Raw genomic sequence first — 113,285 nt, 5'->3', positions numbered from 1 at the left:
ACACTGACTAAGCACTTTATTAGGTAGGGCAATCTAATGCAATCCAACAGCTCTGCTATAGATTCTCTTTAACTATACTTAGATATTTTCATCTTCATTGTTTTTGTTTACATTGTGTTCCTAATATTCTCATGTAGGTAGACAATACTAAAACATTTGTACATTAAAACTGTACACCGCCAACACCCACTACAACCTCACTAATTAACTGGAAGTAAAACTATCACCTTACTGTTAATGTCCGAAAAAAACTCTAGATGTACAAGTTTAAAACAATAATGCTTACACAAACCCACATTTCTATAAACATGTTAATTGGATGACATCTCAAACAAGGTTACCACCACTTTGTAGATGTCCACATTTAACAGGGAAGGGAAAGAAAAAAACAGTAAAGAATCTTGTTTGTTTTAAATCTCTTTCACGTACGAAAACTGAAGTTTTTGTCCCTTACCTTCTCATAACACTCACTAATAGATAAACCCGAAAACCGGCCTTAATTGTTTGTGTGATCAGTGCTGTATATTGAGAAGCAAACTTTTTCTCATTCCAAATTTCAATACATTTGATCCCTAAACACAGCTACAGTGACTGATCTGTGTTTATATTCAGAGGTGGCTGCAAATAAAAAATTTGAAAGAAGCACAAGAGTTGCTGTTCAGGCAACTATCAAAACCCACCTTTATAGCCTACTCTTAAGGGTGCATTCACAGATACTGTCTAGTCAGTCAGATTCACTAGTCAACATCAACTTATAATTCCATAATATTTTCTACCAACAGCAAAACATACCTGTGTCATTGGGGCCATAATGATCCTGATTTTGCTCCCTGCAGAGCCTCCTTTGTTCTTCAACACTTTCATGAGCTGCTCAGTGCGTTGGTCAAGTTGTGTAAGGAACTTTGAGAGAAGGGGAGTAGTAGTAGTAAGAAAAATTCTGCCTCCATCTGAAAACATGTCCACAAACACAAATTATATTAATGGTACCTACTACTAAAACAGTCAACATTCATTATTTTAGTAATAACTCATAAAAAAGGTTTTTCTGTGTTCTGCCATAACGTACCACATGCAAGCTCCGCAGTCCAGCTATAACACATCAATAAGGAGGGAGCTGACAAAGGCTATCCCAGCCAGGATCTGAAATTCAACATATTAACAGAAGCCATCAACTACTGAAATGCATTACTTGCATTTAAGAGAGCTCTATACCTTAAAATAATAAAAAAATAAAAAAATCTATTCAGAACAAGATAATGAAGCTGTCATTTAATAAATGTTCCTAAAAATATGCAAAACCCGATTTTGCAGTAATTAGGTAGCTAGTTATGATCTTACCTTTTATGAGTAGGTCTTATCCAGACAGGAGAACGAATCATCAACGAAGCAATTGTTCAGGATCTGAAATGTTGCAACATAATGATTACTAAAAGAGACAAATAAATGTATAAAGATGTTAACAGATCAATTATTGGGGCACATTTTACATGGTTCTTAAAGCAACATTATTAACTGTAGTTCCAATGAGACAACCTGTAGGGGGACCGAAGTGGAGGGTAGCGCGAGCTGTAGTTACATAGTGTTGCTGAGCTACAATATGACAAAAATGTCCTTAAACCTGCTTTTACATCATTCTTTAGCATGACTTTCACACACTCAACCCAATTAAAAAAATAATGAAAAAATAATTAATGATTTGGCTGGGGGGGCTATATATGTTATACTCTAAATAAATGTGCAAAGTAAACTTCCAAATTCACCACAAATAAGTGGATGGGTCAACTCCACAAATGGGCACCTTTTCTATTGTTTATATGTATTAGCTAAATGCAGAAAGTTTAGCGCGCAGCGAGCATGACACAGCCACAACATTCACTTCAGGCTCAGAGGCTAACGTTAGTAGCAGCATGCTGCTTGTGGTGTTGTGGCCTGCCGGATTACCTGTTCTAATAAACCGCGAAAGCGCCGCGGCCACACCACTGTGGAAGCGACCCCGAACGTCATTTTTCTGGTTGTTCACCTTCTCCCTCTGCTCCACTCGAGCTGACCGGAGCTAACCACTAATCTGAGCTAATTACATTGGGCCACCAGCACTAAATTCAAGTTTAGAAACACTACAACACACGTTAGATATAGCTAAGCAGCGCCCTGCTGGATAAACAGCAAACCGACCTGGGTCATACAGCTAACGTTAGCTAGCTAGCTAGCTAAGTCTGCTAGCGAACATGTCGAAGACCCACTTGATTTTACAGCAGTTTGCATCACAAACACAAAGTACAATCATGCTCAACATGAAAATATTACACAACAGGTTCGAGTGAAAGAAAATGTCCTCCTACCTTTTTCCAAATAAGACACCAAACACCAACTGTAACTTTTCCATTACCGAAATTAACCGAAGGAGGGTCAGACGGGGTCAGGTCAGGAGTTCAAAGCTATACGCATGCGCAGTCTGACGCATCTCAGTCTTCTTCTCCTTTTTTGGTTTAAATGGCAGCTGGTGTTTTATACTGCCATCTTCAGGATGTAACAAGTATTGTAATCCTAATTCACTTTAATTAAATGTTTTGGGATTTATCAACACATTAATATTTTTTACAGGTAACAATAGACACAATTACATGGACTTTACTTGAAAATAACATTTTAACCTAACAAAGACATGTATTTTAAGTAAACTGAACATTAAACAACTATTTAAAGTGCACAACCCCCCTGATTCAATTTTTTGAGTGTAAGCCTGTCAATGCTGACACAGTGTGGCTGGCTCCAACCGCATACTGCCTGTGGGCGTGGCGGTGAGCCTGTCTGCGAGTGTGTGGGGTGAAACGTGGGGTCCGTCCAGCGGCTGCAAGATGCCCAGGGGGGACAAGGCAGACTGACTGAGAGAGAAAAGCCTGCTTTTTTAAGGGAACTGTGTGCCCCTTAAAAAACGCTGTTATGTTTCCAACTCTAGCTGGAGCGAGACATGCCCTGTCACCATCACTGCTGCCGCCGTTTGCAGAATGGCGAGGTGGGTGCTGCCCGCCGGGCCTCCTGACAGTGCCGCCGTAGGTGGAGCTGGAGCCGGGGCTTGGAGAGGCACAGACCGCAGCCCGCAGGGCGCCGTCTCCTTGAGCCGACACCTCGGTGCCGCCATTTCTAGGAGGTGTGTTGCCGCATCCCCTCCACTACCTACAGCCCGTGGCTGCCCCAGCCTCAGCGGGGAACAGCCAAGCTTAGCGGTCATGGCGAAAGACAGCAGAGCTAGCGGTCATGTAATCAAAAAACGGTATTGTTCAGCGCCGCAGCCACCTAGGCGGTACACTGGTACGCGCGGTCAGTGAAGCAAGCATGGACCTGATTTCGGGGAGACGGCGGTGTGGGCTTCCTTCGGCCGAAAAAGGGGGCCGTCGGAAGCGGGATGGAGGCCAGGCTCTGCCGCCGTGCCGGGACCGCCGTCCATTTCCCGGGTTAGGGGAATGCTACACGGCATTCACACAGATCAAGAACCATAACCTAGTGGTGGGCAGGGAGCCCGCCCGCTGCGGAGGAGAGAAAGAGGAGAAAGCCGCCGGTGTGGTGCTCCTCTCCTAGAACGGAGACAGTCACCGTAACGGGACTCGTAGTCCTCCGCTGTTACGAGCTTCAGTCCTCCCAACGGGGAGGAGGGAGAGCCGGCGAGGGAACCATCTTGGGGGGATCGAGTCAGCGGACTCGTGCCCGCCAAAGAGGTCCCCTTCCCAGCCGTCTGGGTGCCGCCACAGGCGGTAACCTTACCTTACTCGACTGTCCGCTGCCATCGTCTGCTGCTTCAGTTCCTCCGGCGGTAAGCGACCGCAGAACTGCCGGTGGCCGGCGTGGTGCCAGCGGGCTGGCGGCAGGATGTAGCCGGTCGGTGGTCGGTACACGGCGGACACCAGTGTTCTTCGAAGTCTTCAAACTGCTTGTTGCTGAAGAAAAAATGGGAGCAGATCTCTGGTCGTGCCACTGTAATATACAGTATCTGCGGACGTAAGAGAGGCCCGTGCGGGGCACAGGGCGTGAAAAAAGATCTTCACGACTGCGCATGCGCGAAGGGATAAACCCAATAGCAATAGCTCTTAGAGGGCGAAGCCTATACGAAATAGAACTGCTTGGTTCTTTCTGGAAATGATTGTTAAGATTTACAAAGAATATGTAACATTTCCTTTCTAACTGGAATGTTTTGGGACAGATTGTTGGGAATTTGCTATGGACAAAGTACACACTTAACCATGTATCAAGCTAATTTAAATAGCTCACGTTACTGTATCGTGTCAACAGTTAACTTCATTTAATATTATATGTGGCGTTTTCTTTTGCGGGTTGCAAGTTCCTTCCCAAGACTATTTTGCAGAGCCCTAAGCCGGAGCTTAGCGCCGCCCAAGACCATTTTGATTAGTTTAAAGAAATGCAAACAACCCAGAGCATTTTTTCTCCTATCCAGGAATGTTGTGTGGTGTAGCCATATCTTCCTCTGATGTGCTGTGGAGATAGGTCTGGCAATGCGAGACCAACCACCTGACAGGGGTGGGGCTAAAAGGGGGCATGGGGTGGCATTGGTCACCACTGAAATATGATATATGGTATACACATTTTCTTATAGTATAGAAAATGTGTATTGTATTCTGATATATATTTTATTTAAAATAAAAACAATTGACATTAATAAGAATGTGATGTTTTATTTAGCAGAATTACATTGTGTTGTTCTATCCTATCCAAAATTCCCTAAATTTCTAAGCAGATTTTCTATGCTGTATCATGATAAAATGTCAAGGGCAAACTGACATTGACTCTTAATAATCAAATCACTTCCATGTAGCTGCTTCAGTTTCAGGGTCCTGGTTATGTTGATGCTGGCCCACTGTCACACTAACATGGCTCACTGGGACCCCTTCAAAGAACAGAGCCATCATTGACGACCTGTGCTTTTCCTACTACAACAAGTCAAAATGTCTGCTGTAGAAAAGGACTAGATATGCCCCAAAGAAATGAAAAAAATCCCTCCCTGTTCGCCACATGATTTATCCCAGGGAAGACCTTGTGTTTTACATCTGCAAAATAATGTCATGTGTTTGTAGTATTTCAGTTTTATTTCATTAATTATCTTTATCTCATTGCAATGCAGCATCTCTGAAAACTGATCATTGATATCTGCATCTATTTGTTCTTTTAGCAAAAATATACCGTCCAGTTTGTTTAATACTGACGCGATAGCGGCTTAAATATGTTCCACATCAGCTGCAGACATATTTTTTTGAAATTGTTTCAACAGCGCTCCTCTTTATGACCTTTGTCTCAAACCCAGCACATATCAGTTAAATGATTGTGATTGGCCCGGCAGATCTCAAGTTGCTGGAAATCTGTCCGCAGCAGAGAGTGACCAGACGTGTCTGCCAGAGCAAATAAAACATGAACTCACAGATTTGTCTTGTTCCCGTCAACTCTGTTACAGCTCTCTTCCATGTTTTCAACTCTGTTACTGAGCTGTTCAGTTTCAGTGCTTTGTATGGAGGAAGTAGCATGCAGGGTCATGATTAAGCAAGCAAAACCAGAGCATGAATTATTGCTGATTAATAAAGCACAAATCAGTCTTCCTTGAGGCACTGTGACTTCACTAATTACCAATTAGCCAGGACCTGATCATGCTGCTCTGCATGCTGTCTGTTGCTGTGTGTTGTCATAAGATGACCCTGTCTGTCTAATTGGTGGCATTTTGTATGTTGCCTGTTCTGCTCTAATAACCCAGAGGGTGAAATATGAAATTTTAGAAACAAATCTGTGCTTACTTCTCACACAATAATCCATCACTCAACAGATTCCACTGTCATGCTGTCAGTGACATTTTTTAAGACCATTAATTTACATTTTCATGCATTCTGCAATCATAATCTAAAGTTTTTTTCAAACAATAACTCTGTTTCACCTGAGGGTTTCACTAATACCTGGAACAATCATTATCATCCCATAAGGTTTTTATGTAATGGAAATGATGTTCACTGCTCCAGTAAATAGGAAGGACCTTAGATACGACCTGGCAACGGGAGATATTTAAAGTCCGCTCAGCTCATAGAACCCTTTGGCTCAGACAGCTACTACAAGCCAGAAAGCTAACATTATGCAAGCAAGATTTGACTTCAATAACATTGTGTATGGTTGACAATCAGTTAATATAATATGACAAGACAAACTAGCTATCAGCCATGTCATTGTCCCCAAAACAATATCAAGATTTTCATGAACGAATGCAGGACTTGTACTGTGCTCTATTTTTTGTTTCAGCCTAATATTAACAGTTTTACTTTTTCTACCACTGCCAATACCAAAATCGTTTTACTGTATGCTAGACCAGTTTTAGTCCATGAAAAGTCATTACTTTTAGTAAAAATGTCTTATCATGAATTTTGTCAGCTATTTTTCTAATGTAGACTTATTCCTGTGTTAAATATCATTTCAGATAATATTAAACATTTCAGATAATCTATTTTCGCCAAAATGTTTAGATAACAGCCACTCAACTGTCCTACTCTAACAACAGGCATGTGAACTAAGCACAGACTCCATTTATGGACTAACGGTGCACGAATGACATACTCAAAAACACACATATATAGGCTATGTATATACTGTATAATAATAATAATAATAATAATAATAATAATAATAATAATAATAATAATAATAATAATAATAATAATAATAATAATAATAATAATAATAATAATATGGGGCGCCCTGGTAGCTCACCTGGTTGAGTGTGTGCCCCATGTTATAAGGCTCAGCCCTTTCGTTTAGTGGGTTCGAATCTTAGCAGGGGCCCTTTGCTGCATGTCATCCCCCCTCTCTCTCACTTGCCTAATCTCTCCTTTCTCTCCTTTGTTGCACTTTAATCACATTATGAATGTAATGTAGGCCTATGTAATGGTAATTAACATTAAAGCAAATTGTACATACACAAAGCTAAATGCATGAAAATTCAAAACGTTTGTAAACTGAATCTTAAATTAAACGTTCTAGAAAAACGTAAGGCCATGAAATAAACCTGCATTTTAAGACGTTTTTTGTCACATTAACATACCGTAGGCTACGTTACCGTATTAGCTTTATTACTTCACCTAATTTATTTTGTGATTTCTTTTTTCAATTTCTTTTTTGGATGTTAATGTTGTTTTTTTATTTTGTCGTTTACATGCAATATAAAAAGTTAAATAGCCTAAATATAAAAATAGGCCTAGGCTATAGAAGTACATGTGCGTTGCTATATATTATAATCCCGATCTTTCACCAAGTAGGGTTTAATTGGAGGGCCGGGGTCTCTTTCTCCTAGCTGGTCCCCGGGGAGCAGGGGTGTGCAGCGGGGCAGGGAGCAGCACCTGCCCCCTCTGTGCTTCACTTCCAGGCAGCCGAGGCGCGCACAACAAAAAGAGATGCAAACTGACGCCACTACAACAATGAAGGTGCTGCGTCAATCTCGTTGGGGGGGGAGCAAGAAAATTACCGGAAGTAATTCGATTTTACTTTCAAAATAAAAGCTTTTAGTTAAAGGCTCTGCTCAATGACTTATCCTATTAGCCTTATTAAATTTTACAATTAAGAGGTTCCCTAAAGAGGTCCCCCTATAGCTCATATAGCAACGAAACACTGTAAAAAGTATACGCAAATGAAGACCAACACAATGAAATATTGCAGTCAGTGGTGTGGGATAAGCTTGAGAAGAAAGAACAATTTGAGAAGTCTTTGGCAAATATTTCACTTGTTATTCACAAAGCTTTGAACTTGGCAAAAAAACAACTAACTAAACCTTAGATAAAACAACCCAAATGTACTCAATAATGTGTCAATATTACTACACAGTGAGACGGAATACAGCACTGACACACACTGCTGTACTGTTACTTATGGGCTTTAACTGAAACTCAAGCATGTTGCACTTTTGGGTCACAATCAGGGTTATCAGCGTTTATTTCAGTGGCTAATGGGAAACATGTAATGGCCTATCACTGATTACAGTCTGGGTGTGGCTAATTGATTGCAAATACTGTTGTGGAGTTTTTCAAGATAGTGACATGCTTCTTTATTGACAGGTAGCCTATATATTTCATATTATAAAAAGCATACTATAAGTGTGATCGACTGGCATTTCTCCTTACCGCCGCATGAGGCTACAACACTTTAGTAGCCTACACATCCTTAATAAACAATAATGTATGAATAGCCTTCTCATGAATGTAGCTTTGAAAACATTTCAGTGGAAGTTATAAGACTGACCAGTTGGTGTGTTTAAATTATAAATGATTAGGCAGGCGTTTTATTATGTCATACACAGACCGGAAGTTCTTTTGCTGTATTTTCGCGGCTTTGAGAGAGAGAGAGAGAGAGAGAGAGAGAGAGAGAGAGAGAGAGAGAGAGAGAGAGAGAGAGAGAGAGAGAGAGGCTCTACTAAAATTTCAAAAGGAGAAGAGAAGACAGCGCATCCACATAAGGAAGGTAGAGAGAGAAGGAGGGGAACAGTAACAAATCGCTTCTATCATCCGAGACACGGTGCTGGTGTGACCGACGTAGCTAGCAGCATCACCTCGCCTCCTGCGGACCATCATCCGCGGCTCCGTCTCGCAGCTGCCCCGGGAGAAGACTATCCGAATCTCAGCAAGGTAAACAAACCCACACCTCTCGCCAAACACTGTCTTATTTATTTAATTCCCCCTGTGTTTTTTTCTTGCACAATAAGCGCTGAAAAACAACGAGAGATGCGGGATTGGAAATGTTGAAAGCTCGGCTGTTTCAACAATAATAATTGATAGCCTACACTATGAATGGGTATCCCGCTTATTAGTATTTTTGACGCAATAGCTCTAATGTTACATTGGACAGACCCAGCAGGCGACGAGTAGCCCAGTTAGCGTTGCAAAACGTGTTTTCCCTAACGTTAAGCTGTGAACGTTACGCCAAACTTTACTATACATTTGGCAATGTCATTAAATCTGACAATTTAATACACCTCATAACATGACTTCGGTGTTGCCTGTCTTCGCGTCGGCTTAAATTTAATTAAGTTAACGTTACACTTCAACCGGGAATGTCTATAGCCTAGTTAAGCCCAGTGAATGAACAGACATGAGTTAAAGCTTCTGCTGTTTGCTGAATATGTCGAGCACACCAAATTATCTGTTTTAACGTCATGCTATTCTACATCGGTATTCTACGTTCCCAACCAAAGCTGGCTATATACACATATATATGATGTGCAGAGGACAGGATGTAGGACTAGATTCAATGAAACCCATGGAGGGTTTTTGAGTTTGTGTTTCACTTTAATTGAATTCAGTATGAAGGCTAAGATCAAGATGATGTGTGATGATGTGAGGTGCATGCATGTTACAGCATGGGGATATTTCTTTAAATTTAGAGAATGGGCTTCTAGTTACACACAAGATAATTTTTTCCCCCGTGTGATTTTAATATATCTGTGCTAAGGCAATGCTGTAATAATAATCACTATAATAATTTTGTACTGCCCACCCCATCAGTGACTAGTGTAATCACAAGGCTCATGTTCCTTCTCATCTATTGTTATCCACTGTAGGGAGTTGACAGCTATATTCTTTGCAATAATAATAAGTTCCACTCATATGAACTTGTAAGACTCAAGTGGTCTTAAATAAGTGCTATAAATAATGTCTGGAGCTCTGACACATGACAAGATTCGAGTTGAAGATCGGGTCATCACATCTGTGCAGTAATCACATAATGTGTTGGCAGCTGTACTAATGAAGGCTGTGTCTATATACAGTTTCACCGTTTCCCTTCTACTTATAGTGCGCTGTACACTTTTAACAGGCTATAATATTAATATATGATTGCATAGTACTAATTTCCCAAAATACTGCTCTAATGGGTGTTACACTTTGGTTCACTCCTATAATAGATTTGGGTTTATATTCTGGCATTAGGTGTGATCACTCGCAGGAAGATGCACTGTAGTTGAATCACTTTGAAACGGACCACATTGTTACCATTAACTAGTATCAGTGGTGTCTTTAATGTTAAAGCTGCTGTAGGTTGCTGTAGGCTGTTGTAATGACAATTATTTGCCCAGGTTAGGCTTAAAGGAGAACAATTGAGAGTTGTTTTTATGCATTTTTTTTTATAGCAATTTAGATCTTTACACTATTAAACCGCCAAGAAAATCATTCACTCATCATGAGTCATATTCATATTGTATTCACTCATGTACAGTACACACAGTTAACCAGAATTGAATGATTCATAGTTTAGATGTCAGTGAACAGACAAGTGATACATCATACACTAACTATGCAGCAGCTGGCTTGTCAGATCCTAGAAGAATAAAAAGCAGTGCTTGTGAAACACTGTACTCGCTGTAAAAAACTGAACAATGATGCAAAGCTGTAGAAGACGTGTCGAGTGATGTTATAAGCTTAGAGCTGTCATTTAGAGTTTGGCAGTGCGCAATAGTTTAATACTGTGACATGATATACTGTAAAGGGCAGGCAAGGCTGCAGGATGTTGAGTTGCAGAAATGAAAGGTGACAGTTAATGGCTACATTTAAATGGATGCAATAATGTGACCAATAATCTGGTTTACGTATGACCCATTCTTATTGTAAGTAAAGAAACCTGAAATGGAGAAAAATGTTGCTAACTGCATTAGCACGATGTCACTTAAAGATAGAAGTTGAGGATGTCTTGTTCTGACAGCACTGTTTTTATATTATATTGCTGCCGAGAAAGTGACATTTCAAGAACCAGCCTTATTTTGTGAAAAACACTTGTTTTCTGTTGTATCTAGAGTCAGATCAATTCGTTTCATCTCTGTGCATACAGAGATTGGTCAGCGACGTGTTTAGCCAGGTTTAGCACAAAAGGCTGTTAGCAGAGGGAAACTGCTTAGCTCCATTAAAAGAGAAAAAAGACACCTTCCACCTCCAGAGCCATCTTATTTGCCTGTTTAAAGATATGTTTATACTAGTAACGTCACATACTGTGATGAAAAGCCTGTACATATTCTGCTCTGATTCTGAAAGACATTTGGGAAGATCATGATGTACATACGTTGTGACTTAATCCTGACATAATGAGATCATTACCAATATTTACTTTTTGCGGCTTATACTGATTCTATTATTTTTGGGTGTTTTTAAAAGGGTAAAAAATATAAGGTATTTTCACACCCAAAGTTCGTTGCTCTGGTCCGAATCAGATGAATCTTGAAACGTTTCCCCCTTGGTTTGGTTTGGTTTCACATGGAAAAAAATCCAAGCGAACCAAAATGCATCACTACCAGCGCTTATTAGTCAGATGTGTCTGGGGCGGGAGCAAGAAAGTAAATACAGGAAGAAGGTTCCGTGTTCTGGGCTGGTGCATATTTCTTGCATCTCTATGGTCAAACCAGCTCATTTCATTTAAATCATTTTTCGGGCATTGTTGACGTCTGTCTCCAACGTTAACGGCAACAACAGAGATGCGAGTGACGGCGAGCTTGACCTCAGTCTATTCCTGTGAGAAAAACCTTGCAAGCTGCTCCATATTGCATGCTCTGCCGCATCGCAGATTGCAAAGCCAGGGTTTTTAGAGTGTTAAATGCTCATTTGCGGTTGCAGCGAGGGAGAGATCACTAAAGCAAAACTTGGAGGAGCAGCCTGTCACATAAAGTAATTAGCATCTGGCTTAGGACCCTTGGTGATCAATCGTTTGAGACTGTAGCACCTAAGCCTTGTAATGCTCTACCTCCACCCTTACGATCTGCTGTATCTGTGGACTGAAATCAGATAAAACACCTACTTTTTTAGACAGGCGTTTGGTTGACCTGTCTGCACTTTATGTGTTATTATGTCATTTTAATTTTGTATTGTGCTTTCATGTATTATGTCTTCTTGTATGTTTTTTTATGTGATTGTATCTGTGAAAAGCACTTTTTAAATACATGTACTTACTTACTTACTTACGTACTTACTTTTTGACTTTTATTTATTAAGTCCCTGACCCTTACATCTATATTGCGTGCTACTCAAGGCTGCTATCGATCCACTGGTGGAATGGAGAAGACTCATCTATGGTCACATGACATGCTTTGAGCTCGGGTGGAACAGTAAAGCTTTCTCAAACCTTTCTCATTCATAGAAGATTTATGTCAGTGTGCCCAGCTTGCTCAACAGCTCTTTGTGTTCTAATAGGCGGTGAGACCAGAGAGGTCATTCCCAGAAAGATATGAGCCACATCACCCTGTCATGACGTCATGCAAGTGTCAGATAGATGTGGAGATATGGAGCTGGCAGAAGGAGAATTCTTTGTTCTGCTCAGAGAAATCTTCCTGATAGCTGTTCTAGGAGCACATCTACAAGGGAAACAGCAACTGCTGAAATGTGAAATTCCACAGTCAAATTCCACAGCTTTTTTTTGTATTTGTCATTTATGCTTTTATAGTAAACAGATGGCATTTATACAAATTTGCACCCCAAGAACAGCTTTTGGCTGGGTACTTCAGTGCCCACGCTCTTGGTTAATGGTGTGTTAACGTACTATAACTTCAGATCCAAATATGTCTAACAGCCGCAATGGCGTTCAACGGTGACAGAAATTAATCATAGAAATTAGGAACAAATTACAGGGGAAAACACACTATTCAGTGTTGTTCTCTCTAGCAAACTGTCTATTCATGGTAAACAATTGATTTGATTGGCTCAATTGAGTGAAGGAGCTATAGCCGTGACCGCAGGGTAAAGAAACAATGCTCCATGAAGATTATTATTTATTAGGGGCATAACTTGTTTTGGTGAAACATTTGCAGCCCGCAAAAAAGAACGCCATATACAATATTAAATGAAGTTAAAGGACAATTCCGGCGCAAAACGAACCTAGGGGTTAATAACAGATGTGTACCCACTCAATCGCTCTCTGGGACATGTTTTCATGCTAATCAAATGTGTTTGTAGCTTGAAACAAGCTAGCACGGACCGCTGATTAGCTTACAACTCTAGTATTCGGGGCACAGGGAAAGTAAAAACAAATCGCTATTATACCACCAAAAAAGCTCAAAATATCACCACACTTCAACGGTAGCATAATGAGTGTCCCTAAATGTTAACCGAAGCATTGAGAACTTTGTAAGTGTACAGACAGTTTATTAAAAAGATAGATTATATCTATTATTGCGTTCTTGTATACAGGCGGCCGCCATCTTGGGAGCTACTGTCTTTCTAAACTATCTTTTTAGTGTCTGTACACTTAGAATGTTCTCAATGGTTCGGTTAACATTTAGGGACCCTTATTATGCTACCGTTGAAGTGTGGTGATATTTTGAGCCTTTTTAGTGGTATAATAAGCGATTTGTTTTTACTTTCCCTGTGCCCCGAATACTAGAGTTGTAAGCTAATCAGCGGTCCGCGCTAGCTTGTTTCAAGCTACAAACACATTTGATTAGCATGAAAACATGTCCCAGAGAACGACAGACGACATCTGTGCTGGATGTCAGGCTTCCTGGAATTGTACTTCCGTTGATCCAGACTATACAACCCATAAAGCATTTAGGATGTGGATTTCATGGGATGATTGTATTTCAAGCAGAGCTGTAGTCTATGAACAGTACCTGGGCGTAGGAGGCAGGCGCCTCTAGATGCTGCATGCCGTGGAGTTGGGCCGATTTGGGCAATTTACTGCCGAGCGGCGCTGTGAAGGGAATTACATTTCAATAACTTTGAACATAGGTGGGAGGGGGACACGGCCGAACGGCGCACACTGTTTGTTTAACGTTAACATTAACAAGATTAACATATGGCAGTTAGTCTCAAAGAAAACTAACACTGAAATGGAAATATCAAGCAAACAAAATAAGTGAGCTGAGTCAAAGTGTAAACACCTAACCAAAGATACTAAACCATCTCTGTTATAACCTCACTGCAGGTAAAAAGTCATGGTTTAGAGGCGCATGGACAACGACAGGGACAGGGTTGGTGCATTCAGGTGCACCTAGTAAAGTCCTAGAAACTTAAGCTGTTGTTGGAAAGTACTTGTCTGCCATCTAGTGGCTTTTCTTTTTGTTTGTTCCCAATTGACTAGTGAAATAAGTTATTGTTATTACACTTTAAATTAATTATTTAAATTTGACCACATGATCTTCGTGTGGTACGTTTTAAAAAAAAATTAACATACAGACACAATTTTCTTTTTAGAGAAGTAGTAAATATGACCTTAAAATTAAAAGTAAAGTTGAATAGTGACACTCCTATTATTTATTATCAATAATGTATCAGATATTTGTCACAGGTCACCGTTATAGCAACACATTTATAATTTGGGTTACTTAGTACGGATGTAGTTTTAAAGTAGTGCCACCAGCAGTTTTTACTTATACAGTCAAATATCTCAACAGGGTGGATTACACTAAAATTGTTCTGTTACCCACGTGATGAATTGTAATAGTTGGTAAACTTTTTATCTAGTGCCATCAACAGGTTTTTATTTGCCTGATACTTTGGCTCATGACCAAATACCTGCAAACTAATGCCATTCCCTTCAAACTTTCTTTATGGTGCTAATTAGCAAGTGTTAACAAACAACAAACACATTCTAACAAAAAATAGTGCAAAGAATCAAATATAAAAAACAAGTATTACATAAGAGTTGAAAGGTATGCCCTTTAACAGTAGCGTTTTTTGGCACAGGCGAAGCGGGCACGAGCTGCGAATCGGTTTATCTATCATTTCACTGTGTGGGGAATTGGCAAATTGGCGCCCCCTGCAGCTGCAGGCGCCCCTGCTTGCTGAGAAGGTGCCGTGCACAGAAGCTGTGTGAGAAGGGGAAAGGGGAGGGGGAACGGAAACAGACTCTGTGTTGAGAACTAAAAGTAGGCTAGATAGTAGAAGTTCACAAAAGCAATCCAACTTGGTAAAAAAAGACAATGTTGCTCTGCCAAATGTCTTCAAAGGAATGAAACGTTGATAATAAAGAACAATGATTTAATAGTGATAAAGGGATGGTGCACTCCCAGGCCGGTGGGCAGTTGTATCCACGCTAACGGCTCCTATAGTGGTCTTTGGTCCAGTCTGGCACCGGACACCCTGCGATGCCATCCAGCTCTGCGGCTCTGCGCGCTATTTAGGATTCACAAGGAGGAGCGGCATGCGTGGCCGCGGGTATATTATATATATATTTGGAATATCCATTGAAATATTCACATTTTACATGAAAAAAGTTACTCTCAGATGTGTCCAGTTTGGGACGTCGCATAGCAGTACTGTATGTGCTGGGGTACATTTTCACATAATTTATATACAAGTGGACACCTGAGTATTACCCCCATATTGATATAAATACACCCAAAACATGCTTTTAGGGATATTGTAGTCAAATATAGTGATTGTGATGTCATAATGCAGCAACAAAGTAATCTGTATTTTCTGTCTTTAAAAAACTATTAATCGATTAAAGGTTAAGGCTGGTGATAGTCTGTATTTTTTAATCAATAAATCCCATTAAAGACCAAAACCACAGCCTGATGAATCTTCTTCCTCCAAAAACACATCAATGAGCAACATCTTGTTAAAAACACATCAATGTCAATTATAACTTGTCTCCTGCTAGTTGTACTACAGCACTTACTTTTAAAAATAAGCATATGCCTATTTTTGAAAATATTTTCATATCGCTTTTCGGTGTTGTAGTTTGTAGACGGTCCCTAAACACTCGTCTTGCCGACTCACCACCGGAACACCGGAACTAAACAGAGGTATGAATTAGCACAACTTTTATGCATTTCTTTCACATCTACTGCAGCCATATTCACTGTGTTCACTCAGAAGGATTCAGTTCACATGGCGAGGCACTTGTAATGACATCTTGAACCAACACATTCTCACACCCATCTCGTAAAATATGGACGCTTGGTCAGGTGCCTTTGTCATTCTTATTGACGCTAAAAGTCTCCTTTAGCGCTTTAAGTAAACACGCTTGGTCGGGACTATTGCCGTCCCTTTAGCGCTATAAGTAAACGCGCTTGGTCGGGACTATTGCCGTCCCTTTAGCGCTATAAGTAAACGCGCTTCGTCGGGACTATTGCCGTCCCTTTAGCGCTATAAGTAAACACGCTTGGTCGGGACTATTGCCGTCCCTTTAGCGCCGTCCCTTTAGCGCCGTCCCTTTAGCGCCGTCCCTTTAGCGCTTTAAGTAAATGCGCTTGGTTGGGACTATTGCCGTCCCTTTAGCGCTATAAGTAAACGCGCTTGGTCGGGACTATTGCCGTCCCTTTAGCGCTATAAGTAAATGCGCTTGGTCAGGACTATTGCCGTCCCTTTTGACGCAGTTATGTTAAGGAAAAGGTCGTGGGTGGGCTTACGGTTCCATGACGTGTGAAGAACGGGACGGTTGGGTTTAGGAAAGGGTCGTGGGTGGGTGTACGGTTCTGTGACACGCGGGAAGAAAGAAAAAAACGACTATAGCAAGCGTGACGCGAACCCCACTCTCCTGGGTGAAAGTCCTGTGTTTGACCCATCCACCACCCCAACCAACCTTCTTATGCGGAACTTCGCCCTTACATACTACTCGCTAAATCCTATATCACTGCTGCTCTCTCTCATGCGTTACACAAACACGCTGAAAGACACCTTTTTCGTCGCATCAGACGCTGACAGCCACTGTCCAAACGTCCTTATTTTATGAGTTCGGAATGAGAACGGGTTGCTTGAACATGTTGGCTAAAAGTACGTTTAAAACCTGCCCCGTTTCAGCCGCCTGGGTGCGAAAGCTAACAGTAGCATAACTCGGTGTAGGCAACACCGATTATTTTCATTTTTCTCGCTACTGACAGCACTACGTGACAACAAACAACATAGCTACGTGTTGAAATCGACCGGAAGTGGGGGTCCAGGGCCTTCTTAATGACGCTGACTGCAGAGAGGAAGAAACTTCTTTTTGTGGCGTGAGGTTTTGTACAGAAGAAGATACTCCAGCCCCTGCTTTTGGGGGCTGTAGGGCTGGAGCTGGAGAATGGAGTCACGGGGGATGGTATAATGGTAATGTCACAAAAAAGTGTATTCTTCTTCAATACAATATAGAAGCAAAAATGACAAACACACAAACAAACTGCTGTTATTAATTATGTCTTGACAGAATAGAAGAATCAATGCCTCTGTAATCTACTTCCATCATCACCTGATTGGAGCAGAGTGAGGTTCACAGATGGAAACCAGCTCACTGTTTGTTATACACTTTCTCAAAATGACTTTTAATTAGAGCTGAGTGTGTATCCCGATGTAAGTGTGGATGCAGTGTGCACATAGTGGGTTCGTCTATGTCTCTGTGTATTAAATATTATAGTTTGGAATAGCATATGAACACTGTCATGCAGTCGTGTACGTGTGTGTTTGTGTGTGTGTGTGTGTGTGTGTGTGTGTGTGTGTGTGTGTGTGTTTAGTGTCTGGGATGACTTTCTGGAAGGCCCCTGGTGTCTAGGAAGTGTTGAGGCTGTAGATAGAAGTCTTCCAGCAGCCTAGGTCCAAATTAAAACTCAGTGAAGCGCTGTGCAGGAGAACATGCTGCAGACTGCTAATATCAGGACAGCACCAGGGAGCTATCACACTGATAATGTTAGGTAAGCCAGAGCTGCACACCTAACCTGCTGAGAAAACAGGACTAGACATATAACTGTGGCGCTAATATGACAAGTGTAGTACCATTCTTTTCACAATAAATAACTAGAAGTTAAAGATACGTCTACCCAGCTAATCTTTAACAATGCTCAGCCGTTTTTTACACAAAGGAGTTTGCCAATTGCAATATTCTAATAGGAAAAAACAAGGAAGTTAATATATAATATGCTAATATGCCCATAAGCTTCAGTCTCAGTGTTCACGGCCAAAAATAAAACCCACTACTGCTGCCATTATTTCTGTAAATTCTCAAATAGTGGTCTTAAATGAACCTTGAACTTGAACCTTTACCACAGCTGCAGAGAGAACGAGGTCTTAATTAAAATAGGCTCAAATTAAAAAAGATAAATAAAACAAAACAAAAACACTAGTGCATTCCTGTAGTGCATTTTTTGAATTTGCATCAGGATGAATGTAAACAGCAGCAAGAACATCCCTGGTTAATTCTCTAGGCAGATAATGTAAGTGTAAATGGACTGGATTTATATAGCGCTACTCTAAGCGCTTTTACATTGTACAGACACCTTTCACCATTCACACACATTCACACACTGTGGCTGAGGCTGCGGCACAAGGTGCCACCTGCTCATCATAAACATTCACACACATTTACTGGAGCAATTCAGCAGTATATTTCAGCATATATGCCCCCCCTCCATAATATGCCTTAACATTAAAACATCTGCATCAGGGAAACTATATTCATAATTTTGACTAAGTTTGAGCACCAAGCATCATCGATGCAAACAAAGAGTTCTCCTCCCCTCGTCCCACCGGAGTCCTGGGCTCTCGGGATCCCAGAAAGGAGCCAGGTCTCTGCAAGATGTAGGCACAAGTGTCTCAGATCTCTCGTTGCTTGGCCAGCCCGAGTCCTATTTAATCTATTCTATTATCCTGCGACTGGACATCAGCAGGCTGGGTAATGGAACAGCTAATTGGGTATCTGTCGCAGGCCATACGTGCTCCTGTAACAAAGGTGCAAAAACAACATCCTGCACAGTTGCTTCACATTGAAAGCCTTCAAGCAACTCCATGGGCATAATCAATGTGAAAAGTGTTACGTTTCATTAACAGTGGCTTACCTCCACTGAAGAGAAAGCAGTATGTCTGTTAAACAGAGACTTATAGCAGCAGAATGGTGCAGCCTCCGCCACCATGGTATAAATGTCATGCGAAGTGATAGTTATTGTGCTAAGGAATTAAACGTCATAGCCGTGGTATGTGGTTATATATAACGACTATGAACTCATCAGATTGCTTGATTTGAGCAACACTTTTTATAATGTGATATTCATAGTTCATTCATATCAAAGTGGAAAGTGGATGTTTACAATAACCTTATGAGGCTGAGAAACCTGGATAAGGTAGAAGGGATATTCCTGACTTATCTGGGATATAAATGTAAAAAATAATCCTCTTTACGTCAGCCAAGCTTTGCTGAAACATCATTTTACATTGTATCATGATGAAAGTTATTTAAGTTCAAAGCTCCACCTTCGGTCACTTTTAAAGTGTCTTCCTCTCAGCTGGAAAAGCTGTGTTAAAATGTGATAGGCTTGGTATTTGCAAATATTGTGGGATTCCGAAGAATAACAAGGATTTAAGAGGCTGTATTCACAAAATATCCCAAGGCTAAAAGTAGCTATTAATGGGCCGAATTAGGAGGAACTTGGAAAATAAGGGCTTACTTTAGTGTTAAGTGCTTATTTTTTTTGTTCTAAGGGAAATTCACAAAATATTTGATCACTGAAATTAGCCCCTAAGTCTGAGAGAGTTTTGGGGTCCAGAGGGCTCCTTAAAGCATATTTCGATCAAAACAATCCAACATTCTGCCAATACAACAATGTCAACAATTAGATTTCATTGTTTTGAGTGTAGTTGGAGAAAGACATGTTTCTAAATGGTGAGGTTACAGAGATATTAACTGCTGTCGTCACACAGCCATCAGCTTGATTAAACAGAAGTTCATTTATTTTCTAGAGCGATGCATATTTGTTCTATGCTTTTAAGGCAATTGTTTTTCAGTGTTTATGCTACCTCAGATTTTTGATGGGTATCAACAGATCGTCCAATTTATGTTTCTCTTCTGAAATAACAGTTGTTTCACAGGTGATAGACACACTTCACTTTATTTAAGTTTGCGTGGTTGAAATCACCAGCATCAATAAATAGTCCACCTGGATGTGCACTTTGTGCACCAGTCCGTGTTAACATATATGCGCAGCCCACCTCCACGAGTCTTACCCGAGAGAGCAGCATCTCTGTCTGCTCGGAAGGCTAGCAGGCCTGGTAGCTGGATAGTCCGGTACACTGTTGTTCAGCCATGTTTCCACAAAAACAAAAACACAGCAGTCTCTGAACTTGCGTTGGGAGTTTCATTGAAGTTGGATGTAGTCCAGTTTGTTGTCTAATGAGCGGACATTTGCAAGCAGGATGGATGGGACAGCCTAGGACAACCTAGCTGAAACTCCTGCCCTTGTTTCGCGTTTCCGCTTTCTCGCACACCGCTTCCGATGTCCCCTTCCCCGGCTAGCGGCATCAAGCAACACCGCAGGCTGAGGTGCTGGTCTCCGTAGTAGGCAAAGCTTGCGTAGTGTGTTGAGTATTCCATCTGTAGTAAAGTTTCCTGCATATTCTCCGATCTGTACCAATGTATCCCGGTGGTACACATGTGCGGTAGTTTGAATGCACATAATTGCAAGGTTGCTGCTGAAAAAAGAGAGCCTATTAGCTTAGCTTAAAGATGGCTGAAACTTGACTCGGATTGGGTAGTGACAGTCCCACCCCCTATGGGCGGGTTGAAAACATGCGGAACTAGCTGACTGTAGTCTATAGCATCTGGCCGAGAAAGCCTCCGATGATGCAAAATGACAATTTTTGCGTCATCAGAGGTTTTTTTCGACACACAATACAGAGATCTCTCGTCTCAGGGGGACATGAGGGAGGGAAGCACGGTCAGTCGAAAATACTACCGGGTTTCTACTGATACAAAGCTTAATGCTAATTGGTGAAGTATCCCTTTAATTAATTTTGACCATATGGGCTTAGCAATTTTCTTTTTTAAACTTTTCTTAAAAGTATTGGTTCATGCACCGTTTAGGCACCGGCACCGTTAAAAAAGTATCGCTTTAGCACTGGTATAGGGAAAAAAACCAAACGATACCCAACCCTACTAACAATAACAACAGCGTTTCCGATAGCGCCATTGAGCTGAAAGGAATGCTACATCCTCCAGTCTCATTCTCAAGACAGACCTACTGGGGATATTTGGTGTTGGGACCAGCAGTTGTGTTAAACCTGATTTTAACCAAAAGGTCTGTCTCTGAAAGACAAAAGACCATGCGGTCTTTCAGAAATCAATTCAAAGAGATTTTCGGCCTACATGGAAAATTCTAATCCATGTCTCCTCAGAAAAGAGGGTGAAGCCATTTCACGGCAACAGCCCGCAAGTCACACGTAGGTGTTACTGCACAAAATGGCCACAGGTCAGAAAACTCCCATTGGATCCTGGGACCATAAAACAGCATGGAGCCAGGTCAGGGGACCTGATCTATAAATAGCCTGAGCACCCAAAAATCCTGGTCTTCCGTCTGCAACAGCGCTTGTGCTAAAAACTTCCATTTTTGAAACAAAGTGGATTTAATTAAGGGATCCTGGAAACACACGTCGTGTTTCAACGCTACAGAGAGAACAATGACATTCTCTAGAAGAAAATCGGACACGGACACCGTTGTATTCTTCAAAGTCGTCTCTGGCTTGTTCCCCGCTGCCCTCGGGATCAGAAAGCTTTTCTCCGCGCCCGTGGACGATTGCGTTCTGTTTTTTTCGTGGAAAGCTATGGACAGAGACGAACGGACTGAACACACAGTAAGAAGGCTTAAGGTTTTCTGGGCAGAGGAATAGTGTGTTTTATTAATGTCAGTAAGGCTAATGCTGCCACTTGTTATGCCATTAATGTGATTTACGATTAATAATGTGCTATTGCTTGATTTATCAATCTGATTGAACCACCGAGTCCAATCTGTTTGCTGTGAATGTACTCTGATCACGGTGTATTGTTGATATGTTGTGTTGAATATTGCAGCTAGCTTGTTAAAACTGTAATTGCTAGCTGCAACCAGTTAGTTGTAGCGCTAACAGGCTAGCTTAGTCACGTGGCATTGCAATGCAGCCCACTACCGCCCTCTTGAGGCTATATAGCTTTTGTGCAGCTAACACATCTAATCTAATCTGATCTAAACCTGATCTAATCTGGGCTTGACCAAGCAACCCCCGAGTTTCGTCACCCCCCTCCTCCTTGCACTCTCTCTCTCTCACACACACACACACACACACACACACACACACACACACACACACACACACACACACACACACATGTCTCATCACATGCTGGTTTGTTTTTGCTTTGTTTTTGTTGTAGTTTAAAAAGGGTATATTGGTTTTAATTGATCGAATAATTATTGATCGGCCATTGATGATTTTGAAGTTAATAAATTCTACTATACTTTAAATAGCAGTTGTCTGTGATTGTTTTGTGTATTCTGTTGTAATAATTGCTGGTTGAACACAGGTCAGTGCTCGAATTCCTTCCTTTTGTTCCTTTAAAGAATACCAGATAGATGTAAAGTTAAGATCTGTATTTTAAAAGGAACACCACCTAAATGAGACTGTTTCACAGTTTGATTATTGGTCCCTGACTTCCAGGGTGGTGCCCCGTTTTGATTGCTTGTCATTTTGGTGGAGTTATGAATACACATATTCATAACTTTATTAATATTGATAAAACATCTTTGATAATTTGCCAATAATTGAATCTGTACCCTACGAATTCCCAACATTGGTGTCCTTCACCTGTGGAATCGAACAGATTAGAGCCTGACCAATGGACTTGGACTGTTCTGCTAACGCTATATATTGACCAATATTAAGTTTTTGAACAAAATATAACACAAACAGTTTAATAACTTTCTACAAGGATCCCTTAAATCTAGTTATCTGGTTTTATTTTGACTAAGATAAATATGGAATAGGACAATTTGCAGTTAGAAAAAAGCTTGTCAGTTCTCCCTGGTGGACAAGCTATATAACAGCCACACTGTTTCTAAATGACCTGAAACATATCTTTGACATTTCTCTACTGCTCTGGCAAGAAATACTCCAATAACAATATGTCTGTGATAAATTAATATCAGCTGATAATATTGGCTGATCTATTTGTTAGGCTTTGTTATGGTTTTCAGGTTTAACAACATAAGCTGGGAGAGGTGAAGATGAAGTCGAGTATGAAGAAAAAACCTTACCCTATTTAAAAATGAGTTACATTTCACATTTTCTGTAACAATGGCAAAATAAATCTGTTGATTATTGCAACGTAATAAACTCAAGGTTATCAAGTGTTCACTGTAATCCAAGCATTTTCTCAGAACAGTTTTAGAATCCTGACACATAAAAAGCTAGCCTAGTGTCTCAGATTACCACAGGGTAAGGGTAATATGAGCGTAGGTATGGAACATTTCATTCCTGGGGGGATAAAATAACTTAAACGTCCATTTTTATACTTTTGAGTCCTTTCTCTAAAGTCAGAGCAGCATGTCAGCACAGATAGTCTGTATCTTCAGTCTGATCTCCTCTGAGAATCGCAACTTGTTGCTTCATCTTGTGGGGAAAATGTATTTCAGTGCTATCACACACATGTCTTCACGTCTCTTTCAACTGTTCCCAGTACTTGTCCATTGATTTTTTGACTTTATATTCCCTTGTGCTGTCCCCTCTGACTCTTCCTTGGCTGCTGGTTTAAATCAGTCCACTGAACTACATTCTAGTGGCGTAATACCCGCTCTGTAAAGCAATATTGTTTCAACAACCTGTGTTAACCTTACTGCATTAGAGCAGAATGTAACTGGTCTGAGATAAGCCAATGACATTTGACCACATAACCACACATCTGACAAAACTTCTTCATACAGCTAAGACTAAGTCTGGAATCTCAGTAGTTATTGAGAGCCGTCTAAACTGTGTCCCCCCGCCCCGACTATCAAACAGCAGAGCACTAAAAGTTGGCACCAAATGCTTGGTCAGATTCTTAATGGTCTCATGTTTACTTATACTTTAGATGTGCTCTTACACTAACCCCTAACCCTAATTGTTGTAGAAAAAATTGTTTATACTGGTGTATCAATTTAGGTTCCCCAGACAAGTACATTTCTACTGGAGAACTCCTGGGATTCATGTGTCATGACTATCTGTAACCGGGTTTACGCATGTGCATACCAAAAGACTGCAGACAGGGAAAGTAACAGCGGAGTTGTTTGAGAAAGTGAGTGAGTGAGTGAGTAGAAGCAGAATTAACTTTAACAAAAACGATGATTGTACATCATAAAAACATAAAACATTGTGAAGCCGATTCAATTAAGCGTTGGATAGTTCACTCACTAATAGGGAATGTGAACTGGGATTAGACCGTTGTGAGACAGGTTAACCCTGTAAGTTTAGCCAAGTCCATCATGCTTGGATAAACTTACAGGATGTAGGATCACAATTGTTCTGAAAGGCTATTATGTAGGGTTGGGTACCGGGAGCCGGTGCTAATACGGCACCGGTGCCTTAACGACTGGTATCTACTGGTCCGAATAGCAACGCAGACTTCGTGCCTCATTTTGGTGCCACTTTAATACCTTTGCTGCCCTCTGATGCTCTGAAACAGATGTTAGAGGCAACAGAAGCATCGCTGCATGTGACGCTAGTTAACATTACACTTGGCAGCAGGTAACGTTAGCCTACTGTTAGCTAGCAGCTGGATTAAACACAGTTAAAATGCTGTCAGCTAAATGGTGTAAAGTGTGACTGTATTTTACTGTAGAGGATTCCAGCGGGACGTCCAACCGTCTGCAGCAGCCGTTGACGGAAAAACAACACAGACTGTATGTTTACTTGAAACTCGCCTCGCCAGCCTCTGTGAAATACTGGTGAAATAAATTATTGTTATAAGTTTTTGTTATTACATTATTAATAAATCATTTAATTTTGACCATATGGCCTTAGCAATAAACAAGCCACTCTTAAATGTCGCCGACTGTCCTTTTGTGCACCTTTTAAAAGAAATACATTTTAAAAAGTATTGGTTCAGGCACCGTTTAGGCACCGTTTTAAAAGTATCGTTTTAGCACCAGTGTGACAGATGAGCAGGGACAGACAGACCAATATTGGCTGGCTCTCCACAGGGACTCCGGTGGTGCCGATGCCTGACTCCAGAGGTCACGGTGTCTGGGTCGGGGTCTCAGGGGAGCCTGGGGGCCTCCAGATGGAAAGGCTGGGCGGGGGAACGTATCTATGTTAATGTTGGCTGGTTCCCTGCTGGGTGACATGGGGGCGCAGAGATAAGCAGGAAAATCACTGGCAGTAGTTTGGGACTGCGAATAATAGCCCTTGTCTTAACAATGTACAGTATCAGTGCATTCTAGAAGGGCTTTACAATGACGCACAGTGCATGCTGTGATGAATTAGAATAGTCATAGAATAGGAGTTTAAAGATTGCCCAAAAGCCAGTTAGAGATCCAAAGATCCAAAAATTGTATGAAACTATTCAAAATCAATATGGCTGTCCAAAACCTACTTTCCAAGTAGCTATTTCTGTCTGTGTTCCTGTCTCTGTATGTCTGTGTGTGTCCTTTCTTGCTAGCTAGCTGCATTTTCACAAGCCACAAGCCTACACCACAAACATTACATTACACATTACCAGTTTGTAACAAAGTGGGAATCATCTTACTGTCCCACATTTCATAACCATGAAGCTGGCAGTGGCAGCCACAAGAGTATTCCATAACGTAACATACGTTGCAGAGCGATCTGTAGAGAAGGTTAATGAGGCTACGTGCTTGTTTTGCCAAAGTTAAACTGCATGTTTCCATTATGAGGAAGTCCAACTTGCGGTTTCCGCCATAGGATGTGTTGTGCCTTTATGACGTTGTGCTATAATGGTGGTAAGATAGTTCGATTTTGCTGTAGACACACTGTACACAGTTTTCGTTTTAATTACGTTTGAACTAGGGCTGTCAAACGATAATTTTTTTTAATCGCGACTAATTGCCAAATTCCTATAGTTAATCACAATTAATCGCATGTTTTATCACGTGAATAAAATTCTATTATTTTGCATTTAAGAACTGTTTTTAAGTACATATTAACAATGGAAAGCCATTCTTACCAGTGTATCTTAATTGGGAATCAATTGAATGCAAAGAAAGTTACTTTATGAACTTGACTTTAAGATTTGTAATTGTTTATTATTTATTTACTGTAAACAAAAGAAAAATGTGTGAATCTGTCATTATTGCACAATTCCTACAAGTACCTAACCTAACTGAGATGTAACACTAACACTTTGCTTATACAGTACAAACAAAATGGTCCAAAAACCAGATGCCACAGCAGGACATTTGTAACCTTTACGTTTTTATGCAAGGAATGTAACAATTCTCCTGGACAGAAAAGGGGGTGGACAATGTCCCAAATGACAAAAAGTCAAATAAACGATACAAACAACACAGTCCTAAAACCGTATGCTGATATACATAGTGAATATAGTGTGTAGTAACTTCTAAATAATTTTGATTACTCACTGATGTCCAGTGATCACCAGTTAATGAGACAGCGTTTGCAGCACTTTGCAGCAGTTCCAGTTGGGCTGCTTTCTCCGTGTCGTACAGGCTATGTATGTGTGAAACTACTGTCCCCCTCGACAACTTTTTGAACGTAAACTTTCCATTCAGAATGTTATTGGCATCTATTTCAGCGTCTCGTGCTCGCCATCCACTCAAAATGTAACGTTAGCCTACTACTCTTTGGCCGGCTCGCAAGCCCAAACAAGTGTATGTGGCGTGCCTGTTGTTTTGTTTCCGGTCTAGCTAGATCCGGTGTGGTGTTGTAGTTTTTCTAACGTTACTAGTTGTTGCAACAGCATGTGAAAAACACTACAAAGTTTGTACAAAGTAAATTGACGCCGTTAAAATGGGTTTGCGTTAATGCCGTTAATAACGTGTTTAACTGACAGGACTAGTTTGAACTGATTCCAAACTTTGGACACTTTCTGTCTCCAGCCTGTCTCTTCTCTTAGCCCCTTACACTCTTTCTTCATTTTGTAATCAGTCTTCATGGCATGTGTCAGTACCCGATTTGAGTTGAGTGCAGATGTGAGTTGCAAATGCGTCACTTTGCGACAATGACACCCAGGTTATTCTTTGTGAGAAAACTACTACTATGTTTGTTTGTGATCCTCGTTTCTTTCCCCAGATACAAATGAAACAAAACGTCACGGTCAATTTGACGTGCCAAGCAAATGGCAATTTTATTGGGTACTGTTATGATGTGTACTTGCTACAGTGTATTTTCTCCCCAGTAACAAGCTAATCTTGATGGTAATTGGGTCTCTTAATGATGTCAACAACTCAAGATAGCTTTCTGCTGTCTGAGCTGTCAATTTATCAGTCTGAGGTAAATTGCTTGGGGAGGACACTCTGCCAAACTCAGGAGAAGACCATCTTCTAACGAGACTTCTGTAATGTCAATACAATAAAAATGGACCTACATAACGTTCGTTCGCTACTGGCTACAAGTTAGCAATCAAACACAACAAAGGCTGTCACTTGAATGGCGTTTTGAGCTAACGTTAGCAATCAAACAATCATAGATAGCTAAAACGTTTTTGAAATGATATCCATCTTCTGTTATTGTTTGTAATGATAAAAGTTTATTATTTTATGGATTTCACTGCTTGCAGCCGGATCCGGATCCCTTGGTGTTATGCCGTAAACCGTTCAAATCTGAGCATGAGCAACTCACATCTGCACTTGACTCACATCGGGTAGTGACAGCACGTTTCGCCAGCAGCGTCAGCCCAGTGTGCAACAGTAATAATCCTCCGTGCGGAAACACCGTGAGCGATATAACGTTGGTAACATTAATTAAACGAAGCTTCGAGGCAAATCTTTTTGCATTGAGGATTTTTAGTAATCAAATTATTTGAGTTACTCGAGGAATCGTTTCAGCCCTAGATTCAAATTATAACTGTTTGCTCTTCTTCCTTGTTGCTAAATGGCAGTTAAGCACAATTGCAAGAACTTGTGTGCGACTGGCTTCATTTTATTCTCCTGACTAAATGGATGTTATTAAATCCTGGACCAAATCAGTTATACAAACTTTATATTCAGTCAGTATCTGTATATGGCAATGCCTGTTTGGAACTCCTTACAGCAGTGGTTCCCAACCTTTTTTCCTTGGCGCCCCCCCTACTTGTGTCTAAGAAAGGCTGAGCCCCCCCTCCGAAACCGAAGTTGAGGTAACTTTCCCTTACTTTCTTTTTTGATACAGAGGAGTTATCAGCACTTTTACGTTTCACCGCCATGTTTCGTTCATAAAATAGTGATGCTGTGGCGGCAGGAAAAACGAGGATAATAGCAGCTAGCAGCTAGCAGCTGACCTGATGAGAGCAGGGTCCCAGGTTAAGAGGTCCCGGAGGGTTGGCCTACTAAGTAGCCTGCCTACAAGTTTAAGCGAGAACAAAAATATATAGTTTTTATACAGACTTTTGTATACATTATATATTTATCATAATTTGTTTAACATGTGCAAATATTTTTTTTTTACCTCAACCTCAAACCAGATAAAGACTTGCGCCCCCCCTGTGATCTTTGCCGCCCCCCTTAGGGGTCCCCGGACCCCAGGTTGGGAACCACTGCCTTACAGAAAAGACTTTCCAAGGTTTCCTAAAAGTCTAAAAGTAGAACCAAATGTGTGTCACTCAGAGAATTTTAGGTCACTTTTTGGACTTTACTGGGACATTTAATAAATAACCTGAAGGAGAGAGCAAACACAGTGGTCTCTGAAGAACTTCAAAGGCCAAGCTGTCCATCCAAGGCCCAGGGTGCACTGCTGACCTTATTCCAGCCAACAGCCTTCTCTGGCCTCAGGTCAGCTGTATGTCATGACAGGAAGTCAGGGGACATAGTGAAGACTACTGAGAGGCAGCACTTATATCAGAGGTCAGAAGTCACACATCCGGCATTTGTAGGCCACAATATTTCACATCTGCTGACACACACACACACACACACACACACACACACACACACACACACACACACACACACACACACACACACACACACACACACACACTGAGGCTGCGAAGTTTGTCCTGAAGAAAGTAGAACAACAAGGCAATGAAGCAAGGAGAAAGTGGAGTAGTTGTGTGTTGTTTTTCTTTGTGTGCACTGCATTTGTTGATGTTAATGGCCCATGATTTTGTATGTATTTAACTGCACCTGTCCCTGTAAATTATTATTATATAAGTGGACTTCAATACATTGTAAAATGTGTGGTTTTATGTGTTATTGTTATTACAGTATTATTACCAGGGCTTTTTGTTTTACTAACCGAATAGTGTGTATGAAACCCAAGCAGTGAAAGTGAGTCTGGTCATGCTCTTACAGTAGTCTTAATTAAGTAATAACGCACTTCCTGATTTAATCCTAATTTATTTCAGCAAAAAAAGTCTTCAATTTAAGTATCATTTTGACATCAGTACTAAGTTTTTATCTGGTTGCATGTATCTAACCTAATCTGCAGATTATTTACATGATTAATCGATTCATTGTTCTGAAATAATCTAGGGTTGAACCTAATGCTTATTTTTATTGTAGGTTAATTTGCCAGTTATATTCTTGATTTGTTTTATGTAGAAAATGTCAAGAAATGGTGAAAAACAAGACGATGTGTACAAATGTTTTGTTTGTCTGACCAACAGTTCAAAACGCAAAGATATTCAGTCTACAGTTAAGTCAAACAGGAACGTAGCAAATCATCACAATTGAAGAGCGTGAATAATATCTTCAGTCTAATTAGGTTGAGTAGGGTGCAGTTGTATTTCGGCAGGTCTCGATCTGACACCTGAGTCGATCCAAGTAGAGCCATTTTCGCTAACCAGTGAATGATGAAGGCATGTTGGTTGGGTGAAATTATAAGTTAACTTTAGCTAACAAGCAGCAGCCGGCTGTTCGGTCGCTCCGCTCCCACTGTAGGGAGACTCATTTGCCAAGAGAATGGCTGACAGCCCGGTAGCGGCACTGTCTGGTTAACACAAGTTTTTAGCTGTGACTGTCCTTCCTTTACCGTACCTGAAGTTGCTGCATTTTGGCTGCTGTCTGTAGATTCCTTCATGCACAACTCATATTCTTTCGGATGTTTCATACGCAAATGTTTTAACAGCGGCGATGTTGTGTATAGTTTAGGGTCCTTGCCACCACGAGACAAATCCGCATTGCAAATTGAACATGTAGCTGGACTTGAATCGCCTTCTTTTACTGAAAGTACTGCCAAACAACACTTTTTCTGCTTGCAAGTTCCATTTTCACTTTCTCACAGCCTACTGCATTGAACGGTCCACCTACGTAAACACCATCCGTTAATCAACGGCGGCGTCATTACGTTGACCAGCGTAGCGCGCGTAGTGCAAGCGTAGGGTTTGGTTCGGTGGAAAAAAATTCTAAGGGTCGGCAGAAACCGAACCCCGTCAAAAAGCCCAATATTCGGCCAAATCCGAAGCCGAATCCTGGATTCGGTGCATCCCTAATCTGGATCAGCTCTGACTAGCCTTGGGTCTCTTTTTATTAAATGTATTTTTGCACATAAGTTTCAGGTTCCCATGTGTTTGATTTGTATCAGGTCCACAACTCTGGACCTCTGATCACTAAAACTCTGTATTGTCTTGCTAACAGTATTGACTACAGACTAACCTTTAACAACAGCGTGCCCTTTTATATGAGCCTTTTATATGCTCAGGCAGAGAGGACAAAGAACCTGTTTGCATAAGTATATGTCAACTTAGTCTTGCATTGCCAGACCTTCCTCCACAGCGCTATGTAGGAGGGTCTGGCTAGTCCACACAGCATTCTGGGATAGGAAAAAAAGGTGCTCTGGTTTTTTGGCATTTCTATAAACCAATCACAATCGTTTTGGGCAGCGCTAAGCGCCGGACGGAGCAACGGTGCTGTTGCAAAATAGCCTCGGGATGGAACTTGTTTTGGTGGAACGTGTACGTTCAAAGGTTGTTTTGGTCGTGCAACAGAAAACTCAGATTGGACATATAGTCTAGTTAGCTGTCTGGATTTACCCTGCAGAGATCTGAGGAGCAGTTATCCATAGTCCTCATAAATCCACCGGAGTTTAAAATTCCAACACAAATAAAATGGAGGGTGACGGACATTGGGCCGAAATGAGGGATATCCAGCGGAATTTCCGGCGGCACCTGAACAATCCCGGAAATGAAACATTGTCGGTATAGTCATGTCAAGTGACTGTGATTTGAGTGTGTTCTGTGTGGATTGCTCTTCAGTAAATGGTTCTCTGTTTATCAGGGCCAGAGGTGGTGAAAGGGACTGATAGAGCCACCATTGTTCCATAATAATCAGACGCACACACACAGACACACACAGATAATAGATGTGTTTCTCTGTGTCCTGATGAAGTCAGCCACAGTGTGCATGAAGTCATCCTGCTCTCAGGCGCCATGCTGCCCTTGTTAGTGGATGGGAAACTATAATAGCTGATTGAGGGTGCAGCAGGCAGCCTGGAGATTTTTATCTTCCTCCCTGGTTGGCTGCTTGGGTACTGGCTCAGGACTCATTATGCACTCTCTTCTCCAGTTGTATCTAAGTACAGAGACAGTTCAGCATGTCTTGATAATTTTTCCGTCCTTTGATGTTGCAGCAATTATGCTTTTCCCCAAATGTGGTCAGTCAATGAATGCCTAACTTGCATAAAGTGGCGGCAGGTACATGGTGTACTCTGTGTAGGAGTTACCCTGCAGTGCTAATTAGATGCTAAATTTATATTGTTCACATTTCATGGTACCTCTTTGTTGGTGGATCAGAGCAGGATGCATTTTGTTTTAGGCTGACAAGATTAGCTTCTTTTTAATTAACTAAATTCCCAGTGCAGCTTTAAAGGCTTTAGTTGATTATTTTTGAATGACTAATTGTAACATTTGCTTGTGTGTTACTGATCTGAATCAATTAATTACAGCAAAATGTTTAGATGATGAAGACTCTGAGTACAGAAGGTTAAAATCACTGTTGTTTCTATCATACTTGCCAGACTGTTTTTTCTTTCCCAATTTAAATCCATTGTGAATTTGCAGAACCATAATTCCAGCCTTAGAGGTTGACAGATTTGAATTTCTCAGACGCTCTTTTTATATTTATGTTCAAGTTTGCAGGAAAAGTTATGCTGTAATTATAGAAACAGTCTTATATGTTTGGAGACTAAATAACAGCAGTGATTGTTTGGATAAGTGTTTAAGGGACATGAAAAGGATTTCTGTCTGAAATATAACTAAAATTATGTCAGTCACGCTTCAAACAAAGTGCTAGTTGCTCTTGACAATTATTTGAAATTTCCGAAACATACAATAAGATAAGCTTCTCTTCACACAGCGTTTGGCCAAGTTTGTGGGGGGAAGAACGAAGGCAAGGGTTTCAACCTCTCCCTCAGAAACTTTTCTTCTTCACACAACTTCATGCATCAATTTTTGTTTGACAACTAAGTGCATCACTAGAGATTTAAAGTGTGCTCCATTATCCCCATTTACACGGTTCATTGAGTGTCCTACGTCTCTGTGAAGATAGGTTTTAACCCTGCCTTCGAGTGTAGTCATTCGGAACATGTGCAAACACATTTGCCTGGTTTGTCTGAAGCATACTGAGCCATCCAGTCTTATCCATACTACGCCCGAGGAGAATCATATGCAATGAGGACAGAACTATAGTTCAAGAGTTAATCCTTGGAGTTCTGCAGGATCACTGACCCTGATGAGATCAACTCATCAACTGACAGAAAATGTTCCTATTTAATAAATAGTAGAATAATAGAACCACCACAGGGCAGTATCCATCAGAAAGACATAGTTAATAGTGCTAAAGGCCAGACTAAGGTCAAGCAGCACTGTACTAATACACAGCACTCTCTTGACTCAGCAACCATTAATAATACATTAGTATAACCCGAGGAAGCATGGCTTAGTGCCTGTAACTCTAACTGCACAGACCAGACTGAGATCACAGTCAGGTCATATTGGAAGGATTTAAATGCAAAACAGCTTCTGTAAAAGCAAGCGAGGAATTGACCTAAACAAAGAAGGTCCACGTTGAGATAGGAAGAGTGATGTACCGCCCTAATATGATTAATGTTGTTCACAAAATAGGGTATATATGGTTTTTAAAAAACGGCAGAAAGTACAGCAGACAATGCAGCAGGAAATCTAGAGTTTGCTATTTCAACATGTGGTCGATGGAGAAGATCAATATGCCACCGAGCTCTCCCTGCAACTGTATTATATGCCCTCTTGTTGTCTGGTCGGCCAAATTCTCCAGGAAGACAAAATGGTCTAAAGGACACTGTAAGGAGTCCTCTGGGCCCTGGTCCGGGGCCAGCTTTTAACTCTGCATTGTGTAATCAGCTCCATGCAGTGTACCAGCCTGCTAATACTTATAAAAGCAAAGAAACATTGGAATCTCTCTACGTTGTCCTGCAGTAAAGGTATGCCACTGCCTAAGCTGAAGGATACAAATACTGTTCTGTTAGAGCTGCAGCGAGGTGCAGAGAGCTAGTTTCTGAGGGGCTCCTGTGAAGGTTAACCTCAGAACAAACAGATAAAGTGTGTATGTGTATTTCAATTCAGATCTGAAGAAGATCTGAATTGAAATACACATACACACTTGCAGATCTTAACATTTTGAGTCTTGAAATATGCACAGGAGTCCCTGCTTGCATTTTCAGATGGGATTTAAATATTCTCACAAAGACAAAAAAACAAAACAAGGTAAGGTCAGTCAAACTATTTGGTCTGAATGCAAAAGAATCCCCTAGTCGTACTTTTTAAATGTCAAGTATTTCTTTTCTGCTTTTCAAAAGGGCGACTTCACAGTGCTTGACAGGAAAGATTAAACACTGGTGCTTCATCTTACTATTCTTTAAACACTGCACTCAAACACACACATATCCCTACATACTCCCCACAGCGCATGCATAAGGTCATAATGGCTCCGAGGAACAGACCTGAGCAGGTTGCAGACCATCTGCAGGGTTTGAGAGGTGGAGGGACCGTTGGGTTGGCTTCGCTGTCCGCTCAGCTATTTCATGCATGGCTGCCAGCGAAGCAGAGCAGGGCAGCCAGTCCACCACATCACCATACCAGTGTTTCCAGTGTCATTACAAGCAGGGCAGGACTGGCCATCTGGCATACCGGGCATTTTCCCGGTGGGCCGACGCACTTTTGGGCTAAATCGGCAATATAATTTATAGGCCTTTTTTTTGGCCGCCCATAAAGAACTGACAACGGCCCATTGGTTAATTTTCTTTATTGGCACTGGCCTGACCCAATCCAGGAACCCCCTTCCCCACTCCCGGCTCAAATTTACGAATCCCACTATGGCCACGCCTCCTGGCCCTGGGACACGAGCTGTAATACTTATGCTTTTGCTGGAAGTTTAGCATCCACATTAAAATGGACAAACGACCACCAAAGTGCAAGGGAGGTGCAGAGAAATTACGGGAGAAAAAGATTAAGAATCTACAGGCGGATGCCTCAAAATGTGCCAGAATTTCTGACATGTTTGGGGCTGTAGTAGCTGCTTCAACAGAGGAGAGGTGGCTGGCTATACAGAGAAGCAGAAACAACATCATGACAGGGAAGAAGCCGAGGAGGAGGAAAGTGACAATGACAGGGCCATGGGAGCGAGTGAGGAAAAGATGGAAGAGAGAGTAGTTGACAACGTGGTAATGAGTAGGCAAATTAACATGGACTCTCAGGAAGGGAGGGAGGCTGTGTGTGTGTGTGTGTGTGTGTGTGTGTGTGTGTGTGTGTGTGTGCGTGTGTGTGTGCGTGTGTGTGTGTGTGTGTGTGTGTGTGTGCGTGCGCGTGTGTGCTTGTCTGTGTGTGTTCGCGCCCGCGCGCTATATGCGCCTCATGTCATAACGACAAGATGCAGTTTGGCTGTAACATTAAAGGTAATGGCTGTCAGGTAACCTAACTGCTTAAGCTTACATTAAAAATGCTAGTGGTTGGCCTGTTGTTGGGTAGCTGAAAAGTCTGTGTGATCTATAAAATCAGTGGTGATACAAGCATCAGTGTTCCTTGAATTGTTTAATTAGCTAAAATTATTCAGTATCATTGCAAAGCCAAAGTCCATCCATCCGTCTTCATCCGCTTATTCGTTATCGCGTCGCGGGGGGAGCAGCTCCAGCAGGGGACCCCAAACTTCCCTTTCCCGAGCCACATTAACTAGCTCCGACTAGAGGATCCCGAGGCATTCCAGGCCAGGTTGGAGATATAATCCCTCCACCTAGTCCTGGGTCTTCCCTGAGGCCTCCTCCCAGCTGGACGTGCCTGGAACACCTCCCTAGGGAGGCGTCCAGGGGGTATCCTTACCAGATGCCCGAACCATCTCAACTGGCTCCTTTCGACGCGAAGGAGCAGCGGCTCTACTCCGAGGTCCTCACGGATGACTGTGCTTCTCACCCTATCTCTAAGGGAGACGCCAGCCACCCTTTTGAGGAAACCCATTTCAGATCTCGTTCTTTCGGTCATGACCCAGCCTTCATGACCATAGGTGAGGTAGGAACGAAAACTGACCGATAGATCGAGAGCTTTGCCTTCTGGCTCAGCTCTCTTTTCGTCACAACGGTACGATAAATTGAATGTAATACCGCACCCGCTGCGCCGATTCTCCGACCAATCTCCCGCTCCATTGTCCCCTCACTCGCGAACAAGGGGTAACACTTGGGGTAAGGACTCATTCCCTACCTGGAGAAGGCACTCCATCGGTTTCCTGCTGAGAACCATGGCCTCAGATTTAGAGGTGCTGATCCTCATCCCAGCCGCTTCACACTCTGCGAGCTGATCCAGTGAGTGCTGAAGGTCACAGGCCGATGATGCCATCAGGACCACATCTTCTGCAAAAAGCAGCGATAAGATCCCCAGCCCACCGAACTGCAATCCCTCCCCACCCCGACTATGCCTCGATATCCTGTCCATAAATACTACAAACAGGATTGGTGACAAAGCGCAGCCCTGGCGGAGGCCAACCCTCACCTGAAACGAGTCCGACCTACTGCCGAGAACCCGGACACAGCTCTCGCTTTGGTCGTACAGAGATTGGATGACCCTGAGAAGGGACCCCCTCACCCCATACTCCCGCAGCACCTCCCACAGTATCTCCCAGGGGACCCGGTCATACACCTTCTCCAGATCCACAAAGCACATGTATGGCATACTTCCAGGCTCCCTCCAGGATCCTTCTGATTTCTGACTTCCATCTGATCCGTTGTTCCACGACCAGGACGGAATCTGCATTGCTCCTCTTCAACCCGAGGTTCGACTATCAGCCCAACCCTCCTTTCCAGCACCTTGGAGTAGACTTTACCAGGGAGGCTGAAAAGTGTGATACCCCTGTAATTGGCACACACCCTCTGGTCCCCCTTTTTGAACAGGGGAACCACCACCCCGGTCTGCCACTCCTTAGGCACCGTCCTAGACTTCCACACAATGTTGAAGAGGTGTGTCAACCAAGACAACCCCTCCACACCCAGAGCTTTAAGCATTTCTGGACGGATCTCATCAATCCCCGGGGCTTTGCCACTGTGGAGTTGTTTAACTACCTCAGCGACTTCCACTAGGGAAATTGATGACAATCCCCCATCATCCTCCAGCTCTGCCTCTACCATAGAGGGCGTATTAGCTGGATTTAGGAGTTAGTCAAAGTGCTCCTTCCACCGCCCTATTACCTCCTCAGTTGCGGTCAACAGTGTCCCATCCTTACTGTACACAGCTTGAATGGTTCCCCGCTTCCCCCTCCTGAGGTGGCGAATGGTTTTCCAGAAGCACCTTGGTGCCGACCGAAAGTCCTTCTCCATGTCTTCTCCGAACTTCTCCTACACCCGCTGCTTTGCCTCTTTCATGGCAGAGGCTGCAGCCCTTCGGGCCCTTCAGTACCTTGCAACTGCCTCCGGAGTCCTCTGGGATAACATATCCCGGAAAGACTCCTTCTTTAGTCGGACGGCTTCCCTGACCACCGGTGTCCACCACAGTGTTCATGGGTTACTGCCCCTTGAGGCATCTAAGACCACAGCTCCCTGCCGCAGCTTCAGCAATGGAAACTTTGAACATTGTCCACTCAGGTTCAATGCCCACAGCATCCACAGGGATGCACGAAAAGCTCTACCGGAGGTGTGAGTTGAAAGTCCGTCAGACAGGGGCATACCAGGTCTGGTGATCGGTTGACAGCTCCGCCCCTCTCTTCACCCGAGTGTCCAAAACATACGGCCTCAGATCAGATGAAACGATTATAAAATCGATCATTGACCTTCGACCTAGGTTGCTCTGGTACCAGGTACACTTATGAGCATCCCTATGTTCGAACATGGTGTTTGTTATAGACAATCCATGACTAGCACAGAAGTCCAACAACAGACAACCACTCTGGTTTAGATCAGGGAGGCCGTTCCTCCCAATCACACCTCTCCATGTATCTCCATCATTGCCCACGTGCGCGTTGCAGTCCTCCAGCAGAACTATGGAGTCCCCCACTGGAGCCCCATACAGGACTCCATTCAAGGTCTCCAAGAAGGCCGAATACTCCGAACTCTTGTTTGGTTCATATCCACAAACAACAGAGTTTTCCCCTCCACAACCCGCATGCGTAGGGAGGCGACCCTCTCGTCCACCAGGGTAAACTCCAACGTAGCGGCGCTTAGCCGGGGGCTTGTGAGTATCCCCACACCCGCCCGGCGCCTCACACCCTGGGCAACTCCGGAGAAGAAAAGAGTCCAACCCCTATCCAGGAGTATGGTTCCAGAACCGAGACTGTGCGTAGAGGTAAGCCCCACCAGATCCAACTGGTAGCGCTCCACCTCCCGCACAAGTTCCGGCTCCTTCCCCCACAGAGAGGTGACATTCCACGTCCCCAGAGCCAGCCTCTGCTGCCCGGGTCTGGTCCGTCAAGGCCCCTGACCTTCACTGCCACCCATGTGGCAGCGCACCCGACCCCAGCAGTTCCTCCCACAGGTGGTGGGCCCATGGGATGCAAAACCAAAGTTGCTTTGTGTAATGCCAGTACCATTTAAATAATAATAATAAATATATAAATCATAACTCTAAGAATTAATTAATTATTTAAGTGTAAGATCAACAGATAAGTCTTGAGACCCCTCTTGAAGGATCCAAAACTATCACATGAATGCAGAACATTAGGCAACTCATGTCATAGAATGCACACATATTTTAAGAGGACTGTCTGCAGGGAATGTGTCTAACCAATCACGGTGGGTGTGGGCCGCCTGGGCCAAAAATACCAGGGCCGATTTTTTTGTCCCAGTCCAGCCCTGATTACAAGAGTCGAATACTGGCAGACTCTGGTGGGAAAAATAACAGACTACATGACTAGGAATTCATCTTGGAACTAAGTCCATCAGAATTAAAAGCGTAGTTTGGTAGTAAGTTCAGGTACTATTATCCATTTTAAAAGTTGTCTGAAAATAATGTTTATACAGTATTTAACTTAGGAAACTGGCTCTGACGCACAAACAGCAGAGAAAACAGAAGATGGTAACAACTACGGTGGCATTGAAGTTCAAAACACTACAACATATCACAAAACACTACAACGTATCACAAAACACTACAACATTTCACAAAACCCTTCAACATTTCAAACCCTTCAACATTTCACAAAATGTTGGAATTCTTATTTTTCACGTTTTCCTATTTGTGCTTATTATTGTATGACACTTTTTAATAACTAGTCTTGCACAGCCATCTTCAAAACTCTGTGGTAGTTCCCGCTACAGTAGGTGTCACCAGGACCACATTTTGCTATGATCACAAACACTTGTGGCCGGTAAAATCTTGAACTCCACTGTTGATCCACCCACTGGTTACGTTTGTCTCTCTAAAGTAATCAGATTTTTTACACCACAGTTATACAAGAAACATCATTTCTGCAAGCCCCATATATGGACCTAAACCTTTTCCCTATATCATCTTAAGGCTAAGGCTACATCCCCACTACTACGTTTTCATGTTTAATGATGATGAAAAGGTGATAAAGTCGTAAAATTTATCAAAAGCATGTAACTAAAGACACTTTTAGATAATAGAGTAACAAGTTTTTAGTTAAGTGACGTTTGATCTTAGATGAATAATCATGTCTTAATTAGAAAATAAGAAAAAACACACACTAATAAATTTAATTAAAGATCTGACAGTTGATGTGGTCATCATCCTCCTCTCCCTCCTGCCTAATATATAATCATCTCTTCTGCCTCAAACTTATCCTGATGGTATATTTTATTTCTATTGCTACACGCTTATATACAGCAGGTCTGATGCAGAAATCAGGACAGAATTACATTTACTGTCGATGACATGCATATTCATGGAACGTTTAGGAACCGTCACAGCTTCATTTTAGTTTAATGTGAATTTCAGAGTAAGGACTGCCTCCAAGTAGCAGCTAAATCAATCAAAGTTTACTTTTTTAAACTGACCCAGGAACATAATCTTTAAGAGCAGCAAGCTGAAAGCTGTACTCTGTTTACTGCTCATTCAAGTATGAAACTTTCTATTGCATGGTTTATAACACTTTGTAATGTATGTATTTAATATACAGCACGTCTTAAAGACAGTTAAATGTGAGTGTATTCAGCATCATCTTCAGCACCACAGATAGCCGACTTGAAGAAGCTCTTAACAGCATGTCTGAGCACTCTTTTTTTAAGTACTGCTTGGGGAAACACCATTAGAAAACATTTGCAACTTCCAAAATCAATCATTATGGGGAAATGGGGCTCAGGTGCAAATATAGCAGAGCGGAGAGGAGGAGTTAGGCACTCCGGTCACAGAGCTGGTGGACATTGTTACTCTGTCATTGGATAACCCTAACCCTAACCCTAGCCCCAATGCAACAGAGTAGGAACCAGTCGACATTTGGCCATTATAGCAATGCATCATTGAAGTCTCATTCCCTACATGAAAGTCAGACACCCATGAACCAGCCTGACCTCCACACCATTACCTTCCAACTCACTACATACAGCAAAGGGCACACTGCTTCTTGCATGGGCACTGAATTCACTTGGGCTGTGTCTGGAATGATTGATAATTCAAATTAGTGAAATACATTGTAGGGCACTTATTGTTTCCCACAATACACTGTAATATCTATTGAATTTTGATGCTCACTACAATATTAAAAATATACCACAATGCATTGTGAATTTCTGTCACCTAGCAAAGAACAAGTAACGTAAATTCATGAATGTTAATACATGCTTGCAAATTAATAATTTTGTAGGTAAGAGGATGTCAAAATGCTGAATCTGTGTTAGCTGGCTCTGCTGTATTGTTGTTTGGAAGTATAACGTAATGTGAAACTATTATAGGTGAACCATGGATGTATTCTGTTAAAGTTCACTTGCTGCCATAGCGACAGCAGGGGATATTTAATTTTTGCGAACGGGAATGACGTAACTATTAGCGCAGAGAAAATGACCCGTGTAGTGTCCGATAGTGATTTTTCATTTCGCTGATGACCTCACAGTCCTCTACATAGAACTCCCTGATATAGTGAGTAAGGATGAGTGAATGAGGGAAGGATTCCAGACACAGCCTTGGTATGCAGAATCATCCAATAAGAATGCAATTCTTAGGAACACTGTACAGGACTGCTGGTCCTAAATTTAATTCTAATTGCATTAAAAAAAGATTTTGAGGATTTTAAAAAAAGTATTTCTTTGAAACATCCTGATACAAACAAGGTTGAACAATGAAGCCAATGTAGATGTCGCATAAGCTGCAGTTCCTCTAATAACTCACTATTTACTTGGAAGGAAAGTCAATGCAATGGCTATTTACGTTCACCAACTCATTTATTCATCAATTTATTTATTTATAACTATTAGTTTTAGCACAGTGTGTGTGCCGCATACCAAGGTATCTAGACATGTATATCACACTTGAACCAGTCATCACTTTGGGATGTTTTTCACCATCAAGCCATTTTGACTAGCTCACACTGCTCAGCTGGTCTTTGTAGACGTTACAGTAACCATCAGCACTGCATGCTGCTTCTTTTTCCAATCTCTCGCTGTGTTTTAAAGCAGTGCTCTGATTGCCTTGTCACCTTTTGAACAGCATCATTTATTTAGTTTGTGCCTGAACACTGAGCATTACATTTTAGGAGCCCACATCCCGACTTCACCCTCTCACTGTGGAATAAGTTGCAGACTGTGTGACTATTAATCATTGATGTCTGAGCCAGCCTTCTCTAGTAGCTCTGCATATTCTCTTTCAAGATTCAAATATTTAAAATCCTTCATTAATTCCACAATGGGGAAATTCACTGTTGCAGCAGCAAGGGATAGGGGTAAAGTACAAGACACTCTAAAGATAAATAAATATAAGTGAAGAAAATAAATAGTAAAATGTATTTACAGTATTGCAGCATTGCAAAGTCACATGGCATTCCAGGCTGTGTTTCTGCCTCCTATTAGACACAGACATAGACGACAGAGAGGTGGGCACTAGGAGGACAGCAAATCCGGCTCAGTCTAAGCCAGCCTACTCTGACTCCACAGGGACAGCCACAGAGTTCCAGTCTTCTATCAGAAGGACATGTTCAGAGCCACAGTTTGACATTTCAAGAGGAAAATGGTTCTTTATTCGTCTTCAGCAAGGATTTCCTGCTGAAAAGCTGGCCTTGAGGGGAACTGTTTTCCTGTAACTAAAAATAAATGTTAAATAATAGTAGCATGTTTGTTACTTTGTCAAATATTTTCAGTTTGTTACATCACATACAATACCTTGTATATTGTTAATCTCATCATGTAGCGTTTTCTTACTAATTACTGCTAACCCTGTGTTTTCTTAACGATTTCTTGAGACAGAGATCCGCCAGAAAAAGTTACTTTGTAGTTCTAACTGTAAAGATTGTATGAGACGTGCTCAGACTTGACCTGAAAAAATCTTTAGCTGAGAACCTGATCACCAGTTAACCCTTGTGTTGTCTTCAGGTCAAATTTGACCCGTTCTTTAGAAATATGGATTTCTTTTTAACTACCTAATTTTATTTACCCAAAAATAACACAGATGGATGATTCCTTACAACGCCCTTCGCAAGTACAACAAGAGATTGGATCTCTACTTTCATTGAATTTTGGGTGTTTTGTTAAATTTTTTTAGCATTTGGAAAAGAAATTGAAATGTTTTCGAAACAGTATCCTCTCTGAATGTTCATATAAATTAGGTTTATTGACCATAAATTCGAAAAATAAGTGTAAAACTAATAATAACTTGGTCTGAGTGTTGTTTATACATGGTAGTCTAGTGAAAAGAAGCATTCAACGGCAAAAAAGTGCCAAAAACATTGAAAAAAGTGCCAAGTGGTCCAATGGAAGACAAGACAAGGGTTAACACAAGTTGTTGAAGTTTTATTTCAATTTATAAAAAAAAAGAAATCTGTCTAAGAAGAGTTTGATTTACCATTTTTCAAGTTATGATGGATTATCAACTTATTGCTGTTCCGTATACTATACTAGTCTGGCACTATGAAGAAACATGAGACTTAATTTCAAATGCGTTAAGCATTAACCCTTTGAAATTCTTGTTTTCCAATTCAGTGAACGCCAGTTCGTGAAATGGTCACGTTATTTTGATTTATTGATTTGTGTAAATGTCACAATTTTCTCGTTTATTTCGTGTACAGGTCACGATTTTCGAACGTAACCATTTCACGAACTGCCACTGGGCTGCTCTGGGGGACGCAACAACGGGGAAATGAAACGCCACATGCCGGCGACAACAACGGGATGGACCGCCACACACGGGACGCGATCCCCGGGCGCAGGGACACGATCTGTGGTCTCTGTGGCACACAACAACAGGGACATGAAACGCCACATGCTGGCCACAAAAACGGTTAGGAAAAGAAGAACGGGGAAAGGTTGTGGTTAGAAAAAGAAGAACGGGGAAAGGAACCGTCACACGCAGGAGACGCCGACAACAACGGGACGGTTGTGGTTAGGAAGAGAATAACACGGAAGGGAACAGCAACAAGCGGGACGCGATCCCCGGTCTCCGGGGTGAAAGTCCTGTGTTGTTTGACCAATCCACCACCCCGACCAACCTTCCTGCGCGGATTTTCGCCTTATCAATACTACTCGCTACCGTAATCGTTCTGTGATCACGAAATATGCTTCCCATTGAAATACATTACTTTAAAATTCGTGCCCACCACACGAAAATAACGACATTAACATGTTCAGTACACGAATCAAAAGATTCAATAACATGACCATTTCACGAACTGCCATGAGACTGGGCTGCTATGTTAGATACACATAGAGACACAAATAGGCTGATTTATATTTACTCATTATATGTTGGATTAATGTTAAGACATTTTCATTTTTGAGAAATTTCAAAAAATTTACAATAATTTGTATTGGGGGTGGGGGTGCAGTAACTCTGAGGACCCTCTAGGGGTCCCGGACCCCCTGTTGAAGATCTCTGGCTTAAAGAATTGAATCCTCCAGAGCTATCGGAGTTGTCATGTAAATAATCTTGTTCTTCTTTTTCCTGCACAGGCCCAGGTTGAACACCTCTGCTTGCTGTGAGATAAGGTGAACAGGTTTTGATCCTGATCTGTTGTTATACAGCTGGATCCAGATGATGGAGCACTTGCTGTGTCTGCTGGTCCTCAGCTCAGTAGCCCTGCAGGAGGCTGTCGGTAAGTTCCACTTTAACACTCACAAACATGCATGTCCATGTGGGTTCTCAGACAGAATCAGTGTTGGTGTGGATGATAACATTAGAACTAGGTTTAGCCCAAGCAGGAGTTAAGGTTAAGAGTAGTTTAGGATTTAGGTCAGGAAAGAAAAGTAAGACACCTTGCAGCTAAATATGTACAACAACACATTGTTTGGTCAAAATGCAACAAAATAACCTGGTTCTTTTGGAACTGTGATTATTGCCATGTATTATACTACAACACACAAAAGCAAGGCTAACATTTACGCTAATGTAACAGAAATAATGAAGAAAAATAAAGGAATTCATACTAATGCATAATTCATTTGAATTCATTTAAACACAGCCCATGTACTAATTCTTAAACACATTTCAGAATTAACGTTGTTCCTTTGCACCCTCACTGGGAAAGTTTCTATTCAAATTTAGGGCAATATTCCAGAAAATCTGCAAAATAAAATGCAAATCAATGCACGTTTCCATCCACTGCTGTTATGGAAGACTTAGCAGTTGGTTCATTGCAAATGCTCCAGTCGGGTGCCCAAAAAATCAGTGAGGAAGAAGAAGACACTAGGAAACCACAATGCCACTAAAATCTCAAACATTAAAAACTGATTTAAGAAAACATGATGTAAATGATTTATTTCATGTACGTTTGTATTAAAATCCATTAATGCATAATTTATGACAACCTCCGTACTAAAAGTGTTTTTATTCCTACTCCCAAACAAATATTTGAACTGTTTTCCTCTTGGCTGAAGGGAATTGTCGGAGGAATTTGTGTGATGACAAAAAGTCCTTGTGATGAGGAGCCTGGTTGGACTGACATCATTAGACCACCATGCACTGGGTCACAACTCAGAGCTGTGTGTAGGCAGCCTGTACAGTAGTGATGGATGGAGCCTCTTACCTGGAGAACAGATTTACTCTCACCCTTCAACAGAAATACAACTCAGGATAAACATTGCTTGTTACTTGGCCTTGGACAGTCCCAGCTGTATTTCTAAGATGCCGTGTTATGCCACTGGAATGTATCATTTTCTCACCCACACTGTATGGGATCTTTCGGTTTAGTTTAAATAAAATTATCTAAATTCACAGATTTTACCCTGATTAGCCTACTTGTACTCGGGTACATACAGTAAATGAGACCAACTACGGTAGCACTATAGTGATGCCTCAAAGCAGTAGCATGTCCAGAATATATTAGTCTTCACGTTGCACCTAAAACCTTTACAACAATGTAAATATCCAATTTATTAATTTATGTCTGCTTTTACCACTTTCAAACAAGGACAACTTAGAGTCTGTGTTCTACACCTGCAGCTGGTTCAGTGTTCATGCTGAGCCGACATATTGTCTAATGATGAAGGTGTAGTCTCCCCACACTGTCAGTGGGCAGTTTTACTCCTGCAGACAATTATACGGTCTGCATCTGGCTTCAAAGAGAGACTGCAGACTGACTACACTCTTCCATTAGACCAGCCAGACTAAATAAAATAGGCTTATTCCTTATTGGGGTCATAAAGCTTTACAGAATGAAGGTAGTTTTTCTGTAGCTTTTCACATTTGGAAATCAAATTTTCACATTCAAACCCTTTCAACAGTCACAGCTCTGTGAATGAATCCATTTAGAACCATCACATAGTTTTGTTCTAATCTCTGGCAACCTACATGTTGCAAAGATATTTATTTACTCTCTTTTTATTCTAAGCTAATTTGTTTGTTGCAATGGTTGCTATACACTGTTCTTTTTATATACAGTATAATGTACCTTTTTAAAAGGAGATGACCTTTCCTCTTCATCTGATAGAAACAGAGTAACAGGAAACAGCACAAACCCAGGGAAGATTGTCAAAGCTTTTCAAAGTCGGTCAGTCACTAAATCAGCAAACACCTTTGATAAATATGGTTAAAACTAAGACAAGAAGTTTGTGGCACAGGTTTCAGTGTCTGATTAGTGTGTTGTTAAAAATGTTGTTTCCAGGGGGAGACGTGTGTGTATCGGGTCATGACAGTGGGCCATTGTTTGAAGAACAGCCAAGCAGTTTAATCTACCCAGAGGGCCTGAGTGAAGGCAAAGTGACCCTAAGCTGTCAGGCCAGGGCCAGTCCAACCGCATCCTACAGGTGGGTAACACACACACACACACACACACACACACACACACACACACACACACACACACACACACACACACACACACACACACACACACACACATTCAGGCATTTCAAAGAACCTGGCCTATGAAGATTTCTACCACTGGAGTTCCCCCAAAGTTGCTGACAAATTGGTGAATATGTTATAATGTAATGTAATACCAAAGTTTACAAGTTGGGATATTGTACTTCAACAAAAGAAACACCACTGGAATAATAATGTAATGTAATGTAATAATGTAGTTAAAAAATATGACTTCTATTTTTCCCTATCTGTTTTCAACATATCCAGGCTGCTTAATTAACAACTTTGCTGTTTCATTTTACTTTTTTCATTTGTTTTCATCTTCAAGAATTTAACATAGATGATCACCCAAAAGCAAACACCTGCTGAAGGTGACAGTTTTTATAACCAAAAGCATTAAATAATAGATGAGCCGATGATACTGTATGATACTGACGGCTGACACAGTCCTCCAGATTCAGGCTCTATTTCTCAGCTGCATTTGGAGGAGCTTTTGATCTGAGATGATGTCGACGCAGTATGACACCGTATTATCATATTTCTCTCTTATTTCACGCATGACACAGAAATCACATTGAGCAGTGCACATAGTCAATTTTTCTGTGCTTGTATCAATATTTTTTCTGTATTTCTATATACATATCAATCTGTATCAGTCTCAAACAGCTACACTAGTGATAAGAAAGTCCACAACTACAACTTTTGTCATGTTATGTAATTCTTTAATAGATTTGATATTGTGAATATAAATCACACCTATGTGGATGATGTGCATGTGAAGCATATTTTAGGTGGATTTTGTGGAGTTTAGATAAATCACAAAGGTAAATATATAAAGTCCATACATAAGATAACATAGGAAGAAGGCTTTATTGTCATTATATTACAATGAATATAACAAAAAAAGAAATTATGTTGCACACATCTGTATATAACGTAAACACACATACATACATACTGTACACACACACACACACACACACACACACACACACACACACACACACACACACACGTCAACCATATTGTACATCGCATAGCAACATTCATCATATAACAAGGGCAGGTAAGTAAATACATTGCACAGACATGAATGCAGTAAGTGTATATTGTGCACAGTATTAGAAGTAGTAGTAGAAACTGGTGACGAGCCCACTAGTGTGAAATGCTGGGAAGCGGGGCAATCCCCTATGTGAAACAACGCATACATGGACACGTACTCTAAGGGCCTGTTCTGACCTGGTTTTAACATCCGTCATGAGTGATCCGATCACAAGTGGACACCTCTAAGAATGTGAGTGACCACATGTGAATGGACGTGGTCGGTGGAGAAAACCCTCTTCCTCACCTTCCCAGAGGAGAGACTCTTCTTCTTCTTTATCTCCTACCCCTCGGAGGAGAGATTACCATTCCCCTGCCAAAAGGGGGAGGAGTTTCTAGAAACATCAGAGAAACACAAGTAGAATCAAGGTTCCATCCACTGACAGTACGAGCAACAAAGCTCGCCATCCCGCTTTGATCAGACTCCATCCCCACTGCCAAAGGGGAGGAGCCGTCCTCACCTGAGTGACTATGATTCTTCTAATGTTCCGAACAGCCCCCGCCGGCTCCAAAAACATCTGAGCACTCGCCAGAGCGAACCTTGGCTGCATGATCCTCTCCGACTCCGAAAGAGTGTCCGGTTTAACTCAATGGAACAGGTAAGTAAACTGACACCTTTGCACGTCCAAGAATCACGTGATTCTGCCTTTGACCCTGGGCCTGACCCTCCTACCACATCCAACGGTCCAGCCGACCTGGATGAACCTACTTGGCTGCGCTCGGAGCCTCCAATCACTTCGGTCTACTAGCAGCCTTGTGAACTCCAGTAAGGAGGTGTCAGAGCTGGTCATATTTGAGAGTTATCAAGAGCCTCTAGCGGCCCGTTTGCTGGAAACAGGTGCTCCACCCTTCAAGGAGACACCCCAGCTAATTTCTGATTGCAACATCCTGCTTCCTGAAGAAACCAGATCTTCTCCACTCGTTAAAGAGGAAGAAAACTTCCAAACCCTATGCGGTAACAGTGGATCAAAACTTTCATCCACCCCAGTAGATACTTTGTGTAGCTCAAAGCCACACTCTGCCTGGGCTCCACCCCAGAGGATGACCCTTGTGCATCCTATTCACCTCTGTGTCAGTGACACAGAAGACTTGGACACCAGGCCCACTCACTGACTGCCACCGTGGACACAGTCAGGCTCAGGTTGACACCCTGAAGCCACTTCATCCTGGAGACAGTCTGCCAGCCCCAGACGGACAAGTCACTGTCATTCATGAGCAAATGGATTCTTCCAGAGCCTGATCTTGACTCTTCCTTGCCGCCGGCGAGCCCACAGCCGCCGCAGTCTTGCAGCCTTGATTTTTCCAACCCTCACAGGTTTTTTCTTTGCTCGCTGAACACAAGCGACACACTGCACAGGACCTGTATGGTTGAAGGTGCAGCCTTTTATGGCGCCACGCCCACAGACGTGCTTATATCACTTTGGCCAAAGAATCCTGCCGTCAGGGCAGACTTGCACCATTACTTGCGCCCACCTGATCCGCCTACAGCTTTTGCATAGCAAAACCACTGCCTTCCTTCAGAGTCCCTGCAGAATTTCCCCAAGGTGGCTGGAGCAGGCGCCTTCTCTGTATTCCAGGGTAAGGGGGTCATACGCTTATGGCCCCACCTCCAGGTAAACTGGATCGGCCCAGTTACTAGAACTGGGTGAGATACCCAGTACCTCCTCATCGTCACGGGGAGTCTCACCATGCGGGTTGAATGCCTCTCACCACCCAACTGCACAGCCGTGACACCCACGGTTCTGCTTCTGAACCCCACGTTCAGCCAGACCAACCCAACATGCGGTCCTCACTCCCCGGAAAAGGGGGAGGGAGGCTTCCCCCCCAAGAGGATAGAAACGCAAACCAGTTGAGTCATAGGGTTAGCTGCATGCCTCACCTTACTCTGTTGACATGCACTCCCATCCTAAACTTTTCCAAACAGTAATCAAACTACCTCAAAGCTTCGGTAGTAAAATTCCCTTCAGGATAACATTTCACTGCCGGCCTGGTTTCCAGGGAACCAGCTGACCGAAGGGACAAAAAGCCCCCATCACCACTGAATCTTCGCTTTCCACCTCAACTCCGGTTGAAGACAGGTTCGCACGACAAGCTTGTGCTAAATTGGTCCATTTTCCGGACAAAAAAGCAGATTTATTGGATCTTGAAACACACACCTCGTGTGTTCAAAACTGAAGGAGAGGACACCGTGCTCTAGAAGAAAATCGGACAACAGAGACACCGTTTTCGTAAACAGTCGACCTGAACTGTTTTTCCCTCCACTGCCCCGAGGAGGAATTTCTAGTTAATCATTGATTAATACATTCTGTGAATGTATCATTTGATCACGATATTGTTGATATATATGTTGTGTTTGACTAATATAGCCTGGTTTAAAACTGTAAATGCCACATTTATTCTCTCCCGCTGGGAAGAAGTTAGCTACTGTACTGAATGAGATCATTGTCAGAACCTCGAAAGTCAAGCCTCAAGGTGCCTTTTCTTTATTCCAAGTGTTTTTTCCCTCCATTTCGCTCTCTCTCTCTCTCTCTCTCTCTCTCTCTCTCTCTCTATATATATATACACACACACACACACACACACACACACACACACACACACACACACACACACACACACACACACACACACACACACACACACACACACAGAATAGTCTGTCGAGTGTGTCGAATAGTTACACAGCTAGCACATAGCGAAGTAGCTAGTGTGTTCCTTTGTTCTGTAAGACGTTAGCCTGAAAGCTAACCGGCTAGCCCTAGCTACCCGGCGCAACACCCATAGACAGTATATAAGAATGGACCAACAGATCCCATTGCTCTAGACGGAGACCAGTGAAGGCCATTAGAAGCACTTTTCCGGTGAGCGCTGAGCGTTACTGCGCAGCCTCCAACTGAGAGAAACGGTGTAAATGTGATGTGAGCAACCTGTCTGAAAGTTGTAAGTCTTCTGGTAGATGTGGCAAGAGAAATCTAAATCATTCCCAATCTTGCAGAGACGGAGAGCGTAGGTATATGTAAGGAGATAACATGGACACAGGCTAATTACTGCTAACTAAAATGCTAGTTAACATTAGTAATCAAACTTAAACAGCTAATGTAAGTCAAAACTGCCTGCGAGCTTCTCCTGTACTATACGGTAATTCCTCTACTATGCGACAGTAAGTCGGGTGGGTATGACACAATCGTTAGCCTATTTTTACAAAAACGTCTGCTACGGAGCCATAACGTGAGGTACAAGGTAATGGAGCCTTTTATACATTGTCGTGTTTCTTTAGAAATAAACAATGGACAAATAGAGTCTTTAAACGCTTCAGATGTAAAGTTATTCGCTGTCAAAGTGACGTCAAAATGAATGGCAGTCAATGGAATGCTAAAGTCGGGTGATCGCTTTGTAGCATCACAATGGCGCCATAGGAGGTTCGAGCTCTGAAGCGAAGCTTACCCCCTTGGCTACACCTAGCACCACTACCGCCCTCATGAGGCTAAATGGATCTTTTTCACAGCAGACATTTTGACTTGTCATAGTAGGAAAAGCACAGCTGAAATTGATAACCTTAACGATGGCTCAATTCCATCAAGTGTCCCAGTAAGCTAATTCAGTGAGTCAGCATGCACAATACCAGGGCCTCTCCTAAGTGGAATGCAGCCATCATTAATGGTTTTGAATACACCTGTGCTTCTCCTACTATGACACATCAACGTGTCTGCCGTGAAAAAGGGCTATTGTTTTGTGCAGTTCACAGGAGTAGCCATTTTTGTAGTCTTTGGACTAGACTACATCTCGACACTCCCCCCCCCTTTTTCTTACACACACACACACACACACATACACACACACACAGCACCCACACAGAGACATGTCTTGTTTGCTTTTTGTTGTTGTTTCAAAAAAGGTATATTGGTTTTAATTGATCAAAGGATTATTGATTGGCCATTAATACTTTTGAAGTTAATAAATTCTACTATATTTTAAATAGCAGTTGTCGTTGATTGTTTTGTGTATTTTGTTGTAATAATTGCTGGTTGAACACAGGTCAGTGCTCAAATTCCTTCCTTCCTTTTGTTCCTTTAAAGAATACCAGATAGATTAACCAAGTTAAGATCTGTATTTTAAAGGGAACACCACCTAAATGAGTGTTTCATAGTTTGATTATTGAACCCTGATGTTGAGTTGATAAAGTTATTAATAACCATATTCATAACTTTATTAATATTGATTAAACATCTTTGATAATTTGCCAATAATTGAATCTGTACACCTACGAATTCCCAACACATGTGGCTCAAACCACCTCGGAATGTGGTCTGAGTGATCGGATCTCAATGCCTTCTGACTGAGTGTTTTCACCCATACTTAGAGCTGTCCACTTGTGATCCGATCACTCAGATAATACCAAGCCAAAACGGGGCTTAACACTCTGGAACCATGTTCTTGTCAGTTGTGTTTATTATTTATTCATTTATTTGTTGTGTTCTTATCACTTTGCCCTGCTCTCTCCTTGATGTTTCTTTTATTTTCCTCTGTTAAAGGTTTTTTTGTTGGAGCGTTTCCTTATCCGATTCCAGGGTCAAAGGACAGTGGGTGTCGTATGCTGTACAGATTTTAAGCCCTCTGAGGAAGATTTGTGATTTTTGATATTGGGCTATAATAATGTTGACTTAATTGGACTCTTTGTCTTGCAGATGGCTTGTGAATGGCACAGAGGTCCCGCTGGGTTTGGACCTGCGCTACACACTGGTGGCCGGCAACCTTGTGATCAGCAGCCCTGAGCCTGCTCGAGACACAGGCTCCTATCAGTGTCTGGCCATCAACCGCTGTGGCACGATCATCAGCCGAGCAGCTAACCTCAAATTTGGCTGTGAGTGAGAACAGGCCTGTCTTAGCTGCCTGAGTGGCTCACTGTGGTGGCAGAGATTGAAGGCATTAGAAAGGATATTCAGAGGATTTACTTTGTACCACAAATGTACTTTGGTTACTTTCAACTGTGTATTGTTGCTGTTTCTCTTACGATCTGTATACAGTATATGACAGTGATCTTTTTTTCCATTACTTCTCTTTTTCTACTCTACACCTTTGCATGTTTCTGCAGACCTCCATGACTTCCCTCCAGACAGCAGGAGTCCTCAGACAGCATATGAAGGCGTAGGAACTTTCCTGGCCTGCCAGCCCCCTATACATTACCCAGGTATCCACTCTACTTCAGGGCTCCTAGAAAACCTGAAATATTACACACTAGTTATTCAGTATTTTAAATCATCTGAAAGATGAGAGAGACAGTTAGATACCATTAAAAAATAATGGGCTGTTAGCTGGAAAATTATTTTCATGTCATCAGCTTTCTTTCACTGAGATCTAGCTGTCAGAAAACCTACAACAGCCTACAGCTGACAAGGGTTGGATAAGGGTCACAACCTGTGGTTCACAGGTCACAGTGTTTAAAATTAGCAGAATTATTAACCTCTTTCGGGATAGGGGTGAATATAAAGCACAATTTTTACTGGCTGTGCTGACCGTTTCCGTATTGAAATCAGTAATGTGACTTGCTGTCTCCTCTCCAGCTCTGTCCTATCGCTGGTTGATCAACGAGTTTCCCAACTTCATCAAGAAGGACGACAGCCGCTGGTTTGTGTCGCAGGTGACAGGTAACTTGTACGTGGCTAGAGCAGAGCCAAATGACACGGGGAACTACTTCTGCTTCACCACCATTAACATGGACATCAGCACCAAAAGCACCTTCAGCAAGGCCAACGCACTCACTGTGATGCCCGACGGTACGACTCCACCACGGACGTCAGCACAAACTGTGTAACTGTGTAACTGATGAACCAATATGAGCACACACAGGACAGAGAGCGCTTATGTTTAAAGTGATAACTATTTAGCAACCTACTGGTTATTATTGATTAGGCCTGAGTATCTGAGTTCAACTGAGTTCAAATAGTACACCTCAGGTTTGTTATTTTAAAACTTTATTTTTGTGAGTATACATATGTTGAATATGTAATACAAAAACTGATAGGTAACTTTTAATCTAACTTTTGGCATGACACTGTCCCCACCAGCATTCATATCCCCCAACCCTAAGTCAGGATGATATAGAAGCTGTTATCTTCTGGTAAAAAATCATGTTGCTTTAATGTTGAGCCTACTAAATACAATGGTTATCCGACCCCTCAATATAAAATTGACCAAGATACTTAGGGCTTATTAGTGCTCAAAATGAACAGAGTTCATCATCTGGAGAACTTGATGCGTTCACTAGATGTCATTGGTACTACTTACATTTTTGGATTAGTACCAGATGTTGGAACAAGTGGAAAACAGATAGGGTGACTCAAGGTAAGCACTAGAGGAAAGGGCCCGTCATTAGGTAAATCAGTAGTAATCTTATAGGGATCATACATATCTATCAAATCTCACAGCTATCTGGCCAGTAATTGTTAAAGTATGATGCTCCAGAACAACAACAAAAAACATCACTAACAAGGCACATTTCTCTGTGTATGCACATTTAGATAAACATTACAGTAGACCCATCCAGTTCCTACATTGGATAAAAGGTGAATTTAAATGGGATTTAATCTGAATATTATACAATTGTATTTTATTTTAGCCAATCCCAGGAAGTCAGCACCGAGCATCAAAGTGCGCTTCCCTACAGAGACCTACGGCCTAGCAGGACACAGCGCTCAGTTAGAGTGCTTCGCCTATGGAAAGTAAGTTCAACACTCTGAAATCTTTGCATAATGCGTCTGCAAGTTACTTTGGGTTGAGAGGCTGTGCCCTGTCCAGCCTTACACTTGCATGTCTTCCTTCCAAACATCCCCATCATGGTCTCTGTGCTCTTCCATGTTAAATTACCATTCTTCCTTTACTTTTCATCCAACTCCTCTATATTTTGTCTCATAGTCCAGTCCCAAAACTGCGATGGAGGAAGGTGGACGGTTTGATGCCGTCCAAGGCGAGCGCCAGTGCTGAGGGCCCCACCCTCATCCTGCCAGAACTCTCCTTCGATGACGAGGGTGTTTACGAATGTGAAGCCTACAACTCAGAGGGAAGTGACACATACCAGGGACGCATCAATGTGCAAGGTGAAGAAAAGATAGTGTGTGTCTGTTTGTATTGCAGCAAAGCAGCACACTGTATCAGCTTAATCAGGGATGTTTCTGTTACGTTTCCAGGGATTAAAGGACCCAAATGCAGGGAGAGGCAGGCATGTAGGAGAAGGGTTGAACTCAAGGATTTATTAATCTAAACACAAAAATGAACCAAGGAAGCAGCAGGCAAAAACCTATTCCCAAAAGTATCCAAAAAAACCAAGGGAGAACAAAAACCAGGGAAATACAGAACACGACCACACACAAACTAACCGGGCAAGGACACAAAATGATCTGACAAGAGACAAAGGAAACACAGAGGCTAAATAAACTAGGTAACGAGCAAACACGGGACAGGTGACACCAGGGCTGGGGAACAGGTGGAGCACATTAGACAATCACACAGGCGGGAAAACACAGGAAGCAAAAACTAGACAAGACAGAAAACCGATCAAAATAAAACAGGAAACAGAAATAATCATCAAAGAACAGGAATACACAATACAAACAGGAAAACTAAACAAACAATCCATGGAAAATACAGGAAACAGAAATACAACCAACCATAATAGTCAAAAACAGGGAATCCCAGACATCCCAAAAAACAAAAAGTAAACACTGGGAGGGCGGAGAGAGACCAAAGGGGGAATAATCAAAAAGGATAAAAAAAACAAAAAGTGTCCAGGGAACCTAAAACGACCCAAGGAGGGCGGAGAGAGTCCGGAGAAAGCAAAGAGTCAATGGGAAACTGGGGAAAGAGGGAACTTGGGAGCGAGGGCACTCGGGAACCGGGGACAGTGGGCGCTCAGGAACTAGGGACCATGGGCACTCAGGAACTGGGGACCATGGGCACTTGGGACTAGGGACAGAGCACTCGGGAACTGGGGACAGAGGGCACTCGGAGACTGGGAACCAATGGGCACTCGGGAACTGGGGACAAAACTGCTTAGGCCAACAGGGCTGCTGGCAGCAGTGAAGGGGGAACCCCCCCCGGTGGCCGAACAGGCCATCGATGATTCTCAGGGGGGCGGTGGCGAAGGCGAATCCCCTCCAGGGGCCAGACAGGACGACGAAGGTAGAGCCCCTCAGGCGGCCAGGCAGGACGACGAGGACTCTTAGGGGGCCGTCTGCGACGGCGAAACGGGGGCTAGATAATGTCTAAGTGTGGAACAAAACGGCTCACCCAAGGTCTCTCCTTGAACCACTGCTGTTGCTTACAGAGCCTCTTCAGAACTGGGGCACACCGACCGGGTCTCAAGTTCAAAAGGCTCTCTACAGTGTGCTCAAACTCTGCCACTTTCTCCTTAAAAAGTCACCTCTCTGCTGGGTCCATGGTGGTCAGATCATTCTGTTACGTTTCCAGGGATTAAAGGACCCAAATGCAGGGAGAGGCAGGCAGGCAGGAGAAGGGTTGAACTCGAGGATTTATTAATCAAAACACAAAAATGAACCAAGGAAGCAGCAGGCAAAAAACAATTCCAAAAAAAAAGAAGAAAGGTATCCAAAAAAACCAAGGGAGAACAAAAACCAGGGAAATACAGAACTGACACGGGGGAGGCACACAACCACACACAAACTAACCGGGCAAGGACACAAAACGATCTGACAAGAGACAAAGGAAACACAGAGGCTAAATAAACTAGGTAATGAGCAAACACGGGACAGGTGACACCAGGACTGGGGAACAGGTGGAGCACATTAGACAATCACACAGGCGGGAAAACACAGGAAGCAAAACTAGACATGACAAGGCAGAAAACAGACTATCAAAATAAAACAGGAAACAGAAATAATCATCAAAGAACAGGAATACACAATACAAGCAGGAAAACTAAACAAACAATCCATGGAAAATATAGAAAGCAGAAACAGAAATACAACCAACCATAATAATAGTCAAAAACAGGGAAACTAAACACTAAACACCACAACAGTTTTGACAGCAGTTATTATTATTATTATTATTATTATTATTATTATTATTATTATTTTCATATCACTTTCAACACGGCACAAGTCCGAGTCCAATGCCTTTCGTATCACCTTCTGAGATCACTGTCATACATTTATCTCAATCACGGTCTCTTATGCACAAAATCAGTATAATAAACTGAGACTCTGAACGTCAGAGATCAATCTTGTCATATCAGAAATGACAGATATACAGTCTATAAAAACTATTTCCTCCGTCGCAGTGTGATCGAGTAAAAGAGTTTAGAAATAACCTCTAACAATAATTATCTAATCAACAGTCTTTAAATGCATTTCCAATATACCTTCATGCCAACAGCATGGATGAATAAATGAATATCCAGTACATACAGTATGTGGAATTTGAATAAAAATTGAATTGGAATAAAAAACAAGTCCTAACTGAACGTCCTTGTGCGCTGTCAGATAATATGAAGCAGGCAGCAGAAGTGGCTATCAGATAAAGTTAAATGATTACACTGATGTTGAAGTAGTTTCACTGCTTGTCCCTCGCACCCACGATGGTCATTAAGGATTTAAATCCATCGGGGATGCAGCCTGTGAGATAACAGAACATCTTCCTCGCTATCACATGTGCTGTCATGAATGAAGCTATTAGGAAAATTAATGTAAAAGTCTCCTCTGTCTGAATGACAAAAAGCCATCACTTTACATACCGATTAAGCCAGCATTGTAATGTACTCCATGTCTGAAAGTGGCAAAACGTCTTGAGTTCACTCCCTAAATGCATTTCTGTTCAATGTGTGCCATTTTCTGTTTCAGTTTTATTTCTGTTACTTTTCCTTAACTTTCTTCTCCCGACCTCCAGCTCAGCCGGAGTGGTTACAGGTGATGAGCGACTCGGAGGTGGAGATCAGTTCCGAGCTTGTCTGGAGTTGTGTTGCTGCTGGTAAACCCCGACCCTCCGTACGCTGGCTACGCAACGGACAGCCACTCAACACACAGGTAACACACACAGTTACTTTCTACTGTACTGTATACCTCCACACACAAAGGGATGATAAAATACTCCCTCTAGCACTGCTCTTTTTTCTATTAACCATTACACTTAAAATATGTGCAGTTATGTGGTTGCTCAGTCACTAATCATTATTAATGTCTAATGTTCTTGTTGTCCTTTTACTTCTATAAACATCTCTGTAAATGGATTATTTCGACCCATAGAAAGTACTTTAGAATACATTAAACCCAGAAAAGGTCACATGTTCTGCCATTTCTTAAAAAACTAGAGTGGATACATCTACACACAGGAAGCCAACCTCTTCTCAACTTGGAATAGGATAGATGCTGCTGTGAATGATTGGGTACCAAACAATGTTGATGCGAACTGGAATCACTTATATTTAATTTTCTACCATTTCTCATTTCTAACTGGCAGTGTTAGATGGAAAGTATTACCTACAGTATGATTACTGAAACTGGCAGATAGAGATCATCTTTGTGATTCTCTGTAATATGTAGCTCATTTGTTTTGGATTGTTTGTTATGGTATTGGTTTACATGCTGCTGAAAAACATCTCAAAGTTGTAAAAGTACAAAGTGTAAAAGAGTCTTATCATACTACACAATTATGAATATAAATGTAGTGAATGACTACAAACAAATTATTTACCTGCCGGTAACTTGTTGCGTATGTACTGTAGCAGCGTGAAGTCTCATTCTGGGATCACCTCGCCATGTGATTTGTAATAACTACAAAAGTTGCCTATGTTCTTAAGCCGGTGTAAATTGTCTGTGTCATGGCCTGTTTAGTTAGCCTGGGAAAACCCTGACGAACTTCCGGCAAATTTGAGATTTGCTCTGCAAGTCAGTCTGGCCAAGAGCACATTCAAGCCCATTTCCAATTTTTCCAAATCGAGGCACCAATCACAACCGTTGAGGTGGGCTTTACACGATGACGATAGCGCCGCCACGGCAATCAGCTTTTTGTTTACATTCAACATGATGGTCACCGAAGCACAGCAACCCGTTGATGCCGCTGAAGTGTAAGAACAAATCAAAGAGCAAAATCCCAAAGTTTAGCAAGCTCAAAAACCTTCTATAGTTGTGTTTCAGTCGACATAAAACACAGGTGGAGGGTAAATGTGAGTAGGAGTTCTCCCCCTTACTGGGTGAAGTAGAATTTATTGTGACATTTTAATTCCCACACACCACAGCTCACATATGCACAGACATGTATGCTTCGTTTTCTGGCTCACACATGCTTTTCACTCACCTACTACTGTTTCTACATTCCCCCCCCATCCCCCCAGGAGCGGGTAGAGGTGAACGGGGCTCGTCTTAAGATCAGTAACCTGGCCCTGGAGGATTCTGGGATGTACCAGTGTGTGGCTGAGAACAAACATGGCACCATCTACTCCACTGCTGAGCTCAGAGTCCAGGGTAAGGTCCAAGGAGCACAGTCTTTAGTGTCCCTTATTTAAAACAACAATTAATATTGTTGATTTATAACTTGAAAAGATTTTCATTCCCAAAATTACATTTCTCAATAATAACATCAAGTTTAATACTGTACTACTCTCTTGCCACAAGTTAAAAGCATTCTGCCTGTCTTTCATTATTCCTCACTATCTCCATCCTCTTTCTGCATCTCATCCATCTCCCTCTGTGTTGTGATTGGGACTTCATCCTGCCTCCTGTCCTTCCAGTTCAGGCCCCAGACTTCCGGTTGAATCCAGTAAGGAGACTGATCCCAGCAGCCAGAGGGGGGCAGGTGAAGATGGAGTGTCGCCCTCGAGCTGCCCCCAAGCCTAGCCTGTTCTGGAGCCGTGGGACAGAGCTGCTCACCAACAGCAGCAGGTAATACTCAGTCAATCTGATTTCCATACATAGTACAGCACATTTGCTTGAGTTTGGAGTTCGCTATTGTGAAACAAATAAGTAACAAACAATACAGAATATACCTGAAATAGAGAAACTGTGAGGCTCAGCGTAATATACAGAGTGAAGTTAAAGCAAAACCAAAGCACTTTTCCTCTTCGGTCCCCCTACAGGTTGGAAGCCAAATTGTCCATTACCGCTGTCGTATGTCTCATTCGAACTACAGATCTGCTACCCGATCTGGCAAACGTGCATAATAGGGGCTTTCTGACCAGAGGGATTTTTGCAGTTCTTAGAACTAAGCGTTCCTAGAACACTTATTTTCATCGTGTTCCGACAGGAAAAATTTGGGGATTTTTAAGTTCCTCTGGCCGCAGTAGCGTACTTTTTTAGCTCCTACTTCAGAGCAGGGTCTTTTCCCTTTTCCTAGGTGTACTTGATTGGTCGAACTTATAAGTCACGCCCACTGCCAACTTGGAACTTGCAGACAGAGCAACAACCAACAACGGGACATTTTTAACAATTTTCACCATCTTATTCATCATTAAATTCACTTCTGACAACGTTTTAGGTGAGAAATTAACGGTTTAGATTTTGAATATAGGCAGTCTTGCAAAAATTGATGCCAAATTGACAATTTGCTTCAAAGTTTTCGGAGTTGAGAACCTCCATGAAGTGAGGCGACAGCCAGCAAGCACCTGCCCCGGCCTCTAGCTCGTCGCTTGGCCAGTCATGCTCAGACACCTCGCTGTAAGCTGGAGGTCTCTCAGACCGCTCTCGTAAATAAGAGGCATTTTTTTTTGCCGTTGACGGTTCGTTTGTTTAAATATCACAACACATGTCCATCATAAGATTAACGGGAACCTGTGGTTAACTGTCTTTTCGGAGTTAAACTCCACAAGCGTGTCCTGCAGCTGGCCGGCCATCACACACACACACACACACACACACACACACACACACACACACACGCGCGTCCACAGCGCAGCAGGCAGAGTCTGTTCCGAGTATAATAAAGCCCCGTCTGTGTTGAGCAAAACATTACCTGAATTACTATGAGAATGGACGGAATGCGGAACTCGGAAAAGTGGACTGATAGAACTGATGACAACAGGAACATTCCGACCGCCTCCTCCATGCTGCTTTGTTGTTGTTGTATGTGGCGCTAAGGTGACGATCACGGAATTAGGTAACGTTGCGTAGCCAGCCAGCAACTTCGGCAGTAGTTTCGGCGAGCTAACCACGCCAGCTAACACATCCACGTGTCTCTATTTCAAACATCACTGCAGGTTGACTGCTTTTAGCAGCAGAGGTTGATTGTGGGCGACAATACTGTCGTGGTTAGCTCGCCGAAACTACTGCCGATTGCCGAAGTTGCTGGCTGGCTACGCAACGTTAGCTAATTCCGCTAGCATACGTACAGGCTAACTATAGCCAGTTAGCTTTGTGTGTAACGTAACAAAAACCCACCCATCTCATAGGAGCAAAGCTTAACATTTCATTCAATGAAATTATGGTACAAAAGGAGCACTAACGCCACAGGTCTTATGTTGACAACGTGGATGCAGATATAGGAAACTCCGAAGGCAGTCGTAATATTTACCTAGCAGTCTAGGCTAACGCTGTTGCGCTAACGTTAGCAAACGTCGACGTAGCTAGCTGTCTAAACTTGTGAAAATCCCCGTCCAAGCTATGTTTCACTTTCCCGCCAATATTATTATACACATAATAAAGACACATGGACTCGGTCGAGACCAAAAGCCATATTTTGCAAGACCAGTGGCACAGACCGAGACCATAGACAGTGAACCGAGACGGGGCTTTCGTCTGTCGTCTCCCCAATGTGACGTAATGCAATGCATTGTGGGGGAAAAGAGAATCATTCCAAACCGCTGTAAAATAGTACTACTTTTTTGTATTTTATTCCGTTTTGTGATATCCATTGTATTTGATGTTGTTGGGTAACAGTTTACATGTTTATTACCGACAAGCAAATTGCGCAAATTTGTTAGAAAATAAACCCTGCAAGATGGGTTTTAAGTTGTCCTGTCCAATAAAGGCAATAAAAGCCCAAAATATCTTAAAAAAAAAAAGTTCCACATCAGCTTTAGCCATCTTGGTTGTTTTCCAAAATGCCATAACTAAGCTAGGTTTATGCTCGTCATCAATGCGTGAAGGACAATGGCTCTGCAAGTTGTCATGGTGCCAAACCTGCCTATATGAGATCATTGGCTGTGATTGGCCCAGCCAGCAATCTGTAATGAAACCCACGCAACTTCTAGGAGGACCCGCCCTTCAATAGCATCACACTCTACTATTGGCCAGGCATCCATGCTTAGTCAAGGTAACGTACCCCGATTTGTTCAGGTCCTATCCCCTGACAAGTCGGCTATCCTAACCTTAACTACTCAAGGTAAATGCCTAATCCCAACCAATCGGTCTGCTTCGTACGGCGGGACTTGCCTACAAGTTGCGTGGTATCCATAATAACCCATATGCAAGCCTTCAGTATTGATGTAAAACACATTCGTGGCAGGGATAATGTTGCAGCTGATGCGTTGTTGCGCTCGTTATAATGTTGCATTGAATTTAATACAACAGGTTCTGATTCCGGTTTCCCATAAATTGTAGGGTGTGTTTGTTCTCTCTTGGTGCACACCTGCGTGTAGTTGCCGTGCTGCAGTGACAAGACCAGACTGTTGACAACAAACATCAGTAACACGTGGTCCGTAGTCACATACTAATAGAAGTGTTTCATGTGAGTACAGTACTGCAGGTCAAAGGTAACGCAGTTGCTCTAAACAACACGTTTAGGCAATAACTTAAATGTTTGACTTATTTATTATTGGTCGAAAAATTGTGAATTTGTCCTGATCACACGTGGTTTCTTCTTTTGTCTTCACAGAGTAACAGTAACTCCAGACGGCGTCTTATGGATCAACAACATCAGCAGGGCAGATGAAGGGAAATACACCTGCTTTGCTGAAAACTATCTGGGCAAAGCCAATAGCACCGGACACCTGTCTGTCAGAGGTACACACACACACACACACACACACACACACACACACACACACACACACACACACACACACACTAAAGCAAATCATCCAATGTCAGTAGCCTTGTGATCTGAAAACTACAACTGTCAGAGTCAGCTGTGACTCACAGGCTACCTTAAAGGAGAATTCCGGCCAATTTTTACGTTAATCTTACAAGTACAGTCGATAGAAAAAAAAACGAGCCGAATCGGTGCGGTCAACACGGAGTAGCTGCAGCTACGTCTACGAGCTTCCACTTAGCTAAAACGGCAGTTGTCTGGGCAAGTTTTAGAGTGCCTTTGTGCCTCTTAACAGACACAAAATGCAATTAAAATGTCTGTGTAACATGAACAGGGCCCTTACGTGACAACAAGATGCATTTTCAACTCAGACATTGTTTAAATTCACCTACCCTGTCTCTATCCTGCCGGTAGCTAGCTCGCCCTGCTAGCTGCTAGTTGCTAGCTGCGAGCTGCTAACTGTTAGGTTAAGGCTGCAAAGTTGGGTGACCCTCCCCCCTAGACTAAAAATAATTGGATGACCCTCCCATCAACAAAGAATAAAAAGACATGACCCTCCCCTATTTTTCTCCGGTGGTCCATTCCATAAATACCGAACGGTCCTTAATGTAAAAATTGGCCAGAATTCTCCTCTAAGCAAAGTTGAATTTTCCAGTGGAAAACGTATCTCCAGAGTTGTAAGAGTGACATTACAGATGCTCTGTCAATGTTTTTGTTTGTCTGTATGTTTATTTTTGCAGTGTATGGCCTATACATACTTTTATCTTTGACCCTGAACTGAAGTTCTAATGATAAAAACACATTATTATTTCTTGAAATCCCAAGTAATTGAGAAAAAAAAATCTTAACTAACTAGCACTTAGCACTAAACCAATAAATCAACCAGGCTTATCGGCTTATTAGCTTATTACAGATATATCCTTATTTGCATATATGGCAGATAAATAACAAAACATTGTAGTACAGACATGTCAAAGATATGTTTTAAGTCATTTAGAAACTTAAAAAAAACTTGTTTAAAACTAGTTTGTTCACCAGAGAGCAATGACTAAGTTTATTTTTTAATTGTCAAATGTCCTGATCAGTACATAGTGTGGACACAATGCTTTAAAAAACAAATAAATAAATAAAAATGATGGTTGATTTGATGTGTTATGTAAAGTTTTTTATTTACTTTTTTAATCTTTTTTAAATCTTAAAGACTATATGAGAACAATGACAGCACAAGTTTATGTGCTGTTTAGGTTTTGTCTCTTAGTAGGCCTTTTCATGATTGTTAAAGAGGAAGGAGGTATTAAACATTGTAATTAATTGATCTTTCTCATACTTAATATAAGCACTTCTAATCTGCAGATAGACTAATAAGAATAACTATGTCATTTTCACATTAACTGGATTCTCCCCACATACCACAGGCCTATTTAAATGGAACACTACTTGAAAAGCTTTGCTGTCTTTCACCTGAGCAAGTCCCCAGTTGGGATTTTCTATCTAATGGACCTTTTTCTCAGCAGACATTTTGACAGCAGGTGAAACAAAATTCCTCAGTTCTATCAAGTCTCCGAAAGCCATGACAGTGAGCCAACTGTGCTTTACCTGCTTGGACATGCCCAAATGTCAGCTGTGAGAAAGCTCTATCGATGGGATGTGAAAACTAGCCTCATTATGTTACAGTCACCTATCAGGACAATCAACTTTCTCTTCATTTTAGAGGATTTCTTTTTGTATATTCAAACGTGGTTCTCATAGAACCACAAACGTTCACACCGCTGCCACTAGTTTTCCTCTGAATTAGCTTTAATTTTCTGCCCAAACCATGCAGATGCCACCAAAATCACGCTGGCTCCTTCCAACGCTGACATCAACCAGGGGGAGAATGTGACGCTGCAGTGTCACGCCTCCCACGACCCCACCATGGACCTGACTTTCACCTGGGCCCTCAACAGGGTCCTGCTGGACCTGGAGGCCTCGGCCGGGCCGTACCACCGGGTGGAGGGGGTGAGTCCTGTTCCTGTACATCCATAACTGTAAATAGTGGATAACTTACGGATGAAGCCATTTTGTGGACTTTAAGGCACAGGATCAAGCAGATACATACACTGTGATGCTCCCTCTATGAAGCCATGGGAAAAAGGAACTTTCTAAACATTACTTCCTCCTCCTATTCTCATTAACTGTTACCTCACTTCCTCTTTAGTGCAGCTACTTACCAGTAGGGGGTGGAAAAGGACATACAAAAGAAACCACTAAACTAATTCCATTACAGTGCACATATCCAAAAACCTTTTGATATCCAAGTCTTAGATAATGTTTAAAAGTAGCTGTGTTTCTCCTTATCAGGTCTTCAGCCTTGCAAACTGTTGGCTGGTTGGTTTGTTTACAGAAACCATAGCAATGCACAGACCTGACCATAAGCCTGCGGTAAAAACCCTGATTGAGACGCATATTCCGCGCTGTATACATGTCCAAAGAATGCCTCTAAAACCCGAATAATACCAGAATATCCCACATCTTAATCGGAAAATGCTGTGTTCGGAAAAAGGCCTTATTCGGAATATCCAACCAGAATATTCTGTTTACATGACCTGTATCAAATTCGGAATATTGTAATTCTTTGGAATAATAGTGGAATATTGGTGTGCAGAATTGGTGCAGTACAGTGTGTATTCATGGTAATGAAGAAACATGTCAGCCAGTGCAACAGGGTGGCTCACTGATGTGTTTTTGTGGCACAGAGGAAGAAGATATATCAGGCTGTGACACACACACAAACTACTTGTTAGCAAATACATTCATACGTTGGTTTGGTATTTTTTTTACGATTGAGGATCGTTGTGTTAAAGATTTGTTCCATTGTTTACTGAACAGCTGTGGTTGAGGCTGCCTCCATCACTGCTGGTCTTACTTGTTTTTCAATAATATGCTAATATTGTTTCACCTGTATTTATATTATGAGGATCTGGTGCCAAAAGTAAATGCTGTTACACTGACATCAAAGTTTGGACCAACATACCAAAATAGACAACAGGCTTCCCACCATTTTCAGTTTGACTAAGTTGACCACGCCACTATGCGCAAGATATTTCCCCACAATAATTAGTTAATTTCAGGACGGCAAGTTGAACATTTCTCGGTACCTGAGCACAGGGCCTGGCAGAAATACACTCCTAAATGAGATTAACTATTCATTTCATGTCCCCACTCCTTTATGTCTAAAGGTTTAATTAATGTTGATGTGATAAGACGCTGTGGGTCTAGCTGAAAATAAGCTCCTGTAATCTTCAGCTCAGCGAGTTCACTGTAATGTTGTTGTGTCTGTTAGACTCCTGACTAACACAGCGTTGAACTTATTTGCTCGATTCTCTCTCTTGCTCTGTCTGTGCCCTTTCAGAAGGAAAACATTGGTGACCTGCTGATTGTGAATGCTCAGCTGAGTCAAGCAGGGATGTACATGTGCACAGCTCAGACTGTGGTGGACAGTGCTTCGGCTTCAGCCAAACTAGTGGTTCGAGGTAAGATGCCTCAAAGCTGTCTTCTCAAGTAATTTTCTCAAGACCACTGCATTTACTATTACAAAAACACAAGCAATAAAAGCCTTGAAGACAAAGAAATGATCAAATTCAAAGATACAGTCCTGCAAAATACAAGGAGAAAGATTATAAACATAAGTCAGTGTGAAAACATACCAAGTCCCATTTCCTTGTTATTTCCTGTCATATCAATGTTTTTTTTTTAATACAGTATATTGATAGGTAAATATTATATATATAACTACAGGTACTACCTGAGAGCCTTGCAGAACTTCCTGGTTAGTTTGAGGTATCAGGACAGACGACATGTGTCTCTTTGAATTGGTGGGGCTTGCTGCAGAAATGTGAATCAGAATCATGGAGTACTGATCAAACTCCTGCTACTTCATGTACTCAGTCAAACGCTAACATGTCTGTGTTGTGTCCAGGCCCCCCAGGACCTCCTGGAGGATTACTGGTGAAGAACGTGGCTGAGGCATCGGTGGAGCTCAGGTGGAGTCGTGGCTACGATAACCACAGCCCCATCGGCAAATATGTCATCATGGGCCGGTCCTCGCTCTCAGCAGGGTGGAAGAAGATGATGACAGGTGTGTGTGTGTGTGTATGTGTGTGTGTGTGTGTGTGCGTGTGCGTGTGCGTGTGCGTGTGCGTGTGCATGTGCGTGTGCATGTGAAGGAATAGAAGGAATTTCACCTAAGGAAGATTTCATGACGAATTAAAAATAATCTGAAATCCTGAAATCTACCAATTAAACTCAAGTGACCCTGGAATCAAACAAACACGCATAAGGTTGGCTACATGAAACAACCAAGGCATACAATTACAAAAATATAGATAAAATGAGGATGTGTGGACCTATGTGTGTGTATGTGTGAGTGGTTATGAGAGACAGGAAGGCCAAACAAAATCAGATATGAACACTGTTACGCAGCAGGGAATAATAGGACCCAATCGCAGGGAGAGACAGGCAGGCAGGAGAAAGTTGGCGTTGAAGATTTATTTGACAAAACACAAAAAACAACCAAGGGAGTCCTGAGAGCTGCTGCAGGCAAAAAAAACAATTCCAGGAGGTAGTAAAAAGGAATCCAAAAAAACAAAGGAAGTACAAAAACAGGTAACTACAGGTAAACAGAAACAGAAATACAAACAACCATAATAATCGTCAAAAACAGGGAAACAAAACACTCAACACCACAACAGAAGCTCGGGGACACTGGACGGTGCAGGGACCCTGGAAAGCTCGGGGACACTAGGGAGCTCGGTACACTAGGGTGCTCGGGGACACTGGGGAGCTCGGGGACACCAGGGAGCTCGGGGACACTGGTCAGCTTAGCCTCTGGGGTGAAGAGAGGTAGAAGCGGGGCATGGCGACGGGAGCCATGACGTCCTTTTCCCCGTCTACGGCCTCCACGGTTCCCAGAGAAGATAGCCAGGCAGGTACCCTCATAGGACTGCTGGTGGTCGGGGGCGTACGCTGACCAGGTTGCATCGGAGGAGCTGCTAGTGGAAGTACTGGGCCTCTGACTAGCAGCTTGGAGGCTGGCTCTTTCGGCTTTCTCAGTTCGTTTAAGCCACATAGAAAACTCTTCGAACAAGGATGTGAAAGTCTTTGGCTCCTCCCCGTGTGGAGCGTTCGCTCGACTTGGAGAAGCAGGCAAAGAGGCAGGCAGAGCGACAAACAATGCCCCAATAGCCATGGTGTTAGCTGGCTGAGAGACAGGCAGAACGTGGGCACGCTGACCGGGTCTCGAGTTCCAAAGACTCTCCACAGTGCGCTCAAACTCCGCCACTTTCTCCTCGAAGAGTCGCCTCTCTGCTGGGTCCATGATGGTCAGATTGTTACATCGAATACACAATACAAACGGGAAAACTAAACATAAACAATCCATGGAAAATACAGGAAACAGAAACAGAAATACAACCAACCATAATAATCGTCAAAAACAGGGAAACTAAACACTCAACACCACAACACTTACAGTATTAAAACGATTATTATTATTAAAACCAAACATCAAACATTTACTGGTTATAGCTTTTTAAATGGGATCACTAAGTCAGACTAAATAAGTACTTTGAAAAATGTATTATGGACATTTTGTCATTATTTTGGATAGTTTGTAGATTAAATAAATTGGGAATAAATGTGTATTGAATATTAATGCTTGACATATCTTTCCATGTGAATAAACACACGTCTGCTCACTGAACACCAGAGCCGGTGAACATCGAGGGGAATGCAGAGTCAGCTCGTGTGATGGGACTGATGCCCTGGATGGATTATGAATTCCAGGTCATCGCCAGCAACATCCTGGGAAGCGGCGAGGCCAGCCTGCCCTCACACACCGTCCGCACACAGCAAGCAGGTGAGGGGCCACAGGCCGCATCCAGAAAACCAAAGGCAAAGTTTGCCCTGGACTTCCCACTACTATTATTGTCATACATCTCATTACAGGCATGGGGTTATTCAATTCAATTCAGTTTGAATTGAATTGAATTGAAGATGGACTACACACTACACTAAATATTAAATTTAAATAATAATATAAATTAATAAATAACCATAACAGTTTCAATGTGCAATTTTAAGCTCATTAAACTATTTAAAAAAAATGTGCTGTAACAGTTTTACTCGCATTGCTCCCATTATCCTCCGTGACACGCTCTCTTCCACTTCGCCTGACAACTCTTCTCCAAAACAAACAGCTCTAAGATAACAGAGCTCAGCCCATAGCTTCACTCACTCAAAGCAGACAGTATGCGTGAAATAAAAACAAGACACGTAATTTCACTGTGTGTAGTGTTTAACTACGCTAACTAACCGTGTGTTGTGAACCGTGTGTAGTGATTAAAAAAAAAACAGACAACACCTGTGTCTTAAAGACCGGGCAACAGCAGCCACTTCGTTGAAACAAGAGAAGAAAGCCTCACTGATGTGAAGAACAGGACAGAGATACATATATAAATGCTCTCTGCCTGCCATATGCCAACGCTCCAGTAAGTCCACTCACCCCCAACTCTGCATGCCCCAGTTGCCCGCACATTTGATGACAAACTCCCACAAACAACGACAATTTATCCCTTTAAATGTGAATAAACGACAGTTACACTCACCGCCAGCAAATGCTCTTTCCGTTGTGATTGGTGGTATCTTGACAACTCGCCGTTACCTTGTTTCCTACAGACTGTGTTGATGCGACTTGTACATTACAGCCACTCAAACAGGAAGACTTAGTTAAGGCGGCAGGCGCGTGTTGTTAAGGCGGCCGCCTAAACTGTGTTGGGAATTGGGGGGGTACAGATTCATTATTGGCAAATTGTCAAAGATGTTTTATCAATATTAATAAAGTTATGAATATTGGAATTAATAACTTTACCAAATTGACAAATAATCAAAATGGGGCACCACCCTGAACTCAGGGGCCGATAACAGAACTGTAAAACAGTCTCATTAGGTGGTGTTCCCTTTAAAATACATATCTGAATTAATTTGTTTAATCCATCTGGTATCCTTTAAAGGAACGAAAGGAAGGGTGAGTTTGAGCACTGACTGTATTCAACCAGCAATTATTACAACAAATACACAAAATAATCACAACAAGTGCTATTTAAAGTATAAGAGAGTTTAATTAACTTCAACATCATCAATGGCCTAATTCTTCGATCAATCAAAACCTATATACCTTTTATAACCTACAACCAAAAGAAAAGAAACGAACAGACATGTAACAGGCCTACCTCTGTGTCTGTGGGTCTGTGTGTGAGAGTGTGTGTGTGTGTGTGTGTGTGTGTGTGTGTGTGTGTGTGTGTGGAAAAAGGGGGGAGGAGACGAGACCACGGGGTTGCTAGGCAATGCCATCAAGAGGGCGGAGGCTATGAGTTATCCGTTCAAGCTAAACAATAGACCCTTTGCACGTGACGTCACGCTCCACTCGCGCAAATTATGAACGCCATGACGGACGGCGGAAGAGCTATGCTGTAGACGGACGGCAAGCTGAACGCGTATGTTTTCGTTCATGTTTGTGTTCTCACATTCACAATCTGCAGAGTAATCCTCATCAACACAAGCATGCAGAGTAATCCTCACCAACACAAACATGTGTATGTATTGCCTTTTTGTTTTAAATAGTGATAAATAAAATTATCCTCAACTAGCTAGCTAGTTGCCGTGCTAACCAGCTGTTCCTGCTAACAGGTCCAACCTGATGATGACCCACATAACTAACATCGAGAAAAAAAGAAAGCCGTTCCCTTGATCATTTACCTTAACACACATACAAAAAATATTGGTTAAATTAAAGATGACATGGCACGGAAACTAGCTTCAAAAAGGCCAAAAAAAACTAGTTAAATGTGGGTCTGTGGGGCTCCTACCCCGGCTAGCTGATGAGCTAGCTGCAGCTAGCTTTGGACTGCTAGCTAGCTGCTGACCATCGCGACCGACCATGTCCTCTAAAAACATGGGCTACGTGTTATATAAATCTTTACTTAAGTAAAGAATAGATGTTAATACAAAATAAACACTAGATTGATGTCTTATCTTTGCCATTATGAGGTACCTCCCCCCGCCATTAGCGTAGCATCGCTTACCTGTAACCCAGCCAGCTACAACGAACTGGTAAGCATCCAGACTTTTAAAAGCTTTGAGATCAGCACCAGTATAGTGTGACGTCATGGGATCGCCGTGACTATTTATACCTGCGCTTGTGCTCGCGACACTAGTTGCAGTCTTCTCCTGAACAGAGGTGGCGCTAATGAGCAAAGGCTACCGACGTTGCTCTTTCTATGGACTAGAAGAAAAAGATAACAGTAAACAATGGCAGAACGGGCAGCATTGCCGTCAATGCTTTGATTTGATTCGATGATCTACTTCGTCGGATCAAGCCTTTCATTCACCATAAAAGAACTCATCTTAACACAGTAAGTTTACAAGAGAGACTTGCAGTCACTCTGAGAGTCCGTCGGCGAACTCGTTCAGGCCTCCCGTTTCCGCTTTGTCGCACGCCGCTGAAAAAAAAAGAGCCGTGCGCGATAAAATGGGCGCGCCGGCAGGATATTACGTCATTTTGACGTCACGATGGCACGCGCCACCTTGGATGCGGCTAGTATAATTCACATTTTAGACTTCTGGCCAGTTGAACCATCCCCATGTGGAGGTAACACCTAGGTGTGAACTCTAGGCTGCAAAGTCTATATGCAGGCCCTTTCTTTGTCTCAGGCCCTTTGTCTCTGAGCACATGTTGGCTGAAAATCCTTTGTTTGAAAAAGATAATGTTTAACCCACTATTGGTCGGTTCCAACAGTCCATCCATCCATCTCTGCTTATCCCGAGCCACTTTAACCAGCTCCGACTGGGGTTCCCGAGGCGTTCCCAGGCCAGGTTGGAGATATAATCCCTCCACCTAGTCCTGGGTCTTCCACGAGGCCTCTTCCCAGCTGGACGTGCCTGGAACACCTCCCTAGGGAGGTGCCCAGGGGGCATCCTTACCAGATGTCCGAACCACCTCAACTGGATCCTTTCGACGCAAAGGAGCAGCGGCTCTACTCTGAGCTCCTCACAGATGACTGCTTCTCACCCTATCTCTAAGGGAGACACCAGCCACCCTCCTGCGAAACCCATTTCGGCTGCTTGTACCCTGGATCTCGTTCTTTCGGTCATGACCCAGCCTTCATGGCCATAGGTGAGGGTAGGAACGAAAACTGATCGGTAGATTGAGAGCTTTGCCTTCTGGCTCAGCTCTCTTTTCGTCACAATGGTGCGATAAATTGAATGTAACACCGCCCCCGCTGCGCTGATTCTCCGACCAATCTCCCTCTCCATTGTCCCCTCACTCGCGAACAAGACCCCAAGGTATTTGAACTCCTTCAGTTGGGGTAAAGACTCATTCCCTACCTGGAGTAGGCACTCCTTCGGTTTCCTGCTGAGAACCATTGCCTCAGATTTAGAGGTGCTGATCCTCATCCCAGCCGCTTCACACTCGGCTGCGAACCGATCCAGTGAGTGCTGAAGGTCACAGGGCGATGATGCCATCAGGACCACATCATCTGCAAAGAGCAGCAATGACATCCCCCTGCCCACTGAACTGTAATCCCTCCCCCACCCGCTGCTTTGCCTCTTTCACAGCAGAGGCTGTAGCCCTTCGGTACCCTGCAACTGCCTCCGGAATCCTTTGGGATAACATATCCTGGAAAGACTCCTTCTTCAGTCGGACGGCTTCCCTGACCACCGGTGTCCACCACGGTATTCGTGGGTTACCGCCCCTTGAGGCACCTAAGACCCTAAGACCACAGCTCCCCGCCGCAGCTTTAGCAATGGAAACTTTGAACATTGTCCACTCGGGTTCAATGCCCCCAGCCTCCACAGGGATGCACGAAAAGCTCTGCCGGAGGTGTGAGTTGAAAGTCTGTCGGACAGGGGCCTCCTCCAGACGTTCCCAATTTACCCGCACTACCCGTTTGGGCTTACCAGGTCTGTCCAGAGTCTTCCCCCACCCTCTGGCCCAACTCATCACCAGATGGTGATCGGTTGACAGCTCCGTCTCTCTCTTCACCCGAGTGTCCAAAACATACGGTCTCAGATTAGATGAAACGATTATAAAATCAATCATTGACCTTTGACCTAGGGTGCTCTGGTACCACGTACACTTATGAGCATCACTATGTTCGAACATGGTGTTCGTTATAGACAATCCATGACTAGCACAGAAGTCCAACAACGAACAACCACTCGGGTTTAGATCAGGGAGGCCGTTCCTCCAAATTACGCCTCTCCATGTGTCTCCATTATTGCCCACATGCGCATTGAAGTCCCCCAGCAGAACTATGGAGTCCCCTACTGGAGCCCTATGCAGGACTCCATTCAAGGTCTCCAAGAAGGCTGAATACTCTGAACCTTTGTTTGGTGCATATGCACAAACAACAGTCAGAGTTTTCCCCCCAGCAACCCGCAGGCGTAGGGAGGCTTGTGAGTATCCCCACACCCGCCCGGTGCCTCACACCCTGGGCAAAGAGCCCAACCCATATACAGGAGTATGGTTCCAAAACCGAGACTGTGCGTAGAGATAAGCCCCACCAGATCTAATTGGTAGCACTCCACCTCCCGCACAAGTTCCGGCTCCTTCCCCCACAGAGAGGTGACATTCAACGTCCCCAGAACCAGCCTGTGCTGCCCGGGTCTGGTCCGTCGAGGCCCCTGACCTTCACTGCCACCCGTGTGGCAGCGCACCCAACCCCAGCGGTTCCTCCCACAGGTGGTGGGCCCATGGGATGGAGAGGGAGGTGCCACGTTGCTTCTTCGAGCTGTGCCTGGCCGGGCTCCGTGGCAAACCCGGCCACCAGGCACTTGCTGACGAGCCCTCCATCTGGGCCTGGCTCCAGACGGGGGCCCCTTTGCTTCCTCCGGGCAGGGTAACTCTACCTCTTCCTCGTTTACTCATAGGGTTTTTGAACCATTCTTTGTCTGGCCCCTCACCTGAGACCACTTTGCCAATGGGAGACCCTACCAGGAGCACCAACCTCCAGAAAACACAGCCCTCAGGTTCATAGGGACACACAAACCTCTCCACCACGATAAGGTGATGGTTCCCGGAGAGAAAACATTAATATGAAATAAACAATAAAATACAGTAAAAAAAAATACATACAGTACATACATACAAAATAACTGTTGCATAAGAAAAAAGAGGCTGAATGGGTTGAGTGCAGAATTTGCAAAGAATATATAGGTTAATGCCAGAGGAGAGGGGTTCAAACTGTTTGTGTCCGGGGTGAGAGGGATCGGCTACAATCTTTCCTGCCCGCCTCTACTTAATCCTGGAAATGCGTGGGAAATGCGGGTCCACCTGTGGAAGAAGTTAGTGTTTCCACCTGCAGCAGTCAACAAGGGCCTTGCCATCATGCTCACTGTTCCTTGGGATGAAGGGATACCAGCAGCAAACAAACTCAAATACTTAGGCGTGTGTGTGTGTGTGTGTGTGTGTGTGTGTGTGTGTGTGTGTGTGTGTGTGTGTGTGTGTGTGTGTGTGTGTGTGTGGGGAGTAGGTGATAGAGCGAGGGAGAAGTGAGAGAGTGACGGCGATTAGCTTTCGAGCGAGTACCGACTCTAGAGTCATATAGTAAGAGAAACAAAGTGTCTCCCCTGTTCTTTCTGACCATGGTGGAAAATCTGTAGCAGGAAAAGTTAACCCTCTCCTTGATTTCATAACGCCTCTCTCTCGTTGACTGACTCGCTTGTGTTGTTCTTGTGTGTCCGACTATGCAGGCTTTCGAACACCTGCCCAACTCTACCTCTGATTGGCTTACCATGACATTTTACTCAAACTCAGCCAATCGTCAGCATGTATGCACTTCGTCGTGCACTGCCCACTAACCAAGGAAGAACAGTAAAAAAAAGTATTTGCCTCTCGGCTCAGACTCAGAGATCTAGTTGGTCTGATGAAAAAAACAGCTTCAAATATAGTAACACGCCACATTTTTTGGCAGTAACGGTAACGCCGTTATTAAGATGGGAAGAGTAATCAATTAGATTACTCGTTACTGAAAAAAAGTAACTCCGTTATTTATAACGCTGTTATTCCCATCACTGCTCTTGACCTATGCTACTTTCCCCTGATCCACTGATTATATCATCCTGTGTTTGTATATTTGGCACTCAGCTCCCACAGTGGCCCCCAGTGGTCTTGGAGGTGGAGGAGGAGACCGCAATGAACTCATTGTTACCTGGACGGTGAGTAAACAGTAAACTCAGTGTGTGTGTGTGTGTGTGTGTGTGTGTGTGTGTGTGTGTGTGTGTGTGTGTGTGTGTGTGTGTGTGTTTGTGTTTGTGTGTCCGTAAATAACAAGTGTTTATAGTATATTGTACGTGTACATGTATAGCATACAGTGCTGCAGCAAATTAAAATCTATTTAAATACTTAAGTACTTACCGTATTTTCCGGACTATAAGTCGCTCCGGAGTATAAGTCGCATCAGTCAAAAAATGCGTCATGAAGAGGAAAAAAACATATATAAGTCGCACTGGACTATAAGTCGCATTTATTTAGAAATGTATTTCACAAAATCCAAGACCAAGAACAGGAAAGGCAAGTTATTCAACTACACAACAGCACACAGAACAAGGGGCTGAATACGGTAGGTGTCCGGTATGTTAACGTAACACATTAACAGTTATTCAACTATACAATAGCACACAGAACAACTACCAGGGCGTGGAGACGTAACTGCAGCGTTGACAAGCACCCATCTGTGGACTCGTTCCTCCAGCTCTGGCTATCTTGCTTTCAGCCCGTGATTAGCCGATTAGCCGATTAGCTTTCTTTGTTTCCTTCATTGCAGTAAGAGTCACCTTTTCGCCAGTCCCTCACAAGTTTCTCTCTCACTCCAAACTTTCTTTGTGCTGCTCGATTACCGTTTTCGGCTGCGTATTTTACTACCTGCAGTTTGTAATCTGCAGAATAAGATTTTCTTTTCTTTCTCAGTTGTCTTTAGGAGCAGCATATAGTTGTCACAAGCCTAGAGCGCCTCTCGCGGCTGTAGATGGTAATGTTTTCAGTATGAAATAACATTTAAAAACATGTTAAATTATATATATTTTGATATATAAGTCGCACCTGACTATAAGTCGCAAGACCAGCCAAAGTATGAAAAAAAGTGCGACTTATAGTCCGGAAAATACGGTACTAACAATGTGTCGACGTTTGCCTAATCTAATTTCGCTAGTTGTTTTTGTTGCCAACTTCCAATAAATGGGCTCCCCTTGTCAGTCCCATCTATAATGTTAATGAACTGTAATTTACGTAAAGTGGCAATCTAGTTATTTAGGACTTAATTTAGAGAGAAAAACTAATTCTCTCTAAATCCAAATTTAAAACAGCAGAGGCCGAGGTATCCTGACTGCCTAGTAAGCAGGGACGGACTGACAATGAAAAAAGTTCGGAAAAAGTCCAGAACATCCGTCCAACCGACGGCCGTCGGCACAAAAAAAGTCTAATAAAGCAATATTAACAGCCAACTATGTATATGCTACGTGTAAAAAAGACTGAGGAAGAAGAGTAGGCCTACATCATTAGACGTGACTAGTAGAAAACGTAAGGATGGGAAAAATGGATGGGAAAAATTCACAGAAAAGAAAGGAGAAAAAAAAGGAGCACAAAACGGCAAAAACAACCACTGGATGTGAAAAGGGTATTTTACAATGACTTTGAATGCACCACGAGGCTGGCGAGGCGAGGCTGACCCTACAGTCACATTAGCTACAAGAGACAGAGACAAAGCGACAGGCTGCCATTCATTTTCAATGGGAGTGGCTGTTTGCCGCTGCCACGAGCAAGGCGGGGCCAAAATAGACAAGAAGTCTATATTATGCAAATGTTGAGCGATGCGACAAAGCGACTGCCAATCGGACTAAAGGCAGCATGAGGGCAGCGTGACGTATGTCAGTGGCTCGAGTCCGAAGAAAATAATTCAAGATGGCGGAAAACGCTTCAGGACATCGTATATATGTATATATCTGATATGTTTGGCATTTAATCTCACATATTGTGTTACTTTTATTGAGAAATAAATACTTTTAAATCATAATGCCAAAGGCTCTCTCCACAATGGAACGTGCCCTTGATTGATGGTAGTTAAATTTTCTTTGCTCCCGACCATTCACAGGTTCCCTATATGGAGTGATGAGGTAGATTGGTGTCTCCAAACAAGGATATCCACCATCTCCCAGGATAAAGTATCCATTGGGTGGATAAAAGTAACTGTTTTTTAAGATGCGTGTGTCGTGTATGGAACCTGGATAGCCTACGAAAACATCCAGGAACTTATCCAGAGTCACAGATGGCTTGCATGTTTATTGAGTGAAACCCTTTGTAATTTAAATAGTCCAGGCGATGAAGTGATGGGGGCTTGATTCTAATGTGACAACCATCAATAGCACCAACAGCGTTGTTGAGGACGGGTGTCCCAGAACGCTGGGCAAATCCATCAGCCACAGTGTCCAGGTCTGCAGGCTTAGGAAAGGCGATGGCTCTATGGAGATTGTCCCAAATGAACTGTGCCACCTTGTGTATAATCCTGTGAACAGTGGATTTGGGCACACTGAAAACTCACGACACCACACAATAGCAAAGACCATGGGCAAGCCAATAGATGTAGATCAGGACTTCAAAATCATTGCCCCAGCCATAGTCCTGCTCTCTCCGCATCAGGTGCTGCAGAGCATGCATGGCCCGCCTACTTAACCTGAAGTCCTGTTTGGTCTCTAACTCCACATCACAGAGGTGGGACAAAGTCATTGTTATGCAAGTCACAAGTAAGTCTCAAGTCTTTGCCCTCGAGTCCCGAGTCAAGTCGAGTCAAAGATGAGGCAAGTCCCGAGTCGAGTCACAAGTCAAAGCCAACAAGTCTCAAGTCGAGTCCAAAGTCCTACCGTTTTAGTTTCGAGTCATTTCAAGTCCTCTTACCACAGAAATAAAATGTATACAAATCATGTATGTCTGTAAGATTTGTATTTATTTAAACCTCTTTTTATACAATGACATTAATCAAATAAGGGCCCGCATGTTTTGCAAATTGCAACTCTTTTTTTGACGACTACCTCGTAATTTTTATAGCCAAACGAAACTATCTTCGGTATCATTTTGCCAACTGGCGCGTTGTTGCTTGTGCTTCATTGGTTGACTTGCAATGTGCCTGCTTAGATGCTGTCGAATCAAAACAACAGGCAGCGCGCATGCTCTCTGCATGAATACAGGTGGTACACATTTTTTTCACAGATGCAGATAAACTGAGAGCGGCGCGGCCGTGTGAACATTTTCTTCCCCAGTTTTCATGGGAAGTAGCAAGTCTTCTCGAGTCAAAAGGCGCAAGTCCAAGTGAAGTCACGAGTCATTGATGTTAAAGTCCAAGTCAAGTTGCAAGTCTTTTGACTCATGACTCGAGTCTGACTCGAGTCCAAGTCACATGACTCGAGTCCACACCTCTGCCACATCAAACCACAGGCGTAGGATGGGCACGTCCATATTCAACCTGCAATATGTCGCTGGACGGTCACTCTGGAAAACAATGAACAACAACCAACATTATTGCATAAGTCATGGCCCAACAACACCAGTTTGATCAAGTAGCCTAATCAAAACACATTCCACAGTCAGTGTAGATTGGGAACATTTACAATAATAACAATGAATGCAAATACATGGAGATTTAAAATCTGCAGCCATAAAATGTTTCTCTCCCTAATCTACTGATCTGACTCCAGTCTCTAGAGGTCCAGATAGTGTGTTACAGTAGAAAGGGTTCTATTAATAGCCGGTATGAACAGAAGAAATGTTGACAGCAAGCAAAACCCATTTCAATGTTCACCTGGGCACGTGACTATTGTTTTAAGACAGAATGTGAACCTATCCTACAAGAAAAGTGTGGATAAAGGGCTCAAACATCCCTCAATTGCTTGCGGACACACACACACACACACACACACACACACACACACACACACACACACAGACAGTTCAGAGTGCCAGATGTGTGTTAGAACGTTGGGCCCATTTGTCTTTGTAGAGGTTCACATCTTCATTTTGTGCTGACCCTTTCAGCCCATGGCCAGAGAGTACCAGAACGGTGATGGCTTTGGCTACACTCTGGCATTCAAGAAGAAAGACACGCCATCTTGGACTGTGGTGCGTATTCCTCACGTGGAGTCATCCCGATATGTTTACTACAATGACAGCCTGCTGCCATACAGTCCCTTTGAGGTGAAGATCAAGGCTTACAACCGCAGAGGAGAAGGTCCATTCAGCCAGATCGCTGTGGTCTACTCTGCAGAGGAAGGTGAGTTTACCCCCCCGCCCCCCATTCCCCCCATTCTAATGCTGATACACCTTTAGTAAACGTTGTATTACAAAGCAACTTATTGTTAATATAATGATAACATTTACATTGATTATTATAATTATTATGAACATGAACTACTAGGATTATTTTACAACAAAATCAGACAAAGACAGTTAAGTTCTTCGTGGTGGTTGACAGATAAATGATGGTCAGCCCTGGGCATTGGACATTAGGTCTGCTACAAAAATTGTTCATGAATGATACATTCTGGCAGCCAACCTGCATTTTACACTGTAATTTAATGCAGACTTTTGAAATAAATAAATACAAAAATACAAACTCCTTTCAGGTAGGGGTTAATCTATCTAAGTGGGCTGCCCAAATATTTAGCATTACTGATTTGATGTATACCCTCCTGTTTTTACCTCTTATGAGTTTCTCCTAATGTCAGCAATTGATTTTAATTCCTCGTTTTTGATCAAAAGTTGTTTTTTTTAGTAACAAAGCAAACAAATAAGCAAACATAAGCACAGCAGACAATGTAAATATAATGACACGTACTCCGGGAACAGCATTAAACTAAAATATAGAAGATCACAAGTGCATTATTGTTTTTGACAACATTTCAGTTCCTCTTTAATATGAAGCTTTAGAAGGAGAAGATTTACTTTATTAATTAATTAAATACATTCAAAATGTTTCACTGCTTGTTATTTACGGACACATAAACACAAACACACACACACACACACACACACACACACACACACACACACACATGCACACACCGGACCCATACACATGCAGTTGGAGTGATGGGGCTGCTCTGAGCAGTCTGGGGTTCGGTGCCTTGCTCAATAGCACATCTGCAGTGCCCAGGAGAGGAGCTGGCACCTCTCCAGCTACCAGTTCACACTCTGTACCTGGTCCACAAGGGAGACTTGAACAGACTTATTGCCACCCCACCTTTATTAAATATATAGAATAGAAGGCTGCAGAAGGGCAAACCTAGTTTTATTTATTTATTTTAAGATTTGTGAAATGAGCCGAGCTTTGTCATAGAGATTTTGCCCACTAGTTTCTAACATCAGCATAGCATTATTATGTGTTTTACCTACCTTCTGGACAGCAGACTCCAATAGCTATTTTGCTGGTTTAAATGCAGCTCTACAGAGGAAGAATGCTAGCAGTAAGGTCAACTATGCAACATTTGTAATGAAAGGTTTGAAACAGACATTCAGTCTCTAACTGCAGTCTTTGCTGTAACCACTAGAGGGCAAACACAACCTAGATTGACCACAGTCAGCTCACTTATGAATTACTGATAAAAATGAACATGACTGTCAGTTTGTACCTCTATTCCCAAAATATACATCGTACAGTGTACATGATGAAGTATGTTACTGCCTCCTCACAGAGCCAACAGTGGGGCCGTCAACCATCAATGCTACGGCGCTGAGCGCCTTTGAGATCCAGGTTTCATGGGAGCCAGTCCAGCAGCTCAGCGGCATCCTCAGAGGATACGAGGTGATGAGCTGCATAAATGCACATCTGGACAACACAGCAGATTTTAACTGACTGTCAAATATGGGATAGAAAAAGTGATATGGTAAAATTCAAAGGGGCTAAACATTACCTTATGAAGTCATGTACAGAGAAGTGTAGTGATTATAGGACATGCATTTTAATTTCTAGTGTAAATATAGTCCAGCTAAATCAATATGATCTCCCTCAACAACATCTTTCTGAACCACTAAATAACTGAAATATGTTTTCCTTGTTATGTGAGTATTTGACATTTAACTAATGAAATAAGAGAAGATTTAAATGCATAAACTGTTACACATTGTTATCAGGGAGATTTTGCTCCCTTGGTTGTAAAAGCTGATGTATTGTGCCCTTCAGCTGGACCTGACTCTGTTTGTGATCAGAGTTTATCACTAAATCTACAGCTACCATGTTTTACTGAGGTGGCAAAGGAACAAACAATCTCAAACTTTGGTCTCTTGGACAAGGTTGTCCTGTTATACAGGAACAGTCCTCTGCCCTGCCGTTAAACTTCTAATCATTTTATTAGCTCTTACACAAGCTGCCAAAGTTCAAACTCAATTGATCAGCTTTGATTGTTTTAATGGCCAAGATCATAACAAATGCATCAGTTTATTAGTGCTGAAATGACTGATATCAGCATGCTCAACACAGTCCTTGTTGGTAAAGTTGAGATAATCAATTTAATTTTCCCTTATTAATGAAGATAGATGTTGTAGCCACTAGAACCACAGACACATAGAATGCAAATATAAAAATGTTGACATTTTTCATGCTTCTGCTGCTGTGAATGTGAGACTTAACTTTAAAACCGTATTTAATAAACTGGCACTACACGGTTCATATGCAGTGTTTCAGGTTGCGTTTGTGAATGTGCTTTTGGTGTGTCCTCAGATCCGGTACTGGCGGCAGCATGAACGGGAAGCGGCAGCAGACCGAGTGCGAACAGCAGGACTGGAAACCACAGCCAGAGTGTCTGGACTCAGACCCAGCACTCGATATCACGTTGCCGTTCTGGCGTACAACAGCGCCGGGACGGGGCCGCCCTCACCACGCACCACCGTCACCACCAGGAAACCACGTAGGGCTGCAGCACTGACACATGCATACACTGTCACGGATGGTATATAAGTTTTTCCTCATCATTGTTGCATCACTGTCGCACCAAATGCTTGCTCTTAGGGGGGAATTGTTGGGTCTCTTATAAATTTAATTATATTATACAGACCACAAATTATAGAGTGTGGTCTAGACCTACTCTATTTATAAAGTGTCCTGAGATCATTTCTGTTATGATATGACACTATAAATAAAATTGAATTGAATATGTGGAAACTACTCAGTAAGCAAAATGCATCTGCAAGTGAAGCTCTGGGGTCACAAGGAGGGACAGATTCTCAGAAAAAAAATTTTTGGTTTGCTTTTTTTTTTTTTTTTTTTTTTTTTTTAGTTCAGCCTTCAGCAACAATGATAGCAAGAGTCTGAACATTTGATAACCTGAGACAGCACTAACCAAATAGCCAACAGGAAGTGCCCATATCTGATGGGGCTTTTCAATCATAAACAACCGTACTGAGATTGCTTGAAAATCTTGGTCTGCTTCCAACTGGATTTTATGACTGTAGATATGTTTTGAGCTCAAACTCCAAAGCTTAAATCACTGTTAAATCTGTGTGCCAATGTATCATCTGTTAGGAAAGTGATATTTATTTATTTTAATAGCGTATATTTTTTCCCTTGGTTGAGACCAAATCAACCAAACCATAGGTGTGAAAGTGTACTTAAGAAAAAGTGCTTGGGCACTGGGAAGTAAAGAGCAGCAGATTTGAAGGGCAAGCCAAAATCAATTACATCCTAGAACACAATTCTTCTTGGAGGCTTAAAACACTAACTACACTCATGATTCTTTTCTCAATAGATTGCTATGTAACATTTACTATTCTGTTATACACTCATTATCTGACTTGCATATCCACAGACAGTTGTACAAACCCACCCAGGCACACACAGGAGTCTCTCCTCAGCCATGTCCTGTGTAAAGGATGACTAATACATCTCCGCTAAATGTGTAGCGCTGTAACGCTGTGTAGTCTTTATAAAGGACAACACACATTAATTAACATTTCTGTAAATGTGCCAGTGTTAGCCAGCCAGCTAATTTTCAACTGTAGTCCTTTGGCCAGATGCTTTTCAACTGTAGTCCTTTGGCCAGATGGACTACCAGAGCAACAGGAAACATCAAGACATTAGTACAGGTTAAACTTTACAGACAGAAGTCAACAAGACACCATAAAGACAGCTAGAGCAACAAATAAGCTTTCTCAATAAGCCATGCAGAGCTACAGGAAGCAGCAATACATCAACAGTATCCACATTCAGTACAGGAAGCCATGCAAGCGTCAAAACACAGCCAAGCAACACAGACCCATCTTCTTGCACCGTTCAACCATGCAAAGCAGTAATAAGCAGTAATAAAGCTGCAAGCAGCGATGGACGGGCCCTCGCTCCTCTGCCCGCGTCGGGGTCACCGGCGGTCGCCGCTCCTTGCGACCGTGCATTTGCGCGGCACTCAGACACCGCAAATCGTCACCAATGAAAAGGGAACTCCCTGCTGCGTTCAATGATACCTCACACAAGACTCTACCTTAGATGGTTCAAATGTTATGAAAGGGGGCGTGGCTTAAGCATAGGGGGCGGGCCAAACCATCACCAATGAAGAAGCAACTCTCTGCTGAGTTCAATGACACCTCACACAAGACTCTTCCTTAAATGGGTCACCAGTTATAAAAAGGGGCGTGGCTAAATTATAGGGGCCGGGTCAACCCATCACCAATTAAAAAGGAAGTCTCTGCTGAGTTCAATGATACCTCACACAAGGGTCTACCTTAATCGGTTCAAATGTTATGGAAGGGGGCGTGGCTTAAGCATAGGGGGCGGGGCAAAACATCACCAATGAAGAAGGAACTCTGCTGAGTTCATTGATACCTCACACAATGGTCAACCTTAAATCGTTCAAATGTTATGAAAGGGGGCGTGGCTTAAGCATAGGGGGCGGGCCAAACCATCACCAATGAAGAAGGAACTCTGCTGATTTCATTGATACCTCACACAATGGTCAACCTTAAATCGTTCGAATGTTATGAAAGGGGGTGTGGCTTAAGCATAGGGGGCGGGCCAAACATCACCAATGAAGAAGCAACTCTCTGCTGAGTTCAATGACACCTCACACAAGACCCTACCTTAAATGGTTCAAATGTTATGAAAGGGGGCGTGGCTTAACCATAGGGGGCGGGCCTAACCATCACCAATGAAGAAGCAACTCTCTGCTGAGTTCACTGATACCTCACACAATGGTCAACCTTAAATCGTTCAAATGTTATGAAAGGGGGCGTGGCTTAAGCATAGGGGGCGGGGCAAAACATCACCAATGAAGAAGGAACTCTCTGCTGAGTTCATTGATACCTCACACAATGGTCAACCTTAAATCGTTCAAATGTTATGAAAGGGGGTGTGGCTTAAGCATAGGGGGCGGGCCAAACATCACCAATGAAGAAGCAACTCTCTGCTGAGTTCAATGACACCTCACACAAGACCCTACCTTAAACGGTTCAAATGTTATGAAAGGGGGCGTGGCTTAACCATAGGGGGCGGGCCTAACCATCACCAATGAAGAAGCAACTCTCTGCTGAGTTCACTGATACCTCACACAATGGTCAACCTTAAATCGTTCAAATGTTATGAAAGGGGGCGTGGCTTAAGCATAGGGGGCGGGCCAAACCATCACCAATGAAGAAGGAACTCTCTGCTGATTTCATTGATACCTCACACAATGGTCAACCTTAAATCGTTCGAATGTTATGAAAGGGGGTGTGGCTTAAGCATAGGGGGCGGGCCAAACATCACCAATGAAGAAGCAACTCTCTGCTGAGTTCAATGACACCTCACACAAGCCCCTACCTTAAACGGTTCAAATGTTATGAAAGGGGGCGTGGCTTAACCATAGGGGGCGGGCCTAACCATCACCAATGAAGAAGCAACTCTCTGCTGAGTTCACTGATACCTCACACAATGGTCAACCTTAAATCGTTCAAATGTTATGAAAGGGGGCGTGGCTTAAGCATAGGGGGCGGGCCAAACCATCACCAATGAAGAAGGAACTCTCTACTGATTTCATTGATACCTCACACAATGGTCAACCTTAAATCGTTCAAATGTTATGAAAGGGGGTGTGGCTTAAGCATAGGGGGCGGGCAAAACATCACCAATGAAGAAGCAACTCTCTGCTGAGTTCAATGACACCTCACACAAGACCCTACCTTAAACGGTTCAAATGTTATGAAAGGGGGCGTGGCTTAAGCGTGGCGTGGCTTAAGCATGAGTTCAATGACACCTCAAACAAGACTCTACCTTAAACGGTACAAATGTTATGAAAGGGGGCGTGGCCTGACTAAGTGGGCGTGGTTACATTATAGGGGCCGGCTCATTATCACATGTAGACCACACATTCTAAGTTTCATGTAAATCGGATGATGTTTGTCATATAAGGCGCATTTCCTGTTGCCAGCGGGGGGCGCTATGACCAAAAGTCAAATATGGCCTGTAGGTGTCCTCAGGCCTGGACCCTTGTCAATCTTGACAATTTTCGGGCAGATACGACAACGTACACTCAAGTTACAACAATTTATTTCTTCATCGCTCAACACTCAAAATGGCCGCCACGCCACGCCCACACCGTCAGACGAAAAGTTTTTCTTTTAATAACTTTTCATCTTTAAGGTGTTGGGATGATAGAGACCAAGTTTGAAGTACATCGGATGAAATCTCTAGGAGGAGTTCGTTAAAGTATAGCACCTTGACTTTTAGGCCTACTTCCTGTTGCCACTAGGGGGCGCTATGACTTTAAGTAAATATCGGCCTTTATTTGTCCTCAGGGTTGGACTCTTATGAATCCTGAAAAGTTTCGAGCCAATCGGACAATGTACACTTGAGTTACACCCACTTCCTGTTTCGGCGGCGAAACTCACAAAATAGCCGCCACGGCCATGCCCTATGACGAAAAGTTTTTCTTTTAACAACTTTTCATCTTTAATGTCTTAAGATGGCACAGACCGAATTTGAAGTTGATCGGATGAAATCTCTAGGAGGAGTTCGTTAAAGTACGACATGTGGAAATGGCCAAAATCGCACTAATTTCGAACTTTGAAATCAAAATGGCGGACTTCCTGTTGGGCTTAGGGTATGGCTTCAATGATGTTTTTTGTACATCTTGACATGATACACATGTGTACCAAGTTTCGTGAGTCTACGTTAAACGCACTGCAGGGGCTCAATTTTTTTAACATTGTAGGGGGCGCTAGCGAGCCATTTTTGCGCGCCTATTCCCGAAACCCTTAAAATACGTAAATTTTCACCAGACTTGATGCGACCGCCAAATTTGGTGAGTTTTTGAATATGTTAAGCCCCTCAAAAAGCCAATTCATTTGCCGGGAAAATAATAATTCCTTCAGTTTCAATAGGGCCTTCGCCGCTGTCGGCGCTCGGGCCCTAATAAAAGGATGAAATAGGCTACATCACTCATGAGGGAGGTGTTAATACAGCACTAAAGGTTGCAGTTCAGGTTAATAAGATGGTAAAATAGTTAAATACAAGTTTATCTTTCATACATACCCAAGGAATGCAGAGCGGGCTATATTTGACACCGGGCAAGATATCAAACATCAAAGATGTTGGGCAGCAGGTCAGCAGTGATAACAACAATAATATAAAATTACCAGGAGATTAAAAATGTTCACAAATCTGGCTTGGAAAATAGTGAGCACCCACGAGTACCAGACTGCTAGTAGGCTACATTCATTTAAAATTAAACATTGCTAGTTAGTTGGTGCTAAGTGGAGCGTCTGTCATAGTGTGATTGGTTATGTCGGTGGCATTGATTCTTAATTTCCCACGAAGCTGATCGCGGTTACGTGTCAGTTAAACTTCTCATCTCCAATCCTATCTGTATTTGTGAGAAGTGGCGCAGTCCTGAGTTGAAAGATAGCCTACCTTATGGCTTTATTATCGAGTTAATAGGCGTGTGTGTTCGTGTCGGCCGCTGTCCATTTCCTAAGGTTCTGAAATGCAAACATTTTTTGACTATTTTTTTTTTTTTAAAGGGCGTGCACCCGTGAGCACCCAAGGAAAACATAAATCGGCACCTATTCACATAGACCTGGCAAAACATACCCCACGTATCTCTATACTACATTATTGTAATATGTGTGTCTTTATGTAGTATTTTTACTTAAAATTAAATGTATCTATGTACTCTTGCTAGTAGATTCAGATTAATGTATTTGTCATAGTTCCTTGTGTACTTACATACATAAAGAAAATGAAAAAACTGTCGTTCATCAGCCACTTGCAGTGCAACAGGAAAAGACAACAATACAGACGTACGTAATAAAACGGAGACTAAAATATATACCAAAAAATCAGATAAAAAACATTTAAAAACAGTTAAAACAGTTGACGGTACGGTGTGTTAAAGTGCTGTAATTATGTTAAAAAAAGTTGAGAAATTAGCACGCAGTGTGTAAAAGTGTTATAGTGCCCATAAAGGTCATTTGTAGCAGTGGCTGAGACAGTTCAACAAAAAAATACAAAAGCTACACGTCTGACAGACAGTATATTGACATACTGTGCATGAAAATACATGAAATATAACTGAATAAATACATTAAAAAGCAAATTTCTGGTAAATAAGTGAAACCATAAGAGATAAATAGATACTTAGATGTTTGTGTTTCCATTACAGCTCCTAATCGTCGTCCGGGCAACGTGTCATGGAGAACTGATGGCTCATGGGTAACAGTGAGGTGGGATGCTGTGAAGGCCATGCACAATGAGTCAGCTGTACTGGGCTACAAAGTGAGTGTTGTAAAAAGTGTGTGTGTGTGTATGTCTGTGTCTGTGTCTCTGTGTGTGTGTGTGTGTGTGTGTGTGTGTGTGTGTGTCTGTGTACAAGCGTGCGTGCGTTTGCATCAGTGCACCGGCATTAAAGTTGACAATGCTATTGCCTTGATTAAAAGTGTACCCCGATAACAACTCGCAATGCATGATTGTAACATCTTTGTATTGGTCAACTCTGATTTATTTATACATATGCTAATTATTAATACAGGCTCTATGCCTCATTATTTAGAAATGTGACCAATCATTTTATATTTAGAGTGAGTCCTCCTCTCTAAACTCTAAACCAATGGTCTTCAATGTTTTTTAAGCCAAGGACCCCTTAACTGAAAGAGAGACGGAGCAGGGACCATCTACTACATATACTGTATAACAATAACATGTAGGGCGGCCTAAAGCCTTCATACCTTTTTTGCTTAAGCTATTAAAATAATAATTGTTGGCATGATTTTATAAATCATCTTTTAATGTTACACATACATGTGGCACAGTGAATCTTTACAATTTACTGTATATGTGGATGGCTACCTTAGTGACTACCTTACCTACAATATAGGCCAGTAGGCTTTTATCAGTGGGGATTTATATTTGGCAATAATATGTTGGAATTATGTTCAGACATTTAAATTTTTGAAAAAACTTTCAAAAATTGACAATAATGGGCGCCCGGATAGCTCAATTGGTAGAGCCACGACCATATATAGAGGTTTACTCCTCAATGCAGCGGACCCGGGTTCAACTGACTCCGACCTGTGGCCCTTTGCTGCATGTCATGTCATTCCCCCCTCTTTTTACCCTTTCATGTCTTCAGCTGTCCTATCAAAATAAAAGCCAAAAATGGCCACAAAAAAAATCTTAAAAAAAAAAAAAATCTGTGATCTGTCTGCTGAGAACAACCTCATGGAAGTCACATTTGGCCATTTTTCATTTTATAAACAGACAAAATGTGTTGCCAAAGTCAATCTATTAGGCTGAGACAGATTCCATATTCTGTTAGCGTTCAGAGGCTGCTGGTGTGTGACTCGGGAAACAGGAAATAGTTTGGATGTGTTTTCCCGGGAAAACGGGATTCCCGGGATTAAACCTTAATACACACAAATGTCAAGATTACGTGATGATCATGTTAAGAATAATAACCCTCATGTAGTTTGACAGAAGTACATGTATTTCAGCCCAGTCTCATGGCAGTTCGTGAAATGGTCACGTTATTTAATCTATTGATATGTGTTCCCGGCGTGTGAGGCACCCTTTCCCCGTAGTCGTGTCCCCAGCGGCCACCTCACGGCCGCCTCCCAGCATATGAGGCGTCCTTTTCGGCCGTCTCCCGGCGTGTGAGGCGTCCTTTCCCCGTAGGGTATTTCGTGCCTCGCGGCATATGAGGCGTCCTTTTCAGCTGTCTCCCGGCGTGTGAGGCGTCCTTTCCCCATAGGGTATTTCGTGCTGGCCACCACGAAAAAAACGAGAAAAACGTCCCCGTGAACACGAATCAATAGATTAAAAATAACGTGACATTTACACGAACTGCCGTGAGACCGGGTTGTGTATTTGCTGGCTGATGTTTTGCTTTTGATATGTCAGATCATGATATGTGTAATCTTCTCTACATGTGAGATATGAGAAGCAATAAGAAGGCTGTATAACAAAATGAAAGATCTGGTTTATCAGCCTTGTTCCAGCGTATGCATGACCATCAAAAGATAACCACTGGAACAATGGTCCTTTCATTTCAACACAAACAATGACATTGCAGAATGAAAATCAACAAAAACCACAGGCAGTGTATTCAAGTGTTTTTTGAGCTGATGCTAACTGTAGAAATGCCTTTTCTGTTGTAATGTTGAGCTCTGAAACTTTAGACCTGCTGTGTTCTGTGTGTCAGGTTCTGTACAAACACGAGGGCCAGACAGCACTGAAGGTTCTGGACCACACCAAGACGTCCATGAGCCTACCGCTGCCAAAAGACAACGGTTACATTGTGTTGGAGATTCGGTCGTGGGGAGAGGGCGGGGACGGGCCAGCACACGAGATTATTGTGTCCCGGGACTCCGGTGAGAAACTACAAAACACAAATGTTTATTAACCCTCATGTTGTCCTTGAGTCAAATTTGACCATTATTCAAAACTTCAATATATATAAATATGGATTGCTTTTAACCAAATTGCCCAAAAATAACATGGATGGTTCCATACAATATTCTTAAATAAATTATGTTGGGTGTTTAATTTAATAGAATCCATTTTCTTCCCAGACCACAGATGTGATTATTTGCTGGCATTAAAAATAATGAAATGGTTTCAAAACAGTATCCTGACTAAATCTGTTGAAGTATGTGATAATCCATCAACAAACGTTTCTCTGGTTTTAATTAGTCATAATTTATAACTTAGTGCTGTTTTAACTAAAACATTTGGTATCATTTCACATAAATGAGGTTCATTGACCATGCATTCCAAACATAAGTGTAAAACTAGTGGGAATAAGTTGGAATGACTTTGGCTAGAAGGTGTAACACAGAATTGGGTGATAAGTTATGTTTTAAGCTTTACATGATTGCATGATCGACGGGAAGACAACACAAGGGTTAAAATCACCAAATAGGAGTGTTAGACAAATACATACTGTACAATAACAGCAGGAATGATTCAACGTTGAAGCTCCAAAATGTGTTATGTGTTCCTGGCCCTGTAATGACTGACATTCAGTGATTTCACCCATGGATGTATTAAATTATGGTCACGCTGTACATTAGGATTGGGCAGTATAGATAAAATCCTCTATCTCCGTAATGAACAAAAAACAACAATGACATTTCTTACAGACTCTATTTAATCTGCACATTGGAATGTAAAAGTCTGACGTAATTATGTAGTGTTTTCTAGGATTTAAGTTAAAATATCTATGAGTATAGTAATGACTCTATGATGCAATTACATCTAATAAGACTTAGTTTCAGGTTATAGGCGGTGCTTTAAGAGCCTCTCTTCAGAGACTGAAGCCGATTATTTATCAAAGTCAGTGTTATCGTAGAGATAGGAACATTGTAATATCTATTATGTTGACCATAAACATGTCAGCGGTATCTAAAACAAATATGGGCCAGTATGGGTTTTATATGGTTAGACATGTAAGGTCCTTTGGTTATAAAGGAAAGGTCGAAAGGACCAAATGGTGCTTTTTTTATCTCTTCCTTTTTGAACAGAGTCCTACAGAACACTTTTTTTTATTTAAGTTTTCGGTAACACTTGATAAGACTGACATGACAGATAAAGGAATCATTTTGAGTATTCATGAATGTTGTCATTAAGTGTCATTCGGTAAATTATGATACTTTTAATGCAAAGTTAGCATTGTCCGAGATGTCTTGTCATGACAGCTTGACATTAAACAAGACAATACAACCAACTTCTACCAAACATATTTAAATCTTTTTGCAACCAAGAGCTAAGAATACCTTTTGTTTTGGCCATTTTTGATGTAAAGTTTAGCTGCTGTCTATCAACTATGTTCTTGGTTATGTGAATTCCTAAATATTTAACAGTGTGCTTTACTGGAATATCATTCAGAACACTGACATCACACTCATGTAAGGATAATATCTCACACTTGGAAACATTCAGCTTAAGACCTGAGGCCCTGGAGAATTGTTCAACCAAAGTTAAAGCACAAGGCAGCTGATTTTTGTCCTTTAAAAACAAAATGGTGTCATCTGCCAGTTGTGCAATTTTTATTTCTTGAAAATATTTATACCTTTTAAATCAAGATTATTAATTACACTTAACGCTAGCAGTTCTGTAACCAGCAGAAACAAGAAGGGGGAAACTGGACATTCCACGTTTTATCTCAAATCTATTAGTTGTATTGTGGTTAATTATCACAGAACTATGTCTTTATAAAGCATCTCAATAACATTAATAAAAGCATCACCAAATCCAAATAACTTAAGAGTTTTCAAAAGAAATGTATGCTCAATAGTATCATAGGCCTTGTAGAAATCTAAAAAAAGAACAAGAGCCTGTGACTGCACTTCATCAGCGTAGTCCAGTAAATCATGCACCAGCCTTAAATTATTTGTTATGTGACGATTTTTCATAAAGCCAGACTGTTTCAGGTACGGTATCACCAAGGCCAGTTTTAAGTCAGTTGGCATAAACTAAGGCTATTATTTTATAATCAATAGTTAATAGTGAAATTGGACGCCAATTGTCAACAAACTGTGCGTCCTTACCCGGTTTAGGGATGAGTGAAATAATTCCTTGTTTCATAGTGGTGGTCATCTCTTTCTGCTCCAAACATTCTTTATACATACAAAGCAGCGGATCGTGAATATATTCCCAAAAATGCACAACAAAATTCTACAGAAAGCCCGTCTATACCGGGAGCCTTTCCTTTTTTCATGGAATGGATAGCTTTCATTATTTCAGCAGCTGTTATATTAGAATCACAAAGTGCTTTGTAAGTATTAATGTTCGGGATGTATTTTCTTATTTCTTCAATAAACATGTTGCAGTTACTGAGACTAAACATGGAAGAGTACAAATCTTTATAAACGGCTGGGACAAATTCTGAAATTGAAAAAGGGTCAGTAGATTTGGTGCCATTTATATTAGGAGAAGTTAAAGCTTTTCTTTGACCATTTCTTTTCTCAAAAAAATAACTTGAGTTCTTCTCACCTTCTTCTAGCCATTTGGCCCTTGATCTTATAAAGGCCCCTCTGGCCAAATTAAAATAGAACTCATCAAGTTGTAGCTAAGCCTTTTCATTTCTATTTTTTCTTTTTCATTCATTTTATCTTTAGATAACTCATTTAATCTATCAAGTAATTTAGTTTCCATGTGATTTTGATTAGCTTTTAGCACTTTACATCTCTTAATGGCAATACATCTGGTCTTGAACTCCCATTTTTGTTTACATCCCTCAGTGAAGTTTGAAAAGATTTCAGTTATAAGGTATTTAATACTGTTGTTGAAACTTTCATCTTTTTATAAGGCATTATTCATCTTCCAATAACCTCGTAGCGATGTAGTAACCTGCTGGTCGCGCAGTTTAATTGTTATTAGCTTATGATCAGAGAACGGAGCAACTGAATGTAATATATTCTTAACAAAATTAATAGCTGATTGAGATATCAAAAAAAGGGTTGATCCTAGAGTTAAGTGATATGTTTTTGTTTGACCAGGTGAAGTCCATTAGGTCAGGGTTAAAAAATCGCCAAGTGTCTACCAAGGAAAGATCAGAACACAAGGATAGAACCAAATTATTGGCAATAGGACCCTGACTCAATTTGGGGGGAAATCTATCAACACTGGAATCTACACATTCATTGAAGTCACCCCCAAAGATAATATAGGAGTCAATATATTTGTCGAGAAATAGTTTGGCATTGTTTGATATCTGGGCAAATAAACTTTTGTTGGAAGAATGTGAGTTATAACCATAAACATTGCATATAATAAAAATGACATTTTCCTGCTTTATGACAATCATCACCCATCTTCCTTCAGAGAACTTCACGGTTTCTAAAACTTCTCCTTTGAATTTGTGAAAAAGTATAGCAACCCCTGCTGAATTATTACTTCCATGGCTGTAGAGTATAATACTCCCCCACTGTGATCCAGTTCAGTTGAGTGAGTCTCTTGGAGCATTACAACATCTACTTCGCTTCTTTTACAAAATAAAAATAAGGCTTTCCTCTTCACAGTGTCACGCATTCCTCTTACATTTAAAGACAAAACAGACAAAGGAAGGGAAAGGAATAGGAAAAATCCATAACAATGAACAACTACAGTTAACACTTAATCAGAACATTGAAAGCTTTCTAACACGCCTCGCTACAAAGGAGAGGTGGATAACAACCATCATTCATCAAAACATAGTGTGAGACAAAAAAAAAAAAAAACTCCCAAAATGCTAATATAAAATACAATAATTTTGAGAGCTATGTCCCTAGTATAGATTTTGACTACTTTACTCATAACTTTCCTTAAGTAGTAGCCGACTTAGAGCATGTATAAAAGAAAATGCGAAAAAAAAGTATTGTATTGTAATTTAGGCATATAGACTATTAAAATTAACCTAAATTGAATCCTTATAAAGTGATCATAGAAATTGCAATAGGGGGAGAAGTCCACATTAACCCCTATGGGCTTGTTGTTAAAAAAGAAAGTCCACATTAACCCCTAATCAAAATAGCTTCTTAACCTCCTCTCGTGCCTTCTTAACTAAGGGCCAGAGTCTGTCCCTCACAGCTCTGTCCTCGGGAGGCAGAGGCTCCGTGATGGTCAGATGCTTATCCCGAAGATACTTGCTCTTCCTGGCAAAATGCCAAAACGCATCTCGAACTCGTCGTGCTGCGAAGAGTATGATAGATCTATTCTTATCTCTTTGGAAGTAGCCTGTGTTGTCTTCTCAATTGTGGAAATCTTTTGGAACGTTGCATCGCACATGACAGAGAGCTCGCAGATAGCAGCTAGGATGTCCACATTACTTTCACTCTTACTAGCCATAGCACTCACTGCTGTTTCACGTTTAGTTTTCTTACTCAAGGGCATGGTAGGTGTGTCTGGCTCGGTAACTACAGTAATGTTACCTACTTCAAACAATGGGCTTGAATCCATCCAAGTTTTACCGTCTTCTTCACCAGATTCCACAGGACAGTGATATGCACTGGAGCTAGCACTAGCTGTTAGCTCGACTTGTGAATACTGTTGCATCTGCTGCATCTTCTGCTTCTTTGATTTATTTTTCCCTTTCTCATAAATTTTCCACTCTTTCACTCAACTAAATGTATATTTACTTAAATAAAATAACACCCATATGTTTTTTTCAGATTATGATTAAATTATTGGTTGTTTTACCACTCGAGCTCACATATACACATTCACCCACGACGACGCCAAAAATTGTTCACTTCACTTGAGGTCAAGGATATTATTTATGACACCGTCATATAAGCATTTGATGATGAAATCAAACTTCATAACAGGTTCAAATTTTTTCACTTGAGGTCACTATTGCAATCTGGCACGAACAACGGTAACGTTTGCTGTAAGTCCATGGTATCTTGATTTTGCTTTAGTATGGCTAAACAAGTTGCACTCACTCATTTTTGCTGAGGCTCAGCACACAGAAAGTGGACATAGTACTGGGAGTGAATGTCTGCAGCTGGGTGTGTGTAAACTCTCACTGTGTACGGCAGGGGTCTCAAACTCGCTGATATTTTGTGGCCCCCCTACTTGACATCAAAGTTTAGTGTCAGTGCAGCCCGCGCGTTGTTCTTAAACGCACCTTTTTGCTGAGTCGTTGCATGTGCCGCACTTGCCACGCTTTTATTTTATTTGTTTAGCACTTACGGGCTACCATAGCTAGTCTCGTGACTGCGGCGTTTGTTGTCAACGGTTGTCAAGCTAGCCAATCGTGAAGTACCTGGGGAAGTATCAACGTTAGTCACTTGGTTGAAACGTGTTCCAGATTGACGGAAAATATATGCCATCACCCAGTTCCAGTCATGTCTCTCTCAAAACGTGCCGTGAAGAGAAAGGTTGGCGACGAGCACAGGCAATTTCAGTGACAGTGGGAGACGGAATATTTTTTCTATTGAGCACAGGAGCACCCCTACATGTCTCATATGCACAGAGAAAGTTGCGGTGTACAAGGAATATGACATAAGACGTCATTACTCAACTAGACATGCTGAGGAGTATACAAAATACCAGGGAGATGAGAGAAAGAACCAGGTCTTAAAAAATGTCTATTGAGGCAACAAGATTTATTTAAGAAAGCAAACAAAGAATACTTTTGTTGAATACTTGACGCGGCCCAGCCTGACCCACACTCTGCCTCGAACGGCCCCCAGGTAAATTGAGTTTGAGACCCCTGGTGTACGGGGTGAAGGCTGTGTTTCTCCCCGCAGGTCAGAAGCAGAAGATCCGGCAGCTTTCTGTCGGTTTAAACCAGTCCCGAAGAAGACACACAAACAGAGGCGAATTTATGTTTCCTAGGAGGGCGAAGCTATGTCCCACCCTACCCTGCCTCTGATTGGCTTACTCTGGTATTCTCACCCTAACATTAACCAATCTCCTTCCTCATACCTAAACCTAACCAATCCAACAAACGAAGGCAGCGGGTACCAGCCAATCAGAGGCGGGTAAGGGCGGGACATTCCTTCGCCATCCTAGAAACGCAAATACGCCAATATCAGAGCACTTTACGGTCCTCTTCTGCTCAAATGCGTCCAATGTTCAACATAAACACATTTCTACAGGGACAAGAAAACAATACATGAGATAAAATAATGTTTTGCTTAAGGTCAAAACTATGACCTAGTATGATGAATATAGTAGACAGTTTGTTGAAATTTTGGCTTATTTAGCCTAGTCAAAAATATGAGATAGTTAATTATAATTGGAAGTTGAACAACGAAAATGATAACCCACCTATAATGAATTCCCTTTTTCTCCTTTAAGCCCTGTGAACAGTTTTTAATGTTTCATCAGGCAACTCAAGACTGCTGCTCTAGTATAATTTGCCTAGATTCAGGCCCACCTCGACTTAATCCAGGCCCACCCATCTGTCACGTTCTGCATCTGCCACTGGTCAAGCTAAATATTCATGACACAATTATAATGCTCTCATGACAGCCAATTTAAAAACCAACCTCTTAATGATAATTTAATGTAATGTTAACACGTAAAGCTAAATAGTTTATTAAAGTATGATAATTGGGCCTGTCATGACATATTTATGAAGGTTATGTTGTCTAGGTTAATGTCAAGTTGTCATTACAAATACATTGACAGGTTGTATTGTCTAGTTTAATGTCAAGTTGTCATAACACAGAGATTGTTGTCTTCGTTAAAGTCAAGTTGTCATGACAAAGACATCTCGGTCAATGCTGACTTTGCTTTAAGTGTCATAATTTACCGAATGACACTTAATGACTACTCAAAATGACTCCTTCATGTTCATGACAGGTGTCATGTCATAATAATGACGGTGTCATGTCAGTCTTATGCACACCCCTTCAAATAAAGTGTTATCAAGTTTTCAAATGTTGTCCAAACACAAGCAGCTGTACAAGAACTTTAACCTTGAACCTAAATCTGACAGATTCAAAGTGTGGAACTACATAACCAGACATTTGACGCCACCTTTTGTTACTTGGCAGTTTTTGATACTTTGGTGCTCGGTAGGTACCAAACTTGTTAAGGTTCAATACTCAGCCCTACTGTACTGTAGTTACGTATGAACTGGAACAATATGAACCTGAAAGTGATTTACAGTATGAGATGCAGACTCGGGGCTGGGAATATTTGTTAAATCCAGGAACTCTACATCTTGTTAAATTTACTTGTTACTTGGTGTCTCTCACACAGGAACGGGTATGATGGTGCAGAATGAGGCCTCCTCCACACTGTCCACTCCCCCTTTCCACCTCCTCACTGGCTTGGTTCTACTAACTCTTGTGTCGTTGTCGGGCCTGTGATCTCAGCCATCTGTGGACCTTTTGATTTGAACGGCTTGAAACTAAAGCTGTCCTGTGTACCTTTTGATTTGAACGGCTTGAAACTAAAGCTGTCCTGTGTCTCAGCCTGTGTTTTGGGTCGGGTGGGTTCCAGTGTTCTGGGAAGGTTGTAGCACCGCAGGGATTGGACGGGTGTTAGGGAAAGGTGGGGGTTCATTTTTTTTTTTTTAATAATTAAAAAAACAAAGAGGGTCTTTAAAAAAAAAAAAAAAAAAAAAAGTCTGGATGTGTTGAAGGTGGTTGTGTATTTGTGTACTGGTGTCAGTCAAACCATGCCTTATGGGGACCATCACATCTGCGGCTGACGCATCACAGACAGGTGTAAATTATTCATAGAAACAATGATGTGTATAACTGGTGTACATACAGTACAGTCTTACATGTGATCGGTGTCTGCCTGTTCACTCTGAGAGCAACTTGTCTGATAAGTCTCTGTATTCTGACCGTTGTGAAGCATTGTGAAGGTCTGCATTGAAAATATTTAGAACATATCGTCATGCATTTTTTACTGTTTGGTATGTACTGTCGTTGTATTGTCACTGTTTCCAACATCCTGAAAAAATGGTAAATTTCATAATGCAGCTTATCAGTCTTGGAGAAGCCCTTCGACACTGACAATTGTCCTAGAGAACCATAATATGTCTTGGAACGGTTTTGAAATGAAAATTGGATGGCTACATGAACTTACTGTAGCCACAAAGTAGTGTGTACAAATCCCCATATTAAATCAGGCGGTCTTGTTGCTCACAGTGTGAACACAGAATAAGAGTCATTGAAGCACTGAAGAACCTTTTCGTGTTGATTTCAAGCTCCTGCTAATGTCTGTTTGCTTGTTTGTGTTTTTGTCTCAGCTGTAATTATAGCAAGCTATTGAATTATGTCAGCGGTCCAAATGAATGTTTACATTTTCTATTTTTTATGTCTCATGTTGGGGGAAGTAAAATTGGATAGATGAAGGGATTATTTCATTCTTTGTTTACATTTGTTGTGCCTGCATTGTTATATTTCCGTAAATAACAACAAAAATGCTTTTGTCCAGTGTCTATTGGGTTTATTACAGCTACTTTTAGGCTGGTAGGTTGATATGAATTGCCCGTGGCTGCAAGAGATTAAAGAGTTGGTCACCAAAGGTATCAGAGTACAGATAACAGTGTCATATATCCTTCTTATTGTAATCCTGTCAGCATCTATCAACTCTGATGAAACCTGTCTGGGTCACTGCAGTTTACAGGACGGATGTGATCTCCTCTTATCAGGTCTGGGACAGGTCCGTTCAACATGTCAAAGATGGACATCAAGTGCTTACGATTTCTGTCTTTTATTTTTACCTTTATTTTTTGGTTGATTTGCTCTGAACTATTTGCTGTCAACAGTTTAATACTCAAAAGGTTGACTGATGCTTTTGGTATCAACAGGTGGTTTTCTGATCAGCAGGGATGTGTTTTTCATACACTCGTGCAAAAAACATAAGACTAAATAAATGTTTTAAAAATGCCAAAATCATTGCGCGAACCAGCTTGCAAGTTTAATTGGAAGGTTTTCTGTCACCCAGTAACTCTGGGTAGGAGATCCAAAGAAACTCACAAGCTTCAATATTTTAATGGTCTGGACAACCAAAACCTTTTTGTGTTACTTCCGTATTACATTTTATATTTTGTAAGTGGTTGAATGATACACTTCTTGATTGATGTGCTTTATTTTGTCAGGTAAATGTAACTTGCTTCAGAGTTCTTTCTCTTCTCATGTCATTTACTTTATGTTATTTGGAAGGAAATATTTTCTATGAACACTGGAAAGCAAAATATCACAAATGTTAAAAAATGTACACCCTGAATTTCACTTTGTATGCTATTAGCTGACCGTCATTATTGTTATTGCTTACATGATCTTTGTTAGTACAAACTGATATTTAAATTTGGTTAAGACCAATATACTAGTGTGCTGATATTGGGGCCGACAAATCTCAGCTCTGGTCTGGTCAGCGTCATCCACATCTGGCCCTACAATCATTTTAATACGTTATAAATCAAATCTTAAATGTCTGGGTTTGCTGTCAGCTACAGTGCTAAATTATTGTTTCAAAACAAAATTGTTCTAAACCTGGATGTAAAGCCCCATCACTGTTGTTCATTCAGAAATTATGAGCTTCACACAGCTGCTTCAGTCTGCACTAGTCCACTAGTCCAAGTTGGAAATGCTTTCGAAGCTGTCGAATGATATCCGGATTTTGTGTTTTGCTCTGTACAAAGTGTTTTCGTAATGCCTTTAGTTTTCATTGAAGAGCCATAAAGTCATCTCACCATGTCTGGGTGTCCAGTCACTGAATGTGTTTCATATGGCTTGGCTGAATGCACTGGATAATGTAGCCTTTGGGCCTTTTCAAAATTGTGATTGAATGAAGATGTGAAGGAGGGGTGGGAGGGGTGCTGCTTGTAAATATGATTTCAAATAAACACCTTGGGATTGTATTTGACTAATGTGTGTATTTATCACATTCACAGTAGTTTATTGATTAACTTCCCACATACAATAGATGCATAACAGATGGTCACGTTGACATTATGTTGTGCGGGTGACACAAGAGGTGAGATCATCTGGTTACATTGTAACCTTGGTTCTCTGAGTGAAGAGACTATCTTTGCTCCATTACATATTCTTTCCGAAAGGGTATTTGGATACTTCACTAAAGGTTCCATGTTTTAACAAGTGAGATTTTCATGTCTTTTTATTAAACAGCAGGTCTAAATACTGTGAAAGTATCAAAACGCTCAATCCACAGAGAAATGCATACAGCCTTTACAACTATATATTTTGTCATAAACCTGGCTCTAGGTCATGACAAAAATTGGAAAGAGACACAAAATGGCAATAAATTAAAAGCAATATAAATTTGAACATCCATAACATCAAAAGTGTTCATGTGAATGTGCGTGAAATGGGTGTAAGGTGTTAAAAAGGTGCAACTAAACAAACAAAGCCCAGCAACAGGGCTTCTGGTGTCGGCAGGGAGGAGACAGACCCAAAAGTCCAGGATGTCGGGACTTTGCCGGGACTTTTATATCCTGTGGAGCATACACCCAGGTGCTCCAAATCAGGCTGCATCAGCTCCACTGGCACACTGAAAACAGTTAGGCTGAGAATGAGACAAAGCAGACGCAGATGAAGCAGGGGCTGTCACAATTATTTATAGGTAAAAAGTGCCCCTACAGTGCTGTTACAATCATTCCCGGCTGCAATGACAGTGCAGAAACACTGGGAGCAAAGATAAAAACAAACACATAGAACATAGAAACACTGAGCAATCAGAGCAGATTAAGCTTTTTCAGGAGGGGAGCCTAAAGAGACGAGCTAAAACTGAGCTTTTCAGACGGAGGGTGAATACCAAAGTCTGTAAAAATAGATGGACGACGTGTCTCCACTTCCTCCCAATGTCAAAAGTGAAGCCAAAATCTCCTGAAAATGGGCGCTGCCATCTTGTAGTGGAGCCGCAGTATCAAAGGCCCGCCCATACAACCTAACCAATCGTGAGTCCATCCGAGCTGTCAATCATGAGGTTTCAGTTCGTTTTAATAGCATCAAATAACTAATAAAAACCAAACTTATCAGGAAAATGAACACTGAACAAACAGCTTGATAAGAACTACCTAAAATACCAGAAACCATCTTTGGGAAAAATGTCTTTGACATTGTACTTTGATTTCAAGCGTTGTTGACTCATCTTTGTTCTCAGTTCATTTTTAATTCTCGCCATGTGGGAAAATGAACACACCCCTTCGGAGTTTGTCACCGACAAAGTGAGAAACATCCTCAAGGCTACATACACATTAGGGAAGATGGGTAGCAGGCCAAGTTCCAACATCTTTGATGGCGAATTGTCTTGTTCACACATGAATAATCTGAACTTTATGAGCTCATTGGCGAAGCTGCTGTTTGATGGCTATGCATGAGTAGTGCATTGGCATGTTTAGTGATCTCACTGTTGCTCGTTGTTTCTGGCATGAATAAAACCCAAAATATTTCTGTGTAGGCCGACATGCGACCATCATGACAGCTAACCAGTTTGTATATGATTACATAAAGCGTGTCCATTTGAAATTTCTTCCTCCTATCATGTAGGTTGCTCAGATCTTAGGCCTACTCCCTTTATCTCCAACGGTTTTCTCTTTCTTGTTGGAACATTTTAAAAAGAAAGTAAGTTGATCAACATGGGACGGGTCTGTGGTTGGTCGACAACTACACAGAAGTATTTTGCTTCCCAAATTTCATCTTCAACAGTCTACCTAGTTTTCTCTCCCATCACTTCACATTACATCAATAATTTCCTCACAAGTTGTCAACGCAATAGAATATTGCCACCGCCCTTCTGGCCAAACTTGTGGATATATCCAGCTAAGAATGGGTTTAACTGAGCTATTAGTTCTGAAATCCTGAGGTAATTTCCATTTGGAGGTGACACCAGCAAATCATTATCACCTCTGAAGGCAAGTCCTCGCTCCCTGAAAAACTTGATCACCGCCACAGCCTTTTTGAGGACCTCTCTCCAGTATTGTCTTGCTCATTCCATTGTTTTAGCAAAGATGAGTCAATTTTCAATTCAATTCATGGACATAGACACTGATACAGATATACAGATATAGAGAAATATGATTCATAATAATTATAGGAGTTGGAATGATGAACAGTGGCAGTTATAGTAACAAGTTAGTGGAAGTATGACTAGAAATAATAGTTGTAGCAGTTTAGGGCGTAGCGGGGTGATGCGGGGTGTAGCAGGGCATTGAGGGGTGTAGCAGGGCATTGCGGGCATAGTAGGGCATAGCAGGGCATAGCGGGGCATAGCGGGGCGTTGCAAAGCGTAGTAGGGCACAGAAGGGTGTCGAGCAAGACCACGGCAGCTGCAACCATGATTTGGGTGCCACCCCAATCCAAGGAAAACTGTGAGGCCAGAAAACATAAGGACTCCGGGTAATAAATTCCCGGAGATAAGTTAGTAACAAGCATTTCTGGTACATGAATGCACGCAGATGGAAAGCGAGAGGGGATCAGTGTGTCAAAGGAAGTCCCCCAGCAATCTAGACTAATAGCAGCATAACTATGAGCTAGTCCAAGGCAAACCTGAGCCAGCCGTACAAGGGTTGGTAGATGACTCGGATGACTATGAAGAGAAGCAGAGAAGACGAGAGGTACCGTGTCTGCAACAATAAATCCTCCCCCGCCGGTCTAGGCGAACACTGCAACTCCTCACTCCCTAACTATAAGCTTTATCAAAGAGGAGCGTTCGAAGTTCCAGTCACTAAATCCTTGTGTCCTGATAATGCTTGAAAAAGCTTGAAAAAAGCTTTCATGCAAAACAACAGACATTTCCATCTGATGGAGAGTACATGGCCCATTCTTGCGACGGTCTGTCCATTTGTTGAATGAGAAGACATTAAGTAATTGTTGAAGCAACGCCTTTTACCACTGATGCTCCTATCCCTGGCAGAGACTAGATAGTTGGATCTACGGTTTAGAAAATACACTGCACCCCTTTTAACAAGGATAGATTTCACAATATCTTTGGTTGCAATATTGAAAAAGTTGTCCTGCATCGGTGATCCATGCTTAGGTGCTGGTTGCAGTTTGTCAGGCTCAAGGTAGTTTATATCCACGACATTCTACTTCCGGGATTGCCGCTGGAAATTCCGCTGGATGTCAATCTTTTGGGCCAGATGTATTATCTTCCGCTTTCTTTGTGTTGTAATTTCAAAATCCAGTCAATTTATGATGACTATGGTTAACTGCTCCTCAGATCTCTGCAGGGTAAATCCAGACAGCTAGCTAGACTATCTGTCCAATCTGAGTTTTCTGTTGCACGACTGAAAAACTTGTAATTCAATTAAATTGTATTTATAGTATCAAATCATAACAAGAGTTATCTCAAAACACTTTACAGATATAGTAGGTCTAGACCACACTATAATTTACAAAGACCCAACAATTCCAGTAATTCCCCCAAGAGCAAGCATTTAGTGCAAAACTTGAGTGGTGAGGAAAAACTTCCTTTTATGCAAAAACCTCGGACCGATCCAGGCTCCTGGTGGGCGGACATCTGCCGGTGCCAATTGGGGGTACAATGAACAGTAACAGTAGTAGTAACAATAAAGATAATGGAACTTTGACTAGAAAAAATAGTTGTACACATGTACGTTCCACCAAAACAAGTTCTTTTCCCGAGGCTATTTTGCTGCGGCACCGTGGCTCCGTCCGGCGACCAGAGCATGTTTTTCTCCCATCTTGTGAGCATGTTTTTCTCCCATGCTGTGTGGACTAGACAGACCCTCCTCCACAGCGCTGTGGAGGAAGGTCTGGCAAAGCGAGACTAGGCTCAAGGTTCAAGCCTCTGCTTTGAGAAGTTTCCCATTTAGGTGGAGGATGGCACCCACATTAATTAGAGCAGCCGGGTACTAGGAGATGGCAAAGGCAGTAGTCAGAGTGTTTACATTCAGTTTAAAAACCTTGTTATATTCGGGTTAAAGTAGCTATTTGTAACTTTCAGTTTGTGTTGATTCTAGCAGTTGGACAAAAGCGGTAGTGTTTTTACCACACCTGCTTTTCTTTACGATGCTGTATACCCACTGTATTACTGAGTTAGTATTACCGAGAGGTACTACAGTTGCGTTAAATGTTTTGCTTGGATAGAAAATCATTTACAATAAGAGAATACGTTTCAGATGCATCCTTTTATTTTATGTGTTGCATACGGTAACTTAGCCTACTTTGGGTCTATCGTGAGCTAAATCGGGTATCACTGTCACTGTGTCACGAGCCAAAGTATTAAAGGTCCCATGGAATGAAAATTTCACTTTATGAGGGGTTTTTTTCTAGCCTGACTATGGTCCCCCAGTGGCTAGAAATGGCGATAGATGTAAACCGAGCCCTGGGTATCCTGCTCCGCCTTTGTGAAAATGAAAGCTCCGATGGGCCATTCTGAAATCTTCCCTTTATGTTGTCATAAGGGGAAAGGTTACCTCCCCTTTCTTTGCTTTGCACGCCACCGACAGCTACCCAAAGAATTTGGCCCACCCATGAGGAAATAGAGCTACAACCGTGGCCGCAAGCTGGTCAAGGCCACACCCCCACCCTCCACCTTGCCCCACCTCTCTCCTCCTCAATAGCATTTAAAGCTACAGACACAGAAATGGCACTCCTAAGGAAAGCTCATTGTGGGACTGGCTCATAGTGGCAGTAATTCTGCACCAAGGCAGAATTTCGGGAAAGAGACTTCAGATACAGTATTAGGGGACCACCAGAGATGTTCACAAGTCATTTTTTGGAAGTCCAAGTTGAGTCTGAAGTCTTTGAGCTTGAGTCCAAGTCAAGTTTCAAGTCTCTGAGGGGCAAGTTCAAGTCAAGTCTCAAGTCTTTTGCCATGAGTCCAAGTCAAGTCTCAAGTTTCTGGCCATCTGATCTGTCCCTAACGATGTATTGTTAAATCTTATGAATTCAAAGCATGTCCTGTAGCTACCATCCATACAGTACAGTTTTAAAATCAGTTGTAGGATAACTTTATGGGGTCTACTGCAATGCAATCTGAAGAAACACAAATTAAGAACTCAATTTCATAAATGTAAACTGTAAACTAAAGAAACTAAACGTTTCTATCATGGGTTTTTTTCTGAAATAAAATGTGGGCATTACAGCAAAGAGTGGATGTGAACTTGTGACGGGAAAAATATCACGTATGCTTTAATGGAGCTAGCTTAATTTTGTTACATCCAGAACTTACATTGGGTCTCCAACTTAGGACATTGTATAGTCTAATCTTCTGCCACTTAACACATCCCTCTAAGCCCTCGGACCTGGTGAAATATTAACCTAAGTCTGTCACATCATATGGATAGAACTATAAAGATACAATTTGCCTGTTCCCAGCATTAGCACAACACTTTGCAATGGTTAGTTTGTTACCTATGACAGTATATGCTAAATTTAACATCTCTTTCACATTAGCAAGTGACTGACCTATCTGGGTGCATTTTGAGATGCCTGATGAAGTTTGACGTTGTTGATCCAGCATCATTTATCTTGGTGCCACCACACACCTTGCATGTAGCTGTTCGCTTACTGCCACTGTTAACGAAGTTATTGAAAGCAAAACTAATGACAAAAGGCACAACTCCGGGAGGACTTGGTGTCACCATCGTCAATGCATTTTTTGATATGTGAGTGGTGGGAGGAAAATAAAAAGCGACTATAGCAAGCGTGACAAGCGGGATGCGAACCCCGCTCTCCTGGGTGAAAGTCCTGTGTTTGTTTGACCCATCCACCACCCCAACCAACCTCCATATGCGGAAATTCGCCCTTACATACTACTCGCTAAATCCTATCTAACTGCTGCTCTCCCCAGTGCTTTAAACAAACACGTTGAAAGACGCCTTTTTCGTCACATCAGACGCTGACAGCCACTGTCCAAACGTCCTTATTTTACGAGTTTGGAATGAGAACGGGTTGGCTTTCCCCAGTGGGTCGGGTCATGGTCATTTCCACTGGCAACGTCTGCAGGTTCTTTGGACGATAGCAGGTGGTCAATATGAGCAGTGCGCTCTCGCACTCCATCATGAATGAGGTACTGTAGGTCACCGGCCCCAGAGGCTTCACCACTGTGGCCCTACTCCATTTCTCCTTCCCCTCATGGAAATTTCTCACCCAGACCAGGTCACCGTCATGCAGGGCCTGCAGGATAGAGGAAGGCCTGTCATGGTGTGCTTTCTGTTTGGCCTGCTGGGTCTCCATAAACCTGGCATGGTCTGGACTAAGAAGACTGAATCGGGTCTGCAGTCTGCGTTTCAAAAACAACTCAGTTGGCATACAGCCTGTGACAGAATGTGGTGTACTGTGGTACATCAGGAGAAAGTTTGCCAGACAATGCTGTAGTGAAGGTTTGTGGCTGTTGAGGTGATTTGAGGTCCATTATCACTCACACATTCCTCTTGTAGTCCAAATGCAAACAGACTACGGAGGACCTCAATGGTTTTGGATGCTGCACTCATGTGGACCACTTCAAGCCATTTTGAGTGGCTATCCACAACCACCAGGAAATGATGCTTGTCTTTTTCAGTAAAGTCAATATGGATCCTTTGCCACACTCGAGTGGGCCACTTCCAGCAGTGCAGTAGTGCTACACCTGGCATTTTTCTCACAGCCTGACAACCTCTGCAGCTCTGTACCCTGTTTTCAATGTCATTATCTATTTGAGGCCACCACATGCAGCTTCTGGCTAAAACTTTCATACAGCAGATGCCCTGGTGTCCCTCATGTAAGTCATCCAGCAGTCGTTGTCTGTGTATAGGTGGAATGACTACTCTTAGCCCCCACAGGATACACACATGGTCGGCTGACAGCTCCATCCTTTTGTTGAAAAAGGGTCTCAGTGAAGTGTCTAGAATGTCATCAGGCCATCCCTCCAAAATATAATGCTGGACTTTGCTGAGAACTGGATCTTTCTTGGTGCCTTCTGCTATTTCTGAGGCTTGCACATGGAGTTTGTTCACATAGGAGAAATAGAAGCGCTCCTGCTCTGCTGCAGTGTCATCCTTCTATATTCTTGGCAGTCGTGATAATGCGTCAGCATTTCCATGATCCTCTGATCTGCAATATTTTATTTCATAGGTGTAAGCTATGAGGATCAGTGCCCAGCGCTGCATCCTTAGAGCAGCCAGTGTTGGAATGGCTGACTTTGGTCCCAGAATGGCCAACAAGGGCTTATGGTAAGTAGTCAAGATGAATTTTCTCCCATAGAGGTACTTGTGAAACTTCCTGACCCCAAAGATAATCTACAGCTGATTCTTGGGAATTTGGATAAAACAGGTTTTAATTTTGAAAATAAAAAATTAGTTAAATTACAAAATCTGAAGCTATATCATTATAGACCAAAGTCTTGGCTGTTCAGCAATGTACCGGTGCAACCTCCTCATTTTGTATATATATATATATATATATATATATATATATATATATTTGTAAATAGACGTTTTTCTAGTTATTACTTTGTTTTTATCAACACCGTCAGACACAATAAAAAGCAAATTATTTTTATCTATTTTGTCTAATATGTATTTAGAGTTTTTAAATCATTATCTGGCATTCTTAGTACACATATATGCTGTTAAATGTTGAATATTCACTTTTCTTCATTTGTTATACTGTTTCACATGTACTTCTTTAAAAGATCTAACATCACACAATATTTACTTTAAGCCTAAATAGAAAAAGTAATGTTTTTTTATTTAACACACATATTTTTGTATTAAAAGAGACTATTACTTTAATAACTCAACAGCACTGAAGAAACATATTGTAAGCATATTAATTTAAAACAAATAAAACTCCCTCTGACAATGGTGACTTTAGAACTGAGGGTGGTGACATTAATCTGGTGACAGTGGCCTCATAACAATATACAATTCCAAAATGTATACCACACAAGTCAATGGGTTCTTGCTTAACAACTTAAAACCAAAAAATAACAATCCTGAGCATGCATATCATGTGAAGAGTAGGTTTTTGTCACCACCGTCAGGTTTTCTGTCTGACGGTGGTGACGTACAGTCTGATGGTGGTGACAAAAACCTCCAAACGGTCCTCAACGGAGGCTAGAATATAATTGTTGATCACAATAAATACGGGCTCACGGCTGTGGTTCGGCTTTCAAACTTGTCATTAATGTAATATTCTATCTGAATTGTAGGTTGTCAGCTGCTGTTTTGCCTTAGTTTAGTTTTTTTGGGGGGGAATTTTAATCATTTTAGTACATCTTTGTTAGTGCCCCCAGGACACTCTCCCAGTTTGGTTTGGTTTGCTTGTATTTTAGGTTATCAACTGGTTTATGTTTTCTTGATTTTGTTAAATTGTTATTTTGCTTTCCAGTGGAGCTAGTAGCCAGCTTGTGGTGGAGGCTAGGCACGTTAGTGTGGTTCCCTTCACAGAATGTAGTGATAACAGCACGGTGACACGATTCGTGGTGACATGATTTGCAGTGAACCGGTTTGCAGTGACTCTCGATTGCAGTGGGCACATGCGGTGGGTAAGTTGGTGCACCCCTGGAACACACCCTTAGTAGACTGTCTCTCCACAGCTGGCCTCTGCCCACTTTCTCCCCCTTTCTTTTGATAATTTAAGCCATAACTGGGAGTGTATCTGTTTTAAAAGAATTAACGTGATTGCTAAATATATACTGTAATAAAACCTTTTCTACATTTTCTATTGCAATTTGATTTAAACATCCTCATTTCAAACCATCCTCTTTACAGGCACTTCCAGTCATAAATTATCCATTAATAAATATTTCTTTTGTACCCACATCTCTGTCTTACTTCATTTAGTGAACCTGTGTAGCCTTTTGTATAACTGGGGAGCTTGTTGAAGTAGAAATAAATATTTCTTGGGGTGAAAGTCCCCAGGTGGCGTTGTCGGTTAATTAGACTCGGGTGGCGACTCCTCCCCTAGCACCACCCGCCTTGCCACACATGCGAAAGATCCAGCTTTGAAAACCATCTACCACCTGCCAGTGCGGCAAACAGGTCTTCTGTATTCAGTAGTGGGTAGGACTCCTCTTCCACATTCTGGTTGATGGTGACCTTATAATCCCCGCAAATTTTAATACTTTTGTCTGCTTTTGGGACTACGACTAAAGGCGAGGCCCAATCACTGCGGTCCACCTTAGATATTATGCCCATTCCTTCCAGTCTGTCCAGTTCTCTTTCCACCGTCTCTTTTAAGGCCCATCAAAGGAATGGCATCTCCAGTGAAAGTGGTTAATGTCAAATTGCATTGTCGCTGTGGCAGATGTGTCAAGGCCTCTTTGTATGTATTTTCTGAAACTAGTCACCGTAGCTCCAGTATCTAGCTGCATTTGAAATGAGCTGCCTTCAATGTCCAACACTATTCCAATGCCATCACTCCCATCTGTAGCAGTGTACACTGAATAGACGCCAAACAGTTCATTCTCACAATCATTAGCCTCATCTTCCTGTTTGTGTTCTTGTTCAACATATTGGGTTCTCATCGTTTTACTTCTGTTCCTGCACACGTGTGCAATGTGTCCCAGTTTCGAACAATGGTGGCATTTTTCTATCTTAAATTTAAAGGCATTAGCAGCATGTTTGCCCCCGCATCGATAACATGGCCACGTACTCACGTCCGCCAGTGATCCATCCAGCTGGCTGCCACTTGGATTGGTACGTCTGGTTTGCTCACGCCTTGTTTTCTGGCTGTACACTTTATGCACCTGACGCAACGTTTGGCTTTTCCAAAAATTCCACTGTGTTAGATGCCATTTATATCGAGCTCGCAATGTCACAAGGAGCCTTGAAAGTTAAATCATGCTCTGTCAAAAGACTTCTCTGAATGGCTTTAGAGCTTTATCCAAATATCCAGAAAACTCACAGTATGTAGAAAATTGTTTAAGTGCAATGATGTATTCAGCCGTCTTGCTGGTGTCTCCGTTGAAATCGGAATCGCTCCACGATCACCATTGGCTTTGGTTTGTAGTGGTCAGTCAGTGCTTTACTGAGCAGTTTGTATGACATCGTGCTAGGTTTGGTCGGGGACGTTAGGTTCTTCAATAAACGATATGCTTCTGCCCCAATCATGGATAAAAATGCACTGACCTTTTTGTCTGCAGGCACAGTATTTGCAATTATCCACTGTTTAAAGCATTCAAGATATGATTCAAAATCTTCATTTGATTCCTTATATTCCCAAATGCTTCCAATTTGGAAAGACGCCATGATGCTAGCACTGTAGCACTGCTAACTTCACTTCACCTGGTTATTTTCGTCCATGGCTTTTTTTTCTTCTGAATGTTTATCCTCTATCACTAGACGTGGGCCGTTTTCTCTCCGCTGTCAATATATCCCATCCTCGGCGCCACTGTTATATCCGTGACATTATAATAATGAAGAAACGGAGACCGTATGCAGGTTAGGTTATTTTACTGAGTCAGAACGCTCACTGAACTACACATACGGTACTTTTCCAGGTAATACCCCGTTCACAAGTAGGGGGCGATTAATTACCAACAGGTACATAACAGCATGTTTCCTTAATATCTGATGATATATCATGGTCATGTCAAGATTTAGCATAGTAAGGGCTGGCGTTTACGGTAAACGTTTTGTCTCATTTCCAGTGCTTCCCTGTCACGAATGCTAGTTTGCTGCTCCAGCTAAACTTATTCAACTCCACTTATTGTTTAATTAGGGGCTAATTGCCTTCTGCTCTCTTTGCTCGGTGTGTCAAATGTTTAGCTATGCCTCTGCCTCCTTTAGTGATAATGATACATGCAATAAATGTAGTTTATTTGCTGCTCTGGAGGCAAAGCTTAGTGAGTTTGAGGCATGGCTCCGCACCATGGATTCTAACTCGTATGCTTCCGTAGCTAGCCAGTGCTCCGTCGCTGGTGCAGGCCAACATACTGTAGCTTCTGCTAGCAGTCCCCGAGCATCCGAGCAAGTGGGTGACTGTCCGAAGGAAGCGTAGCTCTACACCAAGGAGTGCATATGGCGGCGGTCGCTCTAAACCGGAGCCCATGGCTAACCACCGACCTCTTCACCTTTTCTAACAGTTTCTCCCCACTCAGTGACACACCCGCTGAGAAGCCAACTCTGGTTATTGGGAGCTCCATACTAAGAAACGTGAAGTTAGCGGCTCCAGTGGACACAGTCTTGTGCATCCCTGGGGCCAGAGCGGGTGATGTTCAATCCTACCTAAAACTGCTAGCTAAAGATAATTGTAAATACAGTATGATTATTATTCACGCCGGCGGTAATGATACCCAATTACGCAAATCAAAGATTACTAAAATTAATGTTGAGTCAGTATGTGCATATGCAAAGACAATGTCGGACCCCTGTCTGGACCCCTGCCAAACTTGATCAGTGATGACATGTACAGCCGCATGTCATCAATCCACCACTGGTTGTTGGGGTGGTGCCCAGCTAATGATGTGGGCTACATGGATAACTGGCAGGAATTCTAGGGGAAACATGGTCTGATTAGGAGAGATGGCATTCATCCCACTTTGGACAGAGCTCTCATATCAAGAAATCTGACCGAGTCTATTACCAGTCCTAAACCAGGACAACCCAGAGTTCAAACCAGGAATCAGAGGTGCAGTGCTACACGGTTCTCTGCGCTTCCGTTGGAGCAGTTACACACTCATAGTTCCATAACCACGGTGTCTGTCACCCGACTCAAATCAATTAAATCAAAAGTACACAAAAGAGGAGTTATACTCAAAAACCTAATAAAAATGTAAACCACCACTGCAATAGTAGATCATAATAGGTCAATTAAATGTGGACTTTTAAATATCAGATCTGTTTTCTAAAGCAGTACTAGTAAACGATCTGATATCAGATAACCATATTTACCTACTCTGTCTTACCGAAACTTGGCTGTGTCATGAAGAATATGTTAATCTAAATGAATCCACTTCTCCCAGTCATATTAATACTCGTATTCCTCGAGACTCTAGCTGAGGAGGGGGAGTTGCAGCCATCTTTGACTCAAGCCTATTAATTAATCCTAAACCTAAACTAAATTATAACTCATTTGAAGGCCTTGTTCAATATATTTTACATCCAACTTGGAAAACATTACAGCCAATTCTATTTTTTAATCTGAATTCTCAGTTTTTATCAAGTTTAGGCCTTAAATCAGACAAAGTAATTATTTTAGGGGATTGCAATATCCATGTGGACGTTGACAATGACAGCCTAAGTATTGCCTTCATCTCACTTCTAGATTCAATTGGTTTCCGTCAGTGTACATAAACCTAAACATTAGAGTTGAGCCGGATACTCGGCTGAAACGAGTATCCGGTACGGATAAAGCACTTTTGCCGAGTACGAGTATTATACGAGTAATACGAGGCAATATCTGTGCTCGGATTGAATAAAAATCCTCATTGGGTAGCTGACTGTGTCTGCGTTCTGTGATAGGCTAGTCACAGCGCCCCTCCCCTACACACATACAGATGTATTGTGTTGCTGTGTCCCGATCTGCTCGCTCACACACAGAACACTGAGAAGAGAACAGCTCTCTCTCTCTCTCTGTCTCTCCCTCAGTCACTCAGGTTCGCGGGTCTTTTCCGTTAACGTTTAGGGTTTCTTCAGCTTCAGGTTTGTTTTTTTTACTTCGGTTTGTAGTACTTACTTATTAACCAGTAGAGTTCTGGTAAACGTGGGGTTTGTTCAGACGTGGTGCTTGGTAGAATGCGACTCGCGTTGCGTCTCTGCCTGTCGGAGATTTTTTTTCTTTTTTAAACAGTCAGCTGGCTCTAACCATTTTTTTTTAACTTCACGGCAGTGTCTGACACTTTCTTGCTGTATTTCATAAAAAAAATAAAGGAAGTAGTGGTATAAAATAAATATATAATAATAAATAATAAATAATAATAATAAATATAACAATTTCTGATCAACCCATATCAATTGCATGCTTAAAATAACATACCGGTTAAAGCCCCGCCCATTTCAAGACAACCCGACCCACTTCCGGGTTAAATCCCGTCCACTTCCGGGTTAGGCCCCGCCCAGTCCGAGTACAGATACAGATACAGATAATTCATATGGTTAACAGATACAGATACAGATACAAATAATGCTGTACTCGCTCATCCCTACTAAACATAAAATTGAAAATTTAATAGTATTTCCAAAGAATCTTATATTATCAGAACATTCTTTAATATCTTTAGAATTCTTATTACCCTACTATACGCCGTTAGATAAACGTTTCTACACTAGATGTCTATCTGATAGTGCTAAAGCTAAATTTATGGAAGTAATTCCAACAGCATTTAATTCAATGCAATGCCTTAATATAACAGAGGATTCCTATGTTAACTTTAGTCCCTCCCAAATAGATCATTTTGTAGACGGTGCTGTGGCCTCCCTACGGACCACAAAAAGAAGGTGATGAAACAAAGGACATTTGCACCTTGGTATAACTCCCAAACTTGCAAATTAAAACAAACCTTGTGAAAATTTGAAAGTAAATAGCGTTCCACCAATCTGGAAGAATCTCGTTTAGACTGACAAGACAGTCTGAAAACATATATGAAGGCCCTCAGAAATGCCAGAGCAGCCTATTACTCATCATTAAGATTCTCCAGTTGATCCAGAATGCTGCAGCATGTGTTCTGACAAGAACTAAGAAAAGAGATCATATTTCTCCTGTATTAGCTTCTCTGCACTGGCTTACTGTAAAATCATGGATTGAATTTAAAATCCTTCTCCTGACCTACAAAGCTCTTAATGGTCAGGCAACATCGTATCTTAAAGAGCTCATAGTACCTTATTACCCCACTAGAGCACTGAACTTCCAGAATACCGAGTTACTTGTGGTTCCTAGAGTCTCTAAAAGTAGAATGGGAGTCAGAGCCTTCAGCTATCAGGCTCCTCTCCTGTGGAATCAGCTCCCATTCTGGGTTTGGGAGGCAGAGACCGTCTCCACATTTAAGAGTAAACTTAAAACTCTTCTCTTTGATAAAGCTTATATTTAGGGAGTGAGGAGTTGCAGCGTTCGCCTAGACCGGCCGGGGAGGGTGTATACTGCATATACAGACACAGCACTCCTCCTCTTCTCTGCTTCTCTTCATAGTCGTCCAATTCATCTACCAACCCTTGTACGGCTGGCTCAGGTTTGCCTTGGACCAGCTCATAGTTATTCTGCTATTGGTCTAGATTGCTGGGAGACTTCCTTTGACATACTGATTTCTTCTCTCTTTTTATCTGCGTGCATTCATGTTCCATAAATGCTTGTTACTAACTTATCTCCAGGGAGCTTATTCCCCGGAGTCCTTATGTTTTCACAGTTTTCCTTGGATTGGGGTGGCATCTAAATCATGGTTGCAGCTGCTGTAGTCTTGCTCGAAGCCCTGCTGTGCCCTACTACGCTCCGCAATGCTCCGCTATGCCCTGCTGTGCCCCGCAACGCCCCGCTCTGAACTGCTACAACTATTATTTCTTCTATTGTTACTATAACTGCCACTGTTCATCATTCCAACAGCTATAATTTTTATAAATCATATTTCTATATATCTCTATTGGTGTCTGTGTCCAAACCGGTAGCGACAGATGCT

General features: G+C 42.1%; 1 protein-coding gene across 2 annotated transcripts; it reads left to right on the top strand.

The window, feature by feature from the left end:
• The first annotated feature begins 8,412 nt into the window (after positions 1-8,412).
• cntn2 (contactin 2) lies at positions 8,413-97,974 on the top strand. 2 transcript variants are annotated; one of them, XR_004897617.1, is made up of 24 exons: positions 8,413-8,654; positions 43,359-43,501; positions 45,509-45,650; positions 51,495-51,670; positions 51,902-51,997; positions 52,371-52,583; positions 53,426-53,528; positions 53,722-53,903; positions 56,710-56,846; positions 58,154-58,283; positions 58,550-58,700; positions 61,627-61,754; positions 63,605-63,780; positions 65,174-65,294; positions 65,741-65,899; positions 67,529-67,678; positions 73,967-74,037; positions 77,903-78,137; positions 79,558-79,667; positions 80,583-80,769; positions 86,485-86,597; positions 88,519-88,687; positions 96,012-96,175; positions 96,227-97,974. XR_004897617.1 is itself a non-coding variant. In XM_031277242.2 (23 exons), the coding sequence occupies exons 2-23, from the start codon at positions 43,441-43,443 to the stop codon at positions 96,119-96,121; spliced, it is 3,120 nt and encodes a 1,039-aa protein (XP_031133102.1). In that variant the 5' UTR covers positions 8,413-8,654; positions 43,359-43,440; the 3' UTR covers positions 96,122-97,974. The 2 variants fall into 2 exon arrangements, 1 of the variants encoding a protein (XP_031133102.1); XM_031277242.2 differs by having other exon boundaries at positions 96,012-97,974.
• Positions 97,975-113,285: the final 15,311 nt, after the last annotated feature.

Source organism: Sander lucioperca, chromosome 6 (assembly GCF_008315115.2).
Source record: "Sander lucioperca isolate FBNREF2018 chromosome 6, SLUC_FBN_1.2, whole genome shotgun sequence".
NCBI lineage: Eukaryota > Metazoa > Chordata > Actinopteri > Perciformes > Percidae > Sander > Sander lucioperca.
Note: the sequence above shows the minus strand (reverse complement) of the source record. Positions and strands in the feature narration are given on the sequence as shown.

Excerpts from the sequence above, each read along its gene's own strand:
- cntn2 (XM_031277242.2), top strand. The coding sequence starts at position 43,441 with ATGATGGAGCACTTGCTGTGTCTGCTGGTCCTCAGCTCAGTAGCCCTG. Across the intron at positions 45,651-51,494 it reads AGTCCAACCGCATCCTACAG|ATGGCTTGTGAATGGCACAG; the intron begins GTGGGTAACACA and ends TTTGTCTTGCAG. Across the intron at positions 52,584-53,425 it reads ACTCACTGTGATGCCCGACG|CCAATCCCAGGAAGTCAGCA; the intron begins GTACGACTCCAC and ends ATTTTATTTTAG.